The 105,210-nt window shown below is 46.8% G+C and overlaps 3 protein-coding genes across 4 annotated transcripts; 2 read left to right on the forward strand and 1 right to left on the reverse strand.

The window, feature by feature from the left end:
* Positions 1–11,868: 11,868 nt before the first annotated feature.
* Positions 11,869–12,855, forward strand: b3galt1b (UDP-Gal:betaGlcNAc beta 1,3-galactosyltransferase, polypeptide 1b). The gene has a single exon (XM_056290102.1). The coding sequence runs from the start codon at positions 11,869–11,871 to the stop codon at positions 12,853–12,855; it is 987 nt and encodes a 328-aa protein (XP_056146077.1).
* Positions 12,856–17,483: 4,628 nt separating this feature from the next.
* stk39 (serine threonine kinase 39) lies at positions 17,484–67,490 on the reverse strand. Its single transcript, XM_056289367.1, has 18 exons — positions 66,976–67,490; positions 64,428–64,540; positions 63,525–63,633; positions 62,211–62,349; positions 61,761–61,816; positions 60,726–60,835; positions 60,372–60,473; positions 58,494–58,627; positions 58,300–58,348; positions 56,769–56,834; positions 47,090–47,212; positions 45,611–45,640; positions 45,127–45,183; positions 44,150–44,211; positions 33,549–33,601; positions 33,270–33,338; positions 32,533–32,597; positions 17,484–19,159 (listed from the first exon to the last, which is right to left on the reverse strand). Exons 1-18 carry the CDS (start codon positions 67,106–67,108, stop codon positions 19,085–19,087), a joined length of 1,545 nt encoding a protein of 514 aa, XP_056145342.1. The 5' UTR covers positions 67,109–67,490; the 3' UTR covers positions 17,484–19,084.
* A 1,113-nt stretch (positions 67,491–68,603) lies between these two features.
* cers6 (ceramide synthase 6) lies at positions 68,604–101,109 on the forward strand. 2 transcript variants are annotated; one of them, XM_056289498.1, is made up of 11 exons: positions 68,604–68,942; positions 70,051–70,156; positions 70,305–70,435; positions 88,073–88,130; positions 89,671–89,721; positions 91,268–91,360; positions 94,448–94,576; positions 94,919–95,025; positions 99,181–99,337; positions 99,606–99,629; positions 100,111–101,109. In XM_056289498.1, exons 1-11 carry the CDS (start codon positions 68,773–68,775, stop codon positions 100,267–100,269), a joined length of 1,185 nt encoding a protein of 394 aa, XP_056145473.1. In that variant the 5' UTR covers positions 68,604–68,772; the 3' UTR covers positions 100,270–101,109. The 2 variants fall into 2 exon arrangements, with proteins under 2 accessions (XP_056145473.1, XP_056145474.1); XM_056289499.1 differs by lacking the exon at positions 99,606–99,629.
* The last annotated feature ends 4,101 nt before the right edge of the window (positions 101,110–105,210 follow it).

Here is a 105,210-nt window from a genome sequence, read left to right on the forward strand (position 1 = left end):
AATTGATTTATTCTTTGAACTGCAATGCCTTGATTTTAGTGAGGTTAGTACACAGTCATAGCCATAAATGCAATGGTTCTAATAATTGACATAATAATTTCTTTCGGTGTTTCGGTTTTCGGCCTTGGTTTCCTCATTTTTGGTGTTCGGTTTCGGCCAAGAATTTTCATTTCAGTGCATCTCTAAAACTACAGTTTCCATCCATCCATTATCCAAACCGCTTATCCTGCTGTCAGGGTCGCGGGATGCTGGAGCCTATCCCAGCAGTCATTGGGCGGCAGGTGGGGAGACACCCTGGACAGGCCGCCAGGCCATCACACAGGGTCCCCCCCCCACACACAAACACAAACACACTCAAACGCAGGGGCAATTTTAGTATGGCCGATTCACCTGACCTAAATGTCTTTGGACTGTGGGAGGAAACCGGAGCCCCCGGAGGAAACCCACGCAGACACGGGGAGAACATGCAAACTCCACACAGAGGACAACCCGGGACGACCCCCGGGGCTCGAACCCAGACCCTTCGTGCTGTGAGGCGACCATGCTAACCACTGCGCCTCCGTGCCGCCACTACAGTTTCTTTCTTTCTTTTCTTTTTCTTTTTTTTTTTTGTATATGTATTCCAGTCTGACAAAGGGCTTTACTTCTTTGTATATCTTATTGGCTGTTCTCTTTCGAGTGTTTTTTCCTTCTTCTTTTGTTCGTGTGGTACTGAAAAGCACGTTTCTGGGTTCAGCTGCTCCTTTGTCTTCGTTTGGTTGCTCTCAGCCACGTCTGAATGTGGCAGTGATCAGAGTTGTGCTGCAGACGGGCGATCCTCTTGTGAGGTGAATTGGCTCCGCTGAACTCGAGCTTCGCTGAGTGAAAATAAAAAGAGTCTTGCGAGAGACTTAAGGAAGCGCAGACACACACGCCCAACCACCTGCCCCAAAGCACAAACAAAGAAACAGCTCTGGTTCATCTCTGTTTCTACATTTGGAGCATCAATGGCCAAAAAAAATAAAAGTCTTAGCAGTTTCTCTCGACTAGATTTGTGGTAGCTCAGGGAGCGCCGGACAGGATGCTGGTGCAGTAGTCTGCAGAGATGGGGGAGTTTTAACTCCAGGGCCCGGGAGGAGAGCCTATTGTGGCACAATGTTCCCTTTGCCACCATATCACTCTGTCAAGCAGAATGCTGCCAACACCAAAGTTCTTTTGAAACACAGAGGAACATTTGCACACCATCATCTGCCTTCGGTAATGTCTCTAGCAGGGCATGTGTCCACGCCAAATACAAGTTGAACACTGTACGATAAAAACAAAGCCACACAACAATGATAATTGGGGGGGAAAAAAACCAAGATATATACCCCCCCTTTTTTTTCTCCCCAATTGTATCCGGCCCACTCTGTCGAGCCGTCCCGGTCGCTGCTCCACCCCCTCTGCCGATCCGGGGAGGGCTGCAGACTACCACATGGAGTCACCAGCTGCTTCTTTTCACCTGACAGTGAGGAGTTTCGCCAGGGGAACGTGGCGCGTGGGAGGATCACGCTATTCCCCCCAGTTCCCCCTCCCCCCCGAATAGGCACCCCAACCAACCACAGGAGGCGCTAATGCAGCGACCAGGACACATACCCACATCTGGCTTCCCACCCGCAGACACGGCCAATTGTGTGTGTAGGGACGCCCGACCAAGCCGGCGGTAACATGGGGATTCGAACCGGTGATGCCCGTGTTGGTAGGCAACGGAATAGACTGCTACGCCACCCAGATGTGTACTTTATCACCTGTATGAAAGTTTGCACTGAAATGAGCTACAGAGTTCATCAGTGAATTACAGAACAGGGATTGATGCTGTTGAACTTTTTTCAATAAAGCAGTCTTGTTACTTTTAAATGAAATCGCATCAAACAGCACATTTTATAGCTTTGACAAATACCGCAGCGGGATGAGTGAGGATGTTGCTGTCATGCTATTATATAAACTCATCCCAAGGTCTTATATCATTTGTCACAGCAAAAAGGCCTGTGCACCTTGAAATGACTAGAATTAAACAGGCAGCTCTCTGCCGTGACAATTTATTGCATCAACTGTTGTAAGTGTTGTAACATGAACAATACATCAAAACGCGTTCGTTTTTTTTTCTCCTGAATATTTCCCCTGGGGCTGAAATTAATTCAGAAGAAGTGCATGAGATAAAATGGCATATGCCTACCAGTCTGAAAAATGTATAATGAAAAACAACGTCTGTCAGGGACGTATAGAGACGCAACCAGGGCCGTCTTCACAAGTTCTCCATGGTGAGATGTCGTGCTGCAACTAACGACTATTCTGATAGTCGACTAGTCAGATAATGAATCGCACAAAACAATAGCTCTTAATTTCACATTTAACTTGAGGTTGTTTTAGGCATGTGCTAACTACCAATAAAGACAATAAAGATGAATACTTCATTCAAAAATACTTGTTCTATTAAACACTGGGCTACTACTGATACAAAAGATAAATCAAAATGATTGATCAGCAATCTTAATATTATTTCTTCATAACTTCTGTCGTTATATTAAATATATGATTGCTTATATCAAACATATAATTGCTATTGTGTGTGTTTTTATTAAACACATACCTTCAGAAAGGTTGTCTCATATTTCTTCTCCATCAGGTGGGTGAAATGGGTTCTGGGTGGCAGGGGGGCTTCCACATCTAAGAAGGTCCAACAAAGACATCTTCCTGAGGAAGATGTGGACATGTAATGTCTCCTCCCAGATGATGACTCTCTTTTATACAAGTTTTATTGACACAGTTTTAATGTACTGTGTTGTTGCTTGGTTTGGTCATGTGACTCTGGCCAATTAAAAAAAAGGCTTGATAGTCTCATCAAATGGGCGAGTAAGATTTCAGGGAGAAGTCAAGCCCAGCTGACTGACCTTTATCATAGGAAGGTGTTCAGAAGGGCTACTTCCCTTCTGGAGTGCCAAGTTCACCCTCTTCGGTTAGAGTTTGAGTTGGTACCCTCGGGTCGTCGGTTGAGGACGCCCTGTATTAGGACTAAGAGATACAAGGCTTCCTTTGTCCCCACTGCCATCCCGCTGTTAAATGGTAGATAGTGTTCATCTGTAGTCTGCGCATCACTTGTTTCCACGGTCTGTATCTTTGAACTCCTTTGGTTCTCCTTGCCCACCATGTCCTGTTGCCAATTCTGCCTTGGTGTGTGTATGTTTCGTTTTTGTGTGAGAGTTTTAATATACTGGCTGCAAATCAATTTCCCTGTAAGGGACAATAAAGACACTGACTATTCGGGGTTGGCTGGCGAATCGTTTGTTGAACCCCTTCGCCATCAGCCATGCAGAGCGGCCTCGTCATGTGTAGTACTGGCTCGGTCCACACGTCTCTTCTTCTGCATAAAGCCATCCATGGTACCGTCACTCTTCTTCGGGGTCGGACTGCGTACATCTGACTAAAAAAGACATTTGTCAGGCAAAAGGGTAACACTACTCTTTTAAACTGTTAGAATCCTGCACGCAGGAATAGACGGAGTTGTGTTGGCCTTATGTTAACGTTAAAAGCCAAGACAACTCCGTCTGTTCATAGCTAGCTAGCTAACAAGCTAACGAGCTCACCGAGGCGCGTCCGGATGTCCAACGCGCCGCCTCTTCACATGCTCCTGCATTACTGCGGCGCCCCCATGATGAGCAAGGCCCACCTTTCACATCTGGCAGGTCATCCTTTCCTTTGCCACGTTGAGGGCGAAATGCTCGCCGGATTTAGATGCTTTATGACGCGGTGGCGTTGCATCGGCAGGCGCCATTTTGCTGTTTTGTATTAGCTGTCCTGCCGCTTCCGTTTCCGGAGACGCTTCGCTACTTCCGTCACCGGCTCCGGTGAAACGGTGTTTAGCTCCGTTCCACAGGGCGTCCGGGTGGTCCGAAATGCAGGGTGGCAGGGGAAGGTTTATTAATATTCATAAAAGAAGCGCTACCTGATTGGCCGGTGAGACGCTGCCGCTCTGACGTTCGCGTTGCTCCTGCCAAAGCATGTGCTTCCTTCGTTGCCCTGACAACGCCTGGCTAGTCCGCTACGTTAGCTCGCGTAAGTTATAATAATAGTAAATTAAACTTATATTTCTAACACTCAAAGTGGCTTTACAGTAAACGGGGGGAAACAAGACAACAGGCATACAGGGGTGGATGGGAAGGGGGGGGGGCTACCAGAGTTATAACCGATCTTCGCCCATTACATCAACATACGATACATATTTATCAAAACAACTACTGTGCTATCTCTATATATTAATGTGATCCTACCACCACCACAGATATACTGAAGACATTTATCTGTTATTTTCGCCATTATTTTCATAGGCGCAATAACAGACCGGTCGCCTCCTCTTTACGTGTCTGTGGACACGCTTCTGCAAGTCACTTATACGTGTTCACTGACACGTATCTCACATATGCCGCTAGGGGCGCCCTGCAGTCTACTAGGTCTGTCGTGACCATGGTCATGACGCACTAGAATGTCAAAAATATTGAACAAAGATGGCGGAGCGATGCGAAGCGAAGCGAATGTTCTTAATATGTGAGTCGTAGCTACATTTGCTATCTTCATATTATGTTTTGAAGCAGATATGTACCACATTATTGAATTAACGTTATATGTATGGCGTTTACAATTTAGGAAACTCCGCAGCCCAAGGCAGGGACTAGCTAACACTAACGTTAGAACATTTGAACTGCGCTGGAGCAGTGCTAGCCCAGAGTTTGTTGGGTCGTCCCCCGAAAATCTACTGACGTCTATAGAAAGGATGTCTAAATTAACATTTTACTGAAGTATGTATTAGATATAACATTACCTTGTGTGGTGGAGAAATTGTGGTGAATCCCGACCGATACAGCTCTGCCTAGACCTACAAGACAGGATTGCGCCCCCCAGTGGCCAGAAGACGGGATTGCGGCCCCAGTGGCAACTAATACGTGTCCATATACACGTATTTCGCTCTCGCAAAAACGTGTCCTCTGACACGTACGTATTGTAACGTAGACCAGACTAATTAGAAATGTGATGCATCGGCTTCAGTGACATTGTTAATTCTGGAGGTAGCAGCATGTTGAGGGTCTGACCCTTAAGGGGCTTCAACCTACAGTAACTGTGTAATATGCGTAACACAAACATTATTGTAGCGAGTTCAGGGGCGACTAAAGGGTCCGACTCGTTATCCAGGGGCTAACGTGCCTACTTATCCACGCACGTTACACTATAATACTCTTACAAAAAGGGCCTTCTGGCAAACCTCTAACAAAGTTAATGCAAGTTTATAATAAATAAATATACCAACACATAATTTACGTAATTAATATTTATTTAATCAGGGGGAACCTGTGTGTGTGTGTGTGTGTGTGTGTGTGTGTTTTATTTTTATTTGTTGGTCTTTTTATACACAATATTTACATGACCTGTCGATTCAAATTTTCAGAACTGGCATATGTATATATTAAAAAAGGCATAGTCTGTGATTTGTTTTGAGAATTTTTGTCGTTTAAATCAGAATACTTAGGCCTACATAAACATGCTGTTATTTTTTTTTTAATACAACACAGTTTATTTGCTGCTCTGTTTGCGACCCAGGGACACACCATCAGTCACACACTGAGAAAGTGAGTGTGGTGCCGATCTTTTGGGCAGTGCACTGCCCCCCTCTTTAACTCGGCCATAGTTATGATCTCTCCGGGCTCTTTTAGGAGGTCGTCCAGTGATCGATGGCCGTCTGCCTCCAAGTGGTACCTTCTGTCGAGCCACAGCTGTAGGTTGCACACCAGTTGCTGCGCTCGTTTGCAGGCGTTTCCTTGCCTGCGTTTTTGGTAGTTTGGCTGAAGTGGCCGCACTACTTGGTTTTCCAAATGTGGACAACGCTGAAATCAGCGCACTGTCGGTCGCAACCTTCTCGTAAGAGGAGACAAGAGATTTTATGGGTGCCTGGAATGTTTCATCCTGTCTCAGTTTCTCCAACAGCCCCTTAAACATACTTTTGAGGCGATCGTCAAGATGCTCTCGTTGACTGGCTGATCCTTCTGCAGGTGGTGAGCTTTCTGCAGGTGGTGATCCTTCTGCAGGTGGTGATCCTTCTGCAGGTGGTGAGCTTTCTGCAGGTGGTGATCCTTCTGCAGGTGGTGATCCTTCTCCAAGTGGTGATCCTTCTGCAGGTGGTGATCCTTCTCCAGGTGGTGAGCTTTCTGCAGGTGGTGAGCTTTCTGCAGGTGGTGATCCTTCTGCAGGTGGTGATCCTTCTGCAGGTGGTGAGCTTTCTGCAGGTGGTGATCCTTCTGCAGGTGGTGAGCCTTCTGCAGGTGGTGATCCTTCTGCAGGTGGTGATCCTTCTGCAGGTGGTGAGCCTTCTGCAGGTGGTGAGCTTTCTGCAGGTGGTGATCCTTCTGCAGGTGGTGATCCTTCTGCAGGTGGTGATCCTTCTGCAGGTGGTGAGCTTTCTGCAGGTGGTGAGCCTTCTGCAGGTGGTGATCCTTCTGCAGGTGGTGAGCTTTCTGCAGGTGGTGATCCTTCTGCAGGTGGTGATCCTTCTGCAGGTGGTGAGCTTTCTGCAGGTGGTGAGCCTTCTGCAGGTGGTGATCCTTCTGCAGGTGGTGAGCCTTCTGCAGGTGGTGATCCTTCTGCAGGTGGTGAGCCTTCTGCAGGTGGTGAGCCTTCTGCAGGTGGTGATTTTTCTGCAGGTGGTGAGCCTTCTCTAGGTGGTGATCCTTCTGCAGGTGGTGATCCTTCTGCAGGTGGTGATCCTTCTCCAGGTGGTGATCCTTCTCCAGGTGGTGATCCTTCTGCAGGTGGTGAGCCTTCTGCAGGTGGTGAGCTTTCTGCAGTTGGTGAGCCTTCTGCAGGTGGTGATCCTTCTGCAGGTGGTGATCCTTCTGCAGGTGGTGATCCTTCTCCAGGTGGTGATCCTTCTCCAGGTGGTGATCCTTCTCCAGGTGGTGAGCCTTCTGCAGGTGGTGAGTCTTCTGCAGGTGGTGAGCCTTCTCTAGGTGGTGAGCCTTTTGCAGGTGGTGAGCCTTCTCTAGGTGGTGAGCCTTCTGCAGGTGGTGAGCCTTCTCTAGGTGGTGAGCCTTCTGCAGGTGGTGAGCCACTTTGTTCTTGGGTGCCTATTTGGCAAGAGCACATGTCTTAATCTCTGATCATCTTTGTGTGTGTTACATGAAACCCTGCATATTACTCATAAACACTGCACAGGTCTTGACATTAAGGCAAATTTTTCTCTGGCAATTTGTGTCGCTTACTGTTTTAGATTGGTGTATTCCCTGCCTGCCTACTGGCCCTGTGGGCGACCGAACAGTTTAATCAGCTGGCCCGAGGTGGCCCAGAGTGTTGTGCACTTCTGCACAATACTCACTTGCAGTGGATGGAGTTTCCTCAAAGGTTTCCTCCCTCTCAAACTCCAAACCCATGGTCTGATAACAAAAGGTGTAACACCACTATAGTATTAATTCCCTTGCAACTTGAACTTTAATGTTCTGTTTTATATTCTTTTATCAACTCAAAGCTTACATGTACTAATGTAGTTACAAATGTAATTTGTACAAATGTGCACATTTTGCACTGATGCAAACTCTTCATCAGGGCTAGGACTATCTCAGAATATGAAGCTGATGACATTCCCGGACAAGCAACCTAAGTACTGTACCTGTGGCAGTCTCATAAAACAACTTGCTTGCAGCGGGTGAGGTGACTGGAAAGAAGGCGCTGCCTTGCAGCTTGAAAGCCTGCATTACTGCATGCTGGTGCTTGCAGGGAGCACCACTGTTACCATCTGGACAGGTGCATGTGCCCATAGACACATTCACCAGGTACATGGCATCTGCTGATGCACTGGGAACGGTATCGTTTGACTCATCTTCCTACAATATGAAAAAAGAGAAGAATGTTGAAGGTGATATTACGAACATTGTTTGTTGTGAACTATACAATATGAGCCAATATGCATTGAGAATACACACCTTGACTATTCTGTCAGCATTCATGATGCCTTTGAATTTGGGCTGCTGCTTCGTGGTCCTGTTGTTTGCCACATCCATCACATAATATGCCTCCAGCCTGGTTGTGATGAAGTCTACCAGTTGTGTGACATTGTAGGCCTTCAGCCTGTAAAAGATCTTGTCCTTCAGGACCCTCGTTGCACTTTCCACAAAGTTGTTTGTGTTGTTACCTTGTGTTGGAAGGTCCGATTGTAGGCAGATAGCCCAAACCTCACACCTCTCAAAAACTGAAGCCCGATGGTCTTTGTACTTAGAGTGTTGGGGGATCGGCGGTTCGAGTCCCTGTGTTACCTCCAGTTTGGTCGGGCGTCCCTACAAACAGTTGGCCGTGTCTGCGGATGGGAAGCTGGATGTGGGTATGTGTCCTGGTCACTGCACTAGCGCCTCCTCATGTCGGTTGGAGCGCCTGTTCGGGGGAACTGGGGGGAGTAGCGTGATCCTCCCACGCGCTGCGTCCCCCTGGTGAAACTCCTCACTGTCAGGTGAAAAGAAGTGACTGGCGATTCCACGTGTATGGGAGGAGGCATGTGGTAGTCTGCAGCCCTCCCCGGATCAGCAGAGGGGGTGGAGCAGAGACCAGGACGGCTTGGAAGAGGGGGGTAATTGGCCTGATGCAATTGGGGAGAAAAAGGGGGGGGGGCTCAGTTCCACAGAATGAAATACATGCACGATGACGTAACCGACAAATTGTCGACAATTAAATTCGTTGGCAACTGATTTTAGAGGTATGTAGGTAGGTAGGTCTTTATTTCAAACATACAAAGCAAATGTTATCGTTTCAAAACACAGCAAACAAACATTTTGTCATCATTTTTGTCGATTAGTCGTTGCCCCCCTAGTAAGAGTCACTCTTTCTAATCCCCGTGGGGAAATTCATGTCTGCATTTAACCCGTCCCAACATACACACACTGGAAACTGGGGACAGCCGTGCAGCTAGGAGCGGTGGGCAGCTGCAGCGCCCGGCGACCAACTCCAGTTCTTCTTCCCATTGCCTTGCTCAGGGGCACAGGCGGGAGTATAACCCTAACATGCATGTCTTTTTGATGGTGGGAGGAAACCAGAGCAACCCATGCAGACACGGGGAGAACATGCAAACTCCACACAGAAAGGAGCTGGGATGGCCTGGGGTTCGAACCCAGCACCTCCTTGCTGTGAAGCAACAGTGCTGACCACTGGGCCAGTGTGGCGAGCTTCCGTCTCCCTCCCACTGTACCCCAGCATGACTTTTACTGCAAGGCCTTCTCGAACTGCCACTTCAAGTGTCAGTACTTTTTAAACTTACATTTATTGGATTTTGCATGTTACAAATCACAGAATCAACACATGAAGTAAATCCAGTATTATCTCCATCCCTCCCCTGCTCCCTAACATGTCTCCAACCCCCCCCCCCCCCAACATCCTCTGAAGTGACATCAAGTACAAATAAATATACGATAGATATACAACCACCTCATTCACATAAACACAGACAAGGGAGAAAAGAAAAAAATTAATTCATAATAAAAAGATAAACTCATTTTTATCTTTTTAAACTAATCCTTAATTAGACTGCTACAGTTCCGCTCCAACCGAGAAACGGTTAGGTTATGAACTGCCCCGGTCTGTTATTTGGGTTAGGTTATCGTCGTAGGTAAGAAAAGGCCTCCAGACTCTTTCACATCTATTTGCATTCCCCTGCAATGTAAACTTGAATTTTTCCAAGCGTTTGATAGAATTCAACCAAGCCCGGATTCTCTTTTCGAAAAAGCATTCTGGCATTTTCTCCGGCCATCCCCATCAAGGGTCCTATTTTGCCTCACGCTGAACGTCGGGGCCACTGAGCTGATCCAAGTGCAATCGAACATGTGAGCACCGTGGCCACGCCATCTGTTACCAAAGTACCTTCGGCCCGTCGCAGCAGCGCTTCATCACCTCAGCGTGCTGGTTTATTGTGGAGGTGTTTTGTGTCGTCTCTCTGCTGTACCTGCAGCCTACACAAGTCGCACACAGTGCAGTTGGGTTTGGCGGGGCCGAGGCTGTTTCTGTGTCGCAGCTCCTCATGTCACGAACTGGTACGGCTGTGGCTTCCTGTCTGTCTGCACAACACATTTTCCTCGACTGATCGGTGAGAAAGAAAGTGGGAGTTTATTTATGCAACACCTTTTTAACACAAAGTCACAAAGCGCTGCACAAGACACAGAAAAAGAGACAACATACGTGTACAGTTACACACAGAAAAGTAAAGATACAGCCCCACTGCGGGGAAGGCAAGTCGGTAGAGGTGGGGTCTGCAAAGTCTTTTTAAAGTTGTTCAGACCCAGCTGATCTAACGGGGGGGGGGGGGGCCTGACGGCAAAAGCACAGTCACCTTTGGATTTGCGGAGGGAGCGGGGTACAAATAAGAGACCCCGGTCGGAGGATCTGATGGCCTAGAGGGGGAGTAAGGATGCAGAAGTTGGGGGGTCAGACCATGCAGGGCCTTGTATGTGATGAGCAGTATCTCGGTCTGTTCTGTACTCCGCAGGGAGCCACTGAAGGGATGCCAGGAGTGGTGGGATGTGGGATCTAAGACGTTTTGCACGAGTTGCAGGCGGGACAGGGCTGCTGGGCGGAGACAGGAGAGAAGACCACTGCTGTAGTCAAAGCGTGCAAAAATGAGGGTATGGATTAGTAATTCAACACCTCTGGTTTGATTTTCGCGATGTTCCCGAGATGGAAGAAGCAGGTTTGCACAAGCTTGTTTACCCACAACACGTGTTTTCTCCAAATGTGAGTCACTGGCATGACATAAGATACTGATTACCTTTGATTCCCAGTGCGGTGGGGCAGTGGTTAGTGCAGTTTCCTCACAGCAAGAAGGTCCTGGGTTCCAGCCCCGGGGTAGTCCAGCCTTGGGGGTCGTCCCGGGTCGTCCTCTGTGTGGAGTTTGCATGTTCTCCCCGTGTCTGTGTGGGTTTCCTCCCACAGTCCAAAGACATGTAGGTCAGGTGAACCGCCCATACTAGATTGTCCCTAGGTGTGTGTGTGTGTGTGTGTGTGTGTGTGTGTGATGGCCCTGTGTGATGGCCCCTGTCCAGGGTGTCTCCCCGCCTGCCGCCCAGTGACTGCTGGGATAGGCTCCGGCATCCCTGAGAGCAGGATAAGTGGTTTGGGTGATGGATGGATGGATGGACGGGTTACCTTCGATTCCCTCTTAGAATATACTCCGAAGAGCCTCTGGCAATTCTGGAAACTCACATGTGACTTATCAACTTATCAAGCCCCCACAAGATCGGTCCAATCACAAGCATTCAGTTTCCAAATGCAGTGTTTTGTCATGTTTTTACAGTATTTTATCAAAGTCTCCATATCGAAGTAGCGGTCACACGTGTTTTATTGTGCGATTCACGTTTGTCAAGAGGCCGCATCACATTTCAGTCGGCATCATCCTGCAGCTGCTGGTTGTAAATCCACGGTTCAGTTTATATTCCTGCTTGAACTACAACTACTGAGATTAGTGACTTTACAGGAAGTGTTACGGTGCTTTTCGTGTCTCACCGGAAAACCTTCTAGCAAAAGAATGTGCTGCGGGTGTCTCTCGAACAAATCATGTGTTTTATGCTGATGCACATCTTCTCCCTCTCTGTCTTTTGCAGATGTAAATGGAGAAGCGGGAGAGTCCAGAAGAGAAATTGAATATCCATACAATTTCCAACTCCTCTGCATTAAAAAGCAAGCAGCGTCGCTTCCCTCTGGAGTAATCCATTACTGACAATTAATGTCAAGCTGCACGCTGGAGCAGCTTCACGCTGCCTCGCAGGGAGAAGCCTCGCTAATGGAGAGAGAGCCTTACAAGATCCAGCACATTAACATACACCTACATGCGGCATAATGCCTTCCAAAGTGTCCTGTTTTTACTTGCTGACGGTGGTCTGCTGGGCGAGCGCCCTGTGGTACTTCAGCATTTCTCGGCCGACGGCCTCGTACGTGGAGCAGATCTCCGTGCCTGTACGGAAGACGGTGAAACCCCAGAAAAACGTCACCTTCAGCAACATCCGCACCCGGCCGCTCAACCCACACGCCTTTGACTTCGTCATCAACGAGCCCAAGAAGTGTGACTCCGTCACACCCTTTCTGGTCATCCTCATCAGCACCACGCACAAGGAGTTCGACGCCCGCCAGGCCATCCGGGAGACCTGGGGGGACGAGAGCACCTTCAGCGACTTCCGCGTCCTCACCGTCTTCCTCCTGGGGAAAAACACGGATTCCGTCCTGAACCAGATGGTGGAGCAGGAGAGCCAGATCTTCCACGACATCGTGGTGGAGGACTTCGTCGACTCCTACCACAACCTCACTCTCAAGACGCTGATGGGCATGCGCTGGGTGGCCACCTTCTGCCCCAAGGCCCAGTACGTCCTGAAGACGGACAGCGACATCTTCGTCAACATGGACAACCTGATCTACAAGCTGCTCAAGCCCACCACCAAGCCAAGGAGGAGATATTTTACAGGCTACGTGATCAACGGGGGTCCGATCAGGGACATGCGCAGTAAGTGGTACATGCCCAGAGACCTGTACCCCGAGAGTAAATACCCCCCGTTCTGCTCCGGCACAGGCTACGTGTTCTCAGCCGACGTGGCGGAGCTCATCTACAAGACCTCGTTACACACCAGACTGTTACACCTGGAGGACGTGTACGTGGGCCTGTGTCTGCGTAAGATGGGTATACACCCTTATCAGAACAGTGGCTTCAATCACTGGAAGATGGCCTACAGTCTGTGCAGGTACCGGCGGGTTATCACCGTTCACCAGATCTCCCCGGAGGAGATGCACCGCATCTGGAACGACATGTCCAGCAAGAAGCACCTGAGATGTTAAGAGACAGGCGGCCGGTACCGGGCTGGGGGTTCTGTCGTCTTTTGGCCTTTTCGCTCCCTTTTGAAATTCAGCAAGAGTCACATTGAATATTGTTAAAAAATGAAACGGAAAAAAAAAAGAAGCTATATAAAGAAGTGAGGGCTGCCTCAAGTCTTTATTTCATGTCAGTTACTTTTAATAACCATCTAATGCCCCTTTTCCACCGCACGGCACCGGCTCCACTCAACTCCACTCAACTCTACTCCCCCTTTTCTTTTTTGTTGGTTTTCCACTGGGCACAGGTTAGGGATAGTACCTGGGACCAGGTACGTTTTTTGGTACCACCTCAATCGAGGTTCCAGGTGAGCTGAGCCGATACTAGAAGGTGACATGAAAATACCACAACAAATAAATAAATAAAAGTACCCCTCCATCCATTACCCGAACCGCTTCCTGCTCTCGGGGGGGGGCGGGGATGCTGGAACCTGTCCCAGCAATAGAATATAATATAAATATATGCATATTTATTTATATTTATGGCCTGGCGGCCTGTCCAGGGTGTCTCCCTGCCTGCCGCCTAATGGCTGCCGGGGGAGGCTCCAGCATCCCCGCCACCCTGAGAGCAGGATAAGCGGTTCGGATAATGGATGGATGGATATAAATAAAATCTTTAAAAAAAACCAAACTAGTCAACACGCCAGCGGGGCCTCGCCGTGAGGGGCTACTATCTGCAGTGGAAAACCAAATCTCCAAAAGTAAAGCGAGTAGAGTCGAGTCGAGCCGGTACCATGCGGTGGAAAAGGGGCACACGTATCTGTTTCTACTGACTGCAGCTCAGAGTTGTTGATGTGTGCATGAGGCTTGTACAGCGCATGTTCTCAGGCACAACTTTCCACGTGGTGTTGGTGAAAGTCATCTTGTTAACTGTGCCCCAGGTTCAGTCCCAGCTGAGTATCCTGTACCTTATAAGCTCATCCTTAGATATATCCTCATATCTATTGTATAAATTAGAAAACTTACACCAGCTACTCTCCAAGATTGTGAACAATGTAGAAGTCTAATCGGACTGAGAACCAAGACGTCTGCCAGCACAAAAGCAGATCTTTCTCATGCTTTGTTTTCCTTCATCACTCTCACAGACTGTCGGCTGTCTATGCCGCTGCAAAGCTGCACACGATGCCACGGTATCACACAGTCCATCTGCAAACTGAGACCCACTACTACTACTACCACCACTACTACTACTACTACTTTTGGCTGCTCCCGTTAGGGGGCGCCACAGTGGATCATCCGTCTCCATCTCTTCCTGTCCTCTGCATCTTCCTCCGTCACACCAGCCACCTGCATGTCCTCCCTCACCACCTCCATAAACCTCCTCTTTGGCCTTCCTCTTCTCCTCTTCCCTGGCAGCTCCATATTCAGCATCCTTCTCCCAGTATACCCAGCATCTCTCCTCCACACATGTCCAAACCATCTCCATCTTGTCTCTCTTGCTTTGTCTCCACACCGTCCAACCTGAGCTGTCCCTCTAATATACTCGTTCCTAATCCTGTCCTTCTTCATCACTCCCAGTGAAAATCTCATCATCTTCATCTCAGCCACCTCCACCTCCACCTCCTGTCTTTTCATCAGCGCCACTGTCTCCAAACCATACAACATAGCTGGTCTCACAACCATCTTGTAAACCTTCCCTTTAACTCTTGCTGGTACCCTTCTGTCACACATCACTCCTGACACTCTTCTCCACCCACTCCACCCTGCCTGCACTCTCTTCTCCACCCACTCCACCCTGCCTGCACCCTCTCCTTCACCTCTCTTCTGCACTCCCCGTTACTTTGGACAGCTGACCCCAAGTACTTAAACTCATATGCCTTCACCACCTCTGCTCCTTGCATCCTCACCATTCCTCACAATCTGCAGACTGAGACCAATCCAGTAAAACACGTCGTCCACTTTATTTCACGTTCCTGTCTACTGAGTTCGAGTCCCCGTGCAGCCGTCTCCTGCAGGAGGGAGGACACGTGCACGGGTCACAACATGCACAGCAGCTGAGCCCTCCAGATGCCCTGTCCATCTGAATTTGCCTAATCTGTTTGATTCCACGGTACTACCATGTCGCTGCCTGTCCTCTCTGTGCAGGGTCAGTTTCTGAGTTTACATGCGACGAGTCGTTTCCCGTTTTGGGAGTCTTGCCTCACGCGGGCGAACGTCTCCGTCAGCTCTTTGCAGCTCATGAACGCAGCTCCTGCTCTTGGTGGTGTTGTGTATCGTGTGTCAACATCTGTTTCAGCTCATCGCCACGCACAGACAGAAATGCAGCATCACAGGGCGTCCCGGGTGGCGTGGCGGTCTATTCCGTTGCCTACCAACACGGGGATCGCCGGTTCAAATCCCCGTGTTACCTCCGGCTTGGTCAGGCGTCCCTACAGACACAATTGGCCGTGTCTGCGGGTGGGAAGCCGGATGTGGGTGTGTCCTGGTCGCTGCACTAGCGCCTCCTCTGGTCGCTCGGGGTGCCTGTTCAGGGGGGAGGGGGGACGTAGCGCGTGAGAGGATCACGCGCTACGTCCCCCCTCGTGAAACTCCTCACCGTCAGGTGAAAAGAAGCGGCTGGTGACTCCACATGTATGGGAGGAGGCATGTGAAGTCTGCAGTCCTCCCCGGATCAGCAGAGGGGGTGGAGCAGCGACCGGAAGAGGGGGGGGGGTAATTGGCCGGATACAACTGGGGAGAAAAGGAAAAAAATCCACAAAAGAAAAAAGAAATAAATGCAGCGTCACGTTGTGCAAGTGAGGTTTCACCTGTCAGTAAAAGCAGATGGGCGTGGTTTTATTGGCAGGGGCGTGGTTTTATTGGCAGGTGGGGCGTGGTTTACTGGCAGGGGCGTGGTTTTACTGGCAGGCTTCACCTGTCAGTAAAAGCGGGTGGGCGTGGCCGCGGCATCACGTGTATCTGACATATCAGTCATTACTGAAGCACTGCTACTGAAATAATGTTTGTTTTTTTTAAAATATATTTTCTGAAGTGTAAATAGCTTCCAAAGCCAAGTGTTCATTTCAAATGTTTTTTGCTTCTTTTTTTTTGGGGAAGTTTCTAGTATTATAAGCTATTGTGACATTTACTGTGAAAGCATCTTTCCCCAACGGGATTGTTGTTCTAGATTGTATGTTTTTTATATTAAAAAACACATACTTGAATAAATAGTTATATTATGCCTTTTAATTGTCGTCTGTAATTGTCCCTGGACTGTAGGCACATCTTGATTAATGTTGCAAGCTTTTTTTCTTTTTTTTTGAATATCCACCTCATTTAAAACAGCAGTAGTTACTGACAGGAAGTTGTTTTCAGTTGTTTTCATCCATTTACATTTTATCATTAGCAGATGGCGGCACGGTGGCGCGGTGGTTAGTGCAGTCGCCTCACAGCGAGAAGGTCCTGGGTTCGAGCCCCGGGGTAGTCCAGCCTTGGGGGTCGTCCCGGGTCGTCCTCTGTGTGGAGTTTGCATGTTCTCTGCGTGTGTTTCCTCCCACAGTCCGAAGACCTGTAGGCCAGGTGACTCGGACGTACTAAATTGTCCCCAGGTGTGACTGTGTGGTGGCCCTGTGATGGTTGTGACGGACCGGCGGCCTGTCCAGGGTGTCTCCCCGCCTGCCGTCCCAATGACTGCTGGGAGAGGCTCCAGCATCCCTGCGACCCCAGTTGGGATAAGCGGCTTGGATGATGGATGGATTTAGCAGATGCTTTTATCCGAAGAAACTGCAAAGAGAGCGACCAGCTAGCAGACACTGTATTCATGTGGTAACCTGCAGGCATCAGAGCTCTTGAGTGGTAATCACATCACAGCCAGCGGTGCAGGACACGTCAAGTGCAGTTAGTATAAACGTGCGACGGGCAGATCAGCAACAGTGACGTGAATAATAAGGGATCCGAATTACAAATTAGCCGGACAGTGCCACAAATCAGCATCGCAGTTATGCTTGGGGCCATCCATGAACGAGGGCCGGCCTGGCAGAGGAAAGTCTTCGGTCCTTTTGCAAGTGAAGTAAGCAAAGCTTTAGACCGGATGGACGACTGGAGTTGGTTTCACCGTTTTGGGGCCGGGCGGGTGAAGGCCGGATCTACAGCTCAGCGTGTTTAGAGTGGGCGGAGGCGGTGGTCTTCCTGAGGTGGTAGGAAGAGAGTGGGAAAGGAGTGCACATCTTAACATGGGTTAGCAGGTAAGTCGGTGCCGTTCCTTTTAACGGTCCACAGAGCCAAGACAAAGGCCCCGGAGCGTCATGCATGCACCAACTGGGAGCCAGCGTGATGATACGGAGACGGACGTGTGCGTTAGACTTTACATGCAGAAAGTTTACATGCACGTTTGTATTCAGCTGTCCAGCACTGTGGTGTTTTGAACTCTGCTGCACCCTGGTGCCTGTCCACGTGTCTACACAGTCCCTCAGCACACCGCCAACCGCTGTAAATATGCCAGCTGTCAATCACAATCATGACTGACAGCTGGTAATAGTGGCGTCACATTGTCAAATCTTGTTCCACTCTTGGGCAAAAATATCCAACATTCATAAATTTAACCCAAAATCTAGTTCTGATAAGATGGGATATGACGGCAACATCAAATACCAAAATACAAAACTCTCTTTAAATAATAGCAATTCTTTATTTGTTGCACCTCTGCAGAAATTTGAAATCAGCTGATTACAGTGAGGGGAGAAGGGATAATATGCTGGAATGGTACACATACTGTACATAGAAAACACAATAACTTACCTCTTAAAATAAAGAATTTAGTACAAGTTAATATTTACTACTTCAATACTTATAAAATAATTTAGAGCTACTGGACTTGTTTGGACGAACAAATGGCTCATCAACCTTTCAGTAGTTGCCTTTTGGTTTCATCTGCGAATGCATTGTCATACAGTACATTTTAGTTTCTACTTTACTTTTTTTAGGGGGGGGGGAAACTTTTTGTAGTGCAGAAAGACAGCAAGAAAATGAGACTTGTGATTTTTTTTTTTTCTATTAGCTTGGCTTCTGAAACCACATCAACCAAAAGCGGATTACATGACTACAGGTTCTGGTATGGGTCAAACGACAGTGGTCAGCGGACAGAAGCGTGCAGGTTAAACCGTCTCCGGGGCGGGGCATCAGCTCGGCCGCAGCATATACTCTGCCCAAAAGTGCATTACAGCTTGTCCTGGTCACTCCAGAAAGAAACCCTAACTTGGAATTTGTTGGTGCTTTTTCTCTGAAATGGTAATTTAATTTAGCAGGTTCTGCTCCCCGCCTCCCTCGTGGTCTCACTCATCGCCTCCTCTCTTAGGCACAGTTAATGAACAAGGCACCGCTAGCATTATGAATCATCACCACTGCTGTCGTCAGAATGAGCAGCAGGTTACACGTGGTAGAATCTGGGTCTGGTCTCTCCTGTGCGCTCCAGGCGGATGGGTCCCTTTTCGACAGCGGGACGCATGTCTACACAGAGCCGGACAGCTCGTCCTCTTTTCCGACATTCATTGTGTTTTCATGAAAATGTGCTTTTTTTTTGTTTGTTTTGTTTTTGTTTGTTTTTTTTTTTCTCCATAAACGAACTACGTCATACATTCTCAATGCGGGCTATATGACACAGACCAAAAGGAAGCATCTGGAAAGAGCGGGTCTGTGGCGTGCAAGTCGAAACCTTTTTTTTTCTTTCGTTTTTCACAGTGGCAACAAAACAGTGTGAGAAGACTGAAACACATCCTCATTTCAGTAAATAATGAGAACTTTGCTGAATGCAGAGGGGAAATTATTTAAAACCCAAACATAAATAATAAAACCAAAAAAAATTAAAATAAAACAAAACCAAATAAAACCAACAAAATAAAATAAACAGCCAAAGCTACATCTTATTCACTTGCTTTTACAGCCTGAGTACATCTTAAATTCCCTGGACTTTATCCTGATCCTGGTCCGTGCGCTGGGCGGTGGAATGTCGTAAGGTGGGGAGGTGAAGGGGAAGGGAACGGTGACCAGGTAGGAGAGGAGTTAAGGAAGTGGAGGTGCGGCTGTGGCAGAGCTTGGCATCAGGGCACGTGAAAGGGAGGAGAGGAGTGCGTCTTTTTTTTTTCTTCTTTTTTTTTTTTTGTTTCTTTGTGGATAAAGGGTGGAGAAGAGAGGATTGTGCAGGGTGCGGGTGGGGTGTTACTCAGTCTGTCTGCCCTGAACTGTCTCCTCCATCTCACCTGCTTCGGCCACCAAGGGGGTATCAGCTAACGCTAAGCTGCGCAAAGCCGATCAGCTTCACCTCATCTGGGATCTCTGTGTCGTTACAGCTGGAAGCCTGGGAGGAGAGGAAGACAAGAGTCAAGTCAGTGGGGTGAGGTCACATCCTCCCGCTCACACCGCCGCCACCCGCCACCAAACCCTCGGCCCTGGATAGAGCTGCACCGCAACCAGTCATCACATTTAACTTCTCATGTCTGAAAACCTTGAACACAGCAACACTGAGCAACCATTCCCCCCGCCCCCTTTTTCTCCCCAATTATACCCGGCCAATCACCCCACTCTTCCGAGCCGTCCCGGTCTCTGCTCCACCCCCTCTGCTGATCCGGGGAGGGCTGCAGACTACCACCTGCCTCCTCCCATACATGTGGAGTCACCAGCCGCTTCTTTTCACCTGACAGTGAGGAGTTTCACCAGGGGGACGTAGCGCGTGGGAGGATCACACTATTCCCCCCAGTTCCCCCTCCCCCCTGAACAGGTGCCCCAACTGACCAGAGGAGGCGCTAGTGCAGCGACCAGGACACACCCACATCCGGCTTCCCACCCGCAGACACGGCTAATTGTGTCTGTAGGGACGCCCGACCAAGCCGGAGGTAACACGGGGATTCGAACCAGCGATCCCCCGGTTGGTAGGCAAAGGAATAGACCACCACGCTACCCGGACGCCCTGAGCAACACGGTGTTATTTGCAATAGATTTTTTGTCCTACACTTTCATCCGTAACGGTTCTAAATAGTCTAATGAGGGCTGTGCAGGAAAGGTCTAGGCCTCATTAATATTCATGAGCTGAGCTTTGATTGATTAGTACAAGCTGGCCCGCACGAAAAGCCCGGGGAATGCCCCATCCCCAACCCCTCGCCCACTGTGCATGTACTACACCCAAACGCGCCGGCCTACACCATGTTGGTGGAGGTGGGTGAGTGGGACGGTTCTGTTTACTAAAGCAACGACTAACGTTTTTAAACACGTGACTCTTCTGTTTCCTGCTGATAAATGACGGTGACTTGGTTTGAAATACGTTTTGGCCAAAGTAAATAAAGAATGAACATTAATATACGGCCTATTACCCCCCCCCCCATCCCCCCCAGCCTCTTAGATTTGATCTAACAGGCTGGTGAGACAGAGGAAGACGCAGAAGACAGGAAGAGATGGAAACGGATGAGCCGCTGGGGTGACCCCTAACGGGAGCAGCCGAGAGTAGTAGAAGTAGTAGTAGAAGTAGTAGTACAGGCTGTACGTAAATCAGTAAAAAGATCAGTTGGCAGAACTGGAGGGAGGCTTTTTAAAAACAGAAAAAAAGAAAATTCAATTCAATTTTGTTTCAGTAGGAAGAGACAAAATGCATGACTGAGTGTTGGTGAAGTGATGTTGAACAATGTTAGTGTTTTAATTCAGTCAGACTTCAACAGCCCCAAAACTGCCAACAACCAGGCTGAGCAGGGTACTGAGCCTACAACTTACCGCTCCATGGATTAAGGCTTTCTAGACCACTTTTTTATTTTTGGACCCCCCCCCCCTCTTATTTTTCCCTCTCTCCAGTTGTACCCGGCCAATCACCCCACTCTCCCGAGCCGTCCCGGTCTCTGCTCCACCCCCTCTGCTGATCCGGGGAGGGCTGCAGACTACCACATGTCTCCTCCCATACATGTGGAGTCACCAGCCACGTCTTTTCACCTGACAGTGAGGAGTTTCACCAGGGGGATGTAGCACGTGGGAGGATCACGCTATTCCCCCCAGTTCCCCCTCCCCCCCAAACAGGTGCCCCGACCGACCAGAGGAGGTGCCAGAGCAATGACCAGGACACATACCCACACCTGGCTTCCCATCCGCGGACACGGCCAATTGTGTCTGTAGGGACACCCGACCAAGCCGGAGGTAACATTGGGATTCGAACCAGCAAGCCTCGTGTTGGTAGGCAATGGAATAGACCGCTACGCTACCTGGACACTCAAAAAATATTACTGTTTTAATTTCAGTCAGACTTTAACATCCCCAAAACTGCTAACAACTAGGATTAGCAGGGTAGTGAGTCTATTTACAGTTAGTGAATTTATCGTTCCATGGATTAAGGCTTTCTAGACCACTTTGGTCTTTTAAATTCTGAACCAGAAAATATATATATATATAATTATTTTTTTGGCACTGGAGAACTTGAAGCAGGAGACAGGAAAAATGGTACAAAAAAATTGATTAATTCCCCAGGTTGCATAAGTAGGAAACAATTGAATTCATTGATTGGTTAAAGAAGAAGGTGCCTTGGTTCTGGTGGTAGTTTGTGTACATGTTCTCTGCACTCTTTTACAAGTTACACATGCACCGGCCACGGGATCAAACACGAGAAAAACAAGACGAAATTTCAAGTTGTTGGAGAAATAGTGATGTCATTAGTTTATTGACCCGTCTGTAGTTTGTGCCCCCCAGGAATCCCCGACACCGGAGCAGATCCCATGACAGAACACAAGGTCATGTTATCGACAGTTTCACCCTCCAGTGAGCGCCTTGTCTCACAAGCTTTTTTAACTGATTATGCTGCTCGGTTGCTCCACAAGGAGGCCTTAATAAAGGTAACGTGCCTTTAGTTTGGTTTCAGTGGTCCCTGCGAGCCAATCAATATCTCTCACGCAGCGATCCCCGGTGGAAGAGCTGGAGCCTGAATCTGCAGCCTGACGCCTGCTGGCCGCCAACAATTTACACCTGACTGGGTGGGGAGGGGCGCCACATCGCTTCAGGGACCCGCCAGTTCTGCAGTTTTCTGCGCAACACAGTGGGGCTGTATGGTGAAAACTGGTCTCTCTTAAATAATAATAATAAAATAATAATACATTGGATTTAAAGCGCCTTTCAGGAAACCCAAGGACACTGTACGGTAGTATAGAACAAGAAAAAAATTAGGAAAATCAGTGAAAATAAACAGTAATACAAACATTAAAAGAATTAGTTATGAATATTATGTCTAAGAATAGTAAAAATATATGTAAAGGAGAATCTAAACTGAGGAGAAAGCCAGCCTGAACAACTCAGTTTTGAGTCTTTTTTTGAAGGTAGTGATGGAGTTCGAATTGCGGGTTGCTGGGGGGGGGAGAATGCTCCAGAGCTCAGGGGCAGCAACACTGAAAGCCCAGTCCCCCATGGTAGAGTCTAGTTTTTGGACTGGTGAGGAGTCCAGAGTCACTGGAACGGAGACCACGGGAAGGGGCGTGTATGTGGAGGAGGTTGGTAAAGGTATTAGGAGCGAAGGCCATGGACGGGCTTGTAGATGAGGAGCAGGAGCTTATAGTCAATGCGGAATTTAACAGGGAGCCTGTGAATGTGGTGCAGTGTAGGGGTGATATGTTTCCAGGGTCTGATGCATTTGAGAACCATCGCCGCAGAGTTCTGGACATACTGAAGCCTATCCAGGGCTTTGCCTGACACCCCAAATAGGACACCATTGCAGTAGTCCAAGCAAGATGTAACAAAAGCATGCATAAGGGTCTGCCCTGCAGGGTCTGTGAGGGATGGTTGGAGTCAAGTGGAAGAAAGCAGATTTGGTGACAGACTTGATGTGGGGAAGAAGCAAGTATGCACACATCCAGAAAATATTAAGACGCAAGACAAAAATAGCAAAACTAGAATGAAGGAGTAAGGTCTGCACACTAAATTGTTCCCAAAAGCTATTTTATTTAGCAACGTCTCGATCAGTGAGATCCTCCTTAGCCTGAGGAAGATCTAACTGATCGAAACATCCTTGGGGGGGGGGGCTGAAAGAATCAAAATATTTTAGTTATGTTATTTACCTAATTTATGTGCAGTCACTACATTACAGCTCAGTGTGAGTCTCTACTGCGTTTTCCTTCCATTTAGTGTTGCACTAGTTTCTCTCCTCTCCTCTGCTGTGTTTCACCGAGGGCAGGGCTTAGCCCTTCCACACACTCAGTGAGTGGGGCAGAGGAGAGACAAGTGAGGATAATGTTACTCGAGTTGATGACAACTCATTACGTTACTTAAAGTGCATTAAAAGTTTCCCACCAAGAGTAATCCGTTACTGTAATCTGTCTAAAACCCAAGATGGACAGACGTTGACGCAAACGTCTGAAATTCAGGCCAAAATATCTGCGTATTTTAAACGCACCCAACCTGAATCTGGTGACAGTGGCGAGGATGCTAGGAGTTCTGCTAGTGATGGGAGGGAAGCTAGTCCTGGTTGGAACACTAGCAGTGCTCCTCTGCTGATACAGCTGCCCCCCCCCCCGACAAGTTCAGGATGACGGGCTTTGCTCCATCTTGGCTGTCAGAGATGAAATACTCCTGGCTCTACAAGAGCGATATTGGTGATGTTAGATGCAAACGTAAATAAAAATGTACACTTAATTCCACTCCATACAATCTTGTAGCACTCAGACAACGATCAAACTCAAGGCAACAGCTACACCAAGTGGCCAGAAGGAGGAAGAGAACCGATCGAATATAGTAAAAACAATGTATGATCCCTCCTCCTGCTGCAGCCTATCCACCCTCCCAAAGCAGTCAACCTAGGGGAAACACTGGAGAGTGGTTTAAGACGACACCAAGATTCCTGACCTCAGAGGATGGACAGATGGAACAGCTATCAATGGACAGGACAAGGTCACCTGCTATATTCAGCAGAGCCTTCGGAGCCACCAACATCACCTCGGATTTACTGCTGTTGAGCCTGAGTAAGTTTGAAGTCATTCAGTTTTTGATGTCCTTAAGAAAACCAGTAAGAGATTGGGAAGGGAGTTGTGAGGTGGGTTTAGACCGGATGTAAATATGTGTGTCATCAGCATAGCAGTGTAAGTTAAGACCGTGGTTTGGAATGATCTGGCCCAGGAGTAGCACGTATATGATGAACAGCAGGGGACCAAGCACAGAACCTAGAGGGACACCTTGGCTGAGAGGGGCTGGAGGGCATTTTGAGTCCCCAAGTGACACATACTGCTGCTGGTCAGTTAGGTAGTATCTGAACCAAACCAGTACTGTTCCAGTGATGCCCAGAACTGGTTCCATGTGGTCAATGAGAATGGTATGACAGACGGTGTTAAAAGCAGCAGAGAGGTCCAGGAGGATGACGATGTTAAAATGGGGGGAATCAGCGACAATGAGGAGGTCGTTAATATCTTCGACAAGGGCCGCCTCTGTGCTAAGCTTGACCTGGAAACCTGACTGGAGAGGTTCATACAGGACATTGTTAGTCAGTCAAGTGACACTGTCATTGGGCAGCAACAGCCTGCTCCAGAATTCTAGCAAGAAACAGGAGGCTGGAAATGAGCCTATAGTTGTTTAGGTTATCCAGGTCCAGTCCTTGATTCTTGAGGGTGGGAGTGACTGCAGCCAGTTTAAGTGAGGGGGGACCAGCACCAGCCAGCAGAGAGGTGTTCACAATGCTAACCATAAGAGGGAAGAAAGAAAGTAGGCAAGCCTTGACCAAGGAAGATGGCATTGGATCCAGTGAGCAGGTGGTGGCATTAGATCTGGTGATCAGCTATTCAATGTGGGCTGCATCAACAGGAGAGAAAATGGAGAAATGGCAGATTGACGGGGGGGGGGGTTGAGAGGGTAGTGCTAGTCACAACCTGAGCTGAGGGCATGGTGGGGAATAATTGGAGTTGCTGGTAGATGGATTTGATTTTTGACTGAAAAAGTCCAGAAACATATTGCAAAGTTGTGCGGAGCCGGTGATGGGGTTGGGATTCAGGGGCCCGACCATAGCCTGTTGATAGTGGAGAAGAGGGATCCAGGAGTTCCCTTGCTGTTATTGATGAGGTCAGTATAGTAAACTGATTTGATCTGGGAGAGGGCATTGTAGTCCTTGACATGCTCCCTGTAATCCTCCAATTGGACTGGAAGACCAGATGTTTTATAAAGCCTCTCCAGTTGGCAGTCAGCAGACTTAATTGAGTGCAGCACAGCGGTAAACCAAGGAGCAGACAGAGAGAAAAAGATGGTCTGAGTTTTCAGAGGGGCAACAGTCAAGGCTGAAGGAGAGGAGTGCGTCATGATGAGATCTCAGCTCCTCGGTTGAGGAGGCAAGAGGAGCTGGGTTATTTTGTGTTTGAAGTATATTTCCTAGAATGGTTGTGCTGACGGATTTAATGTTCCTATATGTAATGGTCCGCTTTTGACACAACTTTGTTAAGGGAACAGCCACATTACACAGGATAGTAAGACGGTCAGAGGATGGTAATATCCAGTCCACATAGGTTGGAGGCGGCAAAACCTGTTGCGCAGACAAGGTCCATAACCTTTGCTATGTGTGGTAAATTTAACATGCTGAGTGATGTTTAAACAGTCAAGGAGAAAAAGAAACTCGGCAGCAAATGCACAACTGTTGGAGTCAACATGGATGTTAAATTCACCTAACATGAGCGTAGTTGGTGATACGGAACAGGCAAGTCTATGGACCTATGATAACCCCTTTCGATCAACACGAACCTAGTTCCAGCTCTGGGTTAGTGCTAGTACCAGTTCTCAGTTGGTTCAACTTGTGAACCTTCTAAGAACCGGCTTGCTTTTCCACAGGCTAGACAGCCACATCATTATGTCACTGTATACATTCTGTATACATTTCCAAAGATGAGGTGAGAAATCAACTGGGTAGATTTCGAATTTTTTACAATTTTCACATTTAATTTTTGTATGTCAAGTCAATTTAATCTGTATAGTCCATTATCACAAATTACAAATTTGTCTCAGGAAGAAATAGGAATAGGAAGAAACTAGAAGATAGGAAGAATCCTCAGGGAGAGCAACAGAGGAGGGATCTCTCTCTCTCTCCCAAGATGGACAGACGTGCAATGGATGTTGTGTGTACACAATTTACAGAATGCAACATTGAAAGAGGATAACAGAATTATGATGAAATTACAAGATGTATGAAAAATATGATGAGGAGGACGCCAAGCAGTGTCCAGTGTATGCAATTTCATCGTTAAATTCGCGTCTGAGAATTTTTGAGGGGAGAAATCAACAGTGCAGATTTAAAATATTGGCAATTTTATGAAAATTGATGGCGAATAGAAATTTACTCAGAAGCTTTTGGAGTTGAGAAGCTCCACAAACTGGCGACAAGCTGGCCAGTCATGCTCACAGACAACATTGTGAGCTGGCTGGAGCTCTCTCAAGAGACTGGTCTCATAACAAAGAGGCTCTTATGTCCCTGCTGATGGACGGTTTATTTAAATATCATAACACAAATTTTCATTACTAAATTTACAAAACCTGTGATTTTCTGCCTTGTTCTCGTGTGGGGTGACTGGTCTGAAATTTACAAGGTGTCCTTGATTTCTTAGCGTGAACTCTTTTGTGTTCTTTGTCGATGTGTTTTTAAAAATAGGATTTCGGATAGTTATACTAAAATGAGGTTTTTTAATATGGAAAAGTGAATTTGGAGTTTCAAATTCACTCAAAAGTCAAAGTCGATCAAATAAAGTACATGCTGATAAAGCCATTTGATTCCTATCAACTTTGATTTGAAGTGTCATTACTGAATGTTAAGGGGTGCATGCATTATTCAGCAGAACTGATTGTTGCTGCCCGCCCCCAGCCCCTGACGTAGGTGGTTCTTCTTCTAGCTCAGCAAAGAGTTGGCGCCACTCTGGAATCAGTTTTCCTGGCCAAGAGCCGGTTCTTTGAAATGTGAAGAACTCGAGATTCGGGATTAGGCATCGGCTCCGAACCAGCCCTTGAACTGCCTTGGTGGAAAAGGGGTACGAGAGTTCCGAGAGACACACAGATGAAGGTTTGGGAGGGCGACAGACTGGGACAATTTGCAGAGGGTGAGGACCAACCAGCCTAAAGGCCAGACATTCAAAAGATGAGGTACTGCGTGTAGGGAGGATCTTTGCCTTGAAGTTTTTTTGATGGATAAGTGCAAGCCCCCCACCCGACCCACTGAGTGAGGCTTTTGAAGGTATACATAGCCTGGTGGAGTAGCTTGATTAAGAGCAATAGTCATTTGCCTGCTGCCAGGTCTCTGTTAAACACATAACGTCAATATCTTTATCCAGGATAACATCATATATCAGAAGTGATTTGTTATTGAGAGTGAGAGTGTTGAGCAGCACAAATGAAGTGGTCTTTCAATGTAGTAGGGGAGGTGGGTGGCAGAAAACTTGCGACTTTATCCACAGTTGTAAGGGAGTTAATATTAATACCAGGGCAATTTTTGCCTCATGTGGGAGTAACATTAGGTGATGTAAACGAGTTTCCAGGAGGGACAGAAACATGGCGGTGGCAAAACAAAATAGACCTGTGGCTGACAACTTTTTTGTTGGAGACCTTAAAAGATTTAAGGATTGTTGAACGCATCAATGTTCGAAATGCTCGAAAAAGCAAGTTGTTCAAACAGTATGCGCTGCTGAGATTACTGCTTAATTAGAAAGCGTTTGCATGTTCTCCCTGTGTCTGCGTGGGTTTTCTGCGGGAGCTCCGGTTTCCTCCCACAGTTCAGAGACTTGTAGGTCAGGTGAATTGGCCGTACTAAGTCACCCCTAGGTATGAATGTGTGTGTGTGTGTGTGTCGGCCCTGTGTGATGGCCTGGCGGCCTGTCCAGGGTGTCTCCCCGCCTGCCGCCCAATGGCTGCTGGGATAGGCTCCAGCATCTCCGCGACCCTGAGAGCAGGATAAGTGGTTCGGATAATGGGTGGATGGATAGAAAGAACAGCAGAAACGCAAATATTGTTCCAAGGACACAATGTGGGTCCATTCTGAAAATTGTATCAGCAGGTGGAACCATTTCTTCTTCTTCTGTTGTTATTTCAGGCAGATTAGACACTTCACAGCGGGCAGAACCACTTTGCGCATGTAAAAAACGTTACATTCTGATGAAATGCTTTGGGGCATGCATGTAAACACACATCTTATAGGATCATTTTAGTTAGCGTCCATGTAAATAGTTAAGTTGGAATCTCTAATAAGAATGATTTCAATCGGGCTGAAGAATTGTTGTCCACGTAACCGCAGTTAATGACAAGGAGCACTGAAGCTGTTCTGGAGGCTTGTGGTGGCCCAACACTTTACTAAGGCACTATTTCTTTTCATTTGTTACCCGTCTGTAGAAACATGTATTATTAGCTCAAGTATACGGCCATTCTTACTGTAACCGAGCATATTTCCCCCCACTGTGGGATTCGACCCGGGGTTGTACTGCACCATCAGACAACATCGCTAATTGCTCGACTAAAGGGGGCCAACCCCTTTGGGGTTAAGGATGGGAGTAGTACCTTTCCCAGATGGCCTTTCGTGGCGTCCTAGACTGGTCTCCATACACCCCAGCATCATGTGAAGTGCAAAATATAGCCTCTCCATGATGAGTGACTGTCCGTGCGTGGTGAAGAGCCACACCTTCCTCACAGTAATCCTGTTAACATTGTCAGGAGACAACAGAGCAGAACACGGCGGATCTAGAGGAGTAAACCTCGATAATAAATCGCGCTATTCCTATGGGTAGCAGTAGTCCTAGGTGCATTCATCGACAGACTGAAATTATGGACTGGGGGACATCGTTGCTTTGCAGATGATCAATGCATCTTGACAATGGAAAGGCACAAAATCTCCAGTGCGTGGAGAACCATAGAGCTGCATGTGGAGTAGCGCCCCATGCTTTAAACAAACACGGGCAACCGAAACCCTATAGGGGGCGGTCCTGACGGACGACCTAGTTAGGTGTAGAAATATGCTGTAGCAATAACACTTCAATAGCACCCATAATACTGAGCAGTCTTGTGCATCTCTGAAATACCGCTGAAACTGTGTACACCAGAGACAGGCCGCAATTTCTTACACAATGCAGCCTATCAGCAAACCAAGAAGTAAGTTTTCACATTTGCAGAGTGGCGGCCGGCAGACAGGATCCTGGCAGTATTTCAAATGACTGCTCACTGTTATAGCAACTAATAGGGTGTTATCCCTACAATATACTGTATACACAGAGATAATGTTGAAAATCATGACTGTTACCCTCTAAAGCCATGACATCCTAGTGCATCCACTGTGGACAGAACGTATATCTAATGGGTCTGAATCCTCCTCCTTTTCTTTTTTCAGGTTTCTTAAGGCAAGAACTTGCTATCACTAAGACAACATTTTGAATGTCTTTTTTTTTTTGCCATCATGGGCATGGTTAGCTTGCTGTCAGCTAATCTGGGTCGTAACCTTGTTGTTCAGCTTAATGCGCAATGTGGAAGAAGCCTCACATCAACTCTAGCAGTCTGACAAGGGGAATGTATCAAGATTTTACTATTTTCCCATCACACAATGCAACATGCAATAAACGTACAGTGGTGCAGTCTGCGGGGGCCTTCAGTGAGCTCATCGCTGTGAGCTATGAGTCTGAGTCTGCTGTGATCTCTTGTTTAGTTCGATCATAAAGTTGCTCTGCTGCCACCTACACCATCAGTCTCCTGAGGTAAAAGATGTCATGAGTTATCCTCCTGGTGAATGATTACACTCACTCACTAGGTTGGTGTGACACTTGAAACAAAACTCCATATTTGAGGGGACTGCGTACAATGGAGAAATCTATGGAAGCACAGGTTTTATACTGCCTGCAGTGGAGCCATGTTCACACATGGAGATGGGAGAGTGCTGTACGGCAGTTAATTAGTCTCAAAACCTTTGGAGGCGGGGATGGGACAGAGTGGCTGATGTCTCCACTCCTTTGATTGGTCACTTTGAATACTGACCGTGACCTTTGATTGGCTGTTTGGTTTGATCACTGACACAGTCGAAGATGGGCAGTTCCCTGAGAGAAAGACCATTTTCATGGCACCATCATGTCTGAGCAAGTAAGTCTTACACTAAGTTAACATCTTCCAGAGATCTCATTTCAATATTGTTTGAAGGCGGTACGGTGGTGCAGTGGTTAGCGCGGTCGCCTCACAGCAAGAAGGTTCTGGGTTCGAGCCCCGGGGTAATACAACCTTGGGGGTCATCCCAGCTCGTCCTCTGTGTGGAGTTTGCATGTTCTCCCCATGTCTGTGTGGGTTTCCTCCAGGTGCTCCGGTTTCCTCCCACAGTCCAAAGACATGTAGGTCAGGTGAATCGGCCATACTAAATTGTCCCTAGGTGTGTGTGTGTGTGTGTGTGTTGGCCTTGTGTGATGGCCTGGTGGTCTGTCCAGGGTGTCTCCCCACCTACCGCATGATGGCTGGATGAAGGTATTGATTTCATTTACTGCATGTACTATAATACTCTGTCCAACAATAGTAAAATGGGATCTCTGGAAGGTGTTAACTTAGTGTAAGACTCATTTGCTCAGACATGATGGTGCCATGAAAACAGTTGTTCTCTCAGGGAACTGCCTGTCTTCGACTGTGTCAGTGATCAAACCAAACAACCAATAAAAGGTCATGGTCAGTATTCAAAGTGACCAATCAAAGGAGAGGAGACAGCAGCCACTGTCTGTTCCATCCCCGCCTCCAAAGTCTCCAAAGTCAACTTGACGAGCGAGCATTGAGCAGTTGTGAGTGTATAGGGAGGGTCCAGCTCACGGTCATCACAGCCCCTTGCTTGCAGGACCACATTTGTGCATGCAAAGCAGAAATGCTCCCTCGCCAGAATGGTTTTCCGATTGCGGATACTGTTCTGTGGGTTCATGTCACATGCACGCGGCTGGTTTTTCTGTGCGTGGGATTTGAGACTGATTAACCGCCATATTGCTGATGTATTCCTAGCAAGCTGCCCTAACTCTCTGGCTGCAGACTGTCTCTCTTGAGATCAAGTCCATCTGCAATCTCACCAGCTGCTAATAAGACAAACATGGCATAAAGGTCAAACAGCCAATCGCTGTGACTCAATGCGCAGATGTTGCTTACTGACAACTTTATAAAGGTGACTAACTCATACTTTAAATGTACTGTGAACATTTTTGCTGATCCAGCTGGAGTTCCATGTGCCGATTTTGTAGTTATTTCTTCTGCAGAATTTCATTTTTTTCAGTGTAAGGCAGATCTGTGTCTTACAGAGAGATTTTTATTTATTCACCCCCCCCCCATTTTTCTCCCCAATTGTACTTGGCCAATTACCCCTCTCTTCCAAGCTGCCCTGGTCTCTGCCCCACCCCTCTGCTGATCCGGGGAGGGCTGCAGACTACCACATGCCTCCTCCCATACATGTGGAATCACCAGCCGCTTCTTTTCACCTGACAGTGAGGAGTTTCACCAGGGGGACGCAGCATGTGGGAGGATCACACTATTCCCCCCAGTCCCCCCCCCCCGAACAGGCGCCCCGACTGACCAGAGGAGGCGCTAGTACAGCGACCAGGACACATACCTACGTCTGGCTTCCCACCCGCAGACACAGCCAATTGTGTCTGTAGGGATGCCCGACCAAGCCAGAGGTAACACGGGGATTCGAACCGACGATCCCTGTGTTGGTAGGCAACGGAATGGACCGCTATGCTACCCGGACGCCCCCACAGAGAGGTATTTGAATGCTCACAAAGGCCATCAGACATCAGGCTCTCTCAGTTCATTGCTCTAGGGCACCATCGTAGTAATGTCGTCATTACAGTATCTCATACAGCACCTGGATTATAAATCCTTCCAGATGAGAATAGTTTTGAAATTGTATTATTTGTGTTAAAGCAACTGTATAACAGACACAGACAGTGATTTATGTCTGTACATACATTTTTAAGTATGTTGAACGCTCTGGCCACCCTGTGCTTCAGCAGCAGTAGAATTATTTGGGTTATAAATTGTAAAAGCTATTGGAAATGTTACACGAGGGTGTTGGACATTTTTTTGCCTGTCTGTGTCTGCCTATAATCTATACTACTCTCGCCATTCACCCTTGACCTCTCCTGTCAATAAGCCGTTCAATCCAGCGAGACTATTTGCTGGGTGCTTCATTGCCTGCTGTACCATACTCTGCAAGATACGGTCATAGCGGAGCTACCCATGATGGTAGCTGTTTCTCAGATACTGGCTACATGACTGGGAAGCTGAGCATGTAACTATTAAGTATATATGTATACAGAAAACACAAAAGACGTTTGTCCCACACAAATGGAAACATCATTCCTTATTTCTTTCTTTTTTTTTTTTGTGACTTTTTCCCCCTTTTTCTCCTCAATTGTACTTGGCCAATTACCCCACTTTTCGGAGCCGTCCCGATCACTGCTCCACCCCCTCTGCCGATCCGGGGAGGGCCCCCTGAACAGGCGCCCCGACCGACCAGAGGAGGCGCTACTGCAGCAACCAGGACACATACCCACATCCGGCTCCCCACCTGCAGACACAGCCGATTGTGGCTGCAGGGACGCCCGACCAAGTCGGAGGTAACGTAACACAGGGATTCGACCCAGCGATCCCCGTGTTGGTAGGCAACAGAATAGACTGCTGAACTACCTGGATGCCCTCATTCCTTATTTCACAGAGATCCTTAAGAGAGAAGGCGGTAATGATGCCATTAATTGTCTGGAAACTCACCAGTTTAAAGGTCAATACTTTGTAGGTAGTCGGGTCATCTACAATCTTCTGAAGGTTAGCAGCAACTGTAAAAGACAGAAGCATCTGGTGATCAGTTACATTACGCACTTACTTTGCTTTTATATACTTATGTGGCCATGATTTCCTGCATCAAATCCAAAAAGAGGGAAGAACATCCATTTCAGCAATCAGAGAGCAACTGATCACGAAATAATAGTCACACCTGCTGCCCCCCCCCTTTTCCCCCCCAATTGTACCCGGCCAATTACCCCACTCGTCGAGCTGTCCCGGTCACTGCTCTACCCCCTCTGCCAATCCAGGGAGGGCTGCAGACTACCACATGCCTCCTCCATACATGTGGAGTCGCCAGCCGCTTCTTTCCACCTGACAGTGAGGAGTTTCACCAGGGGGACGTAGCACGTGGGAGGATCACGCTATTCCCCCCAGTTCCCCCTCCACCCCTGAACAGGCGCCCCGACCGACCAGACGAGGCGCTAGTGCAGCGACCAGGACACATACCCACATCTGGCTTCCCACCCACAGACACGGCCAATTGTGTCTGCAGGGGTGCCCGACTAAGCCGGAGGCAACACAGGGATTCGAGCTGGCGATCCCCGTGTTGGTAAGCAACAGAATAGGCTGCTACACTATCCAGACACCCCACATATGCGCATATTAAGTTAGAAGTAGAAGTAGATGTGAGCTATAAAATGTGTAGGAAAGAGGAGGAACAGTACCAATAACAACATCATGTCCATTGACCAGGCCGGCTGAAAACAGCTCCTGGGAAACGCCATCAGCAGTGTCTGTTCAGAAAATAACGCGACAAACTTCAGGTGTGTAGCAGTCTGCTCTGCTGGCAGCAACTTTAGACACTGAATTAGAAACCGACTGACACAAGCAATTCTATTCACAAACATTTCCATTATGTGCTGCAAACAGAACAACTCACAGTATGTGAAGGTGTAACTACAAAGGAAACAGGACGTTCAAAATTATTTTGCCGGGGCTTTTACCTCGACCGGGGGTAAATTCAAAGCGGATGTCATTCAGCTCTTTCTTGGAGTTCCTGGGAGGAGAGAAAAGAGGATGCAATCACAAAAGCAATAAGAGCCAAATGCCAAGTTCAGACCTGTCACTTCTCAGCTGGTAAGAACTTGAGTCTCTGTGGACTTCCTGTACAAGGAGCAGCGGCGGGCACCACTCGAAGGAGGCAGAGATGAGACCCTTTTTTTTTTTTTTTTTTTGCAGTATATGACGGAGCGACAGAGGGGATTAAGGCTGTGTGTAGGTGTGAAGAATTCCAATATGATGGAGAAGAAATGTTGAGGTAAACGCATAGAACCGGCCTGTTGGCGTCCCAGTGCTTCAGCACGCTACCTTATACAAGATTTCAGAACCGCAAGGGGAGAATACAGTACAATACGTGCTGAAACCTCCATTAAACCAGAGGCGCTCGGCTCGAGCTCCTGTGCTGTCAAGCACCCGCCCAGCTGATGTGTGTCTGAGCAAGACGCTGGACCTCTATCAGTCCCCGAGGGGCTGTTGCTCTCATCTCCTTGTGGAGGTCGGTAGGTGAAATGAGAAGTTTCCGGCAATAATCAATAAAGTAAGGCATCACTACTCCCGGTGGTGGAATGAGTTACCGAACTCCATCTGATCCGCCGAGTCCCTCTCCATCTTTAAGAAGAAGCTAAAGACCCAGCTCTTTCATGAACACCTCCACACCTGACGGTATTAATATTATTTATGATCCACATATTTGATATTAATTTGATATTAATAAAAATACAAAAAGAAATCGCTTCTATGCACCCTATGCATTACCTTTGTGTACTGCCTGTTGACACCCATGTCCTACCGGGCTACCAGACCTAGTTTTTAGGCACTTAGGCACGTTGTCGCCTCCTGACTAGCTCCTTGCTTGTGTTGTATTAACTCTCAGATGTACGTCGCTTTGGATAAAGGCGTCTGCTAAAGGAAACACTGTAATTATTACTGTCCAATGTACACAACATTGTTGAATACATTTGTCCATTTGTCCTTTTTTTATTATTATTATTATACCCCCTTTCTCTCCCCAATTGTATCCGGCTAATTACCCCACTCTTCCGAGCCGTCCCGGTCTCTGCTCCACCCCCTCTGCTGATCCGGGGAGGGCTGCAGACTACCACATGCCTCCTCCCATACATGTGGAGTCGCCAGCTGCTTCTTTTCACCTGACAGTGAGGAGTTTCACCAGGGGGACGTAGCGTGTGGGAGGATCACGCTTCCCCCCCCCCCCGAACAGCCGCCCTGACCGACCAGAGGAGGCGCTAGGGCAGCGACCAGGACACATACCCACATCCGGCTTCCCACCCGCAGACACGGCCAATTGTGTCTGTAGGGACGCCTGACCAAGCCGGAGGTTAACACGGGGATTCGAACCGGCGATCCCCATGTTGGTAGGCAATGGAACAGACTGCTACACTACCCGGACACCCAGGCGGACACTTTGATGCATTATTTCAGTGGCATTTCAGAGACACACAGAAAACAGCTCAATACTATGGTTGCAAATGGAGTGTTAACCCAACAACACAAACACATAAAGATATAATGCTGAATTTGCACCCTTTTGATACGCAACACACTTCTGTATACCCAACTGAGAAACACGGTTTGAGTGATTGAACTGCCATGGAGATAAATGATGGGTATAAAACTGTCTGTGATGGCCTTTTAGGATAATTCGTAGGGACTATTTGCAGTGAACTTTTCAAACCTCACAAATCAAACATGAAATACAAATCTGCCCCGACTTTCACACTTCCAACGACTGTGTGTCTCACATAAGGAGCTTAAGTTGACCATTACAGTAACGCCATCTAAGAAGGATGGGATCGGTCTCATCGTCTGCATGCTGACTGAAGGAATGCAGCACCGGCAGGTGAGGTGGGCGAGATGCGATGGGACACTGGATGAGCAGACTACAGGGAATGTGTCGAGGACGCGTTTCAGTGACTCTATTTCCACATAATGAGCAGCGTGAAAGTAACATCTGTCTCGCCACGTCTCGTGGGCACCACGCAGCTGCTTTATTTGTTGAGCTCTAAGGAAGTGAGGAGAGACAAAAATATAACTTCACTTGCAACTAGAAGAAAGTACTGCTGGACAAGTCGCACCGGAGCGCAAGTCACCCTCAGCAAAAAACGTGTCGTTGTGAGGAAAAACACATTTAAGTTGCTCCGCGATGTATAAGTCCTATTTACATGGTGGTACAGTAGTGATGCGCGGGTCTGGGCTTTTTTTTTTTGGGGGGGGGGGGGGGGGGTTTGCTCCCTTTTTCCCTCCAATTGTATCCGGCCAATAACCCCACTCGGCTGAGCCGTTCCGGTCTCTGCTCCACCCCCTCTGCTGATCCGGGGAGGGCTGCAGACTACCACATGCCTCCTCCCATACATGTGGAGTCACCAGCCGCTTCTTTTCCCCTGACAGTGAGGAGTTTCACCAGGGGGACGATCACGCTATTCCCCCCCAGTTCCCCCTCCCCCCTGAACAGGCGACCTGACCAACCAGAGGAGGCGCTAGTGCAGCGACCAGGACACATACCCACATCCGGCTTCCCACCCGCAGAAACGGCAAATTGTGTCTGTAGGGACGCCCGACCAAGCTGGAGGTAACACGGGTGGTTCAGGGTTTTTTAATAACCACACCCACCCAACCCATTCTATTCCGTTGCCTACCAAGACGGGGATCACTGGTTCGAACCCCCATGTTACCTCCGGCTTGGTCAGGCATCCCTAGAGACACAATTGGCTGTGTCTGCAGGTGGGAAGCCGCAGACACAGGTCGGTCAGGGCGCCTGTTCAGGGGGGGAGGGGGAACTGGGGGGAATAGCGTGATCCTCCCACGTGCTACGTCCCCCTGGTGAAACTCCTCACTGTCAGGTGAAAAGAAGCAGCTGGTGACTCCACATGTATGGGAGGAGGCATGTGGTAGTCTGCAGCCCTCCCCGGATCAGCAGAGGGGGTGGAGCAGTGACCAGGATGGCTCGGAAGAGTGGGGTAATTGGCCAGGTAGAACCGGGGAGAAAAATGCGGAAAAACCCCCAAAAATGTGAACTTTGTCTCTTGCTCACACGCACACACACACACACACACACACACACGCCTCTTCTTTCTGACCTAAGAAAGAGTTTTGGCAGTGTAAACAAAAGCCATGAAACCACTTAGGGGAAAAAAGTCGCAGGTGAAGCCTCGACACTCTACAACACATGCACTGACCAACACCACAATCGCAAATTGATGACAAAGCTGCTTCTGTGTGTGTGTGTGTGTGTGTGTGTGTGTGTGTGGGCAATCTTTCTCGAAGTTATTTATAACTTACTCAGAGCACTGCTTTGTCACCCGCCCGCCTGAACCCGTGATATTTTCTAGTAAGGTTTGTGGTCGACCCGCGCTATCTAGTGGCTTTAGTTGAAATGCAGTGTATTCTCCCCACCAAATGACACTGTATAAGTCGCCCTGGAATACAAATCGCAGGACCAGTCAGACGAGTAAAAAAGCAGCACCTTATAGTCCGGGAATTAAATATGGTACCATGTGCATGTGTCCATCCATCCATTACTCAACCCCCTTATCCTGCTCTTAGGGATGCTGCAGCCTATCCCAGCAGTCATTGGGTGGCAGGTGGGGAGACACCCTGGACAGGCCGCCAGTCCACATCACAGGGCCCACACACACACACACACACACACACCTAGGGACAATCTAGTATGGCCGAGTCACCTGACCTACATGTCTTTGGACTGTGGGAGGAAACCGGAGCACCCCGAAGAAACCTACAGAGACGGGGAGAACATGCAAACTCCACACAGAGGACGACCCGGGACAACACCAGAGGTTGGACTACCCCGGGGCTCGAACCCAGGACCTTCTTGTTGGCAGGCGACCGCGCTAACCACTGCGCCACCGTGCCGCCATTGTTTCAGTGTATGCCCATGCATAATCTGTGCTATGGTGGGTAAATGAAGGCAACTCATATCGTCATACTGTCATATCGTCATGTTGCAGCAGTACACAGACAAGCAGTAATTAACACATTATCATTTTTTGCTGCTAAATGCCAAAAACATTCACAACTTTGATATAATATCTAAATGTACCCCGATGGCTAGACGGCAGCAAAATGTTGTATTTATTAAGTGAAGCACGCAGCAGCTGCAGCTGTGCCAGCTCATTCAGTTGGAGTAACACAACTAATAATTTGGGGTACTATGTCATGTCTTGTCGCCCCTGTGCAGCATCAACATATTGCATTTGAATTCAGGAAACGAGTATCGAAAAATTACCTTTTTAAAAATGTCCACATTGATCAGTGGGTGTTACGGCTCAAATGTGGGGTGCAGCTGGCTGCTTTTGGCAACGTGGGGGGGGGGGGGGGCGCCTGTGGCAGGTAGATTAAATTTGTAGATACATTTGGTTTGTATTTAGACTGGATAACACACAGCCTCAGTTATTCCAGTGTGTTTGTTATCAGTAAGGCTTGGCAGGAGCAGCACGAGGGGGGAGCGTGTTATCAGTCAGCTGTGAGTCAACCCAACTTTCCCGGTAGTTTAAAGGACTCCCCACTGAAAGAGCCGTCCTGTAAACACAAACGGACGTGACAGAAATGTGATTTATGACGTTCTGAATTCCTGCTGGAGCACCGTTTACCCTGTTAGAGTTGCTGGTCTTTCTGACGAAAATCACCTCCTTCATCTCGACGGTGTCTTGCTCCTCTTCAGTATCATTTCACGAGATAATGAGGTCAGTCCGTTCTCCCTGGCACGCCAAACCCAAACGGTCTCTGAGCTTTCTCTACGTACCCACGGTATAACCGCATATTGCTTAGGATACATCGCCTACAAAATAAAGAGGCGCAATGAAATCCTAGTGTGGGCAGAGTGTTGCTTTAACTGCAGGAGTCAGAGAGGCCTGACAAACGTTTCCCAAGCAAACACTGCAGGAACCAGAGGAGACTGCCAGTGCGGGAAGGAGGGGGTGAGATTTCCACACTGGTGCATTGTGAAATGTCACCATCATCACAGGTTCTCGTGGGTACACCGGGTAACTCCTGGCATTACAACACATGCCGGCCCTGCATCGCGGGCTGTCACCGAGGACCGATCGGCCTGTTTGGGTAAGCAAGCTGTAGATCTTCCAGCACAAATTCACCGCAGTTCGAGGGCCAAACAAACAGAGGGTGTGCCGCTGTGCGGAGGCCACACGGTGGCCTTCCAACCTCTACATGACAATGGCAGGGAGGCTATTATCTTACGCATGCCAGGACAGACCACCGATACAAGTGTGTGGAGAATCAGCAGTGTCGGCGGTGAAGAAAGACAGCAGCTTGGAGTGCCCGTCTTGACCAGAAATGCAAACTTAACTGAACACGAACCCAAAGGGAGCGTGGAGTTGAGGCAATTAATTTTATGCACTGTATTTTAAAGAGGTCCAGCTTCCCTAAAAAAATCAGGAGGCTTAAATGTGCACTATTTACAGTTAGAGTGAATGAATGTCATGGACAGAATGAAGTAATCCCGCCATGAAACTGTCACCACGCCACTGTTTCACAGCTGAGGCGCTGTGCTTTGTACTGAAAACATTTCATAAGAGAATCTAAATTAAATGAAAATTTGGGGACGTGTACAAAAATGATGGCGGCACGAATTCATGTTTGCAGCGACCTCACCCAGTACTGGTGTGGGAAGATGGCGGCGCCAACTTATGTTCGCGGCAGCCTCACCCAGTACCGTCCACGCAGTGTCTTTGTCCACGTCTGCGTGTTAAGTTTGTGTCTTCGTTTGATGGCTGGGAGAGCTGGCGTTGGATCTGCTGCGTCCTGTGGGCCCAGGGACCACGGCCCTGCCCGGAGCTGCGCCCGAAGAAGAGGTAACACCGAGGGCGGTCTGACAGGACGCGGAAGCGGGGCAGGCTAAGCTAACTGCTAGCCCTCGCAGACCGGCTGTTCTGATAACACCAAGGGCGGTCTGGCAGCAGCCTCGCCTAGCGTTGACTGTGTTTTTAGTGTCGCCGTGAGGAGTGCGGGGAGGTGTGTCGAAGGTGTCTGGCTGGGAGAGCTGGTGTTGGATCAGCTGGGGGAGCCTGGTCTGCTGCGTCCGGTGGGCCCAGGGACCACGGCCCTGCCTGGAGCTGCGCCCGAGGAGGAAACACCGAGGGCGGTCTGACAGGACGTGGAAGTGGGGCAGGCTAAGCTAACTGCTAGCCCATGCAGACCGGCAGTTCCGGCAGTCATCCTGGCTGGTGTTCGTTCTCCTGGACAGTGATTTTATTTTATTTTTTGTAGTTTGATGTGTGTTCTTACAATTTTTGGAAATGTGTTTTTGTCTCCGTGTTGCATTGCTGGGGGAAACGAAAAATAAAGTGTCCCTGATTCCTGAAATGTACTGTTTGTTATGACACTATAGCTAATGGCTACATGATAAGCAATGTGCTGAACTCCTCTATATATAGGAAGCAATGGGCACTGCCACCCCTGGATTAAGGATCCCATTCAGCAAGATCATTCAGAGACCACCATGTTATTATCTATTTCTTGCCTTAGGCCACAAATAAAACCCATGCTTAAGCCAATATGAACCATCCATCTCTGAGCTAAACTGTTCAGCAAAATGAGATTTATCTAAACTATTTTCATTGTTTATTTTCCAAAGCTATTACAACTTCGGCTTGTATATTTTGTTCGCTGTGACTTTGCCTTCTTCAAGTTTCTGACACAGCCGTTCTAATGAGAACTCACATCTTCCCTTCTTTGCATGAAGCACCAAAAAAATAAAAAATAAAAAAATAAAACCAAAACACAAATGCTGACGAAAAAAATCCAATCAAACCGCTGCTCCTCGGTCCCCTCGTGGAGGGGATCACATTACCATAAAGCTCAGGCTAATAAGCCCTAACTGCCTTGTTAATTCAGAGAGACCAATTAGTTGTTTATGTTGCTCTCTAAAATGCCAGTCCTTTCAGGAATTTGGTCTTTTGAAATCTGAACCTTTGAATAAAGGATCATAATTTTTATTGCAATTAAGAGACTGATTAAAGCATTTCTCAACCGACTGTTGTTACTTTGTCTTTTTACTTGCAACGGTCGATACCCGGGCGAGAACACAGCGATCTCATTTCCAGTGACAGAACTCGATAGTGACTCCCTGCTGCTTGCATCGTCACAGCAGCTTCCCGTGTGGTAGAAAAATCATTCGGTCAGTATCAAGCAAATTTTCTGTTTGTGAATAAACAGCAGACGCCAAGCACACTGCTGTAATGTCCCTCTTTCTTTGACTTACTACAGACCTCAGACCCCTCAATGCAACACGGTGGCATTTAAAAATACAGAAGCACCAACTACACCTGTCAACTGCCTCCTTGTTATTTATTTATGTTTTTTTACCGCCTCTTTTTCCCCAGTTGTACTTGGCCAATCACCCCACTCTTCCGAGCCGTCCCGGTCTCTGCTCCACCTCCTCTGCTAATCCAGGGGAGGGCTGCATACTACCACGTGCCTCCTCCCATACATGTGGAGTCACCAGCCGCTTCTTTTCACCTGATAGTGAGGAGTTTCACCAGGGGGACGTAGCACGTGGGAGGATCACGCTATTCCCCCCCAGCTCCCCCTCCCCCCCGAACAGGCGCCCTGACCGACAAGAGGAGGCGCCACTGCAGGACCAGGACACATGCCCACATCCAGCTTCCCCACCCGCAGACACAGCCGACTCGAACCGGTGATCCCCGCGTTGGCAAGGCAATGGAGTAGACCGCTACGCCACCCAGACGCCCCAGCCTCCTTGTGATTTGCATATGCTGTAAGTACCCCTTTGACCCTGAAATACATTTCACGGAGTTGAGCCAAACAAAGTCAAAAAACACTAATGTAGTCTCCCTCTCCCTGCTAATGTAGCTTTTAAATAATTCAACATTATCCTCAGAATCTGTTCACTGAAACGTTCGCTCTGATCCTACATTCAGTGCAGAACTGCTCATAATACCGTCGGTTCTGAATTTAATCCCTGTTCAAACAAATAAATCAGCTTTGCAAAACAGTGACGCGGTTCCACTTCTCCTCCATCCGCCTGTTTAACATTTTTGCAGCCACAAGTAAAACGACTGGGTCTCACTGCAAACACGGACCCCCGGTTTTTAGATGTACAACTCCACCCGAAATAAAACTACACATGCAGTTACATGTTCAGGGTCCCATCTGTCAGCGACGGAATGAAAAACTGAACGTCCAAATGTACAGAGCAGCCATGAAGAACTCTATTCACGTGTCAACGGGCTAGATTAACTTTAAAACAAAAGGGAGACATAACACACTTTGACAATGGCCAACACAACAACATTTGGCACACATGCCTCCTGATATGTGTGTGTGTGTGTGTGTGTGGGGGGGGGGGTCCTACAGGGGACATTCGCAAAAAGCTTATCATTGAAGCTCAGTCTGAGCTATGTTCAGAGATGCTTTTTTTTTTTTAAAATCCCCCCACCCCCTTTTTTCCCCACCCCAATTGTACTTCGCCAATTACCCCACTCTTCCGAGCCGTCCTGGTCTCTGCTCCACCCCCTGCTGATCCGGGGAGGGCTGCAGACTACCACATGCCTCCTCCCATACATGTGGAGTCACCAGCTGCTTCTTTTCACCTGACAGTGAGGAGTTTCACCAGGGGGACGTAGCGCATGGGAGGATCACGCCATTACCCCCAGTTCCCCCTCCCCCCTGAACAAGTGCCCCGACCGACCACCCGCAGACACGGCCAATTGTATCTGTAGGGACGCCCGACCAAGTTGGAGGTTAACACAGGGATTCGAACCGGCGATCCCTGTGTTGGTAGGCAACGGAATAGACCGCCATGCCGCCCGGACGACAGAGACGCTTTTAATTGGTGCGACACAGCATTTACAAAGGAATCTCGCTGAGGAATCAGTCGGAATGTGACGCTCGGTCAAGTTCTTATTTAACAGTTTATGAAACAGACGGTGTTTCACAGAAGTTCCATTGTTAGTGCAGCCACATGCTAATGTGGCTAGCATGTCAAAACAGATTCATCTGAAAATCCTCTGTCGGGGTTGGCAGGGCTCCGCTAAAACCATTAGAGCTGATCTGAACCACGCCTTCAGTGGAAAACATTCAGAAACAGCCTTTTCACTGATGCACTCTCTTTTGGCCCGTGTTTGACAGATACTGAGTGTTTTAGCTCAGATCAAGACAACTGATCTTGTCTGGTGACAACTTGTGTTATTCCATCCAGAAGGGCACAAAGCAGCGACTGAAAGACACCTCGTGGAGTCCAGACTTAATTCAAGCAGCACGTCATTAATTAGGACAGGAACTGTTTAGTTGGGAGACCAGACAGACAGAGCGAACTACCCACGGAAACAGATAACCCAAAAAGCTCACGGAAGAATCCGGCCACTCAGAGGCACCAAAAGCCCCAAACATCAAAGAACTTTCCAATTATCTGCATGTCAAGGTTGGAGTAATTACATTTCTCCAGTCACCAAGCAGTGAGCTCTAGTTGCAACCCTTTTGCTACTCTGTTTGTGAGCAGAGGATAAGATGGCTTTGTGTGCAGCGTGGGGTGCCTGGGGAGGCCCCTCAAATGCCTGCTATCTCATCGACCCAGAGCCCGCTCTGCACCCGGCTCATCAAGGAGCAGACAGCAGACTTTCCACAGTCCAGAAATGTACTATTGTTTGTCTGTAAAGCCAGCTGCATCCCTAAAAATGCCCACTCAATCTTCTTATGCCTCTATGCATGTGTGTATGTGAGTGTGTGTACATGTATATGCAGAGAGAGTTACCAACAGTCTTGCATGTTTGCCTTCATCTTCCTACTTATGCACATCGTATATTATGCTTCAGATCTGCTCGGGTTTTGCTGAACGGGAAGTAACACAGAACAGAACGTAAACAGACTGCCGGGAGGGATTTTGATGGCAAATATTGTACGACTCTCAGACCCAATATTTATCACCATTAAAAAAAAAAAAAAAAAACCTTCAAATTTGCATCACAAGGAATATTTTCATGATCTCGAATCGGTTTAATTAAACAAGACTGTGTTGCTTTCAGTGCTATCAGTGTCTTCTGGGTCAGTCTCGGAGAACAGAACAGAATATGGAGCGCCGCCAAAGGAAAGCAAATTGAGCATAGCAGTTTCCTCCCCGTCCTCCCTTTGACACAACCAGTGAGACAAATCGAGAAGAAAGGCTCCATGGAAGCGCCGGATCATCTCCTAACCTCGCTAAAGGTCATTAGCTCCTTTACCAACCTATGGGATTAGAACTACTGTTAAAGAAATGATAAATACGGTAACTGTTTGGGCCGATTCAGGTGGGGCGAATGTCCTCTCTGCTTTAGGGCGACTCGTTTCCCAAGAAACATCTCTGCTGTTTGTCACCACGGTGTCTTGTTTTGTTACCTCGTACCAGGAATGATGACATTTACTCCCCCCCCCCCCCAAACCCGCCATTCAAGAACATCAAAAGTTTGTGGCGTGTGCATATCAGTGCCATTGGATACAGATAAGCACAGGAGGTAACAAAAGCCTGGGGAAATAATGTGACCCGGACGTTTTGCCTCACCTTAGCCGTAGGACCATGTTGACAGCCCCTCGGATGTAGGCTGCGCGTTCATATGGTTCAACCTGTGTATGAAAGAGTCTGATGAGCTTATTTACATTGTGTTCACAAGCCAAATTTCCATTCAAGCCAATTTTAGGTATTATTTTTTCAGTCGGGTGCATTTCCATTGGCTGGTTATTCAGCTCTCTGAGTGCTGGGCACAAGGGTGTATAAAATGATTTACCACTGGAAAAATATAAGTTCCATTTCAGCTGCTCTTTATCTTTATGCCAATGTATTTATTTATCTCTGTCATATACAAAAATTCTCTTTTGCAATATTGCCATGCAGATTTTAGTATTCATCACTTCAAAATTGCCATAAAATTAGCTGGTTGGAAACATAGCCACTGACATCAGAGAGCCAAACCACAATTTTCCATTTAAAGCGAAAGTGAGGAAAGTAATGCGGGAGAGAAAAAAAGACCAAACCAAAAAGATCGGGGGAATCTATGAAGTTGCGCTGTGCACAGATCAAGACATTTTTACCATTTTCTTTTGGACACATCCTAGATGGGCTCCTTGTATGACAAATTTGGACTGTTACCAGGGGACAGAGATGTAGAAGTAGTCTTCACAGCACTGGGCAGCGCTCTTGTTTAGTTCCTGATTGCAGCAATTCTGCGCCAGCACATCTGGCTTTAATCTTTGTCAGACACAAGGGGGGGGTTACACCCCAAAACTACTACGGCTCATTCTCAAAATGACAATAGCCTTAGAAAATGGGATGCAATGGCCGAGAGCCTTTTAGACTTGAAAGACCCAGGCACCGAGCCGGCACCGTCGGCCAGTTGGCCATTTACTCTGAGTTATTACAGCTGAGAGGATCCCTCCAGGAGAACGGCACTCACACACGTAGACACACGCGCGCATGCGTGCACGCACTACACACAAGGTCAGTGAATCACGACAAATGAACGGTGCAGCAGCATCCCTCACCTGGGGATGCTGAATAGAGAGCCCTTCAATAGGGACATTGTTGGTATTTGCCTCATTCTAGGAGGGGGAAGAAAAAAATTAGATGCATAACTGTGCAAGTGCTACAGCAGCGTTGGTAAATATCAAATCAACACTCCTCTACCCAGGAAAACACAGCAAAGTCAATACAAAACAATCAATGAGAAACAATTTGTCTCTGGCTCTATTAAAGCAAATAAAAAACTGCTGCAGGGACCGGTTTAATATCCATAAAACAGAGGAAGTGAGGGTAGCCAAGCAAACACGGCTTATAATAGATTTCATGATTCTTACAAAAGACGTTGCCCAAGAAGGCAGGATGATAGCATTTCCAATGGGGTCTCACTGCCAAGTTATTAAATTAAACAAACACACCGGAGACATCTTTAAGCCTCGCTGACAAACAAAAATACAAACAATTTCGATTGCGTGTCGAAATGTTTATGTAACAAAAGAGCTAACTTACGTCTTTGGTCTCCTCTCTCAACCTTCGTGACTGGAGGGAAATATTAAGCACATGTAAGTTTATATTGTTAGTCTAAAACACAAACAAATTTTTTTGCTTGGCCTCCCAAGAGGGAATGAAAATTTTTATCTATGTAATTATGTCTCTATATCTAATCCCTGTATGTATGTATGTATGTATGTATGTATGTATGTATGTAGTATGTATGTATCAGTGGCAGCTGGCCAGTAAAGGGCGCTGGGACACCGTCCCCTTCAAATATCAAGAGTTGAAAATCTACTTTAACATGCTAAATATTATTTAGCCGTTTCATGCAAATAATTACGAAATAAAAATGTTTTTCAGTCTGTGGGCGCCTGTCAGCAGCATTAAATATTGGTTCCAAATGGTATTTGGTTGATTTCTGTCTGAATACAGATACTTCCTGGGTGAGGGGCGCCAGCCAAACGAGACCTTATGTAAGCCCTCAAACTTGTGGCGAGCAGGTGACCTGAGGCTGCTGTCTGATTGGTTTCTTCAGATTTTCCAGGGGGCACAGTTCTGTGCGCCCCAGACACTCCCACGTTTATTGGCAGCGAATTGGTATTGTTTTAATGTTTTTTAATCTAATGTGATTGGACAATTCTCGTGGCTGTCAATCATGTTCACACCGGTGTGAACATGATTGACTCAACTGTCAATCATCCACCGTCTATGAACCCTGATAAAATCTTTAGGCTACATTATCCTTCTGAATACCTCTTTGATTGTGTGGATATTAAAGCAGCCGTCAGGTGTACCAAGGTAAATTGTGCCCCCCCCCCCAAATTTTTTAGCACCAGCTGCTACTGGAATGTATGTATGTATGTATGTATGTATGCATCTCTCTCTCGCCATATAAGCCAACTAACACAGTAAATGTCAACTATTCTAGGTCAATCTTTCCATTTGTTGCATCGTTGCTTTGAGAAGCCTAATTAATTAACTGAGGAAGACATTCAGGTTGGCTTTCTTTATCAAAGGACTCTCAGATCTGTGATCATAGATATCTACTTCCATTCCAACATCAGCTCCATGCTGCCATCTTCAAGCCCATTACAACTATCTCATGACTTGTGACAGAGACGACCCATCTGCTATCACAGATATCCTCACTGTTCAGGTAGAGAGGGGAGGTATAGGGGCAAAGACAAGGGGGGAAGCAACATAGCAATACCACTCTACAGGTTGAATGTTGCATGCATCACTAATGAGCAACACCTCAATCTGAAGTCGGACACAAAATAACTGCTTGGGACATTTTGTCATAATAAGAATGGGTGTAAATCAAACTACTGTAAAGATAAAAACTTGAAAAAATATCCAGAAATAATGTCTATTGAACATTTCTCATCACTGTTATGGTTATATTCCCTTTGTATGTGATTATGCTGTCATCATGTGGGCACATATCAGGTGTTGGACATTAATGAGCCTGGTCTGAATATTGGTCTCACCCACCCTGCCCTGATACACCGCAGCCTTGCCCTCTTCACTGCCCTCGTCCAGCTCATCATCGCTCCATTCCCAGTCTCCGTCCTCCATCTTGTGCAGGTGGCCACTAGAGCCCGGGACTCTCCTCACCTGGACCACAACATATACGCAACACACAGAATGTTAAACTCAACTTTGTTTTATTGTTAAAGGATAACTCCTTTTTTCTACAACCTGGGTCTTATTTTCGTAGTTTTTAACATCACACATACCAGTTATGACAAGATTTTACGCACTGGATTCATTGTGGACATTTTCAATTCAATCCAGTTATCTAAACCATGTATTTGGAAGTGAAAATTAAAGTGCCAAGTTAAAAAATATCCATCCATCCATTATCTGAACCGCTTATCCTGCTTTCAGGGTCGCGGGAGCCTATCCCAGCAGGCACTGTGCAGCAGGCAGGGAATAATTACCTAAAATATTCAATATTACTGTAACCTGTTATTTTCTTGCCCGGTGCGTGATTCGATACGGGGTGTACTGCACCACAAGGCGACATCACTAACCGCTCGGCTAAAGGGGCTTATATTTTTTTTCCCCTTTCCAATTTTCCCCCCTTTTTCTCCCCAATTTGAATCCGGCCAATTACCCAGCTCCTCTTGAGCCGTCCCGTTCGCTGCTCCACCTCCCCTCCGCCGATCCGGGATCGGGGGCGCCCCGACCGACCAGAGGAAGCAATAGTGCAGCGACCAGGACACATACCCACATCCGGCTTCCCACCCGCAGGCACGGCCAATTGTGTCCGTAGGGACGCCCGACCAAGCCGGAGGCAACACGGGGATTCGAACCGGCGATCCCGCGTTGGTAGGCAACGGAACAGACCGCTACGCCACCCGGGCGCCTGGGGTTAACGGGTCTTATTAGTAGTTTACATTACCAATGGGTAAACCGCATGGCCAAACTACTTCCTGGTTCAGCTTGCAGGAATGACCAGCCTCTAGTAGTATTAACCATAGATTGACTACCTGGCCAGCGCAGATGACAAATCATAGATAAAGGGAAACGCAGTCTAATTAAGGGCCGTTTCCACGGCAACGTTTTCAACATAAAACGGTCAAGTATTGTTGCATATTGGCCGGTTCGTTCACACGACAGCGGTGTTTTGGGGACCTGAAAACGCGAACTTTTGAAACCAAGTCCCGGAGCGACGTCTTTCGAAAACGCAACTCCAGCGTCGCCGCGTAAACCAGCAAAACCGCTTCCGGCGAAAACGGTGACGTCACGGCCCCACTTCGCACATGCGTATTACGTTTTCAGTCAAATAGCCATGCGCGCGTAAGAGGACAACATATTCAACTAAGTGTTATAAAATCTTGTTTCAGTTTCATAGAGTAACTAATTTAATGAAGATTTGAGGTTTGTTTGGTTTTTTTGGGGGGGGGGGGGTAGCGTAAATAATAGTCTGAGCCACTCCATACCAGCTGGTGGCGGTAGTGCACAAATTCGTTGTTTGCCAGCCGCCAATAAACACAAAGAATAAGACAACACCCACAACATTAACAATGGCGGATTACCCATTGGCTGTTATCCCTGCCAAGTTTAATAACGCGCGGACTTTGACTGGCTTGAGTCCCAATCAACGTTTTCCTGAAATTGTCACGCTTTATAGTTCAGGGTCACTCGGAATAACAACTCCACTTCATCGTCCGTTCAGACAAAACGATCTGTTTTCAAGCGTACACTCGTCAACCGTCTGTTCACTCAACGCTCCGCGAGGAAAGCGTTTGTGCGCAGGCGCACGGTCCACCGGAAGAGCTCTCTACTACAAAGTTCACCGCCAACTACTGGCCTGGCATGCACACTACAGCGTTTTCAGTCGTTTTTTGCGGATCCGTGTGCATGCGGATCGTATTCAAAACGATCTCGTCTGAACGCGGAACTTTTTTAAAACGCAAAGGAAAAACGTTTCCGTTTTTAGCAAGACCGCTGTCGTATAAGGCACTAGGTTGTTTTTTGTTGTTGTTGTTGCTGAAAGGACAGGTTTGAGGCTTTTTTGTTTGCCCCATAAAACGCTGTTGTAAAGTTGTGTCCAGCGGTGGTCCCGTTTCCAAATTCTCCAAAATACAACTGGTGAGTAAAATATCACAACCAATATGCACGATGGCAAAAGCTATAAGAATAAGACACGGGGTTGCAAAAAACAGAAGTCTCCATTGATAGCGAGTGAATTGAGCTGTAGCAATATGTTTTTCCATTAGCCAAAGTCACACTAAAGGAACAATAGAGGCATACTGGTAGTGCTGTGCAACATAGAAGATATTATCACAATAATCATGGGGAATTTTTACACGATATCACATGACAACATCTGCTTTCACATGCAAGAATACCATGTTTCAGAACCCAACCGAGGTTCCTCCCATTTAACTGTTTGGTCATATAAAGTATAATATAAAACCAAAACTAGTTTTCAAATAATACGCTATCAAATATTTCATACCTCATTTTGTGAGAAATCTTTGGTAGCAGATTCTCTATCATTAATTTAGACAAACAAAATGGTGTATCACGACATGAAAATATCAGAATTACATCCTGATACAGTACCACTGAAAGACCATAAACGACAATATTGAATTATCGCCCAGCCCTACATGGTGATCAGAAACATATTTTTGGTGCTGAATGGTAGCGATCATCATTATTACCTCAGTGATGCGCAGGTGACCTACACAAAAGCTCAGTATTGCGATATATAAAGCAGTATACCATACCAGTAGTAGGCCCAGCGTGGATACAGCACAGTGCAATGGAAAAACTCATTGACAGTCAATTGGAGAGACAACACAAGTAAAACACTCAGTGTGATGTGAGCCTAGTTAAACACTGATATTAATCTTAAAATGCGACTAGTATTGGATTAACAGTTTTAAGCAGATAAGTATGGTAGAGTCAGCAGTAAAGCCCGTGATTCTTAAGATTTCTCCAGATTACGGTGTGAGACAGTTCAACAAAGCCAGCTGTAGAGGGACGTGGCCAGCATGATGACAGGGAAGATAGCACACAAAGCTGTATAAGCCACAAACACTGGGGTCATTTGAAGAGCCCCGGCTCTAGACTAGGGTGAACGTAAAGAAGCACTACCCTTCTGGTGGTGTCAGGTTCTCTCTCTGAACCCGACACGGAGCCCAGGCTCCCCCAGCTCTGCTCAGGCTCCTTGAGCAAAACAAACATTCATCAGCTCCCTCGGGGGCCAAAAGCTGTACATTGCATTTTTGCACACAATACAGAAACACACGCATATGCGCGCACGCACACACACACACACACACACGCACACACACATGTGCAAGAAAACACACAATACCCCAGCAATATAGAAAAGGCAGAACAAATATTAGGATAATACACAGCACTTAAATTTGTTTAACAGAACCAATGAAACATGTGGCACCAAGACAACAACAGCAACAGCTGGTGTTAACAATTACAGATGAGAAGATAGCTGTTCATCCAGGTAAAACACCCTGCATTTGGAGATTTCAGAAAATGTCCATGCCGCTTACAATCAATATTCTATCATCATCTCTGTACTTTGCCACAAATTAGATCTAAAAGCCACAAATATGAACTGCGTTTTCCAGCTTTCCATTATACTACAGATCAATGCGAGCTGCTCACCAAGTTCACTGTCAGATGCTCCATATCTAGCCTTTGTCTGACACCACCTACACTTCTCCCCGTCGGCAGCTCCACTGTGAGTCACGGGGTGCCCTCTGCTGGACATTCAGCCAATATTTTTCTGGGGTGCAGAAAAATCTCAGCCTCTTTTTGTGATTTCACAATAATCAACAACAGCGCGCGGGTCCTCATTGTGTTCAATGCCTCACACTTTGTATGTACGTGAGCAGGGGCGCTTCTAGGCACAGGCAACCTTGGCGGCCGCACAGGGCACCAACTGCAAGGGGGACGCCAACTGCCCCACCCCCTCCCCAAAAAACAAACAAGCATATATTTTGGGGGCAGTTTGATCTATATGTATTTTTATCCATCCATTATCTAAACCACTTATCCTACGCAGGGTTGCGGGGATGCTGGAGCCTATCCCAGCAGTCATTGGGCGGCAGGTGGGGAGACACCCTGGACAGGCCGCCAGGCCGTCACAGGGCCCACACACACACCCAAACACACATATTCACACCTAGGGACAATTTTGTACGGCCAATTCACCTGACCTACATGTCTTTGGACTGTGGGAGGAAACCGGAGCACCCGGCGGAAACCCACGCAGACACGGGGAGAACATGCAAACTCCACACAGAGGACGACCCGGGACGACCCCAAGGTTGGACTACCCAAGGGCTCGAACCCGGGACCTTCTTGCTGTGAGGCGACCGTACTAACCGCTGCCCATGTATTTTTAATGATTATAAAAATAAAATGAATAATAGATGCTTTAAGACTTATTTGTTATGAGTGAGACGATGATGAAAGAAATGCACCTATTGTTAAATATTTGATTGCATATTGGTAAATATTTTCTTATTTTTCCATTTATTTGATTTTATATTTTTCAATTATTTATTTTATAACTGCACATAATATATTGAGTCTTTTTTGTTTAATTTTTTTGCACACCTTCTGTTGCACTTTTATTTTTTTCGTGTTTCTAACTGTAAAATTAAAGCGTTATTCCCCCCCCCCCCCCGAAGATGGTGCTTTTTTGGGGGGGGAGGGTCTCGCCCAGGGCACCAGAATGGCCAGAAATACCACTGTGCGTAAGTTCTGCAACCATTAGCATCCCTATGTCCAGTCTTCTTCATACTCCTTCCTTTATGTTTTCTTCCATGCCAACTTTTCTTCTTTCATTTCATCCTTATTTTCCTTCACATCAATTCATTTAATTCTTCTTTAATTTCCTTCCTTCTGCAAATAGACTATTCATCTGATTTGATTTGGTTGGTCAATACTGATGAGAGTATATCTTCCTGATCTTCCACTGACATATAATCAAGCCCTGTTTAAACAGAATATGAATGTTTTAATCATGTTTGGCAACAAATCTCTTCTTCTAATCCTTTGAGGTTAATGTGCATCATATCACATTGCTTCCACCATGGTATTTAAGGATAACAAGGTGCAGAAAAACCTGTCCGTCATTTTAACAGCATAGATTTCTTTATCCTTTCTTTTTTTTGGGGGGGGGGGGTTCGAGACCCCAACTGTATCTGGCCGATTACCTCACTCTTCCGAGCCGTCCCAGTCACTGCTCCACCCCCTCTGCTGATCCGGGGAGGGCTGCAGACTACCACATGCCTCCTCCCATACATGTGGAGTCACCAGCCTCTTCTTTTCACCTGACAGTGAGGAGCTTCACCAGGTAGACGTAGCACGTGGGAGGATCACACTATTCCCCCCAGTTCCCCCTCCCCCCCGAACAGGCGCCCCGACTGACCAGAGAGGCGCTAGTGCAGTGACCAGGACACATACCCACATCTGGCTCCCCCCCGCAGACAGGGCCAATTGTGTCTGTAGGGACGCCCGACCAAGCCGGCGGTAGCACTGGGATTTGATCCAGCGATCCCCATGTTGGTAGGCAACGGAATAGACCGCTATGCTACCCGGATGCCCCTTTATCCTTTAATTTCAAATGCCACTTTTTCTTTGCTTCCCTGGGTTTGACAAGACTGATCTCAGAGGAGAATAATTTCTATTCATCGAACCTCAGAGAGAGGGGTAAGAGGAAGGAGGTAAAACTATTGGTAGTCTTTGGGGGATGGAGGCTTTGGGATGACATGCGGGGAGAAGGGATGGATGTGAAAAAGAGACCTTGGGAAAAATAACGGCAACCAGAAGGAAAGGTCTCCGACATCCTCAAAGAGGACAAAGAGGCCACAGCATCCTGAGGCGGTAATGTTTCTGGAACAGCGCCTTTCTCTGCAGGATGAGCTGAGTCTGCTGACTGAATAATAGAGACGACCTCATGGGTCGAAGCAGCACAAAGAAGGGACACTGGCCCTCTGACTCACCGTATCTATCTACCTGTGCAACAACGTGAACTGGACACTGCCTGGGCATCCGCTCTGTATTCCATATCTGAACAATGTGTTCAGATGAATTGTAATAGTGTATGCTGTTTTTGTTTTGTTTGTACTTGGAAGTTTTTGTTCATTCCTTTATCATGTCCCGTTTGGATTACCGAGAATTGATTCAAAGTCTCTCGCTAGTCTCCAGCTTGTTCAAAATGCTGCTGCCATAGAAATTTGAGCACATCGCTCCGATTCTCGCTTGGCTTGGCTACCTGTTCACTTCAGAAGCCCCCCCCCCTTTTCTCCCTAATTGTATCTGGCCAATTACCCCACTCTTCTGAGCCATCCCAGTCACTGCTCCACCCCCTCTGCCAATCCGGGGAGGGCTGCAGACTACCACATGCCTCCTCTGATACATGTGGAGTCACCAGCTGCTCCTTTTCACCTGACAGGAGGTCCATCAGGGGGGTGTAGCACGTGGGAGGATCACACTATTCCCCCCAGTTCCCCTCCCCCTTGAACAGGCACCCCAACTGACCAGAGGAGGCGCTAGTGCAGAGAGCAGGACACATACCCACATCCGGTTTCCCACCTGCAGACACAGCCAATTGTGTCTGTAGGGACGCCCGACCAAGCCGGAGGTAACACGGGGATTCCAACCGGCGATCCCCATGTTGGTAGGCACCGGAATAGACCGCCATGCCACCCGGATTCCCCACTTCAGAGTTGACATTAAGATTTTTATTGATTACTTCTGAACCACGGAAGGGTCTGGCCTCTTGCCATATCAAAGACCTCTTGACTCCATATCAGCCAGCATGTCACCTGAGTATTCAGATGAGGAGCTTCTGGTCGTTCTAAAGTCTCAAAAGGCAACTGAGTTTTTTTCCAGTCAGAACCCCGAGGCTTTGAAATGGCCTACCTGAGGAGATCAGGTAAGCAGAGCCGCTATCATTTTTCAAGTAACTTCTATAATCCATCCATCCTTCCATTATCCAAACCGCTTATCCTGCTCTCACGGTCACGGGGATGCTGGAGCCTATCCCAGCAGTCACTGGGCGGCAGGTGGGGAGACACCCTGGACAGGCCGCCAGGCCATCACAGGGATAGCTTCTGTGTAAATTTCCAGTGTTTTTTAGTTGGCATGTTATCTCTGCTTATAATTTATTTTCCATTGTTAACAAAATTATAATGATTCATCCATCCAACCACTATCTATATCCACTTAATCCAATTCAAGGTCACCACGGTGTGGGGGGGGGGGCATATCCCAGCAGGCACTGGGCAGGAAGCAGAGACTCCCTGGACAGGTCATCCATCCATTACAGGGCTCAGATAAACAGTTTACTCAGATAGCAGTCACATGTATGGACAACTTCCAGAATCCAGTTCATCGAACATGCATGTCTTTGGGCTGTGGGAGAACATGCAACCTCCACACAGACGGACTGGGTTAAAACCCAGTACCTTCTCGCTGTGAGGCAACAGCACTAACCACCGAGCCAACCATGCTACCCATGATGATTTATACGCCTTTTAAATTAGTTTAGATTCTTTTTTTATCGAATCCCACTTCCTCTTACATCCTGTTCTTGTGAGGCCATTTTGAGTTTGTCTTCTTTGATTCTGTGAAACACTTTGTAAACACTACTAAAGAAAAGTACTATATAAATAAAGGGTTGTGTGTGTGTGTGTGTGTGTGTGTGGGTGGGTGTGGGGGAGCAGGAATGGTTCATGTGGACCTCTATAACAGTGTTTGTTTTTTCAGTGCACACTTCAGTGCGATAAGTTAAAAAGGAGCCTGGTGGTCACCACACTAACCGTAAACAGGCCGAGCCTCCCTCTTTATTGACACCCTGCTCTTTCTGAGCGTCATGCTCACGTCATACACTCCACCATCTCCACCATGTCCTCCATTTACCCCTGTCCAAGTCAGTGAATTTCCATCTCTTTGCCCCGGCCACTCTGCCTCGCGGCAATAGCCCTCTGCTCCCATTTCTATCCTATCTTTACCCGAGCCGGTCAGTCAGAGAATGACGGGAAGCCAATATATCAGCCTCGCTAGATAACCACACTTGTGCCCAGTTAACTGTGGCTAGACGGCAACCAAGCAAGCAAATAGCACGGTAATGTGTGCTTCTTTGTTAGCTAATGCGAACACCTCACATTTCGTCCTGTTTGTCGTCGGTCTGCTGCTTGCCTGCTAACCCCAGGACCAGGGGAACGGAGCACATCACCCCAGTGCTGAAATCTTTACACCGGCTTCTAGTCAGTTACAGAACAGATTTTAAAGTGCTGCTACTTGTCTACAAATGACTGAATGGTGTAGGCCCAGAATACATCACTGACATGTATGACGAGTATAAAGTGGGTAGTGCTCAAATGCCTCTTTTCCACTGCGTGGTTCTGGCTCAAGTCGACTCTACTCTATTCGACTCGACTCTACTCGCTTTACTTTTTGGGATTACGTTTTCCACTGCAGACAGTATCCCCTCACGGCGAAGCCCCGCTGGTCATCTGTGGGTGTGTTGACCAGTTTTTTTTTTTTAGATTTTATTTATATTCGAATTTTATTTATTTATTTATTTATAGTGGTATTTTCATGTCAACTTTTAGTATCGGCTAAGCTCACTTACAACCTCGACGGAGGTGGTACCAAAAAAAGTACTTGGTACCAGGTACTATCCCTAACTTTTGTCCAATGGAAAACCCAAAAAAAGTAAGTAGAGTAGAGTTGAGTTGAGCCGGTACCATGCAGTGGAAAAGGGGCATAAGATCCATGGACTCAGGTCAGTTAGCTCAGCTCGGAGTCCAAGCCAAACATGGCGAAGCAGCAGTTAGCTGCTATGCTGCATGCAACTGCAGCAAACTACCAGAAGATCTTAGCTGTCCATCCATCCATTATCCAGACCGCTTATCCTGCCCTCAGGGTGGCGGGGATGCTGGAGCCTATCCCAGCAGTCACTGGGCGGCAGGCGGGGAGACACCCTGGACAGGCCGCCAGGCCATCACAGGGTTTTACGTTAAGAACATTTGTTTCTTGTGCCTACAACTGAGCATTAAAACTTGCACCTCATTCCAATTGCACTTTAATTCTGGAAGTAGATCTCTAGTCACTGCCGGTGGGGAAGTGACTATTCTATTTTTTTTTTTGTACTTTGTATTTTCTTTTTATAGTGCCTGTCTTTTAATTATATTACTCTTTCTAATAACTAACTCAAGGTACATTTTATGTACTTTGTACTCTTTTAATTATATGATTGTTCCTATTTGTTTTTATTTACTCTCTTTTAATTATATTTCATATGGTCGTTCTTCTGCTTTTATTTGTGTAAAGCACACTGAATTGCCCTGTGTATGAAATGTGCTATATAAATAAACCTGCTTGATTGCATGAGCGACATCGGGGACCACTACAGTGTGACCTGTCAGCACATCCATTCTGTATGACTGATATGCTTCCAGCATCTGGCCCATATTTGCAGATACAACAGTTGGGGCATGAAGTGTTCAAGGTGTTGAGAAAAGAGAGTACGCTCTGCTTGTGTTGACTGTAAATGCAACACACTTAGGGAGAGAGCGACGGTTCCGTCAATCCCCAGCACTCTGACATAATTTGTTCATGTTTAGTCAATAGTGGAGTTACTTTACAAGGGCTATTTGTTTTAACGTACCTTCTTGGCTCTCTGGGCAATCTTTGGTGCGTAACACAGAAGCTTTTCAACCAGATACTCTCTGTTCTGCAAGAGAAAATCAAACCGCAGATCAAAACACACGAAAATCTAAATGACGGAGTTTGATGGTTTCTGAATGTGGAATTCAGGAATCATCTGGTGTGGCGGTCGTACATGCTGAACTTGTGATTTGACCTGCTTGTCTCTCTGCCACAGACCTCCTACTACACAGGTTCAGCTAGATGTACTCAGGTGCAGAGATACCTTCTTAAGTCCAACCAACAATGACTACCCCAAATATAAATAAAAATAACATTAATAAATAAATAAAGTATACAAATAGATAAAATAAAATTAAAATAAAATAGATTAAAAAATAAAACAAAAATACATAATAAATGATACATTTAAAATTAAATACATTAAAAAAAAAAACGGAACTGCATGATCCACTGTGGCGACCCCTAACGGGAGCAGCCGAAAGTAATAGTAGTAGAATTAAAAAAATAATAAAAAAATAAACAATTAAAAAAAGTCAAACAACAAAAATTGTGAGTAATCACATCAGCTTCACTATGCTAATGAACTACATTTGACTGAAATACAAATCAAATCACAAATGAATATCCAATACCAAGATCATACATCCTTTCCAGCAGCCAAGCCCTTTCTTTGACCCAATATTTAGGCAACTAAGATTAAACAAAAGCCACATGGCTTTGATAAGTTTTGATTCAAGAATAAGACTAGGATATCGGATTTGACTGCAATAGAATTTTAGGTCTACTGGATCGTCAGAGGATCCGATTTGTCGGGCTTCTGTTTTGTTGCTTCCTTGACTGCCTACTTGTTTTTTTTTGGGGGGGGGGGTCTCCCCCTTTTCCTCCCCAATTGTACTTCGCCAATTACCCCACTCTTCCAAGCCGTCCTGGTCTCTGCTCCACCCCCTCTGCTGATCCGGGGAGGGCTGCAGACTACCACATGTCTCCTCCCATACATGTGGAGTCGCCAGCCGCTTCTTTTCACCTGACAGTGAGGAGTTTCACCAGGGAGACGTAGCGCGTGGGAGGCTCACGCTATTCCCCCCAGAACAGGCGCCCCGACCGACCAGAGGAGGCGCTAGTGCAGCGACCAGGACACATACCCACATCCGGCTTCCCACCTGCAGACACGGCCAATTGTGTATGTAGGAGGTAACACGGGGATTCGAACTGGTGATCCCCGAGTTGGTAGGCAACGGAATAGACCGCTACGCTACCCGGACACCCACGACTGCCTACTTATTGACAATAATCTATAATGTGGTTATGTCATTACAGCCCGAATAGTATATCATGATTTGTTCAGTTCTAATAGTTTTAGGCTTGTATGAGCCATTGTTTAAAACAACCAATTAAGCATATTATGGCATTCAGGGCAGCAAGGATGGTGATAGAACTATTGATGGGGGTTGGCGTGAAGCCTGAAAATTAGGAAGGTGGATGTAGACCATTACGATACAAACATGCAAGATAAAAATACCTTACTATACCTTGGCCTTTTGGAAGAATTTACACTTCAAGAGCTCTGCTGATGTAGGCCTGCAGACAGAGGAAACACAATTTCAAGATATGTCACAGAACAGCACCTATAATGTGTTGATTAAGGGCTTATTATTCGTCACAAATCCCCACTTGGACTCTATCAGAATATTTAGTTGATAGACAGAACATGATACAAGCTCACCTTTTGGCGGGGTCCTTCTGAAGGCACATAGTTATTAGCTTTCTAAATGATTTGCCATATTTCTTCAGCATTTCCTTGTCCTCCACTCCCGTGTCTAAAGTGGGTGGATCATTCTGTAGGGTTAGCATTAAGACCTGAAAAGACAGGGGGGAAATGGTCTGAGCCACCCTAACAATTCAATAGGCAATATTACAGACACATGGTTCGGCGAAGCAAAATAAAGCTCAGACAAGAAAACTACTAATAGAATGAAATTAATCTCATGTTAGCGTTGCATGCATCATTGCATTTTTCAAGTAAACCCAATTACAGCATGTGACTAGTGATGTGCGGTGCCATCCATCCATCCATCCATCCATCCACTATCCGAACCGCTTATCCTGCTCTCAGGGTCGCGGGGATGCTGGAGCCTATCCCAGCAGTCACTGGGCAGCAGGCAGGGAGACACCCTGGACAGGCCGCCAGGCCATCACAGGTCCGACACACACACACACATTCACACCTAGGGACAATTTAGTACAGCCGGTTCACCTGACCTACATGTCTTTGGACTGTGGGAGGAAACCGGAGCACCTGGAGGAAACCCATGCAGACACGGGGAGAACATGCAAACTCCACACAGAGGACGACCCGGGACGACCCCCAAGGTTGGACTACCCCGGGGCTCAAACCCAGGACTTTTTTGCTGTGAGGCGACCATACTAACCACTGAGCCTCCGTGCTGCCTGTGCAGTGTCATTTGCTGTACAAATGCTTTTTGACTTTAAAAGAAATTTAAATTAATTGGTTGAAAACAACTGAAACTAACCCACCAACCAGTGAGTGTGGTTTAGTGTCCAGTGTTAAAGCTTAAAGTCAGGGATGTTTCTCGGTAATACGTTTTTATTTTATCCATCTGGACCATGGAGTCAGGTTACATAATACTAACTGGCATCTTCATCATGGTTGGAGACACTCTCCATATGGCGCTGTTAAAATGTTTTGACTGGGTGGTGCAGCAATAAACACATTCCTACTCAAACAGGGAGGAGGATAAACACTTGATGATGATGTAGCGTTATTTTGGTCGGACAGGTAATCTACCACTCCTAGAGTCAATAGTACAGTACAACAGTGTCCCCATATAATTCAGTGTAGTTTGTAATACATTAGATTGCCTGTCTTAGCTTTGGTCTAAGGATAACTTTTTTTTGGGGCTTTCCCCCCCCTTTTTTTCTCCCCAATTGTATCCGGCCAATTACCCCACTCTTCTGAGCCGTCGCAGTTGCTGCTCCACCCCCTCTGCTGATCCGGGGAGGGCTGCAGACTCCCACGTCTCCTATGATACATGTGGAGTCGCCAGCCACCTCTTTTCACCTGACAGTGAGGAGTTTCACCAGGGGGACATAGTGAGTGGGAGGATCACGCTATTCCCCCCAGTTCCCCCTCCCCCGAACAGGTGCCCCAACCAACCAGAGGAGGCGCTAGTGCAGGACACATACCCAAATCCGGCTTCCCAACCGCAGACAAGGCCAATTGTGTCTGTAGGGACGCCCGACCAAGCCAGAGGTAACATGGGGATTCAAACCACTGATCACTGTGTTGGTAGGCAACGGAATAGACTACCACGCCACCTGGACACCCTGAGAATAACATTTTTACAAGGGTGGGAACTGTGTACTACTGAGCTGACGGCACAAAAGTGACAATGGCTGTGACACCTTGTTTGTAGTTCTCGCTGTGGGAAGGAGAGACAGATGGGGGAAATCACGGCTGTCAGCTTTAATGTACATTGTTCATTGTCCACTGTGCGTTGCTGGCAAGACATGGAAAAGCTACAACTGTGTGCGGGACACTGCCCTCTGTCTAAACAACCAATTACGCATTCACAACGCTCACCTTCATCGGTGGGTATCGGTGGTAGGGTGCAGACCCTGTTGCTAACTCTATGGCAGTAATTCCAAAACTCCAGATGTCGGCTTTGAAATCATAGCCTCGTACCTGTGGGTATGGCATTATAATGATTTGCTGTATCATTAGTATTCACCTCAAGTCTTGGGGGGTTGGTATGTATATCATTATCTCAGTGATTACATTATCTAATGCATTAAATTAACTAATGATAGTTTTATCACGGCCAAATTGCGGTGCATAGGCAAGCACATAAATATTAATGCAAGTATTATTCAAATATAATTTAATAGTTATTTCGTCGTTGTGATATGATGAATGTTGAGACACAGTTAGACTCACCTGTTCCATCACCTCCGGTGCCATCCAACATGGTGTCCCAACAAAGGTCTTCCGTACTTTATTTCTGGTCATATCTCCTCCCGTAGCGAGGAACGCACTAACTCCAAAATCTTTAACACAAAACAATGCACTTTGGTGTTTTTTCTGCTAGGACTAAGAGAGAGAAACATGGGTGTGTTAAATGGTCTGTTTTGTGACGATAACAGATATTCGGAGAGTCCGGTGGATTCTATTTGTCGAATATAAAAAGCAGATTGTATACTCCTTGAATTTAAGACTCTGTGCTCAGTTGGCTTTACGACGCATCCTATTTCCACACTAAATATTGGATGGCAAATATTCTGGAGTGGACAGTGGGGAAATCGGCTGAATCCAGCCCCCCTCAAAACAACTCATTTTCATTCACATTGGCTTGTTAACACTGTGACCAATTCGAATTTTGCTTTTCACGACACGGTTAGTGGTTTCCTCTGAGAAGGTCATTCCAGCCTTCAGGCACACAGCACAGTGACTGTTCTCGACAGCTTGTGGGCTGGATGCCATTGGCCTGTGCTGACAGTACATGTATCAGCATGAGGAAATTAACTCTGCTTCCATGAGAATCTAAGGACTGGCAAAGATAATGACCTCAAGTACAGCAATTCCGAACACAACTTTGCCAGTCACATGAATAATGGAACGCAAATGATCACATGGTAGAAGAGCTAACTCGAGCGAAAGCAAAAAAAAAAAATTCATGCATGCTCGCCACTAATTTTCTTGTTTACCCTTAACAAGAGTCCAGCGAAATACTGTGGAGAACTCCAACTATTACGTTAGGACTATGACGCAAAAGTACTCCCCGTGAGAGTGGAAATTATATCGCAGTGGGGAAAATAAATTTAATCCTGGTTGAATGATACCTTCTTTTATTAAATGACTGACACTATTTCCAAATCCGCAAATTAGATTCTGGTATCAACAGGCATTTGAACTATCGGGGTCGTTGTCTCGTACTGAAGACAAATAAAAGAGCAGTTGCCATGCTGAACACACCTGCTATCTGAACGGATCCGTCTTCGCCCAACAGAATGTTCCCCGCTTTTACATCCCTATGGTCAGCCAAACAGGAAAAAAACAAACAAAAAAACCCAGTCACACAACATGGTTAGTATGTGGAGCAGCATTGATCGCAGCTTGGTGTGTGTGAACGAGTCCCTCAGCTCACTGCCATTTGGAACATTGCCCACGGGTGTAATAAATGTTTAGGCCGAGCTCCCAATGACCTTGAACGCTAGGGGGTTTATTAAAACTTATAAAGGCAATTGCACAAGTTGCATTAAGCTCCAGTAACATTACACTTAAACCCTCTCATCCTGCACAACTTTCAAGGAAGTGACGCAGAGCTTTTTTGCAAAATACGAGGAAAACTTCTGCTTACTTTGACTTTGGTCCGTGACAGCCATCTAAAATTCACAGTCGGCTTTTCATGAAATGGCGTTTTACCTGTGAATCTGGCCATTTCTGTGGAGGTAATCCAGCCCTTCCAGGACTTCTTTTAATATGGTGGCAATAATGGGCTCATCTAGCGCCCCATTTTTGTGCTCCTCCTTGCTCGTGTGCTTTATTATATCCAGCATAGACCCTAAAAAGAGAGATGACGCAAACGTATAAAGCCTCATGATGACTACACATTAATGTGCAACACAAATCATTTGTTAACTGCTCCAATGAATCACTGCCAGCTCAACATCCACAACCACAATCAATACAATGAATCTTTATCGGTTTCTTTTTCCTAAGCTATGGAGCTAGTGCATAATAATAACATTAATATTAATAATAATGATAATAATAATGATAATGATAAAAACAATGATAATAATACATTAAATTTATACATCAGTTCTCTCAAACCCACAGACACTTCGCAAGAAAACAGGAGACAGAGAAAAGTGGCAAATATAAGCAATACAAAACAAACAACCAAACACCAGCAAAAACGGAAAAACAGTATAATAAAAATGTCCATCCATCCATTATCTAAACTGCTTATCCTGCTCAGGGTCACGGGGATACTGGAGCCTATCCCAGCAGTCATTGGGTGGCAGGCGGGGAGACACCCTGGATAGGCCACCAGGCCATCACAGGAAATATAATCATTACACTAAATATAAATAAATATAGTTAAAAATATAATAAAGAAATAAATGTAATAAAAATATAACAAATAAATATAATAAACGATAAGTGTCAATACAGCTGTGGTTTCTTCATAAATTTTAGTCATAGACAAGTGCAGAAAAACATTTTTAACACAGAAATGTTTTCTGCCATAAGATGAATCAAATGTTTTGGAAACTACCCTTTCTTTCCCACGGGTAAGCAGAAAATAGCTGATCATTAAGAAGGGAATGGTAGCAAGCTAGAAATCAGTAGGATGGCGGTGAGCTGGTACAATTACTGTCATTCTTTCCCTTACAAATGATAAGAGAACTGCGACAATCAAATTTTCAACAGTCATGAAAAGTCAAGTCTAACTTCATGCTAGCTGTCAGTTTACCAAATAAACAATGTGTAAGCCCTAGTTATATGTCTTGATTTGCGTGAGTGCCGTAATTTAAAAGACACAATAATATATCAGATCACATGACCTATTCATCCAAGATCAACAAGCAGACGATGCCATCGTTTTAAAAGGGAATTTAAAGTGTGGTATCGTCACATTCATTGTGCAGGATGTGTAATGTATTTGTCTTGCATGAAGTGTCTGTCGGGAGGAAACTGAAATGTGTATAACACGTGGTTGTGCGAGCTTACCGCCACTCAGAAGCTTCATGACTAACCAAAGTTCATCCTTCACTACAAAGGAGGTGTAGTAGGTGACAACGTTCGGATGGCTGCACTGGCTCATTGCTTGAATTTCTTTCTGTCATTACAAAGAGTGAGAAAACAAGGTTAAAAGATGGAAATCGGTGGTACAGAATTCATTTTCAGTATTGTGCTTTTATCCTGTTTCCGTGTAGCAATCAAAAACAAGCTGCTTGTGAGGATTTATCTGATAAACGACGGTACGTCAGCCGATCTGTGTACACGCTTTAGAAGAACAACCTCAGGCTCCACAATCAATCATGAATAATCAAATATTGGGATTTTATGCACATTGGTGGTGGTTGAGGGTGTCAAGATAAAGCACTATATAAATGTAATCCATTATCATTATTATTCTCATGATTATAGTCACATAATTTAGTGATATGGAAATGTTTAAACCCTGTGTGTGAAGTCGAGCTCTTCCATTTATGCTTTACCAATCATAACCTTTGAGTGCATAATGTCTACCCATATGACCAAAATGAAAGAAGTTGGCAGTAACAGGCGGGAAAGAATGAAATGCCCCACATGGGGTGTTTTTGAACATAATTTTGTTGCACGAAGCTGAGGCCATTAATCGTGAGCACAATATTGAACAAAATAACCAGAATGATCATTTTAGAATAATTTCGCCACCCTAAAACAACCTCTTAGAGAACAATGAGTTTCGGTGACTTCAGGAGAGTAATGCACCAATATACTGGGCTATCCAGTGTTTGTCCACTCACACTGAAGAACAATGAAGGAGAGAAGAAGAAAAAGAGCTCAATCAGCGGAGCTTTGGGGAAGGACAGAAACACTCTGTGGACACAGGCTGAGAAAATAGCCCTTATTTACTGTTGTACTCACCAATAGCTCATCCATGCTGGTCTGGCATTTTTCCAGGTTGATTCTCTTTATGGCCACGCGCTCCTGTCTGGGGGTACAGAGGGCTGCCTGCACCACAGCTGTGGCCCCACTGCCTGGAATCACAGTCACAACAATGAGAGCAATTTAAAAAACGGCTTCGAGAAGAGACAAACCCTCGCAACGCTGTCAACCGAGAGTGAACTTTGGGCTGCTTTCGAGGTACAATTTGGGATGCCGACCACACAACTGCTCAGATGAATAATTCATATCACCTCTCATGTTTGACAGCGGATAAATAAGGCGGTGGCTTAAGCAGAGCCAAAATATTTTTAACATGTGCTGTCAAGTGGTTCAGGGGGCTTATTTAACAACTTGGCCACAATGGAGGCAGAGAAGTTACTCATGCTTGGAGGCTGTGGCCCAAAACCCATAGTTGCCAACTGCTGGCGATAGATAGGTAAAGAACAGAGGAGCTCACACTGCAGCTACAGAGCAGAGGACTAACTTACCCACAGTTAGCAGTGCACATCTGTAGTCTTGCAGTACATGTATAAGCTGTGGTCTTTGCTGTATAAGCTGTATCCTTATAACTCCATTGAGCAACTCCACTGGCTCCCTGTTAGATACCGTACTGACTTCAAGATCCCGCTCCTCACCTTTAAGGCCCTTAATAACCTAGCTCCTTCATATCTTTCTGAACTCCTTCATATCCACACGCCCTCCCACACTCTCAGATCCTCTTCTGCTCTCCAACTCACTACACCATCAGCCCACCTGACTACCATGGGGTCTAGAGCCTTCAGTCGTTCTGCCCGCCGCCTATGGAACTCTCTCCCACAAGACCTTCACAACACTGACTCTCTTTCAACCCTCACATCCCATCTCAAAACACACCTTTTCAAACTGGCGTATTCAGTCTGATGCACGCCTCACTGAGTTTTGTGCAGATGATGATTTTATACTTATCTGTTGTGTTAACTTTTTATTGTCTACCCTGCTGTGTTTTGACTTTATGCTGTCTGATACAGTGCTGCTGGTTTTTTACTGTGTTCTGTAAGGTGTCCTTGAGCGCTCTGAAAGGTGCCCGCAAATAAAATGTATTATTATCCTTAACAACTTACCTTCAGCTATCAGTTCATCAACAACTACAATATCGACTCTGGGCAGGTGCATTAATTTGCTTAGAGCATTTCTGTACCTTTTGGTAACTTTCAGCATCTTTTGATCTGATCTGCAAAGCGGTCATCCTCCTTTTGTTACCTTCCTGGCCTTGTCTTCAATGGCACTTGAACAAACAGCCCCATCAACGCATGTAACGGCCCATGACATGCATAAAAGCCTGTCACCGGTAGGGGGCGTAAGGAGGGGGTTCGCCGGGTGATCCAATGACTTTTTAAAGATTTCGTCAACTAAATGTTTTCTGGTCTTTGAATCCAAACTGGGCTTTGTATCGATACGGTGCAGCAGAATTGAGCAGCATGAGCTGATTTTTTTGGCATCCTTGCAATAAAAAAAGAACAATAAATAAAAAAAACCTCGTCGTATTAAAAGTTACGTCCCAATACAGAAACTATAACGAACGTCAACAGCGTCCAAAGACATTTTGTTGTGTCCGAAAACAGAGCTCACAACTACAATATCGATAACATTATCATTGGTATCAGTACGAGTGGGTAAATCTATTATTATTGTTGTTGTTATTATTATTATTATTAAACAATATCAAAGATGTAAAAAAATAAAATAAATGTCTCGTCTGCCGCGAGGGAAATGGCGAATCTATTAACCGATTAACAAACACCGATTTACTCAAGCCGCGCTCGCGCGCGCGTCCGTCCGTCCATCTATTAAGGGCTAATAAAGGGGGCACGTGCCGTTAATTGGCACCGCTCGGGCGCCGGCCGAAATCGCCGGTCGTGCAAATCGTCACAAGAGAAAAGCCGCAGTTAAGGAATGTGGCACCCCGCTCTGCGTGCCCCCCACTCACAGGCTGAGAGAGAAACATTATAACCCAAAACCCAAACGGCCCCCCTCCGGACCCGGACCCGGCAGCCCAAATGTGCCCGTTTTAAACATCCGCATTGCAAAGCATCGCAGGGCGCCGCTGCAACATGAGAACGCCGGTAGGCCCCCTGGTCGGCGTCGTTCACATGGGAACGCCGGTAGGCCCCCCAGTCGGCGTCGTTCACATGGGAACGCCGGTAGGCTCTGGTCGGCGTCATTCACATGGGAACGCCGGTAGGCCCCCCAGTCGGCGTCGTTCACATGAGAAAGCCGGTAGGCCCCCCCGGTCGGCGTCATTCACATGAAAGCCGGTAGGCCTTGGTCGGCGTCATTCACATGAAAGCCGGTAGGCCTTGGTCGGCGTCGTTCACATGAGAAAGCCGGTAGGCCCCGGTCGGCGTCATTCACATGAGAAAGCCGGTAGGCCCCCCGGTCGGCGTCGTCATTCACGACCGATAAAGTGGCCACTTCAACGGCGAGGCATTTTTAATGCCCCCCCCTTCCCCTCCAGACCTACTTATTAACCACACCGCCGAGTACTAACCGATCACTTCCTGCAGCTCGTACGACTCCCGGGTAATCGGCCAGCTCGTCGTCGTCGTCGTCGGCGGCGTCGGCGGCGGCGGTGCCGGCTGCGGGATGTGGACAGGAGCCGGAGGATCGCCTTGCTCCGCCATGATGATGATGATGATGATGATGATGATGATGCTGCTGCTGAGCTAGCAGCCGGGCGACCTCAGACAGCGGCAGCGTCGCCCGCACCTTCTGACTACCAGCGTCAGCTGTTGTCGCAGAGCGTGCACATGGAGGAACACCCGGAAAGTAGCAGGGCCGCGCAGGAGCGCAGCGGCACCGCCGCCGATTGGACGGCTGGAGCGACCAGACCGGCAGCAGGAGCATGCGGGCTCCCCGCATCCGCCGAGAGGCTGCGCTACATTATTACACATCATTTATTCCACACTTGTCTAATTGGGCGTCCGCGTGTGTCCAGTGTCACAACACAGCCCCCAATGGGAACTCTTGACTGACAACCTGGGCCACGTGTAGTTTCCTGTCTGATATTTGTAGCCAGAGGGCACAGATCATTACAGAGGGGGTTTGGAAATGATGCAAAATCAACCCGTGCCGATGTTAAATACAAGGCGTGTTTTATGGTTTTACCATCGCACTCCCGACTCTCTCACCCTGGGTGGAGAACGCCAGTATGCGGTCTTGAGGTCGCCACGCGTTATCCGACATAAACTCGGCTACATTGAAACGTCGCTTTGACACGCACGACGTCATATGAAGGCATTAAGTGTGTCGCACGCGACACAGTACACCGGTAGGTGGCGCCATCGCGTTTTTAAATTTTCTCAAAACCTCCGCGCGCGCAGGAGTAACTTGCTGAGCTCGGGCGGTTTTCAAGTTTCCGAGGTGACCGCTACACCGGGTTAAGCTAAATGTGTAAATGCAATTATGTAATATGTAAATGTGCTGTATAGGCATGTGCCGCTATGACGTGTAATCTACACTTGGGCGCAGCGGAAAGCTGCGCCCCCGCTGGCTCCGCTTTCTTCACGGTTTCGTTCGACCCGTCTCAAGAGGAGCGACATTTCACGTCAAGGCAGTTATTCTGATTATAATAAGTTGCCCCCCCCCAAAAGAAGCAATTGACGTGAGCTTCGACCGTCGGTAGGTGGCGCCGTTTACCACGTACGTGTCGAGCCGCCGAGGCCTGCGGCGAGACGCGAGGGGCATTTCTTTCCTTGTGAATCTCACCAGTTGCCCCGTATTATTTATTTGCCACTCCGTTTGGCGGAAACAGCGGAAGTGCGACGGAAGTTTCATTTTTCTTCTTCTGCTTCTTCCGCTTCTTCTTCTTCTTTTTCTTCTTCTTCTTCCCCCCCGTAAAACAACGCACCATTTAACGAAACGGGTTGTTATTTTCGCCTTTCTGGCCACGTCGTCGCGGCGCGGCGCGGCTCACCAAAGCCGAGAATAAGAGCAAGGAAACACGCGGACATGTTTTGGAAAGGCAAGACCCGCCTTGACGCGCGCGGCTGATGCGGCGGTCCGCAGAGAGCGGCTCCGTCGTGCGTGACGTCTCCGCGCACCAATCAGCTGCGGAGGAGCCGGCCGAGTCCACTTCCCTTCGCCGGAGCAGCTGAGGGGAAATAGACGGACGGAGACGGAGACACATCTCATCTCTCACACCCCCAAAAACACACACAGACACACAAGCTCCGGCAGATCCCCGCCGCCGCCGCCGCCGCAGGACACCACCACACAGAGCGAGGGGAGGGGGGCACCGTTGGTTTCTCCTGCAGCCCGGTCAAGAGAGCGCGTCTTCTCCGGAGAGATGGCCGGTGTCTTGGCGTGGTTTTGGAACGAGAGGTTCTGGCTGCCTCACAACGTCACCTGGGCTGACTTGAAGAACACGGACGAGGCGACGTTCCCGCAAGCCGAGGACCTTTACCTGGCGTGTCCCCTCGCCTTCTGCATCTTCATGATACGGCTGGTTTTCGAAAGGTGGGTCCGAAGCCGCGTCTTTCTTCACCCACGGGGCCCAACGCCGCTGGTAGGAAACGGCCCGTGTGGCGGTCGGTTCGATGATCCGGGCAAATGGGTCGTTTCGGCGGAGTCCGCCGAGCTCCCCAACAATGGCACCTCTGCTATAGCGAGCCCACAAGTAGGGATGGTCTCGTCCAGGTCTCCGCTGGCCTGTGACAGTTCGGGTCGTCCGAACGGCCTTTAAACCCGACCAGTGTGCCTGCACAGTATTGCAGCAAGTTAGGGGGATACGTAGTCCGCACTTGGCCCGCTTCCCCAAATATCGTCCTCCCCGTTGCACTCGCAACGTATCCCAGCTCCTCTGCGGGACACCGCGGCTGCACATCGGGGGTAGTTTCCGACGGTCCTTGTCGGTTTTCTTTGTGAGCTGCTGTGCTGTAAAACCGGTACGTTACGATAAGACGCGGTGCACAATGCACCATTTCTCCACCTTGACCATTGTGCAGCCATCTGTAAAGGGACATAAGCGGTGCCATAACGATCACAGCAAGGGGTCGCCATGCTAATGTGGGTCACGTGTCTCTTGAGGCTTGTTAGTGAGATCTCCTGTTGACTTTTTATTTCATTGTTTTTTTGTTTAAATTTTTCACAAAATCCCCAACACACAGCCTATATCTAAAGGAGAGTTCTAACTAACCGAGAACGTGTGATTGCATCGCAGATGTTAACGCAACAAAATGATCAGAATCATATTTTTCTTCTCTCGTGAGAAATATGCCACTAAAAAGTTGCAATCGCCAGCAAAGTTCGTTGAAATGGAGCACATAAGCCTTTGTATTTAGATCTGCTTGATAATTCTATATATCTTGGGTCCATCCATCATCCAAGCCGCTTATCGCAGTTGGGGTGGCGGGATGCTGGAGCCTATCCCAGCAGTCACTGGGCGGCAGGCGGGGAGACACCCTTGGACAGGCCGCCAGTCCATCCCAGGGCCAACACATTCACACCTAGGGGTAATTTAGTATGGCCGACATCTTGGGTCCCCCCCCCTTTTTTTATCCCTTTCACACAATACTGTTCCTGTATTGTGTCTCTTAAAGTGTTGTGCTATAATCTTTAATTGCAGGTTTATTGCGAGACCATGTGCAATGGGCCTGAAGATCCAAGCCAGTGGGCCCCAGAAAGCACAACCCAACGCTATCTTGGAGAAGGTGTTCACGGCTATAACTAAGGTAGTGCATGCATTCCCTTTCCTCCCCACTGATGAAAACGTTTTTAAAAAAAAAAAAAAATTCTGCAAGCATTCGCTTCCATTTCATATTGTTTGGATCTCAATGACTACCGTGATTAACGTAAGGTGTCTTCATCTCGTGTTGCCAGCACCCAGATGAGAAGAGGCTGGAGGGCTTGTCAAAGCAGCTGGACTGGGACGTCCGGACCATCCAGCGCTGGTTCCGACAACGCCGCAACCAGGAAAAACCCAGCACTCTAGCACGCTTCTGCGAAAGCATGTAAGCCCTTTGACCTTCGAACAACACCACGAAACCTATCGACGTCAGGTTTTCGTTGTTTACCACGGGCATAGAATGAATAGGAGATTAAGCCACGAACGGCTAAAATGCTGATATTCAAACTACCTTGCAGAGAGCGAGTGTAATGTGACCCATCCCAAGATCGGCAGTGTAAATGCAAAGTAATAATAGAAAAGGGCCCAGTTTGAGCAAATCAAAACGCAACAGCGGTAAGACGGAGCTGCCTAATCTGCCTCAGGGATTGTGATTATTTAGCAGCATGATGCAAGAGGCCAAATAGTAACCGAGGCTGTCAGAGTAGAGTCACGTCTGACACCACCAGAGCCAAGCTGACAGGAGGACACAGAGGGATCCTCACAACTTCCTATTGCTCCGAGGCTTGAATAGACCACTGGGTTGTTATTATTACAACAGTAGACAGAAATGGGGGGAAAAAAATCCTGTCCTGTGAAGAAGCAGGTATACCATACCTCCTCTAGATATGTGTGGGCTGTTGGACCATGCCTAGCTGACATTTATTCTGATATAGCAACAATGGCACCGAGGCTGTTATCTGTGTGCGGTGTGACTAACCACTGACTGGATTGGGTTTTTAAACAGTTTTTGTTGGCCATGCTGTCTGTCTCAGTTGCTTACAATGCAATTCTCCAAACAAAGCCAGCAACAGTCCTGTGTGCAGTAATCCTCTTCTAATTAGCCTCTTATATACAGCTGTTGTGGTCCGATAGCATCCTTTGTCTCCGAGACTTCAGGATGGCTGATCCACAGTCTTCTAAAAAAAAAAGAAAAAAAGAGAAGAAGACTGACAAATGGCAGAAAGATTTGGTGTGGGTTTTCTAACGAAGCTTAAGAGTTTGACTCTTACAGCAATTGGAATTATTTTATTCCCAAACTACACTGAAAAAAGCTTTCGTAAAAAGTCATTTCATCTAGTGTTGTTCTTGACATTTTATTTAATTCAGCTCATTGTATAAAAAAAAAACACCTAATATTATGAGATGAGTTTGTATCCAAATACAAATCAATTAGTTTTTTCCCCCATGAATCTAGAGTCATTTTCTTGATATTGTGAAGGTGATCTGCCTTACTTAAGTGAAGTGATGTGTCCCAGGTCTCAGTTTTCAGGGGTTTTGTTCATCACTGGGTTGGTTCACTACAGAAATCCCCCTTGTCACTCATTTCAACACTGAGTTAATTGTGTATAAATTAGGGGTCAACTGATATGTTTTTTTCAGGGCCGATACCGGTTATTGGTAAATCATGGAGGCCGATAGCTGATATTTGGGGCCAATTTGGATGGTTTATTAGTCCCAAACTTGCTGTCCACCCTTTTACTTTTATTCTTTTATGGAGAGTACTACATGTTTGTAGTTATAGTGTTATAAAGCTTAGTGGTTATTCTTCAATAAGCCCTGTGATGGTCTGGCGGCCTGTCCAGGGTGTCTCCCTGCCTGCTACCCAATGACTGCTGGGATAGGCTCCAGCATCCCCGCAACCCTGAGAGCAGGCTAAGCGGTTCAGATAATGGATGGATGGAATGGATCTGCCTTACTCTGCCTCGGTTCAAGGTATTCCTACTTGTTGTATTGAAATTTAGCAATAAAGATTGTGCAAATGCATATCAGACTAAATGACTAGTTAAGATGGTAATTTTGCAGAGTAGTTGCGCTGGAGCCTTGTCTGTTCTTAACGGTCTGTAGTGAGGACAGGCGGACTCGCGGGCACAGGCTTTGTTGTCCCCCCCCCCCCCCAGTTGTCTCTTCACATCTCTCACTGCAATCCTATAATGCAGTTTTCATGAAAGCGGACCGACATTCATACTAACAGTAATATTACATTTTTTTCCCTTTGTGACATCAGTCTTTACTATAGTCATATTTTTTTAAACATGTAATTTTGCATTCACATAGTATTTTCCAAGATGCCGTTTCCTCTTTACGCTTTCGTTAACCTTTTTTGTAGAAGTTATGCTGCTTAATCAGCCTTGAAACCATGCGCAGTAGGTGAGCAGCACCGGGACTGAAAAGAGCCTACTTTTGTCCGCTGTCCTTGAGCTTAGTTCATAGTGTACCCAGTTACTGTAGAGACAACATATAGCACATAAATATCTCCCTCCAGATTTTGTGGAATGAGAATTCATTGCAAAAATCCCTCTTATATTCCTATTCCACAATTCATACAGTCGTTAAGGCTCTGGCAGATCTCAAGTACAGACATCTATTCAAGGGAGCTATTAACGTGGCATGCTTTGTTGGACAGTGACTCAAATACAAACACAAAAACATCATTTCTGTCGGTTCTGTTTCAGCATTTAGTGTCCGATCATATTGCTTTTCATCGATCATGCTGCTTGAATGGCACATCCTCATTAGCCATGTTCCTCTCTAACCAAAGGACATTAGTGCTTTGCACGCAGACATCACCCCATCAAAAGTTGCACAGCAGACATCTATTAAGCATTTTTGTTCTCAATAGATGCTGAAAAGACCTTTTGAAAAAATTGGATCAGCACAGCGAGATGCTTTCAGCTTCCATTAGATATTGTCATCACAGTTTATCACAGCAGGTGAAAATAGCCCCGGATCCACTCAGTCTGAGAGTTTGGTTAAAATGAACAATATTGCTTCCATGGTCTCGATAAAAATAGCTGTGGGACATACTTGCCTTCTTCACTATTTCCACACAAGCACGATGGCTGAGCGGTTGGCACTGTTACCTCACAGCAAGAAGGTCCTGGGTTTGAACCCCAGGCCGTCCCAGGTCCTTTCTGTGTAGAGTTTGCATGTTCTCCCCGTGTCTGTGCGGGTTTCCTCCGGGTGTTCCGGTTTCCTCCCACCATCAAAAACACATGCATGTCAGGGTTAATACTGCTGTCTGTGCCCCTGAGCAAGGCAATGGAAAGAAGAACTGGAGTTGGTCCCCACTGCTCCTATACAATAGGATGGATTAAATGCAGAAAACAAATTTCGTTGTAACCATACAATGACAAAATAAAGTGGCTTTCTTCTTCTTAGATTTCTGAGCAGTCATATATGGTTGGCAGAGGTCCAGAATTTATATGCAAATGAGAGTAATTAGCTGGAGGAGTTAATGAAATACAAGCATAAAAATGGCCTCTTTGATTGACAGCTTTTGGCCCTCCCAACCCCTTCCACAGCCAGTGTTTATGAAATGGCAAGTGGAGATATTGTCTTTTTTTATTTTTTTAAATACATTTATTTCTGATTTTTCCCTTCTTTCTCCCAATTTAGTGGCCAATCGATCCCTATTTTAGTTCAAAACACCCACCCTCGTACTGCATGCGTGCGCCAACTGTATCTCTCCGGCTGGCAGTCTCAAAGGAGATGCCTCGCCACTTCCGGGACAAGGCGAATCCAGGCTATTCCGACACACAGAGACGCATTCATGTGATGAACACAAGCCAACTCCGCCCCCCTCCCCAAGACAGCGTTGCCAATTATTGCTGCTTCACCGAGTCCGGCCATAGTCGGATCTGACAAGACAGGGGCGTGAACCCCGGTCCCCAGTGGGCAACTGCATCGACACTAAGCCGATGCTTAGACCGCTACACCACCGCGGACCCTTGATATTGATGTCTTGACACTTGGCCTGCTCTTTGTGATGACTAATGACATCATCCCTGGAAACCAGTAGTACATCATGACACATGTTCCAACCTACTAGTGGCACATGAGCCCTTTAATTGGCTGACACTTACACTTTTTTAAATTTTTCCCCATTATGAAATTTTAAATGAGAAATCATTTTTTTGGGTGGATTTTTCTCCTTTTCTCCCCAATTTTACCCCTCCAATTACCCCCCTCTTCTGAGCCATCCCGGTCGCTGCTCCACCCCCTCTGCAGATCCGGGGAGGGCTGCAGACTACCACATGCCTCCTCCCATACATGTGGAGTCACCAGCTGCTGCTTTTCACCTGACAGTAAGGAGTTTCACCAGGGGGACGTAGTGTGTGGGAGGATCACGCTATTCCCCCCCAGTCCCCCCCCCCAAACAGGCGCCCCAACTGACCAGAGGAGGTGCTAGTGCAGCGACCAGGACACATACCCACATCCGGCTTCCTACCCGCAGACACAATTTGGGAGAAAAGGGGGGCTAAAAAAATATATATATATCGCCCAGCCCTACTCTTTACTGACAGTGAGTTGTTAGGGCAGCATGGCTCAGGAGGTAGAGCGGGTCGTCTAGTAATCGGAAGGTTCCTGGTTCGATCCCCGGCTCCTCCAGAGAGCGTGTCAAAATGTGCTTGAGCAAGACACCGGACTCCTCACTGCTCCTGGTGACAGTTATGTGTGGAGAAATGTCCCGCTGAGGGGGCAGTGACCTATCAACGTGGCATATGTATACATTCAGTTAATGCCGCAGCCCGAGCTCGTTACATGTAATCTACGTTAGTTACGCTATAAATCAACAAATATGGGTACTGCAAAGTCAGCCAGATATGGAGCTAGTGCACAACCAAGCCTAATCAATGGACACAGTGAGCTCACAATGTCTTCACACATTGTAGACTTATACAACACAATACATGCCTTTGTGGCAAGAGAGAGCTTTGTGTCAGTGCACTGATAAGTAGAAAAATAACAACAATAATAATAACTTTATTTGTATAGCACTTTTGTAAAACAAGGTTACAAAGTGCTTTCCAAAGAAATAAAACCAGACAAGGCAAAAATAAGAATAAGACCAAAAAAGTAAGAGTACTGACCTGGCAGGGGAGATACCCTGATCAAGAAGAGTAAAAATAAAAAAAGTATAAATAAATAAAAACAAATATCAAACATTTATAAAAGCTTTCACAGAAAGAAAAGTTTTAAGATGAGATTTAAAAGAGGCTAGAGACCTGGTGAGTCTTAGTTCAGCAGGAAGAGAGGTCCATATTGTGGGGGCTCTAACAGCAAAAGCCCGACCCCCCCTTTGTGACCAACCGAGACCTGGGAATAACCAGCAGGGCTCCACCTGCAGGTCTTAATGGTGGAGGGGGCGTATACCAGGCCGGTAAATCACACATGTATGTAGGAGTTAGACCGTTTAAGGCAGGGGTCGGGAACCTTTTTGACTGGGAGAGCCATAAAAGCCAAATATTTCTAAATATATTTCATTGAGAGCCATATAGTATTTTTAACGTATAATAAATTAAATATGTCTTACTTTTAATGCGACTTCTGGTGCTGCATGGTTTTGCTGATGGCCTTGTAGTCTGGTTCATACGTGGTGAGGTTGAGCTTCATGCAGGCGTTGAGGCTTCCATCAGTTAAACGTGAGCGTAGGTTGGTCTTAATGTTCCTCATATGCGAGAAAGACTGTTCACATGCATATGTAGAGCCAAACATGGTCAATACGGCAATACTCACACGCTGCATTGTGTGGTATGTCACAGGAAGCTCGTTCCAAGTTTTAAGAATCAGCTGGTCTTCAGGTTGAAGATTTTTAATTTCTGTCCACTTGTGTTCCCTCGCCAGCTCTGCTCGCTGTCGCGCAAGACTTTCCAACTCTCCATTAAGTGACTTGAACTTACTCATCCACATGTCTGATGCCTTCAGGTCAGCAACTTCCAGCTCAAAGTCTCCGATAGAGACCCCGGGGATGCATGTCAGGTCGATTTTGTCCACTGCACACTCATGTGGATGAGTGATGAACTTGAAAAGACCAGTGCGCGCACGAAATTCTCCAAAACGTGCTTTGAATGACTGCAGGAGATTGAACGTAAAGCCAGCTAGCTGCTGGAGATCCAGATGTTGAGTGGAGTCACTTGCTAAGCATGCATCTCTAAATTGTTGCAGTCTTTCAATGTGCAGAAGACGACCTGTTTCAATGTCCCTGAGAAAGACTTCCAGCTTGCTTTCAAATGCAAACACTGCTTGTTGAAGGGATGAGATTGTATTTCCAATACCTTGCATTTTCACATTGAGCTGGTTCAGATGGCCAGTTATGTCCACGAGATAGTGAAACTGCAGGAGCCAGTCAGTGTTGTCTAGCTCAGGATGCTTGACGCCTTTCATTTCAAGAAAAGTCCGGATTTCACTCAGGCAAGCTGCAAAACGGCTGAGCACCTTCCCCCTTGACAACCAACGCACGTTGCTGTGTAAAAGCAGACCGGGATAATGATTCCCAACTTCTTCTAACAGAGCTTTAAACTGGCGATCATTTAAAGCTCGGTCAACAATAAAGTTGACCACTCGAATGACCAGAGACATCACCTCGCCAAGCTCCTGGCCACACGTCTGAGCGCAAAGCGCCTCCTGGTGCAGGATGCAATGAAAACTTAGGATGGCTCTCTTTTCATGTTCACGGAGAAGCGCTACAAATCCTTTGTTCTTCCCCAACATACAGGGTGCACCATCAGTACAGACAGAAATAAGTTTATCCATCGGTAGTTTTTTTTCTTTAGCAAACTTCATGAAGGACGTGAATAAATCCTCTCCTCTTGTTGTCCCTTTCATTGGCAAAACAGCCAAGCTTTCCTCACGCAGTGTGTCACCTGCAGCATACCTGGCAATGATACTGCACTGAGATAGATGGCTAACGTCTGTTGACTCATCTAACGCGAGAGAAAAGTATGTCCCGGCGTTTATGTCCTTAATTTGTGTTTCCTCGACTTGATTTGCCATCATGATGCTACGATCGTGCACAGTTCTTGCTGACAGGGGCATGTCTTTTATTCGTTTGATTATCTTGTCTTTATTTGGGAAGTCATCAAACAGTTCATTGGCCACATCAAGCATGAATGTTTTGGCATACTCGCCATCTGTGAATGACTTTCCATTCCTTACTATTGCCAAAGCCCCCGCAAAGCTAGCGGAATTCCCGTCACCTTGCTTGGTCCACACACGTCGTTGCTGCTGACTCGTCTGCACTCTCCGCTGTAGCTCCTCGCATGCCCTTTTCCTGCTGTCCCCCGCTGGAGATTTCGATGCAAATGAAGCATGGTGCGTATCGAAGTGCCGCTTTATATTTGACCGTTTCATCGATGCAATTTTATCATTGCATATTAGACATACCGCAGATCCTGCTCTCTCCACAAATGCAAATTCCTCTGTCCACGCAGCCTGGAATGCACGGTAATCATCGTCTTTTTTTCTTTTCGCCATCTTTTCCGTTACAAGGGTTGAAGCGGATAAACTAGTTGGCTATCTGATAAAATTGATTTCTTCACCTTTACAATGACCCGGACATGCTCGCGAGCCATTGGTTCCCGACCCGACCCACGGGTGACCCGTGACCCGTGAAATTTATCTTCAAAACTAATTTCTGTTTACTTTAAAATGACACAGTATTATTAAGAAATATCACAAGTATTTTAAAATCAGTTCCAAACTGATTTTTTTGAAAAAAAAATAATTTTCAACTCAAAATTGTCTGGGAGCCATATGCCGTCACCGGAAGAGCCATATATGGCTCGCGAGCCATAGGTTCCCGACCGCTGGTTTAAGGCCTTAAAAGAGAATAAACTTTTAAAATCAATGTGAAATATAACAGGGAGCCGGTGTAGGGAGGCGAGCACAGGAGTGATGTGGTCACGCCTCTTTGTCCCAGTAATGAGCCAAGCAGCGGCGTGTAGTACCAACTGGAGACAGTGGAGGGAGCCCTTGTTGATACTCGAGTAATGCGCGTTGCAATAGTCAAGCTGAGAATAGATAAAGCATGTACGACTTTTTGCAGATCGGCAGCTGATAAAAATGATCTAATTTGGGAGATTAGCTTGAGCTGGAGAAAGCACGGCTGAACAACATGTTTGATTTGATTATCAAAACCGAGGTTAGACTCGAATATTACCCCAAGACTCCCAGCAGCCTGCTGAAGACTACCTGACAGACCACCAAGATTAGCACCAAAAGGGCTGATGGAATTTGGGGGACTAAACAGAATGACCTCAGACTTATCATCATTGAATTTAAGAAAAATTTTGGACATCCATCCGTCCATTATCCAAACCGCTTATCCCGCTCTCAGGGTCGCGGGATGCTGGGGTCTATCCCAGCAGTCATTGGGCAGCAGGCGGGGAGACACCCGGGACCATTCTGCCGGTTGGGCTTTGTATTGTCCTCCCACATTGTTGGTCGTTATCGTGACGTACTTGACGTCCACAGGGGCAGAGTGCTTTCAGTTTTGGTTCCTCGGGAAGCCATACCTAATTTTTGGATATCCAGGATTTAATTTCAGAGAGGCAAGTTATGAGATTTGCTAGGACGCTAGGATCTGTGGGGGGGGGGGGGTTGTTGTCCCCCCCCCTTTTTCTCCCCAATTCTATCCAGCCAATTGCCCCTCTCTTCCGAGCCGTCCCAGTCTCTGCTCCACCCCCTCTGCCGATCCGGGGAGGGCTGCAGACTACCACATGCCTCCTCCCATACATGTGCCGCTTCTTTTCACCTGACGGTCTGGGGTTTCACTGGGGGGGGAGGTAGCGCATGGGAGGATCACGCTATTCCCCCCAGTTCCCCCTCCCCCCCGAACAGGCGCCCTGACTGACCAGAGGAGGCAGCGAACAGGACACATACCCACATCCAGCTTCCCACCCGCAGACACGGCCAAATGTGTCTGCATGACTAAGCCGGAGGTAACACGGGGATTCGAACTGACGATCCCCGTGTTGGTAGGCAACGGAATAGACCGCTACGCTACCCGGACATTGGATCTGTGGGTTTTAGGGGCATGTATAACTGAGTGTCATCAGCATAGAAATGATAAAACACAAGCTTATTCACTACTAACAACAAAGTGCGTCGATAACCACAAAGAGCGAAACCTTGGTGTCAGCGCACAGCAGCTTATCACACACCAGACACAGAGCCAGGACCAGGATCTCACCCTTCCCCTGGGTGTAAGATCCTGCAGGTCAGGGGCTGGTTTCCCATTAGCGACCACAGCTCTTTTTTACTCATTAAACAATGCTGAAAATCTTTTTAAGTAAGAAATAGCGGTGCTGACCGCTGCCACTGCGGACCGCTAGGGGCTGGGCGTGGAGTGAGAAGGTGTGGATGTCACGTGACAAGGAAGAGCTGAGGCTGGGTCGGTCTTTGCCTCATCACTGATCATTCAACACAGCGTGAGAACCAACTAAGCGTACGCAAAATGTTGCCTTTGCCTGCAGAAACCTGCAGACGGGGTGCAGACAGCCTCTGCCTCAGCCCGTGGCCTTAAAGCTCCGGCCTTCAGGACCTGTAGGTTTTCGGAGCGAGCTGTGGCAAAGGAATATATCACACTTTTAGAACAACTATTCTGACTAGTTTTACTGGCTTATTTGTAATGCTGAGACAAATTATGAATGGTAAAAATTCAAAATAAATGAAAATATGAACATGAAGAACTAGTCAGTAAATACTATCATCTAAACTCAACATTTCCTTTTAGCTTTGGCGAGGCACTGGCTACCCTGACCGCACATCACTGCTTGATGAGCAGCGTGGCGTCTTGCAGGGCACCTCCGCCATCCATTTACGAACGTGTGTGTGAATGGGTCAATGTGAGGCGTACACCGTGAAGTGCTCTGAGTGGTCGGCAAACTAGAAAAGTGTTATATGGGCGTCCAGGTAACGTGGCGGTCTATTCCGTTGCCTACCAACACGGGGATCGCCGGATTGAATCCCCGTGTCTGCGGGTGGGAAGCCGAATGTGGGTATGTGTCCTGGTCACTGCACTAGCGCCTCCTCTGGTCGGTCAGGGTGCCTGTTCGGGGGCGGGGAATAGCGTGATCCTCCCGTGTGCTACGTCCTCCAGGTGAAATTCCTCACTGTCAGGTGAAAAGCAGCGGCTGGTGATTCCACATGTATGGGAGGAGACATGTGGTAGTCTGCAGCCCTCCCCGGATCACCAGAGGGGGTGGAGCGGAGACCAGGACGGCTCGGAAGAGTGGGGTAGTTGGGCAAGTACAATTGGGGAGAAAAAAAATTGCTATACAAATGCAGCCATTTACATTTTAGCCAAGTTGCCTGCAGGGACTGACTGGTTAAAGTATCTGGGAAGGAGAGTGTAAATGAACAATTCCGTTAAATTAAAAAAAGGTATGATTGTATGATTAATTTTCATTTCAAGATCCACTACCTCGTCAGACGAAACAACTGTTTCAGAGATGTGTAAATGAAGCGAGTGAAAAGCGCTAACTGTCCATTAATAACGTACATCCTGGTCACGAATCATGCCACATCTCTTAGAAAGCGCAGCAAGCCTGAGGACCCCCCCCTCCCCCCGTCCCAGAGAGTCAGGTTAAGACAATCATGTGCATCAAGTGAACAGTTTCACGCCACTGCTGCTGCGTAATTGCGGATTCCTCACGGCCAGCGATTCTCCGCCGCGCGTCGAAAAGGAGAACTCATGTTGACGTGAATAAAACGCATCGGTGTGCGACTGTAAACACCGACACATTTCTACTCGGGTAAAGTTTGTTGTGAGTCATTGTAATTGCAGCTGCGTACCGTAGGGTTTGAGTCAGGGCCTTCAGTAACGAACTGCACCCCCCCCCCACACACACACACATGCCTCATATGGGTACCGATACAGCCAACACGGCCTCATACAAAATACACTGTCGTGCACTGTATGTACGACTGGATCAACACCAGCAAGACGGCTGCTCTTCAACAACCACAACGCACACCACTGTGCACTACGGCAGCATCACCATCACATCTTCCTTTGTATCACTTAGCAACATGATTGCACACACACACCACATGGCACAAAAACAACTAGAAGAGGGCAGATCTCTGCCAGGCGGAGCCCCCCCTTCTCCGGTGCCATGACTTGGCGACAAACCACCCCCTTTCTCGCCCACTGGCAGAAGGAGCCCTTACGTGTTTTTTTGTTTTACCCCCCCCCCTTTTCTCTCCGGTTGTATCAGGCCAATGACCCCACTCTTCCGAGCCCTCCCGGTCGCTATTCCGCCCCCTCTGCTGATCCGGGGAGGGCTGCAGACTACCACATGCCTCCTCCATACATGTGGAGTCACCAGCTGCTTCTTTTCACCTGAAAGTGAGGAGTTTCACCAGGGGGAGGTAGCACGTGGGAGGATCACGCTGTTCCCCCCCTCCAGCCCCCCGAACAGGCGCCCCGACCGACCAGAGGAGGCACTAGTGCAGCGACCAGGACACATACCCACATTCGGCTTCCCGCCCACAGACACGGCCAGTTGTGTCTTTAGGGACGCCCGACCAAGCCGGAGGTAACACGGGGATTCGAACCGGGATCCTCGTGTTGGTAGGCAACGGAATAGACCGCTACGCTACCCGGATGCCCGGGCCCTTATGTGTTTAAACGTTGCAGTTTTGGTGATATAAAACGAGTGTAGCCGAATGACTCATTCATTCTAAAGCAATAAAACAGCGGTAAGAAAACATAGCTCATGTGTTATTGTAGCTACCGAAATGATTTCCAGCTGTGACTGTGATTAATTCTACTCTTGAAGCTTCATTTTTATAGCAGGGTTTTAACACTAGAGTCTATGACACCGCCGCGTCTAATCCCCCTCATGATGTCAGTTAAACAAACATGGTCGCGAGGTGAATAAAGCAAACTATTGTTGGTTCATCCATGGTTCCCCCTGTGTGAATGATTCGCTGACTTGCGAAATACGATCAACGTCTCGTTTACCTTCAACACTCATACCTGAGCTAAAGCAGCAGCGCGCAGCATTGGTTGAATGAGCTAGAGGGTGAAAGAGGAGAGGGAGCGGCGACAGTGAGAATAAATATTTTCCAAAGGTTTTTAATCGCCGCAACCACGAGAGGTTCTTGATCACACAGTTGTAACTGTGCACCAAAAGATTTGGACTGATAGGTCCAGTAGTTTGCGAGATTAGCTGTGGACAGACGCACACAAACACACACAAACACATAATCCCCTCCAGGCTACCTGCTGAGATAACAAACAAGTTTCCACGGTTGATGTAACGTTCACCAGTCACTCGCGCAACTTGAACAAATTCAGTATTGTCACAATATTATCAGTGCACCGCCTTCAATTCAGTAAGAAAGATCTGCGCACCAACCTGAAGTTGAAGTTCCCCCTCACTTGAGAGACTCATGGCAGCCGTCTCTCGCAGAATTCCTCCAGTAACTTCGACTGTTGGGGAGCTCGTGTAAAACCAAATGCAGACGATCCAACCAAATTTTCAAAAACACGAAGTAGATCGGCAACAAGATCATCAATATGCGTGACTGTGGCGGCCATTGCGCTTAGTTCACTCACAACCTGCCAAAGGCTCAAGTTCAAAGTTGATGACAGCACCAGGGCTAGCACCAACACATCGCAGGGCCCCGGGGCAGGCGTTCTGTCACTACACATCAAAATGTGATTGGCTGATGATATGGTCACTCAAAGTTGTCATCAGTTTGCAGCTTCGGGCTTCGACGAAAGGCTAGTAATGCAAACTAGTGCTGGTCCAAGGAGCTGTGATGTGTTTAGATGACATGGGAAATCCCTGCTCAGCCCGTCAGTAATTGAATTCAGACACATTTCAGGCACACTTCAATTTCACTATGAAAAACACATTATGATTTTGATTTTGACAGGGCCAGCAGAGAAGGCCCTGATGGCCCTGTCAGCCCACCACTGTGTAATTGTGTACAAATAGCCATGATTCAGCAGCAGCACTTGAAACAGACTCTTGCAGCGTTTGAAGATCCTGTTGCCACGCAACAGTCCATACCCATTGTCAGGTAGCCTACTCCAGCCTTACAATACCACTCAGCGAGTCCAGACATGAATAACAGCCACCGCTGGCCATTTTCCCATGTTAATTATGTCCGTCTGGCGTAGATAATGACTATTCTAATTATCCATTAACTATAACTTCCTCCTCCTCTTTCATCTGTTTCTATCTGCAGATGTCTGTCATTTTTCTAAGACTTGCTCCGTATCGACAGGCAAATTAATGAGAACGGATTGCTGCCATTGATAGCACCATGAATTACACATCACTTGCAACTGCATCTGCCCCATCTCAAGGTCCGAAATGATACTGAGCGAATGATATCACAGTCTAAACACGCCCATAAAGTTTTGCGGCCGAGTGCAATTTGACCTTGTTTTGTGTCTGACTGCAATTATCACAGTAGATCAAGCTCAATGGGCCTCATTCATCAATCATTCATACATACAAATTTGTTCTTACCGCATCCATGGATTTTTTTAGCCCTGAACTTTGTCTGAGAGACCAGTGTAGAACCTGGGTAACCCCTGAATTTAGACACCAATTGGCTAACACTGATGTCTTTGTAAGCCTGGGTGATTACAATAGATGTTAGGGGAAAGGAATCACAAATAACCATCAGGCTTTGCTTCTGACTGTCAGACAATCTTGAGAGCTAAAAAAATCCCATGGGTTTCTAAGAACAAATTTGTATATACAAACAATTGATGTATAAGGCCCATTGTCATCCTTAATGTCATCAAGCATAGCAATAATTGTCAGACGTGGCAAACTATCTGCGAATGACTTCAGTCTCAGTTAAATCAAAAAGTGATATTCTCCTTGGAAATATCCACTCATGAGCACGCCTGACATGACAATGCCATCACCTAGCTACAATCACTGCTGCCATGATCACTGGAAAGTCTGGGCGTCGGTTACTACAACCTTCTCTACACCCTACGGAGGAAACTCATTCCAGCTGCTTGTATCCGCGATCTCACACTTTCAGTCACCACCCAAAGCTCATGACCATAGGTGAGGGTTGGAATGAAGATTGACTGGTAAATTGAAAGCTTTGCCTTCCAGCTCAGCTCCCTCTTCACCACAACGGTCCGGTACAACATCTGCATTACTGCTGATGTTACACTAATCCGCCTGTTAATTCCCCGCTCCATCCTACCCTCACTCGTGAACATGACCCCGAGATACTTGAACTCCTTCACTTGAGGCAACAACTCATCCCCAACCCGGAGGGAGCAATCCAATATTTTCCAGTAGAGAACCATGGCCTCAGACTTGGAGGTGCTGACTCTCATCCCGGCCATTTCACACTCAGCTGCAAACCGCCCCAGTGCGTGCTGGAGGTCACGTTCTGATGAAGCCAACAAAACCACATCATCTGCAAAGAGCAGAGATGCAATTCTGAGGTTCCCAAAATGGACACACTCTTCACCTTGGCTGTGCCTTGAGATCCTGTCCACGAATATCAAAAACAGAATCGGAGGTAAGGGACAACCTTGGCGGGGTCCAACACCCACAAAAAAGTGTTTGACTTTGTGCCAAGAATACAGTCGCAGCGCTCACTGTGGTTATACAAGGACCGGACGGCTTGTAGCAACTGCCCCGGTACACCGTACTCCCGCAGTACCCCCCACAGAGTGCCCTGGGGTACACGGTCGTAAGCCTTCTCCAAGTCCACAAAACACATGTATGCTGGTGAAACTCCCATGCGCCCCCTCAGGACTTCCACAAGGGTAAAGAGTTGGTCCGTTGTTCCACAGCCAAGATGGAATCTGCATTGTTTCTCCTGGATCCGAGGTTCAACAATTGGTCGGAGCCTCCTTTCCCACACCCCAGAGTAGGCTTTCCCAGGGAGACTGAGCAGTGCAATGCCCCGATAACTGGAGCACACCCTCCGGTCCCCTTGTTTAAACATGAAAAATGCTGTAACTTGTGGTTACAAAAAGACCCCACTGATAGACAACTTGTTACAAGTCCAGCCATGCTGATGCCGTGTTCTAATACGTCTGTGCCCACTGACATATGTCCTGGAATAGACATATGTTACTTTTCATTGCAAAAGCCATTGAATATGTTCAGAATCACCTGTCAACAATAAAAGACTATATCATTACCAGCAAGGACTTGGGTGCTAAATCTAGTGGTCAATGTCCTGTAATCATTACAGGACATTGACTACTAGATTATTATCCCCCGCCGAAATGTAACTGACTGTCATATATACTGTACATATGTAATCAACCCCCCGTCCCCCCGTGCCGATCCCAGCGGATAAGCCCAGGGCTGAATTTCTTTCCCAGTACAACCCTGCGGTGTCTTTTTGTCTTATTTGTGCAGGTTTCGCGGCCGCAAAAGCAAGCCTTTTGTGAATTCACCAGTGACTGTTTTGTCAGAGTGACTGTTATTTGGGGTGCTTTAACTCATGCCTCTTAGCACTCTGCAGACCAATCGTGTTTTTGCTAGTAAGAGATTGCAATTTTTTGCAATTGAATTGAGGCTCTGCGGTTCTAATAACCATTCCAATTGTGACTAGTATCTATTTCAGTTTTACTAGTAACTATTCATTAGATACTAGTTAGGACTAGAGCTTATTCTTTAGTTACTAGTAACTATTCCAATAGTAACTATTTCAGTTTTACTAGCCACTATTCATTAAATCCCAGCACCTATTTACCAGTACCTCATTATTAGTTACTAGTAACTATTCCAATTGTTGCTAGTAATATTTTTAATCTTACTAGTAACTATTTCTGTTGTACTCGTCATTGGTAATGACTAGTTAAAATGACTAATTGATAGTTCAACATTCTTACTTGTAGCAAGAAAAATGCACTAGTAACAATTATAATAGTTACTAATAACTAATAAATAGGTACTAGTGTCTAATTAACAGTCATTAGTAAAACTGAAATAGTTACTAGTAACTATTGGAATAGTTACTAGTTAGCCCACTGAGGCAAATTTGTGATATTGGGCTATACAAATAAAATTGATTTGATTTTGATTTGAACTAAAGAATGAGTACTAGTATCTAATAAATAGTTACTAGTAAAATTGAAATAATACTAGTCACGGTTAGTTTAGTGACTAGTAGCCAAAGAATAAGCACTAGTAACTTTAGAATAGTTACGAGTAAGTCTTGAGGAAGAAATGTTAAAATGGCTTGCCATAGTGGCCTGCTGGTCCGGTCTAGTCAAAAATAAACTGGATTTTGCTGTATCAAATTAAAAAAAAACAAAAAAAAAAACAGTACAGAAGAAATACGTCATTGGGGTCTATTCCGTTGCCTACCAACACGGGGCTCATTGGTTCAAATCCCCATGTTACCTCCGGCTTCGTCGGGCGTCCCAACAGACACAATTGGCCCTGTCTGTGGGTGGGAAGCTGGATGTGGGTATGTGTCCTGGTCACTGCACTAGCGCCTCGTCTGGTCGGTCGGGGCGCCTGTTCGCGGGGGAGGGGGAACTGGGGGGAGTAGCGTGATCCTCCCATGTGCTACGTCCTCCTGGTGAAACTCCTCACTGTCAGGTGAAAGGAAGTGGCTGGTGACTGCATGTATGGGAGGAGGCATGTGGTAGTCTGCAGCCCTCCTCGGACTGGCTAAGGGGGTGGAGCAGCAACTGGGACAGCTTGGAAAATAGGGTAATTGGCCGAGTACAATTGGGGAGTAAAAAAAGAAAGAAAAGAAATACGTCACTGGAACACTGCAGCTAAGTTCTGTTGTTTTCAACACGACAAGAAAAAACCGTTTAATCCAAAGCATCCAGAGTTTTCTAACAAGGTGGCATGATAGTTTGCCAGCCCCCCCCCCCCCCCCCCCCGGCCCAGTCGCCTCTTATTTTGGGCTGACTACACACGCAGCTCCCTGCTCAGCAAGGCTTTGGTCTCTCAAGTGTCCCGGCTCCATGATCACAGGAGAACCTTCCCCCCACCAGTCACCGTGCAGCTGTGGTCACAGGGTTACGTAGCAAGGACCCGGACAAGAGGGAGGGAGTGTCTCGTCTTTCACTCTGCGCCACGCCATTGTGGACTCGGTGGTGCCCCGTCGCCGAGTGGCTCGCTGTGGAATGCTTACATAGGGATCTCAGAGGCTGTTTGTGGCGTGGCATGTCTCTGACTGCGGGCCCGATGACGTGCGGTGTACTTTTTGTGCTCTGCGTCTGGATTATTCTTGGGGTTATGAGTTGCACGTTAAGTATCTACGCCGTGTTGGAAAATAACTTTAGTATTCCACGTAGGCCATGAGTTGATCTCTCCATATATCTAATCTAAATTGTGTAACTTTGTTTACGATATGGTTTGTCAGCCACTAATTGGCCGTCTTAAGTGATTAAAGAATTAGATTCTTTCCCTCAAACCCCTTTGGAATTCAAAAGTTGTTTACAGAACTTTGGCTGGATTCTGGCAAATAAGAACCCCCCCCCCCACACACACACACACAGAAAGTAACCAGAGAAAATCACAACCTGGGCGTCCAGGTAGTGTAGCGGTCTATTCCGTTGCATACCAACACGGGGATCGCTGGTTCGAGTCCCTGTGTTACCTCCGGCTTGGTCGGGCGTCCCCACAGACACAATTGGCCGTGTCTGCGGGTGGGAAGCCGGACGTGGGTATGTGTCCTGGTCACTGCACTAACGCCTCCTCTGGTCAGTCGGGGTGCCTGTTCGGGGGGGGGGGAACTGGGGGGAACAGCGTGATCCTCCTATGCACTACGTCCCCTGGTGAAACTCCTCACTGTCAGGTGAAAAGAAGCAGCTGGTGACTCCGCATGTATCAGAGGAGGAGGCATGTGGTAGTCTGCAGCCTCCCTGGATGGGCAGAGGGGGTGGAGCAGCGACCGGGACAGCTCGGAAGAGTGGGGTATTTGGCAAAGTACAATTGGGGAGAAGGGGGGGGGGATCACAACCTGATTTAACCATTGTGCTGAATGTGCTATTTTACTCTTACAGGTGGAGGTTTACATTCTACCTTTATATATTCACCTACGGTGTGCGTTTCCTTAAAAAGGTGAGTTTTGCATGAAGGAGAATTGTAATCTTCCCTCTGTTGTTTAGCATCCTGCATGGAAGCTAGTGGGATGTGGGACCATTTTCCTACATCACATGCTACAAAACCTTCCAAGCAGTTCTGCAACTTTGATCAAATACAAGTAAATGGAACGGCTTTGCGTGCAGGTTTGAAGGCAATGGTTCACGAGTAGGCTGATGCTCTTTCCGGGACCACAGTTATATCGTGGCCTTTATTGAAAGTTGGAGGGAGGGCTGATTAGCTTACCCCCCAGGAAAAGCTTTTAAAGATCCCAAACTGTCTTAAATCATGTAGCCGCTGGTGGAAAATAGGCGTTTTATGGGTTTTTCAACAAACTCGAGACAATGGGAGTTTGCAATGAAATTGTGTCGTAAAATTTCTCTGTCTCATAATGGGCCGCACAGAGGAAGAATTAGCTGACTAATCAACCGTCTGTCTCTGACACGCCAATCAATGAGCCATCCTCTATAATGGATCCATTCTTAGCATCATATTTTATCTAATTTTACTGTCCGAGGAAATTCATCATCATTGAGACGTCTGAAGCTCGCAATTGGCTGCCACTTAATCAGTGTTACCCCAGTTGATCATGAGGGGGAAGGAGCCAAAAATTCAATTGTTATTGCCTGGTACTGGACCCGTTTTATCTTTCCATGCCTCCCCACACTGACAACGTGTAATGCGCTGTGGCTATTGCCCTGCAGCGTCTCAAGTGAGTGGACAGTGAAACCGTTTTGGCGGGGGATTGTTTAACCTAATCACGATCAAGGGAGCAATAAGTGAGATAGGGTGGTGGGGGAAAATTTCTCCGCAAAACAAGTTGCATGACAAAGCACTTTGTGAAATGAGTTCACTCCCTGGCAATCCCTGCCGCAGGCCCGAGTCTCCCGGGGTGTTATTAATAGCAGCAGGTCTGAAGAATAGTGCAGGAGAGGCAAACCCAGTTGACTTCCCTAAGTCGCAGTCCTTCCTCAAGTCCCTTTACCAATTTTTCTCATCAGTGACTCAGAGCGTGATCTGAAAAATAAGATCTTGTAAATTTGCAGTGCTCGCCCACTTTCCACAAATCTTCTTCCGATGTGACACATCCTCAATTTATCCAACAACAACCGCTTCTTTTCATCAAGCGTCCGTTGGGGGAAACATTAAACTTTTTGCACGGTCACACTGATATCCATGTGATGGATCTGAAATAAGTTTGAAATATTGAATCACAGGCAATTGGCAGTATTCTACCTTGGGGATCGATATCGCTACAAGAATCTAAATTGGGCTTTTGGGGATCGCGTAACACCGCACCGATATTGCACTCACTGACAACTACCTTTTTCAGTTTTACTGAGCAAATGAATTAAGTCCACTCAGTGTGAACCTATCCAAGCTTTAAGCACTGCACCAGGCACAATTACACATATTTTATAGCCATTTTTATATTAGCCTGTTTTATTATGAGTATGATATATATTATTACATTTGATTAGAAGAACTGATTCTTAAACACTCTTGGTTTTCTCCACAGACTCCGTGGCTATGGAACACTAAAGAGTGCTGGTACAACTACCCTTACCAGGTAAGAGCTGACGTTAACATTTAAATCGGGGAGCAAACCCCCGACCCTCTAGCAGCGGTGGTTAGCATGGTCACTAGCGGGTCATGGGTTTGATTCTGGGCCTTGTATGTGCAGGGTGCAGTTTTCTCCTCATGCTTCCGTCAGTTTCCCGCCACAGTCTGATGACATACATACTAGACTCAAAAGCCTCCTACAGGCTGTGTGATGTGGGCCGTCTCAGATGAAAGGTGACTAAACGTGGCAATATCTTTGGTCGTGGCTCCAAAACGGTGGTCCTACGTCGCACTGTGAGACAGGTTCAAAGACGGCCGATATTACGGTCTTGCGACCAAAGATAACAAGGGACGAAAGTCTGACAGTGTCAGAAATGTAGGACGACCATCTCACAACGTGACTGCTGCTACGACCTGCGGCTACTAACCAACCAATAGAGATGCAGCACGAAATGACGCCGCCACAGTCTTTGCTGGTGCTAAACACAAACAAACACGCTATTAGCGTGTGTGACCCAAATGCCATGGATTCAACAAAACGAGCAACAAAACGAGCTGCGGCGACTATTGAAAGGACTGGATTCCTGCTTGGTGTCATGTTGCTGTACCAGCGGCGTAGGTTGATTACTCACACGTCTACACACATCACACTTGTTGTCGTACCCAAGTTTATTAGGTCCATATCACACAGCGTGGCCTGTAGTAAACTTACAGGACTGCTAAAATCACACAGCCCTTAAGGGCCATAAGTTACCCATCGGTACTGCATGGATGTTGCATAAGTGATTGTATGTGCGGGCTCTTTGATGGACTGGTTTCTTGTCCGGTGTGTCTCAATGCCTTCTGCCCAATAACTGCTGGGACAGGCCTGTACCCTGACCGCTCATGAGCTGGTTTGGATAAGAGAATGAATAACCAGTGGTTTGGTGTTCATTGTCATCTAAAATCAGCATAATTGGGCGGCACGGTGGTGCAGTGGTTAGCGCTATCGCCTCACAGCAAGAAGGTCCTGGTTCGAACCCCGGGGGGGTTGTCCAACCTTGGGGGTCATCCCAGGTCGTCCTCTGTGTGGAGTTTGCATGTTCTCCCCGTGTCTGCGGTGGGTTTTCTCCGGGTGCTCCGGTTTCCCCCCACCATCAGAAAGATATGCATGTTATGGTTAATACGCCTGTCTGTGCCCCTGACCGAGGCATGGCAAGACCAACTAGAGTTGGTCCCCGGGCGCTGCACGGCGGCGGCCCACTGGTTCTAGCTACACGGCTAGGATGGGTTACATGCAGAGTGTCATTTCCCCACGGGATCAATAAAGTATCTCAAAATCAAAAAAATAACGTCAGTTGTCCATCCATCCAACCGCTTATCCTGCTCTCAGGGTGGCGGGGATGCTGGAGCCTATCCCAGCAGTCACTGGGTGGCAGGCGGGGAGACACCCTGGACAGGCCGCCAGGCCATAACAGTATAACTAAGGCAAATTTTCTGGTTTTGCTAAAATAACCGAGGTTGCTTAAACATGTATTTATTTTGATTTCTTTTCATTTTGTGTGTTCTTACAGCCACTGACTGTGGACATCCACTATTATTACATTCTGGAGCTGTCCTTCTACCTGTCCCTCCTCTTCTCCCAATTCACAGACATCAGGAGGAAGGTAAGAGTCACGACGAGCCAAACCAGCACAGCTCTTCCTGTTTTCTGTAGAAGTTAAAAGGCATGTAGCAGAAACAGAGGGTGACGCTTCCCACTATGGACTGGAAACTTTAGAAAATTTGGTTCCGTTTGTGCTGCTCTCACTGGGAAGAAATCCTGATCTTTGTTTGACTGAGTTCATCCGTCCTTTTACTGTCTCCATTCCCGTTTCTTGTGTGCGCCTCCTTCGCCTGAAAATGAAATTGCAAAACACTTTGAAGAGGAAAAAGGGTTAGTATTTGCAGCCAATACTTAGAAATGGAATCGAGGGCGTCCGGGTGGCGTAGCGGTCTATTCCGTTGCCTACCAACACGGGGATCGCCGGTTTGAATCCCCGTGTTGCCTTCGGCTTGGTTGTGCGTCCCTACAGACACACTTAGCCGTGTCTGCGGGCAGGAAGCCGGATGTGGGTGTGTGTCCTGGTCGCTGCACTAGCGCCTCCTCTGGTCGGTCGGGGCGCCTGTTCGGGGGGGAGGGGGAACTGGGGGGAATAGCGTGATCCTCCCACGCGCTACGTCCCCCCGGTGAAACTCCTCACTGTCAGGTGAAAAGAAGCGGCTGGTGACTCCACATGTATGGGAGGAGGCATGTGGTAGTCTGCAGCCCTACCCAGATCGGCAGAGGGGGTGGAGCAGCGACCGGGACGGCTCAGAGAGCGGGGTGATTGGTGAGGTACAAGTTGGGGAGATAAAGGGGGGGGGGGCAGAATCGAGTTGCAGACTTCCTAAAACCCTGCCCAAACTTGTCCTGTGTGAAATACTGAACATGATATGTACACATGTGATGAGACTATAATACAAGTCATTAAATATAGTACAGGTTAGGCCTTGGAGCGCCAGTTGTCCAATATCCACATCTCTTACAGTACAAACCGTGATTATACTCTGAGGGCTTCTGCAGGGTTCACAACCTCCCTAGTCTGCCGTCCCTCTCTCATGCAGCGTTATGAGAAAACATACTAATTGAGGGTCAGGCAGACAGCTGTGCCCAGATGAAGCCTGGTTTTAATCCTCTGTGTTGAAAGAAATAATCCTTGTCCTGTGCATGTGCATCCCCCACCGTAAAGATAGTGAAAGATTATTCCAAGTGCACATCGCCTGCCACACACACACACACATGCATGAGGTATGCCACATGTCAGCGTTGTCCTTTTTATGCACATAGTAAGCAGTCACATATGACCTCGCAGTTCTACTGACCACTCAGAGCTGATGTCGGGTCATCCACTTTTTATCCAAGCGATGTCGTTACACCGGGACACTCAGGACCCGTGGTCTGAACATTACGAAAATAGGGAACGTGTGTAATGAGCAACAAGTCGTCCTGCCCATACGACCACATAGGTGGTTTGTCCTCTAATACGACCCACAGGAACGTTTCCTAAATTAGCGCCCCTACTGGCGGCAGGAGATATGCCACAGATACTTTTCGCCCCTGTGTAGTGTAGTTTTTTAAAACAACGTGAGAACAACAGAATATGTAGTCAGTGCATTTTTGTGTTGTTTTGCCGTCTAGTATAGTAACTAAGATTGCTATTGGCAGTGCGTTTACCTATGAAGGACGTTATAAGAGCTAACTTAACGTTAGCCAACAGTTATTAGAGCTAACTTAACGTTAGCCAACAGTTAGAAAGTCAGCTAGCATGCACATTATAACCGCTTTGTGACATTAAACTTTGCTTTTATTTATATTTCTTCTCGAGAGCTTATGGAAGGAGAAGCTTATTGTTACAGGGGAAGTAACATATTATAATTACGGAGGACGGCGAGGAAGCAGCTTAAAACGTAACTATAGGCCGTAATAAGCTGCTTGTACAAATGGCATATGGGGTCGTTTTTTGGTGGAGGACCGTCTCGTAATGGGGCACACTGTCGAAAGGGTTTGAAAGATCGCATGAAGCTCAAGCCTGACCAGTGCTTGTAAGAACCATGTCCAAGATTTTGTTTAAGTTCATACAAACTGTCATTGGGCAACAACCTGAATATTCTTCTCTCTTTCTTTTGACAATGGCTACACTCTGGTTTTGGTTCACTCCATATCAATTTGCATGCCTCCCACCCACTGTCGTCTTCCCCCTCTTCCCATCGCCAACTCTGTCGTGTCCACAGCGCACGTCACTCACTTGCACTCACAGCAAACCCTATGATGCCGTGCTGTTGAATTGTCTTCACCCTATCATCTCTTTGTTGACTGTAGGCATGCTGTCTGTTTTTGTTTCTCCTTTCAGTTTTTTCATGCACACCACCACACTGAAGAGGCCCTCTGCATCCCCTGCAAATTCCAGTATGTTCTCCCCTGCACACTGTTGCCTTGCCTTCATTCTGTATCTTGCAGCATTGCTCTTCCTTCTCCTCCTCCCGCTGTACTTGGGACAGCGGGCTGATTGTAGCCGCTGTCCTGATGACATCTTTCAACAGCTAAAAGAGGCTGGAAGACGGCTTTCCCCCCCATACCATTCATCCACCATCTCATTCACCTGGAGCCTTCGTCCAGACTGGTCCTTGGCTTTTCACACCAAGATTAGACGAGATTTTGATACATGTCATTTAGCTAAAGCCCTGTTAGTTTTCATCTGTATTTAACCACATTGATTATGCATTGATTACAGTGACTTTTTTTTCTTGACCAGTGGAGGTGTGAACATTTTGCTCACCTCCAGAGTTTGAATATTGCTATAATGCAATGACACCATGACAGTGTCAGATGAGGAGGTTGTACTCAAAATTCACAGTATATGATAACAACGCAATGAGTGTACTAGTTCAGTGTATTCAGTCGCTATGGCAGTGTTAGGTGGAGTCTTGATATATTGTTGTTCATTGCACTGTAAAACTGAAACTAGCTGGTGTGCATTGCTGCAGATACACAGAAGCTACATGCATCGCTATGCGTGAGCAGGTAGCGGTCACGTCTTCTGCATCTCACTTTGTCACATGTTGCCATGCTTAATCTTCTGCAGACATGCACTGCGCTGTCGGGTAACAAAGCGAGGCAGTTTTGACCGCAGTTCTCTGCAGCTGTTATATCACCTTGGCGACTGTGTCCCCAGGATTTTCTGATCATGTTCCTGCACCACCTGGCAACAATCTCCCTCATCACCTTTTCCTATGTGAACAACATGGCACGAGTGGGAACACTGGTCATGTGTCTACACGATGCGGCCGACGTGCTGATGGAGGTGAGGACGGACAGGCAGGAATGAATGAACTGAAGGACGGATGCACAGATGGATGGATGAATGAATACAAAGATCCTTTGGGTGTCTGGATGGGATGTTGAGAAGGGTTTTCATACCTCACTACCTCCGAATGCCAGCACATCAAACATTTCACGAAGATGTCGCGATACCTCTACAATACATTTTGAGTACATTACGCAGGATGTGATATATTTTTGATTGTACTTCCAACTTTGGATTTGGAATACAAAATTTGTCTAGCAATTGTTTTGCATTAACACAAAACATAATCAGCAGATGTTTACATATTTGAATTAATGTGTGATTTTCTTTTCTTTCCAGGCTGCTAAGATGGCCAATTATGCAAAGTGCCAGGCACTTTGCAATCTGTTGTTTGCCATGTTTGCAATTCTCTTCATAAGTTCCAGGCTGGGAGTCTATCCTGTCTGGTAAGTCTCATCATCTGTATGTGAACCACAGTTCGTCAATCTGATTGTAACAACCGGTCTGTGGAATTCTCTTGGTAGTAGCTTGTATCTGTGGTTTAAATAGGCATTCGAGTGGCGCAGTGGACTAATACGCTAGTCTCCTTGTGCTGTGGTGCAGGGCGAGTACCCCGGTGTTGCCTCAGGCTCGGCTGGGCACTGTGGGGAATATAATTGGCCGTGTTTCTTGTAAGTCACTTTGGAGAAAAGTGTCCACTAAATGAGGGGAAAATGCAGTCAGTGGGAGGTGTTTGTGAACTACAGTAACCTGTACACATCCGAACTGCCTTGCAAATGTTGTCAATCTGTCCCTGAAAATGCATGCCGAGATTTCAGTGCTGTAGTAATAGTTGTTTTTGTTTTCAATAAGCGTTTGTGTTTCAGGCACGTCTCTGTGAAGTTTGTTGCTAAGTAATAGTTACTATGGATATAGCAACTTTATCCTCCACAATAAAGCCAAGAACAAATGGAGCAAGTCATTGCTTATGCAGTATCATCAGCTGGTCCTCGACAGTGAGTCTGTGGACTTGAGCCTGACTGTTAAAAGGAAAAGCAGAACTCATTACTGGAGTCGTGTCGTTAGCTGTTGTTACTTTTATGGTTTTAAAACCTGCAGTTCACAAGCATTTTCCTCTTCCAACTTCCAAACATTTTAGTTCACTTAGAATCAGTGGTGGCTGGCCAGTACAGGGCTCTGGGGCGCCACCCCCTTCAAATATCAAGAGGTGAAAATCTACTTAAACATGTTAAATATACACTACCGTTCAAAAGTTTGGGATCACCCAAACAATTTTGTGTTTTCCATGAAAAGTCACACTTATTCACCACCATATGTTGTGAAATGAATAGAAAATAGAGTCAAGACATTGACAAGGTTAGAAATAATGATTTGTATTTGAAATAAGATTTTTTTTACATCAAACTTTGCTTTCGTCAAAGAATCCTCCATTTGCAGCAATTACAGCATTGCAGACCTTTGGCATTCTAGCTGTTAATTTGTTGAGGTAATCTGGAGAAATTGCACCCCACGCTTCCAGAAGCAGCTCCCACAAGTTGGATTGGTTGGATGGGCACTTCTTTGAGCAGATTGAGTTTCTGGAGCATCACATTTGTGGGGTCAATTAAACGCTCAAAATGGCCAGAAAAAGAGAACTTTCATCTGAAACTCGACAGTCTATTCTTGTTCTTAGAAATGAAGGCTATTCCATGCGAGAAATTGCTAAGAAATTGAAGATTTCCTACACCGGTGTGTACTACTCCCTTCAGAGGACAGCACAAACAGGCTCTAACCAGAGTAGAAAAAGAAGTGGGAGGCCGCGTTGCACAACTGAGCAAGAAGATAAGTACATTAGAGTCTCTAGTTTGAGAAACAGACGCCTCACAGGTCCCCAACTGGCATCTTCATTAAATAGTACCTGTTAGAGCCTGTTTGTGCTGTCCTCTGAAGGGAGTAGTACACACCGGTGTAGGAAATCTTCAATTTCTTAGCAATTTCTCGCATGGAATAGCCTTCATTTCTAAGAACAAGAATAGACTGTCGAGTTTCAGATGAAAGTTCTCTTTTTCTGGCCATTTTGAGCGTTTAATTGACCCCACAAATGTGATGCTCCAGAAACTCAATCTGCTCAAAGAAGTGCCCATCCAACCAATCCAACTTGTGGGAGCTGCTTCTGGAAGCGTGGGGTGCAATTTCTCCAGATTACCTCAACAAATTAACAGCTAGAATGCCAAAGGTCTGCAATGCTGTAATTGCTGCAAATGGAGGATTCTTTGACGAAAGCAAAGTTTGATGTAAAAAAAATCTTATTTCAAATACAAATCATTATTTCTAACCTTGTCAATGTCTTGACTCTATTTTCTATTCATTTCACAACATATGGTGGTGAATAAGTGTGACTTTTCATGGAAAACACGAAATTGTTTGGGTGATCCCAAACTTTTGAACGGTAGTGTAATTTAGTTGTATGATGCAAATAATGATGAAATAAAAGTGTTTTCAGTCTGTGAGCGCCTGTCAGCAGCCATTAAATATTGGTTCAAATGGTATCTGGTTGATTTCTGTCTGAATACATATACTTCCTGGGTGAGGGGCGCCGGCCAAACCATACTTTATGTAAGCCCTCAAACTTGTGGCGAGCAGGTGACCTGAGGCTGCTGTCTGATTGGTTTCTTCAGATTTTCCAGGAAGCGCAGTTCTGCGCCGCCCCAGACACTCCCACTTTTATTGGCAGTGAATTGGTATTGTTTTAATGTGTTTTGATCTAATGTGATTGGACAATTCTTCTGGCTGTCAATCATGTTCACACCCACCACCGCACCTCATCTCAACTGTCAATCATCCACTGTCTACCAACCCTGATAAAATCTGTAGGCTACATTGTCCTTCTTAATAGCTCTGTGACTGTGTGGACAGTAAAGCAGCTGTCAGGTGTGCTGCGCCAAGGTACATTGCGCCCCCCCCCCCAAAAAAAGTTTTTAGCACCAGCCGCCACTGCTTTGAATGGCTGTAGTTATAAGAAATTCAAAAAGTATTAGATAGTGAATTCCCAATCGCTAATTTATGAGCTCTGTGGTGGAGTAAGTCCAAATCACCCCTGAAGACATCCTTGATCACGTATACTAAACATCCCTGTCAAACTGTCAGTCCTTAACAAGTGATTCAGTTTTTCATGAAGCTAACGTCTATTGTCTTGGCTTGATGTACCATACAGACTTTATGAGCCAGGAAATGCTCCTTTAGATAACATTCAATTCAAAAACAGTCACTGATAAGCAGTGCTACATACGATAAGCAAGGAAAAGAGCATTACAGCGGCATTGCAGAAGTGAGTAGGCTTTCTCGGAAATTCAAATTTTAATGTGTACAGTATGTGCATTCGTTTTTTTTTCCCATACCGTTTTATTTTTAAACTGCAATACATAATCAGCCTTTACCACACCAGTAAGAAAGTTATTACTGTAAGTCTGTTACCATGGTGTCAGTATCTAGAGGATGATTCACAGGCCGCTACTTCTAGGGCTAAATTTAACCTACACTGAAATTGTGATTGTCCATCATAGGAAGCCTTACAGACATCTTTTATCTCGCAATCCATTCTGCCCCGTTAACTTTGTCCGCCAAAGATGTAGATGTAGAACAGCTCGTAGTGACATTTCAACCTGACTGCGCTGCCAAGTTAGCGAAAAATCTCTGCTCCCTGAGGGATTTTGCTTCTTCTCCTTAGATTTAAAGCAGTGGTCAGTGCGAAGATGTTAGGCAGCGTGTTACAGAGAGGATGAGGAGCCTGCTCATTTCTTTTCACTGGCTTCACTTCTGCCCACCTGTTCCTCACACAACATAAAGATGCACCAAGAACAGGGTCTTCCAACACTTTGGTGCACTCTGTTTACCGCTGGAACAAGTTCATTAATAGTCAGTGTGTTTACATGCACAGTTAAGTCGAGCTACGGTTACAGCTCCATTAGGCCGTGTAATTGGACTGCTGTCGTCCCAGTATACAAGAACCAGGAGAGAATCAATTTATTGACGGAAGCATGTCCGACCCCGTTATGGTACATAGTGATATGTCCCCTTTCAGCTGGTTGCTATCGGACCCTCTTCCAGTTGACCTATTGCATCACATACCAAACTAGTTGGCAAGCGGGTTCCATGTCGAGCGGTGAAAACATGGACAACTTTACAGCGCTGCACATTTCATATGGATATTCAGCTCCATCAGCTAACACAACATAAAGTTTGTCTCCTTGTCTGTCCAGAAATGTGTGGTTCTCGCTCAAGCACTCGCCATGTTGATACTGTTGATACTACGCTGTTCGACTTCCGGGTAAAAGACCGTCGTGGGAACTATGGCTGATGCGCAGAACGCCTAGGCCAGTTCAGGGCCGATTGAAGCATATACATGCCAGAGTCAATCCATCCCCAACCGCATCATCTAGGTGTGTTAGTCCGACTTGGAGAAATTCGATTTAGTACGTCTTCAGTCGGACTAACACGTTTGTATGCACTGTAAAAGTCCAATTTTAGTCAGACTAACACAATAAATTGACTTTTTCTAACATCATGTAAACGTACCGACTGTCTACCCTCACCACCGCCATCCTTCCCTGTTGCTGTGATAGGATTTTAAACACAACCTTGTTTGAGAGCTGGGAGATCGTGGGGCCCTACCCGTCCTGGTGGGTGTTCAACCTGCTGCTGATTCTCCTGCAGCTCCTGCACTCCTTCTGGTCCTACCTCATAGTGAAGACAGCCTGCCGAGCCATCTCCAAAGGAAAGGTGAGGCACATCCAGCACCCTTCCCCTAAGTCATCCCTCTGAGAAAAAAACAAAAACAAACACTCATTAGAAGTTCTGTTGTTGTGATGCTGTAATATGTCTTCCAGTAAATGTAACAGAAACCTCACTTGAGATAACTTTCAACTACAGTTAGTGTACTTCACGACCACAAAGACCAATGCTGTGTAATGTGTGCTACTACCATAGAGTCAGTAGCCACCTTTGACTTTCCCTTTCTGTTCTCTGGGCTAACCTGCTAAACGTCAAGGCGGGAAAGTGGAATCCTTTACATGTAAGTAGGAGGAACGGCTCAGTCGAATCAGCGTTTAGTTCATTTTCATCTCACAGGCATTCATGTAATCATCTGCATATGTCAGTACTCCTGTCAATCAACCCCAAAATTAATCCATTACGCTCTTCCGCTGCCATTATTTCATTGTCCTTTTTTTTCTGCTCCTTTTTCATTTTGTTAATTTGCAAAGACAGAGCTCCTCAAACCGTGTTCTTCTCCTTTGCTAAAATTCATAATTTGATGAGCACATAGAGATAATTGTCAAGATCCTATCCGGATGAATGTTGAAAGGGCATTGCTGTCTATGTAAAATGACTTAATTTTGATTTATATATATTCGATTCATCTGGTGTTTACAAAAATAATTTTTATTGTAGTTAGAGCTTATTGCTTGCAATTCACTGGTAGACAGCTTCGAGCATGAGATCTGCAGATGACAACGCTGGAAAAACAAGCCCTGACCATCCATCTGTCCCTGCAGGTGTCTAAAGACGATCGCAGTGACATCGAGTCCAGCTCGGATGAGGATGAGAGTCCCCCGCCCAATCAGAAGCACCATAACAATGCCACTAATGGGACCAACAAAAGTCACGGGACCAATGGCTACCTGACAGGAACCCCGTGTCCAGACGAACACTGACTAAACCCCATCAGATATGACAATACCGGAGCCAAGCTACAGCCATCATCCATGACTCAGAATGAGCGTGTATTTGCGTGTATGACGGAAACAGGAAACCTGTGCAGTACTGGAAGTTTTTCGATGGAGTTATGGGAAAGCAGGTTTGTCAGTTCGATTCTTTGCTCATGTTCTCTCGCAATTTATTCTCTTCATCTATTTGCATCACACTTCAGTCAATGAAATATCAAAGCACTCCTGTCGGTACGACCCATTCTCTGTTCAGCCAGTGAATGAACACATTCCACTTTATGGTGTAAGCATGCTATTTAAACATACAGTAGTCTGGCATACTGGGGGTGTCTTTCTTAAGTTAGCATCTTTTTGTATTATTTATTTTTTAGATACGTTCGCAGATTATGGTCAGATGTCATACCTACTTTCATGACAGTGTTAAAGATTGAACAATATAGCTGTGTTTCAGCTCACTCTGTCCACTGTATAATCATATGGTACATCACAATACTGAGCGCTGGCAAAATACCGAAGAACCGGATTTGCTTTTGATGCTTCACCCCCAAAGACATGCCAAAATTATGACCGAATTTGTTTTTACTCACAAATGAATTTGTAATGTGTGTACTTGACTCACATTGTGATGGAAAATGGCAAACTATTCTCCACTCATGAATTGTAAATGAGATGTCAACACCAGTATTATATGTGTGCATAAGATATGGCTAGATGCTGTATTTCCAATGAAGCTTTTTTGTTAAGTATTCTGGTACATTTCTGGTAAGAATTTCATTAAATGTTATTTGCCCTCTTAGGAGGCAGACATGAGGTGTTTGAATTATTCAATAAAAACCCATGAAGACCGCAAATAAGCCTGGGCCTGACCGATTAAGTTTAATCGGCAAGGGAACGCCATCCACATAATGAATTCTACTTTCTGAGGAAGTGGACTCTGAAAAATGTCATATGTACTGTAACTTTAGCAATAATTATTTGTGGTGAATATGTACCCCATTGATATTTAAGGAAAAATGCAAACTGCCACGACTCAGCTAATGCAGTATTTTTCATGGTTTGTATAGAAGTGATCTCGGCAGCAATTATTTAGCTCTCCTATTGGGTTTCTTTTGCTCTTTATGATGAGTCACCTAAGGAAACGGTGGTCCAGAAGAATGAAGTTCCCACATTGATAATTGGATGGCGAAAGGCGTAATAATTCCGAAATGAAAATGGCTTACTCTACAGGGCCTCCATAATTCCTCTTTCAGTAGATGTCTGTGAACACAATCCATCACTGGCATGGTCTTTTTCATGGAAACTGTGCTTGAAGTGGGGGGGGGGGGGAAATAATTGCCAGTATTTTTTACCTTTTTATTAGACAGTGGCAGTAGAGAAGCAGACAGGAAATGAGGGAGAGAGAAAGGTGCATGACATGCTACAAAGGTTGCCGGCTGGAATCGAAGCGGTGTTCTGTCGAGATGTGCTACTTAGCGGTTTTGCACATGGTTAGAAGAGGTTAAGGTTAGACTTTTTCCACATCAAAGAAGGTCCAACAAAGACTTTTTTTTCCAGAAGAAGATGTGTACATTTAATGTCTCCTCCCAGACGACGACTCTCTTTTTTCAAGTTTTATTGAAAAGTTTTAATGTACTGTGTTGTTGCTTGGTTTGGTAATGTGACTCTGAACTAAAAAAAAGGCTTGATAGACTTATCAAATGGGCTAGCAGGATTTCAGGGAGAAGCAAAGCCCAGCTTACTGACCTTTATAATAGGAAGGTGTTCAGAAAGGCTACTTCCCTTCTGGAGTGCCAAGGTCACCCCCTTCGGCCAGAGTTTGAGCTGTTCCCCTCATGTTGTCGGTTGAGGATGCCCTGTATTAGGACTAAGAGATACAAGGCTTCCTTTGTCCCCACTGCCATCCAGCTGTTAAATAGGAGATAGTATTCATCTGTTGTCTGCAGATCGCTTGTTTCCATGGTCTGTATATTTGAACTCCTTTGGTTCTCCTTGCCCACCATGTCCTGTTCTTTTTTTGTTGTCCATCAGTGGTGTGTCAATTCTGCCTTGGTGTGTGTATGTTTTGTTTTGTGTGAGTTTTATATATGTTGGCTGCAAACTATAGTTCTGCTGGGGGACTTCAACACTCACGTGGACAACGATGGAGAAACCTGGAGGGGTGTGATTGGGAGGAATGGCCTCCCCGATCTGAACCTGAGCGGTGCCTTGTTATTGGACTTCTGTGTGAGTCATGGATTGGCAATAACAAACACCATGTTTGAACATAAGGTAGTTCATAAGTGTACTTGGTACCAGAACAGCTTAAGCCGTAGATCGATGATAGACTTTGTGGTCATATCATCAGATCTGCGGCCATATGTTTTGGACACTCGGGTGAAGAGAGGAGCAGAGCTGTCAACTGATCATCACCTGGTGGTGAGTTGGATCAGATGGCGGGGAAGGCTGCCGGACAGACCTGGTAAACCCAAACGTGTAGTGAGGGTGAACTGGGAATGTCTGGCAGAGGCCCCTGTCCGTGAGGTCTTCAACTCCCACATCCGAAAGAAGTTCTCGTGCATCCCGAGGGAGGCTGGGGACATTGAGTCTGAGTGGGCCATGTTCAAAGCCTCTATTGTAGATGCAGCAGGCAGGAGCTGTGGTCAAAAGGTCATCGGTGCCTGCTGAGGCAGCAACCCAAGAACCCTCTGGTGGACACGGGTGGTGAAGGAAGCTGTCAGGCTGAAGAAGGAGGCCTTTTGGACTTGGTTGGCCCAGGGGTCCCCTGAAGCAGCAGACAGGTACCGGGAAGCCAGAAGGGCTGCTGCTTCGGCAGTCGCGAAAGCAAAAACTCAGGTGTGGGAGGAGTTTGGCGAGGCTATGGAGGAGGACTTTTGCTTGGCCTCAAGGAAGTTCTGGCAAACCATCCGGCGATTCAGGAAGGGGAAGCAGGGCTTGACTTAGGCTGTGTTCAACCGGTGAGGGGAACTGTTGACCCGGACTGGGGATGTTGTCGAGCGTTGAAAAGAACATTTTGAGGAGCTCCTGAACCTGACTAACACGTCCTCAGTGGAGGAGGTAGAGTCTGAAGACTCGGGGGAAGCCCCACCCATATCCCTGGCAGAGGTCTCTGAAGTAGTTAAAAAGCTTTTCGGTGGTAAGGCGCCGGGTGTGGATGAGATTCGCCTTGAGATGCTGAAGGCTCTGGACATTGTTGGGCTGTCTTGGTTTGGTTGACACGCCTCTTCAGTGTTGCGTGGAGGTCGGGGACAGTACCTGTGGAGTGGCAGACTGGGGTGGTGGTTCCCATATTCAAAAGGGGGGACTGGAGGGTGTGCTCCAATTATTGGGGCATGACATTGCTCAGCCTCCCTGGGAAATTCTACATTAGGGCAGCGTTTCCCAACCCAGTCCTCAAGGAACTCCTAGCCTGCAGATTTTCATTGTAACCCTGCATAGGTATCCCTGCTTGTACTTACTCAACCAATCATCTCACAGCACTTAAATCATGCAAGCAGAGCCCTGGAAAGAGAGCGTTACGTCAACTCCATAGACGTCAATGGGCCAATTATTTAACAGCAATGGCGGATCATGGGAGCCCCGGATAGTTCCAAACAGTGCGACCCGGGGCAATAGGATTTCTATGGCGAAGGTATGTTTCTCGCATTAATCAAAGGTTAATTTACAGGTAAGAAGCTACAGTTGACATTTTAATAATGACCATTTTACAAGCACGTTTGAATCAAATTAACGATGTAATTTAAAGCGGGACAGCTCCTCAATTCCTACACATGCGCATAGAATATGTGTCACATTGGAATATTTATATATAAATGTAAAAATCTGAAAATATTGGTTAGTAGTTACCAGAAATCGCGGCTAAGCAGTTCATTTAAATGACCCGCCAAGCTTCGTTTGGAACTATTCGGCGGCTACATGAACCACGAGACCCTCTCGCGTTCTGACCCCTCGTTGACGTAACTCTCTCTTTCTAGGGCTCTGCATGCAAGGTGCGCAACATCTGACATAATTCATTGCTGATTGGTTGAATAACTACAAACAGGTACCTATTCAGGATTGCAAAGAAATCTGCACAATAGGTGTTCCTTGAGGACTGGAGGTGAAAGGAGGCTCTGACCGATTGTTGAACATCAGATCCAGGAGGAACAATGCGGACTCCATCCTGGCCGTGGAACAATGGACCAACTCTTTACCCTTGTGGAAGTGCTGAGGGGGGCATGGGAGTCTGACCAGCCAGTCTACATGTGATTTGTGGACTTGGAGAAGGCTTATGACCGTGTACCCCGGGGCACCGGGGCAGTTGTTACAAGCCACCCGGTCCTTGTATAACCAAAGTGAGAGCTGTATCCGCATTCTTGGCACAAAGTCAAACACGTTTTCGGTGGGTGTCAGACTCCGCCAAGGTTGTCCCTCATCTCCGATTCTGTTTGTGACATTCATGGACAGGATCTTAAGGCGCAGCCAAGGTGAGGAGTGTGTCCGTTTTGGGAACCTCAGAATTGCATCCCTGCTCTTCGCAGATGATGTGGTTCTGTTGGCTTCATCAGAACGTGACCTCCAGCACGCACTGGGCGGTTTGCAGCTGAGTGTGAAATGGCCGGGATGAGAGTCAGCACCTCCAAGTCTGAGACCATGGTTCTCTACCGGAAAATGGTGGATTGCTCCCTCCGGGTTGGGGGTGAGTTGTTGCCTCAAGTGAAGGAGTTCAAGTATCGCGGGGTCTTGTTCACGAGTGAGGGTAGGATGGAGCGGGAGATTGACAGGCGGATTGGTCCAGCATCAGCAGTAATGCGGACGTTGTACCGGACCGTTGTGGTGAAGAGGGAGCTGAGCCGAAAGGCAAAGCTCTCAAGTTACCAGTCAATCTTCGTTCCAACCCTCACCTATGGTCATGAGCTTTGGGTAGTGACCGAAAGGGTGAGATCTTGGATA

This window comes from Lampris incognitus, chromosome 11, assembly GCF_029633865.1.
Source record: "Lampris incognitus isolate fLamInc1 chromosome 11, fLamInc1.hap2, whole genome shotgun sequence".
Taxonomy (NCBI): domain Eukaryota; kingdom Metazoa; phylum Chordata; class Actinopteri; order Lampriformes; family Lampridae; genus Lampris; species Lampris incognitus.

Coding starts and splice junctions, on each gene's coding strand:
- stk39 (XM_056289367.1), bottom strand. CDS start 67,108: ATGGCGGAGCAAGGCGATCCTCCGGCTCCTGTCCACATCCCGCAGCCG. Junction 61,817..62,210: donor AGAAATGGCCAGATTCACAG/GTAAAACGCCAT, acceptor GGCTGACCATAG/GGATGTAAAAGCGGGGAACA. Junction 33,602..44,149: donor AACATGGTCCTACGGCTAAG/GTGAGGCAAAAC, acceptor CTCTCCTCCCAG/GAACTCCAAGAAAGAGCTGA.
- cers6 (XM_056289498.1), top strand. CDS start 68,773: ATGGCCGGTGTCTTGGCGTGGTTTTGGAACGAGAGGTTCTGGCTGCCT. Junction 70,436..88,072: donor GCACGCTTCTGCGAAAGCAT/GTAAGCCCTTTG, acceptor TTACTCTTACAG/GTGGAGGTTTACATTCTACC. Junction 88,131..89,670: donor GTGTGCGTTTCCTTAAAAAG/GTGAGTTTTGCA, acceptor TTTTCTCCACAG/ACTCCGTGGCTATGGAACAC.
- b3galt1b (XM_056290102.1), top strand. CDS start 11,869: ATGCCTTCCAAAGTGTCCTGTTTTTACTTGCTGACGGTGGTCTGCTGG.